The sequence below is a fragment of the Nyctereutes procyonoides genome, unplaced genomic scaffold (genome assembly GCF_905146905.1).
Source record: "Nyctereutes procyonoides isolate TBG_1078 unplaced genomic scaffold, NYPRO_anot_genome, whole genome shotgun sequence".
In the NCBI taxonomy this organism is placed as follows: domain Eukaryota; kingdom Metazoa; phylum Chordata; class Mammalia; order Carnivora; family Canidae; genus Nyctereutes; species Nyctereutes procyonoides.
The window spans coordinates 48320210-48463866 of record NW_026575052.1 but is presented as its reverse complement, the minus strand read 5'-3'; the positions used below and the strand labels follow the sequence as shown (position 1 = coordinate 48463866).

Here is a 143657-nt window from a genome sequence, read left to right as displayed (position 1 = left end):
TTCCTGTCTGAAGGGGCCTTATTCTACCCTTCCCTTTAAAAAGTGACAGTTTGGGTGAGGGATTTTAGGTTAGAGATCATGTCTTTTCAGAATTTTGAAGACATGGCTTTGTTTTTTTCTGACTTTGTAAGTTGCTGTTGAATGACATCATGTCATAATGATTCTTCATCTGAAATCTGTTTTTCCTTATTTTCTCTTTGTCTGCAGTTTTCTGACATTTCACAGCAATGTGCCTTGATGTGAGACTGTTTCATCCATTATTCAGGGCACTCTGCAGACGCTTTTCATTAAAAGCATCTTTCCATTATGGTAAATGTTACTGCTTTGTCCTATGTCATCTTAGCTAAGCTAGAACTATGTCTCCTAGAATTCCCTTCTTTACATGGTGTCAGGCTAGTATTGGCCACAAAGGACATTTTGTTCCAGATCTGGAAGGTAGAAATGAAGCAGGAACTGTACCTGCTTCATATCTACCTACCACTCAAGTTTGGTATTCAGTGCCAGGCACTGGGGCTTCTGCCAGCTCACGTGCTTGGTTTGGGACATCACCGGGACTCTTAACTCAATTAGCTCCCACCATGTCTGTTCCTTCAGCTATTTCAAGCTTCTTTAGCTCTTTGCTGGCAAAAAGGTACCAGATTCTGCTATCAGTCACCCATGACATTCAGGTTAGAAGTAGTGAGAGAAACACAGGGTTCCGGTTTGCTCTCTTGGGAACTCTAATCCACATCCAGCTTTCTTTCCCAACTACCTGAGTCTCTAGAGATAAAGATTGGAGGCTGGATTTTGGAGTCATTAAAAAGCTTTCTCAGACTCATTCAACATCTGTAGCAGAATTCACTTTCTCCTTCTATCACCATCTATAGGCATTGAAAGGAAAGATGGATCTTTCTAGATGCTAGAGGTTTTAAACAGGTCCTAGCATGCCTTTGTTGAGGCACCCTCCAGAATGTTAGGTACAACAGCTCCTGTTTCTATAATGATGACTTGAAAGTCAGATTTAACGGCCCTATTTCAAAGAAAATTGGTTTTGACTTTTTGTAAACTAGAAGCAGCACTTTGTGAGATGTTTATGCAGCTTTCAAGAGCCTGTCTTTCTACCAAACAATAAACTAGAAAGAACCATGAAAAGAAAAAAAAGAGAGACTTTATAGAAACTTTTGGCTCAACAGAGTTGCAAAGCCAATAGTCTGCATAGACAATACTACCAGCTCCACAACTGTGTAAGCTCTAAGCCCTGTAATACCCCTTATCCTGTGTCACTTGTAGTTGTTCTGCATCTCTGCAAACCGTGACTGATTAATTTCTTTAATGATTTGCTCTCCTCCATTCCCCTATTCTTTCTTTCTGGAACTCCTCCTAACAGAAGATTGCCCTTCTGGGGACCCCCTCTACTTTTCATACCGTTTCTCTCTTACTCTCCACCTTTGTCATTTTACTCTATGTCCTGGGGTGTTCCTTAGTTTTATCTTCCAGCAAGTGTACTGAGTTTTAAATTTGTGCTATTTGTAATTCCAGGAGTTCTCTTTTAGTCTCTGGATATTCCTTTTGTAGCATACTGTTCTCTTTTCAGAGATGTAAAAATATAGGGATCCCTGGGTGGCACAGCGGTTTAGCGCCTGCCTTTGGCCCAGGGCGCGATCCTGGAGACCCAGGATCGAATCCCACGTCGGGCTCCCGGTGCATGGGGCCTGCTTCTCCCTCTGCCTGTGTCTCTGCCTCTCTCTCTCTGTGTGTGTGACTATCATAAATAAATAAATAAAATAAAATAACAGAGATGTAAAAATATCTTCACTCTAAAAATATTAATGATAGTTTTTAAAAGAGATTGCTTCTTCATGCACTATTTCTGTTTCCTCCAGAATGCTTTTTAAAATGTTTGTTTGGGTCTCTACCTTCCATTTGCCTTTCCTCAAATGTCTAATGACCTTTTTCTGTTTATATTTAAGAATGAGGTGCTGTTGGAAGCTCTGAGCGTGTGGTACTTACTGACTGTGATCTTTGCTGTATGCTGATCTGGCTGGCTCCTTCACTGGGAAACTCCTGATTTTAGTATGTTGTATCTTTCCTCTTGGGCTAGTCAAATGCCCCAGAGAAGGAGTTTTCATCTCCTGCCAAGAAAGCCCTAGATTGGCTGCTAGCTCTCTGGGCACCAACATAGGAAGGAGAATGGGGGTGGGGGTGGGAATCTCAGCTTTCAGTATGTCAGTATCACTTGATCACTCTGTTTTTCATGGTATCCTTACCATCAGTTGTAGGGTTTTCTCTAATCCAGACTCCTCCTGTTCTGCCCTCTCCTGAGAACACAGCTCAGTCTTCTGTTCAGTTGGGGAAATAAGAGTCACAAGGCTTACAAATGTGGTAGGGATTTTGGAATCCATCGCCTTCTCTTTTTTTTTTTTTTTAAGATTTTATTTATTCATGAGAGACACAGAGATAGAGAGACACACACAGAGAAATAGGCAGAGAGATTGGCAGGTTCCATGCAGGGAGCCCGATGTGGGACTCAATCCTGGGACTCCAGGATCACACCCTGAACTGAAGGCAGACACTCAACCACTGAGCCACCCAGGAGTCCCTCCACCACCTTCTTAAATCAGTGAATCGCCTGTTTTTACCTCCATCCCACTCCCACTTTGGGGGATAGCTAGTGCTCCCTTTCCCAGCCACTTGTGCTGAAGTCTGAGTTAAAATCTGGCATTTGTTTCGGCTTTCTTCTCTGATTTAACATTCAACTTTCTCAAGTCTGTAAAGTCCATTACTATTTGTTCCATCTTTCAAAGTTTTGTTAGGGTGAGCTCAATGTCTATTTTATTTACCATATAGGTTTTTAGATTGTTTTCATTCATCTCTTTATTCATCTATTCCACAAATATTTATGAACCCATAGTATGTGCCAGACACTGGTTTGGCTTTTTAAAAAATCAATTTACTCTTTTAATGGAGTTTTGGATGGGAGCAAACACATTTATGTGTATTAAATCGCTCATCGTTACTTGTAAGTCGATTTTTTTCTTTAATAAGTTAAAAAGGAGTAACATTATTTACCCATGGGGTTGGTAAAGACTTGAAATAATGCATGTGAAGTACCTAGCATAGTGCCCAGCACATAGTAAGTACCCAATAAATTGTGATCATTATGGTTATTTTAGTCTTTACTGGTCTAAGGTAGACCCAGTCTAGATGATTAAGAATTATATAGACATTTTGTTTTGTCAAGGGCAGTTATGGTCAAGTAGATTATGTACATTATGGATTACCTTGCAAATTATTAATTTTGGGGGGACGCCTGGGTGGCTCAGTGGTTGAGCACATGCCTTCAGCCCAGGGTGTGATCCTGGAGTCCCGGAATTGAGTCCCATGTCAGGCTCCCTGCATAGAGCCTGCTTCTCCCTCTGCCTGTGTCTCTGCCTCTCTCTCTGTATGTTTCTCATGAATAAATAAATAAAATTATTAGTTTTTGGCTGATCTCTCCTTAGTCCACAAGTGTGCCTAGAGGACACAGTCTCAGTTTAAGGCACACAAGCCCCCCCAAGCAATCTTTTTTTTTTTTTTGCTCCCCACCGCCCGTTCCTGGCCGCCTCCAACCCCCAAGCAATCTTGATGGTGACTATGCAGTTTGGGTGGAAAGAAAATCCTATGTAATGGTCCAAAGTCAGGTAGACATGAGTTCAGAATTTTCACTACTGGTCCTCTCCATTAACATGACACTTGAAAATTGCTTCAGTAAGTGATAATCCATGAAACACTGCCACAACTATTCTCATGTTAACCCTGACAGGTAGGCAGAGCTTGTAGTGCTGTTCCATTTTACAATGTGGAAAACAGTCTCTCAAAAGTGATGGGCCTTGCCTACTGATGTATATCCAACAAGCAACTAAGCCAAGATTAGAACACAATTTTGTTCCCTTTTTTTTCTCTTCAAATCTAATAAATGAGAAAAATCTCTGAGTCCTGAATTTCCACAGCGTAGTCATGATGAGGTTTTTTTGTTTTTGTTTTTTTGTTTGTTTGTTTGTTGTTTTTCATGATGAGGGTTTTTTTTTTCCATGATGAGGTTTAAGAAATACATGGTTTCTATAAGTCAGGAATTTAGGAAAGGCTTGACACTTCTTGGGATCTCTTGTGCAGTTGCAGTCATGTGTCAGCTAGAGCCGCAGCCATGTGAAGGCCTGCTTGAGGCTGGAGGATCCAACATGACTGATTCACATGCCTGCCACCTGGTGCTCGCTACTAGCTTTGGGTCTACGTATGGCTCTTGTTTCAGCTATCTAATGCTGCATAACAAATGACCCTGAAATTTAGCCTCTTGCAACCAATTACCTCTTAAAAAAATAAATAAATAAAAATAGGTTGGAGGAATAGGGTGGTTTGTTTGCAGAATAAAACCTTTCTTGGAAATAGCCTGGATGTCTTGAGGTCACCGACAGCAACAAATGCTGACAAGGGTGTGGAACAACAGGTGCTGTTGTTCACTGCTGGTGAGAACAAAAAGGTACATCTGCTTTGGAATACAGTTTGCCAGTTTCTAACAAAGCTAATATACTTTTACCACCTGACCCAGCAGTTACACCCTTGGTATTGATCCAAATGAATTGAAAACCTGTTGCTATACAAAAACCTGCACATAAATGTTTATGGCAGCTTTATTCTTGATTGCCAAACCTTGGAAACCGCCAAGATGTCCTTCAGTGGGTGAAGAGATAAATAGACTGTGGTACCTCCAGACAATGGAGTAGTACTCATTGATAAAAAGAAATGAGCTATCAGTGGGATGCCTGGGTGGCTCAGTGGTTGAGCGCCTGCCTTTGGCCTAGGGCGTGATCCTGGGGTCCCAGGATGGAGTCCCACATTGGGATCCCTGCAGGGAGCCTGCTTTTCTCTCTGCCTATGTCTCTGCTGCTGTGTGTCTCTCGTTAATAAATAAATAAAACATATATTAAAAAAAAAAAAAAAGAGGGCAGCCCAGGTGGCTCAGCGGTTTAGTTCCGCCCTCAGCCCAGGGCCTGATCCTGGAGACCTGGGATTGAGTCCCACGTTGGGCTCCTGCTTCTCCCTCTGCCCGTGTCTCTGCCTCTCTCTCTCTCTCTCTCTCATTCTCTCTCTGTGTCACTCATGAATAAATAAGTGGAATCTTTAAAAAATAATAATAAAAAAATTTTAAAAAAGAGCTATCAAAAAAAGAGCTATCAAGAAAAAAAATAAATATAAATAAATTAAAAAAAAAAGAAATGAGCTATCAAGCCATGAAAAGACATGGAAGAAACTTAAATGCCTACTACTTAGTGAAAGAACTAATCTGAAAGACTGCATACAGTATGATTGCAACTGTGGTATATCACAGAAAAGGCAAAACTATAGAGACAGTACAAAATCAGTCAGTAGTTGCCAGAGTTTTAGGTAGAGAGAGGGAGGGATGAAGAGGTGGAATACTGGATTTTTGGGCAATGAAATTATTCTGTAAGGTATCGTAATGGTTGATGTCATTTGTTAAAACCCATAGAATATACAACACAGAGAATGAATCCTAATATAAACTATGGACTTTAATTAGTGATGATAATGTGTCAACATTGGTTCGTCATTTGTAACAAATGTACCTCACTGATGCAAGATGTTACTTATTGGGAGATAATGTGGGAGAGAGGAAGTAAGGCATATGGAAATTCTCTGTACTTTCTGCTCAGTTTTTCTGTAAACCTAAAATTGCTCTAAAAAACAGTATCTATTAAAAAAAAATGATGGGAATATGGGGTGGGTTGGTTACAAGATAAAACCTTTCTAGGAAACAGAGCCCAGATGTCCCTGAGGGCTTCATGCTGCATATTCTCTGAATACATCAGTCCTGAGCTAAAGATGCCTTAAGGATAATGATGTATTTAGGATAATATCTGCACCTTTCTGAGGTGCAAATGAGGGCCTGATTTATTTATTTTTTATTTTTTTATAAATTAATTTTTTATTGGTGTTCAATTTACCAACATACAGAACAACACCCAGTGCTCATCCCGTCAAGTGTCCCCCTCAGTGGAGGGCCTGATTTAGATGACTTTGAGACTAGATTGTTTGGAGATCTATATTTTTAATACATTTGAGCCAGAGGAAAGAAGAGAAGCTGTTCATGTTCCTAAATTTTCTCTCTCATTTCTCGTTCTCTTTTTAAATTCCCATTACAATGTTTTGTTTTGGAGCCTGTGCGGTGAAGTCCCAGAGACCCAAAGGAGACTGCAAGCCTGTTCTAAAATTGCTCAACGAATAGCAATTGTCACAAAAGGACATTATTCTGCAAAGCCAGTATTGATAGCCCCAGCCTCCACACCTCCTGTGATGACTCATGCCATCATGTGTAAGATTAGAAGTGCAGCTGAGGGAATGGATCCCATAGAGGTTCCTGGGAAGCATACTCCTCATATAATCCAACTGGCCATTGACAGTTGACACTGTCCCTTGTAAACCTTGGAGGAACTGTGCCTTGCAGTGGCAACAGGACCAGTCCTTGGCAGGGGCAAATCTAAACCCGCCTCCCTAGACATAGTGGTCAGTGGTAAATCTCATATAGAATCCTTTTAGTTAAAAGTCTGTTTCTCACTTGCTGAAAACTTTCTTGTCCTTTAGGCAGATGGATCATGTGCCTATATATCAAAAGTTGTGTTAGACATTAGGGTGCATAAATTGATAAGGAATGTTATTATCACTAAGGGTTCATACCTTTTTGATGTGCTTGCAGAGATAAATGGAGCCCCAGAGCTGGCTTGGGAATAGTATAAAACTCATTGCCAATAAGGTGGATATTTTCTACTTATGTCTATAGCATCTATTCCACTAACAGTCCCCTGATAGTCCTTTGGTCCAGTTATGTCTGCCCATGCTCAGATTTTGGTGGAATTGGCTTCTAAGCCTAGCTCCAAGGGTATATACTGACTGGCCCAATCAATCAATGTATCTCATCCCATGACCATGGTCATTGTGTGGAGAAAGGCATGTGTTGCTGGCTTAAACCAAAAGCAGAGAAGTAATCTCAACCTATGCATAAGCCCCTAGGAAAACCCACTTCCTTCTCCTCAAATGAGAGGTATAAAGGCATATAATTTGAAACTGTGGTGGTCATTTGGCTACTGTGAGAGGATAAAGATGACACTGTGAGAGGCAGAGCAGAGAGACAGAAAGAAATTAAGTTTTTCATGGTAGCCCTGGAAATGCTGGGTCAAATTTCACCTGAAGGCAAATTCTCTATGACTTTTTAGCTTCCTCAGCCCATAAATTGTCTTTATTGTTTCAGCTGGATTTTCCTAGCATTTGTAACAAATGTGTCCTAACTTATGGTGTTAAAAAAAAAAATAGGGGGATGCCTGGATGGCTTAATTGGTTAAGTATCAGACTCTTGGTTTTGGCTCAGGTCATGGTCTCAGGGTTGTGAGATGGAGCCCCACATGGAGCTCCATGCTCAGCGTGGAGTCTGCTTGAGATTCTTTCTTTCCCTCTTCTCCTCTCTCTGCTTGCATGCATGCATGTGTGCACACACTCTGTCTCTCAAATAAATGAAATCTTAAAAAAATAAATAGAGGGTACAGGATAAGAAAATTGGTAGGTGATATTCCATATGTCTCCAAGAAGCACAGAGAAGTCAACAATGTATAGGCAACCAAGGAGAGGGAAAACCAGTGTGTGAAAGTGATAGAGCTCCCTGAGGATACCCAGCATCTGGACTGCTTCCCATGCTTGGGGATCTCCCACTATCAGAAGAATCCTGGTGGAAGGATATACCTCCCACTCTAGAAGCTTCCTCCATCCAGATTAGGGTGGGGCCGAGTGATTGATGCTCAGCAAATCATATGCTCCCAATGGGCTCAGGGTGCAGGACAGGCAATGCAGACCAGCAGGCAAAGCTGCAGGAGCTACTTGGTGCATTCCAAAAGTAGTAGAGCTGGTGTCATTATTCAGTGATGTAATGATAGCGTTGGTGTCCTCACCTGGTAGGTGCCTGGTGTTCTTTGATTCCAGCTTGTTTTCCAAGCTTGATTTTTTGCCTTTATGGCAGTTTTCTGAGCTATGTAATAACTGCAGAATATATCTCTTTTCTGTCAGAACAATGTTTGCAGGTGAGGAACCCCACTCTCCTGACTAGCCAAAGTGAAGAGCAGTACTGCTAGGAAAGAAGAACTTATCAGGAGAGAAGGATATGAATGTCTCTTGGAGAGAAATAGCCTCCTTATCAAGTGCAAGAGATATGGGAACAGACATACCAGAATTGAATCCCAGCTCTGTCACTTACTGAATGAGTGGCTGTGGGCAAGTAGCCTAACCTCTCTGAGCTTCCATGTCTCATCTGTAAGAGGAATGTGGCAGTAGGACCGAATGTCCAGGACCTTTGGGCTGGCATTCTTAGTCCAGGTTCTGGCACAGACCTGGTCTCTAGGGAATAGTAACTATTATAAATACTGTATTTTATGAGGTGACCTTGCTCACAAAGAGCCCCATCACACCTTTTGTAGTATACTTGTCCTCACCCTTTACTCTTCATTCACAGCAGAAAATACTCCTGTTGGGCTCCCTGCATGGAGCCTGCTTCTGTCTCTGCCTGCCGCCCCCCCCCCCCCCCCCGCCCCTGCCCCCGTGTCTCTCATGAATAAATAAGGTCAAGAAAGAAAGAAAGAAAGAAAGAAAGAAAGAAAGAAAGAAAGAAAGGGACGCCTGGGTGGCTCAGCAGTTGGGTGACTGCCTTTGGCTCAGGGTGTGATCCTGGAGTCACGGATGAGCCCCCGATTGGGCTCCCTTCATGGAGCCTACTTCTTTCTCTGCCCCCCCCCAACCCCACTGTGTGTGTGTGTGTGTGTGTGTGTGTGTGTGTGTGTCATGAATAAATAAAGTCTTAAAAAAAAAAAAGAAAAAAAAAAAGAAAATACTCCTGATGTGCAGGAGGAGAAATTTAAGTTGGATCCAGGCAGATGTATGCTGGTAAATGTTTAACAACCAGCTCTCCAGGGAAATAAAAGCACTGATTTGTAGCATTTACTGATTTCCACGGTGTAAATACTCACCGTGACTGATTTCAAGCAGCCAACGTGATGTTGCTAAACAGGGAGGTAGGAAGAGATGTGCTCCATCAGCTTTGTGAGCTAGCGCTGGTATGCCCCGGACCCAGGGAAAGCTATCTGCAAATGTCGGGGAGTGGGGAAAAAGAGGTCCTTCCTGAGCCCTGGGCCAAACTGTCAAATAAAAGTCCTTAAAAACTGTCGACAAAATAGGGGTGGCCATACAACTTGAAAGTTCTCTTTAAATGATAACCTTTAACAACCCCATACTTCCAGCCAGTCAGCTTCCAGGACCTGGCTATTCCCTTTTTAAAATGTCTCCTGCATTTATCCCTCCCTCCTTCCCTCCCTCCCTTCCTCCCTCCTCCCTTCCTCCTTTCCTCCCTCCCTCCTTTTGTCTTCATGTCCACCATGGCCCCACCACCCATGGGCTCAAGATGTCCACTCTGAAGCTCGATTCCCTTCATTCTGTACTACAGTGGTCCAGGTGTGCCCGCCCCACTCAAGGTTTACTGTCCTATGGCTTCAGGTTTGCTGTCCTGTGCACTGTAAAGGCTGCTGTCCGGCAGGCTCCACTCAGTTTGGAAGCAGTCTAAGTTTCATATTTACTTCCTAACTATGAGTTCTTGGGCAAATTACACAACATTTTCTGAACTTTAACTTCTTTACCTCTGAGATGAAGAACTTGCTCAGGGCTGTTTTGAAGATCAGACAATTCTGTAAAAGGCTTAGGATAGCCCACGGTCCATTGTAGAAGTTGAATTGGATGCTGGCTCTGTGGTGATGATGATAATGATAATGATGATGATGATGATGATTTCTGCTACTCCTGATGGTAAATGCTAGCTAGTGGAAGGCTGATCTTTCCTCCACCTGGACCTCCACCCAATTCTCCTTTGCCATTCCTTCAGCTTTGTTTCTTTCTTTTATCGGACACACTTTTTCTCTGCACTTATTATTAGCTCCTTTTCCTCTGAGTTTCTGAGGCAATTACACCCCATCATGGAATATTTAACTCAGAAGTGTCCCTTACTGTTCTCTGTTGATGTGCAGCCTGTTTTCCTGGCTCTTCTCTAATGGGCTTGCAGGGAGTGGCCTGTCTCCTTCACTGTCTTCCCTGAAGGGTCTTGGATCAGCAACCACAGAGCAGCAGCCAAAGTGACGGATGCTGTTAACGACCTGGGACTGTGCCTGCTATTGTACCTGCATCATTCCATTTTAATCTTTCCACTCAGCCAGTATTAATTTGAGCTCCAGCTACATGGTAGGCCCTGGGGTTATATGGTGGATGAGACAAGAGCCTCTATCTTCCAAGAGCTTACCGTGTAGTGAGGGGAGCTGCCCTCAAACATGTGATCACCCAAATGAAGTTACATGGTGGATGGTGACAAGTGCTAGGGAGGGAAAGAGGAGGCTATGAGAGAAGAATAAAACGGGAGACTGATATGGATAGGCACAGAGGTCAAGGTGGGAGCAGCTAAGTTAAAAGTGGAAGGAGTTATTCAAGAGAGTTTCTAGGAAGAGAGTTTCTAGGAAGCTGGCTCACTAGGTGCTGAGTACAGTGGTTCAGAGTGCTGAGGACAATGGAACAGCTGGAGGTCCTATTAGGAGGGACAGAGCAACCCTCATTGAGGGATGTGCAGGTAGCCCAGGGCCTCCTAGGCTTCCAAGGCGGTTTGAATATTTTGGTCTCTATCCTAAGGGTGGGAAGCCTTTCATCTTCTCAGAAATCTTGTGAGGTAGCTGCTATTATCAACCCTATTTTACCACAGAAGAAACAGAGGTCCAGAGTGATTAAGTAACTTACCCAGGGTCACACAGTTAGTTGACAGCACAGCCAGAGTGCCAGCATTGCCCAACCTGGCCAGGATGCCTCTAGTGTTCAGCAGCCACCCACCAAGTAACTGCTAGTACCTACCGGCCCTATCCTTCTCACATGCTCTTTGGAAAGGGTTCCGTTAGTGAGACTTTTCTCTGGGGATGGCCAGCCTGGGGCCTCCAGGGAAGTGAAAAACCAGTTTGATGGGAGTGAGGATGTCAGCAATTCTGATATCATAGCTGGGTGTTTACACTGCGTTGTCTTCCAAACACTTGATCCCATGGTCACATCCATTCCCAGCCTCTGCAGAGCTCAAAACAAACTCTTTGTGTTTTGTTTGTCAGAAGTCTGAGGCTGCTGGACCAAGAAAAGGAGGCAAGAGTTTGGGATCCCTGGGTGGCGCAGCGGTTTGGCGCCTGCCTTTGGCCCAGGGCGCGATCCTGGAGACCCGGGATCGAATCCCACGTCGGGCTCCCGGTGCACGGAGCCTGCTTCTCCCTCTGCCTGTGTCTCTGCCTCTCTCTCTCTCTCTCTCTCTCTCTCTCTGTGTGTGTGTGTGTGTGTGTGACTATCATAAATAAATAAATAAAAAATTTAAGGAGGCAAGAGTTTATGATGAGCAGTACAGTCTTGAGGGGTTTAGCTGGGATGGTGTTGGCCAAGAAGCCTAGGCACAAAGGAGCCTGAGGAAGTCTGATGGAGACAGGATGTGCTCAGGAATCTGAAAAGGCAGCGTTTGTCTTCTCAACAACTCTAAGCCCCCTTCAGTCTAAGACCTCCTTCCTTTCTCAGTGACCCCTGGGGAGATTAGGTCTGGAGCCCCTTCCTTAGGCCCCCTCATGGTTCCCAGCCTGCCTCCAGTGCCCCTCCCAGAACATTAAAACTTACTTAAGATGTTAATAGGTGATAATGACACCTCCCAGGGCTTGGGACCCAGGTGGTAGTTAAGGGTGGCAATTTCAGGCACCAAATGGAGGTGGCCTTTTGGCCCCCCTCAACTCATCCTGTCACTCCACGGAGATAACTCCATTTATTTCCAGTCTTCTATAGCAGGGAGATTTCTTTTCATCTGTCATTAAACTCTGCTGCATGTTTTGTGGAGAGGAAGAAGCTTACAGCTCAGTGGGAAAGAGGGGCCATCGGACCTGTGAGAGGAGGGATGAAAATGAGGCAATGAAGCCTCTTGTTCCCTTCCTGCCAAGGAAGGTCCCTTTGTTCACCCAGAGCCTAGCCCTTCAGCCACAACAGAGGCCCTTGGGTCAGGAGGCTTGCCCTCTTTATGGTCTTCTAATGAACCTTTCTTCCGGCCACTTGAGCAAATGCCCCTGCCTGCGTGGGAGGGGCAGCCCCATAGCTCTCCTGTTGGTTTGCCTGAGGACCCCTGCCCCCAGCCTTACCAGTGAAGAAACTAGCACCTCAGAGCTGAAGAGGAGGATGTGCCCAAATTCCCACCCACTCCTTTGTGTGAAGCGACAGAAACATTTCCTTACTCCCCAGCGCTAAGGAGATACTCTCAGTGCCTTTCTCTTTGTTGTTTGGTTATCTGTAGGGTCACAGCTTTCCCAAGATGTGTGTTTTAAGCTCTACCATCATTTTGTGAAGGAAGTGGGCCTGAGGTTTCTATAATGCAGAAATGGTGTTAGCAGGTGCCAGGGGCCACTGGGTCTCCCTGCCCACATGAACACACAGGAGCCACTGGGCCCTACATACGCATAAACTCAGTCAGATGCTGGATGCAGAGCCTAAACTCCTAGCCATCACTAATGTGGAATTTAAAAATGTTTTTCCTGAGGTGCCTGAGTCGCTCAGTTGGTTAAGTGTCTACCTTTGGCTCAGGTCATGATCTCCGACTCCTAGGAGTGAGTCTTGCATCAGGCTCCCTGCTCCGTGGAGAGTCAACTTCTCTCTCTTTCTCTCCTTTGCCCCTCCCCCTCATGTGCTCACTCTCTCAAATAAAATTCAAAAATTTTTTTACCTAATTGTTTATTATGAAGAAAGCCCTGGGGTAGGCACTTAGGGCATTTAAACAGGAGTAAATGAAACCTGTTTCCTCCTCATTTCCTAACTCAGGGAGTTAATGATAGCAAGGGCTGCCTGGGAAGATGAGTAAGACAAGTCCAGACATGACCTAGTGCTGGAGAGGGCAGAGTACGTGCCATGGAGAAGATACGCAGAGGGCCTTCAGTACAGAGGACGGAGAAGCCACATCCGTTTGGGAGACTCAGGAAGTCAGGAAGCATTCTACGGAGTCTGTTGGGTGGGGGATGGTTTGCAAAGACAGATCTGTTTGTGGCAAGGTCCTAGGGGATAAGGAAAGACCCGACTGGAGCAAAAGGGTGCATCTGATGCCCGAAAACTGCAAAATAAAGACAGAATCAGAGCCAAGGTAAAAGCACCTGACCACAACACACAAACCCTTGAGAACTGAACCTTGTCGTTTAAGACAATGGGCTCTGGACTGCATGAATTCTAATTTCTTTTCTAGCATTTAACCAGTTCTGTAATCAAGACAAATGGCATAAACCCTCCACCATATATTTGTTTCCTTATCTGAAAAGTGGGTATAATTCAGGGCGAGGACAAGGTAAGGTGGACAAGGCATTTTCCTTGAGTATGACACAGGTAGGCCAGGTAGAGAGGTGCCCCCCCAAAAGCTTAGTGATCATGATAAATGGGAATTTAATGCAATATTTTCAGAGTCAAAATCAGTGCAAATAATCCATGATGAATAAAATACCAAAAAAAATTTTTTTTAAGATTTATTTAGGAGAGAGAGAGTGGGAGTGGGGGAAAAGGGGCATAGGAAGAGCAAGAATCCCAAGTAGACTTGCTGCTGAGCTCCAAGCCCAATTCGGGGCTCAGTCTCATGACCCCAATACCATGACTGTGGTGTCTGGCAAGGGAGTACTATTCCTATATGGCTCTATTTACTGATGAGGATCTTACTGAGGATCTTTATATATATATATATATATATATTTTTTTTTTTACTGAGGATCTTTATACTTAGTATAAATCAGTACAATTGACTTCCAATCAATTAGTTTCAGATTAATCCTGAAAAGAAGTAACAAACATAATAACAACCTTAATAATTAATGTATCTCTAGCATCCCTACTTGTAATAATCGCATTCTGACTTCCTCAACTAAATATCTATGCAGATAAAGCAAGCCCTTACGAGTGCGGTTTTGACCCTATGGGATCCGCACGCCTACCCTTTTCCATAAAATTTTTCCTGGAAAAATTAATTGTAATGAATAAGGCTTGGAGTATGTGTTTGTGGTTTCCTGGACCCAGTCCAGAATTAAGAGTTAGACAGCCAATTGATCCACCCAGGCACCCCCAAAATGTCAAAGATTTTAATATAACAGGGCCATACCGAGTCATATTGGAGCCTAAGGAAAAAGGGAAAATCTATAAAAATGATTCTATTTTTATTAAGGTAAAGGCTTATCCTGGTCCTGGCTCTGATAATAACACTAGGCATTGGGTATTGTGGGGATTAAATGAGATAAATGCATGTTGAGTGGTTGAGTGGTTAGCATGGTGTCTGGCAAGGGAGTACCTCAAAGAGTCTAGGGATCCAAGGCCTGTGGTTGGGGTAAGTTGTTGCTGCATGAACACCTGCTCTGTGACTTTGCAGCTGTGAGACCTGGGCAAGAGCCTGCGTCCCCATCTGTAAACAGTGGGTGCATCTTTCGGGTAGCCTGAGATAAAAGGTGCCTCATACAGTGCTGGCATATAAAGTCAAAGACTCATGCTTGCAGCCCCTACCTGTGTTAGCCAGCCAGTATACCTGTACACAATAGGTTTTCTGGTTATTTCTGGTGAAGTATTATGTTTGCTGGCTTTTTTTTTTTTTTTAATGTTTCATTTTATTCAACATTGAGGTAAGGGAGTTAGCTCTATTCTATGTTCTTAACTGCCAAGCCCTCACTTCTAGCTCTTCTTTCTCTGTGGCATTCAGTGCCACAACCCTCTGTGTTGCTGCTCCTGACCAGAATGTGAGAGATTTCATACCCTGCTGACTGTGGCCCTGTCTACCCCTACCCCTTTTCTGACCAGGCCAGTATGGGTTAATACCAGGATTATTTGGTGGCATTATCATTTGAATGACATGACAGGGGACCTTGGCCTGGCCATTGCTGGCTCTTACTCTCCCTTAGTCCCCATTTTCCCACCCTGCTATCCTACCTGCCCCTCCAGTAGAAATGCTGCCTCCCAGATGCTGGCAGCCCACCTTTGATTACTTGTGGTATGTATCCTTCCCTGTTGCTTAAATTGAACCATTGTCATTAAATGACTACTATCATAAAAGTGAGACCTTTGCAAATGTATCCTTGCCACTGCCTGCATTCAGCAGAAGGTCCCAGAATGTTGCCTGTGAGATCAGCAGAGCCATTTCCCATTGTGTGACCCTCAGTCTGTCTCAGAAATTTTGCCCGATACTTGAATGAGAAGGTAACATGGCTTCTCTCCTACGTTATACTAGTTCCCAATAGGCCAGTCTAGGTTAGAATACAGGCTCCACATTTTAGTGGTTGTGTAACTCTGAGGAAGTCACTGAATGCCTCCAGCCTCAGTTTTCTCATCTGCAAAGTGGTGCGGATCTCAACGGCTTGCTATGAGGATCAAATGGGAAATCAGTATTGGCTCCCATATTATTTTTAATAACTCATTTGGCTAAGAATTGAGTTAATGCATTCACTCATGCAACAAATACATATCGGAAGCATGCTATGTGCACGGTAACATTCTAGGTTGTACGAGGAGACACAAAGATAATATACAACTCTGCACCTAAGTAGTGATCAAACAGAAGGGAAGAGAAAAATGAGCAAAAGACTGTACTGCAAAATAGAATTGTGAGGTGTCTTTACACAGTAGGCACTCAGTAAACATTTTTGATTGAATCAAATAAAGAACATCAGGCAGACATTAAAATTTAGGAGATATTTCTATGGGGCAATCAGGCAAGTGTTCATGGAAGAGGGTGGATTTAAGCTATCAGTATATCAACATAGTTATTAAGACATCTTTTTTAGCAGGCACCAGAGAGAGAGTAATATGTATGACAGATCCTACTCTCACCTTCAAGGTATTTATACTTTAACCTGGAAGAAAAATAATAACAAATACTTGAGATTAATCGATCAGCATGAGTGTAATCAGTGCCAGATAGAGGTACTGAGGCAGTATCAGCTCCTGGAAGACAGGGACCGTGCACTGGATTTTTCTGTCTTTTCTGCTGTATTTGAATAAGCTAGACCTGAAGGATGGAAGTTTTTTTTTATTATTTTTTTATTTTTTTTTTAGGATGGAAGTTTTTAAATTTACAGATAAATTTTAAGCTTTATGTTATTTTGGGGTAAGTATTACTGATGTATAGTATAAAATCGAAAAAACACTAAAGAATATATCATGAAAAGTGTCTGTGCATCCCCTCCCAGAGATGAGTGATGCCATGCTGTCTTGGGTATCATCCCAGAGACAGTCTAGCTGTAGTCAAGCAAACTCATGAGTAATTACCTAAGTAAGGTCATGCCATCCACACTAGCTAGCACTTACTTTTTTCCTGATGGTTGTTCTATATTGGTATATATATTTATGGCTGCATAGTATTCCACTGTGGGGTTCTGTCAAAATGTATATAACCAATAATATCCTATTGGTGGACACATTGCTGGCATTTTTTTCCCAACTAATACACTTTATTTTTTTTAAGATTTTATTTATTTATTTACTCATGAGAGACACACACACACACACACACACACAGAGAGAGAGAGAGAGAGAGAGAGAGAGAGAGAGGCAGAGATACAGGCAGAGGGAGAAGCAGGCTCCATGCAGGGAGCCTGACATGGGACTCAATCCCAGATCTCCAGGATCAGGCCCTGGGCTGAAGGTGGCACTAAACCACTGAGCCACCGAGCTGCCCCACTTTATTTTTTTTAAAAATTTTATTTATTTATTCGTGAGAGACACAGGAGAGAGAGAGAGAGAGAGAGAGAGAGAGGCAGAGACACAGGCAGAAGGAGAAGCAGGCTCCATGCAGGGAGCCCCACATGGGACTCGATCCCGGATCTCCAGGATCATGCCCCGGGGCCAAAAGTGGTGCTAAACTGCTGAGCCACCCAGGCTGCCCAAGCCTATGGTTGTTAATGAAGGTTTAAGTCATTGCCTTCTTCACTGATAAGTATTTCTGGAGATTTGGTCATCTCCCTCTTCCTGGTACAACAAGGAAGACACAGCCTTATAAATGGAGGTTTCTTTTATCCATGTAAATGTCTCTTACAAAAGGGTAACTTCTGTTCAATTTTTATATCTTCTCCTCTATCCATAGTTTCTTAAAAATAACCAGTTTAGAATACTCCTTATGCCAAAGAAGCATATTTTGGGGTGACAAATTCTGCTCCCCCTCAGTCCTGCCTTTGAAACTTTGAACAAGAAGTTTCATGGTCCAGGGACACCTGGGTGGCCTAGCAGTTAAGCATCTGTCTTTGGCTCAGGGCATGATCCTGGAGTCCTAAGATTGAGTCCCACGTCAGGCTCCCTGCATGGAGCCTGCTTCTCCCTCTGCCTGTGTCCCTGCCTCTCTCTGTGTGTGTCTCTCATGAATAAATAAAATCTTAAAAAAAAAAAAAGTTTCATGGTCCAGAAGTAAATTGATAGATTGCTCCATATCTGACTAAACCAGTCACTTGTTCCTGAGATTAGGCCAGTAGAGTCAAACAGTTGTGTCTGATTTCAGGAGGTGATAATGCAGCGAGGCTCCCAAAGTTTGGCATGTATTATGTGAGAAATCAAGTATTTAACAAGACATTTCTGTGGACACAAAAGAAAAACAAATGTTAATGATTGGAGCAAATTAGACACCCAGCCTGAGTCCTAAGAGCAGCCAGTCAAAATTTCTAGATGTTAGGCTCAAAACATCTCTTGCAGTCTAAATGTCTGCAATGGTCAGTGGGCGTTCAGGCAAACTTTCTGAGTGACCAACACAGCAGGCATGAAAGTTGTCTAAACATGCTGTGGTATGGCCTTCTCTCTGAAGTGTACATCAGGTCATTCACATTCAGGTTGCAGGGCTTTGAGAAACAGGGAAATTTTTGTTCTTAGTGATTCTAAGTCAAAACAGTAAGAGAAGGTTCAAAATGTTAATTTGGAGGTTCGTAGCTAGATATTTGAAGAAACTAGAATTTGGGAGCTGGTCCAGTTTACAGGTAGAAAACAGAAACCTCAGACAATTATTTGAACTAGAATGTGATGACCACAAATATGTATTATAGTTTCTACTGAAACATAAATTTTTTTCTCTACAAATACCATCATTTCTACCAAAGATGATCAAATTAGGACTGATTTGTTTCCAAAATAAGTCTGGTCTCAGTCGACTTTGGCCTAATGATTTACATCGTGCAATAAGTGTAGTGATTGACCACATTGGCTTCCTTCAGTCTCTGCTTTGCTGGAACTTTTCACAAGGAATCTCAGATTGAACTTTTAAAAGCCTCTCCATGCTAAGAAACCAAATCAAGGACCCACCATCAGACTTTGCCTGTAGTATCTATAAATTTGGGTGAATTTTTGTCTTCTCAAAGTCCCCAAAATATCTCGAGGTTCCTGCATCTGCTCGCATGCGACCTTCCTTACATACTTAGGCTGCCAGGATCCCTATAAGCAGGGTTCCAGGCTGTTTTTCAATGGGCTTTATTGGCTCCATAAAGTCAACCTTAGTTCCTTAAAACTTCTGGCATATATGATTCTATGCACATTCCCAAATCTGACATTGCATTCAAAGTTTTGATAATATAACCAGTGTTTCTGATTGTGTCCTGTTATAAGGAGAGCAGATTCTTATTATATTGTTATGAAAATAAGAATTCTAAGAGTTTCCAAATTCTGGAGGGATCAGGTAGTGAGAAAAAGAAATTGTTTCATTCTTGTTTACAAAGGTATACTTTACCAAATTGCTATAAATCATAGTTAGCTTAAGAGAAAATAATGTCCTTAAATCTGGAAAAACAAAAGAGTAAAGAACCAGCAATATTTCCTACAAAAAGTTATAAAAATTATAATCACCCTCATTAGTTCATTCAGTCCCCTGTTACTAATTATTGTTCTGTTTGGATGCAGTTTTTCCATTAGTGCTAGAAATTTGTACCCAGTTTATTTATTTTTTCTTTTTTTAAAAAAGATTTTATTATTCATTCATGAGAATACACAGAGAGGAGACAAAGAGAGAGGCAGAAGTACATGCAGGGAGCCTGACGTGGGACTCGATCCAGGGTCTCCAGGGTCATGCCCTGGGATGAAGACAGGTGCTAAACCGCTGAGCCACCCGGGCTGCCCCCCAGTTTACTTTTGTGATCATAAAAGTTAGCTAAAGCTTATGCCTGCCAGAGCCCTTTCCATGAATCTCCTTGCAGATGAGGCACTTTTGCAGGAACACTTTTGTGAAAGTTCCAAAGTAAAACAATAATTGTAAATGACAAGACTTAAAAATTTCCATGCTTAAAGATCTGATGAAAACTCATTATAATGCAATTGATAGGGAAATGTGCTGATTATTTCAAGATAATAACTAGAATTATGACTGATAGCATTATACTAGGACAAATCAGAATTTTAGAAATTTCATACAGTTTCTGGAATTCTTATATATCTATGCAGAGACAACATAAAGAAACCTTAGTATTAATTTCTTAATTGTCAATGCTTTCTCTATAATTTAAGATATTAAATAAGAATAATTAGTTTTAACATCTCCTCTCCCTTTTTAAATAAAGAGACCACATCTTTAGAGATGGTCTAAGGACCTTGTGAAAAATCCCAAAATTGGGTCAGCAGTTAAGAAGACTTCATTTAGAATTTGATTTGGGGAAATTTATCAAAAATAACAAAAGGTTTGGACACTTGACTAAATAGAATTACAGATTGTTATGAAACAGTAATTATCTATTTATCCAAGTGACAAAAGATTTTAAAGGCAAATACAGAAGATTACATAGTTGTAAGTAAACCTTAAGCTCTTTTAATGTTGAGAAGACCCAGTTTTCCTAAATAATTAAGGACCTAATTTTTTTAAAGAGATTATTTATTTATTTATTTATTTATTCATGAGAGACACAGAGAGAGAGACAGAGACATAAGCAGAGGGAGAAGCAGGCTCCTGGTGGGGAGCCTGATATAGGACTCGATCCTAGGATCCTGGGACCACTACCCAAGCCAAAGGCAGACACTCAACCACTGAGCCACCCAGGTGCCCCTTAAGACCTAATTAAGAAAAATGAAGCACAGGAAATTGTTTTGGGGAGCAGCCCGGGTGGCTCATCAGTTTAGCGCCACCTTCAACCCAGGACGTGATCCTGGAGACCCAAGATCGAGTCCCACATCAGGCTCCCTGCATAGAGCCTGCTTCTCCCTCTGCCTGTGTCTCTGCCCTCTCTCTCTCTCTCTCTCTCTGTCTCTCATGAATGAATAAATAAAATCTTTTTTTTTTTTTTTAAGAAGTCTATCTAAAGCGTTTAACAGGGATTCCTGGGTGGCGCAATGGTTTGGCGCCTGCCTTTGGCCCAGGGTGCGATCCTGGAGACTGGGGGATCAAATCCCACATTGGGCTCCCTGCATGGAGCCTGCTTCTCCCTCTGCCTGTGTCTCTGCCTCTCTCTCTCTCTCTCTCTGTGTGTGTGTCTCTCATGAATGAATAAATAAAATCTTTTAAAAAATAAAGCACTTAACAAAGTCGTCCTTTCTGAGCACATAGTTCAACCTTGAACCAATTTACTAGAAGGGAAAAACCTCTGCTATTTCTTCTATCAGTCCCTCAGTATTGGTTCCCAGGTGACTGATTGCCTGAAAATTTATAGTAAGGCCTGAAAAAAATTCTGATCATCTGTATTCTTTGTAAGAGATGTGGTTCCCCAGAGAGCTGATTTCTCTGATAACTACAGTATAAATCATGAATGGCAAGAACACTCCTTTGTAGTTAGTTGAGGTTGCTATGAGTGGGATTGTTAATGTCTACTGCTCTAACTCTTCTCTAAATTTGGTAGAATTATCTCAAAGTGAAGGCAAACAGGCTTTCTAGTTTCATATGGCTAAATAATGCATTAAGGCTTGCCACTATACTTCTTTGTGTCCTTATTTGTGTACATGTGTATGTGTATGTATGTCTTTTTTTCAGTTTGATTTTCCCATAGGGTCCAATAATAACATTATTGAGAATGAGAGCTCTCCACATTTTTTAAAATATAGAAGTTTGTTTAATTCAGAGGATCCATCATCTGGCTGTTGATGTAGGATCTTATATTAATCTCAATAGCATTTCAAACCAGTAAACCTTTTTATGGCTTAACCATGGATGCAAGAGGCATCCCAAAAGGGAATGTAAAATATGCAGCCCTCACAAGATCCAGAAAGTTCACTCCTAGGGTCACCTCAGTCCGTTAAGTGTTTGACTTTTGATTTTGGCTCAGGACATGATCTCAGGCTCGTGAGACTGAGCCCCACATCAGGCTCCGAGGTTAGTGGGGCATCTGCTTGAGATTCTCTCTCCCCTCTCCCTATGCCCCTCCCCCACTTGCACGTGCACACTCTTTCTTTCTTAAATAAATCTTAAAAAAGAAAGAAATTAAGTTCACTCCGAGAGTTGGTCTGAGAAGCAAAAGATCTTTGTTGTCACAGGTGTTAAGAATGGTGTAGTTAAGAACTGCAGCCCTGGTGGCTCAGTGGTTTAGTGCCATCTTCAGTCCAGGGTGTGATCCTGGAGACCCGGATGGAGTCCCACGTTGGGCTCCCTGCATGGAGCCTGCTTCTCCTCCTGCCTGTGCCTCTGCCTCTCTCCGTGTGTCTCTCATGAATAAATAAATGAAATCTTAAAAAAAAAAAAAAAAAAAAAAGAATGGTGTAGTTGACACAGTGTCTCTGGTTTCCCATGAGAATATGAGATACTTTCAGTCACAGACCCACTAATCTGTGACACTGGACAGGCACTCCCGGAATGGGTCTTTTCCAGTAATTACGACACAATGAAGGTTGAATTGACAAAGGCTTCTTGTGGTTCAGCACCCCTTATGACAAACTCCTCTGAGAGCTGTCACAGTTGGACAAAGAGAAAGCGGCTGCTTGGACCCGCTGCCTGTTCGGCTGCCCGCCAGTTGCGTGTGGTACAAGTACCCTCCGGCTGATAGAGACCAAGGAGAATAGTCTTACTGGTCGCAAAGCCAAGATCTCAAGACATAGAACAAGACAAAAGGGGAAAACCTCATCGGACCTTTGGTTCTCCTCTTTATCGAAATAACACAGAAAACAGAGCAAAAGAAAACAATGACCATCCCTAGGAGGAGGAAGATCAATAGCAAACAAGAGGGCTCATCACAGATGTTTACCAGAGTAGCTATCCCCAACAAACTAGTTCACACAAATATTTGCTCTTTCTGATCTAAATTTAAAAAGGAAGAAGCAAAAATTCTCTATCTTTCCCTTGAACAGGTACTAAAGAGTGAGATCCAGGAGCGCTGGCTTTGGTAAGAATTCCTCCCCTTCATGGAATCTGCCGGTTTTCCAGGATTGCATCTGCAGGCTCCGAAATGAGTATGGTATCCCAGAAAGTCCCATGTGGGTCACCAAAACTGATGGGGGGCAAAGGGGTGGGAGGGTGAAAACTAGTTTTCCTTCTACCCTTCTAGTTTCTTGGCTGAGACATCTTTGCAATAAAAAGATAGATTAGCAGGAGAAAAACAAAAAGTTAAATAACATGTAGCCCTCCTGTCTATGTGGAGAGACCCAGGAAAATCAAGTAACTCTCCAGAGTGGCCCAAGCCATTACCTTAAATACCATCTTTAACTAAAGACAAAAGAAAGATGTTGTTGGGAGCTGGGGGGTAGGGGAGGCCACCAGGAAAACACAGTAAACAAGCCTATAGTTGTTAATGAAGATTTAAGTCATTGCCTTCTTCACTGATAAATATTTCTGGAGATTTGGTCATCTCCCTCTTCCTGGTACAGCGAGAAAGACACAGCCTTACAAATGGAGGTTCCTCTTATCCATGTAAATGTCTCTTACAAAAGGGTAACTTCTGTTCAGTTTTTACATCTTCTCCTCTATCTGTAGTTTCTTAAAAATAACCAGTTTAGAATAATCCTTATGCCAAAGAGGCATATTTTGGGCAACAAATTCTGTGCCCCTTCAGAGCCTTTATATGCACTCCTCCCTTATAGCCTTGTCTCCTGCCCCCTGTACTCTGTCTACACCACATTGTTCCTGCTCTCTGAAACCATAGCATGCAGTCCCCACCTGGCCTGCACTTCTGGGGCTGCTCCTCCTGCAGCATACACTTAGCTGTCACCTTCTCTCCAATCTCTCCCAACCCTTTTCCAGTCTAGTCTACACTCCTCCAACATTCAGGGTCCCCTCCTCTATGTGGTTCTTATGGTAATTTATTCATTCATGCACCAGATTTTTATGGAGCATCTTCCACATGCCATTGAGGGTGCTAAAGGTCTAGAGGTGACACACAGCTATGAAGCTCAGCTCCCAGATGGTTGAAAGTTCTTTGAAGGGATGCCTGGGTGGCTCAGATGGTTAAGCAACTGCCTTTGGCTCCAGTCATGATCCCAAGGTCCTGGGATCAAGCCCCGTGTTGGGCTCCCTGCTTGGGGGCGGGGAGGGAGTCTACTTCTTTGTCTCCCTCTACCTCTCCCCTGCTTGTGATCTCTCTGTTTCTCTCTCAGATGAATAAATAAAATCTTAAAAAAAAAGTTCTTTGAAGAAATAAAACCAACTAAGGTGCTGCAAGAAGCCACAGTAGTACCGTAGTCAGGGAATGGCTCTTAGAGGAGGTGACATTTAAGAAGGGACAAGAGGGGGAGTATTCAAGGTAGAAGAAACAGCAAGTGCTCAGTCACACAGCATTGTGTGCAAACCTGAGGGAACACTTAGGCTTTCAGCTGCTTCTCTTATAAGGAAGCAGCAGTCCTGCATTAGTTCATCTGTGCATGCTTGGTGATCAGCCCAGGTCAGGGATACAAGAGAGAATAGTGGCACCAGGCAGGCCCATCTCTGGCGTGTGTGGGGTTATGCTCCTGTGCTTCCCAGCAAACACGCTCTCGCTCTCCCTCTTCTTCTCCCAGCTGGGCACTGATGGCTTTGTTTGCTGAAACATCTGAGCCCTTGATACCAAACCCCAATTATCTGAGAGAAGGCTATTGCCTCTTTAAAGAGTTCAAAAGCCCAGACTTTTTATAAATAGCTCTGGCCTTTCACCAGCCCTTAAGACTGCGATTTATGGCCTACTTCCCCAGAGGCAGACAGACCAACAGACAGGTTACTTCCCTTGGAGCCAGGTTCCTACAATTGTGGGATGCTCCCACTTCCTCTTTGCATTTTATGACCTCCTGGCAGCTAATCCTGAAATGGGTTCCATGGGAAGGAGGTGAATTGTGCATAGCTGCAGCTGCCTCGGAAGCCAGAGGCCCAGCAGACTCAGGAAAGAACTGGCAGGCTCCTGGGGGGCCCAGGCAGCCTGGCCTCTTGGCCCTGGCTGGCTGCTCTGGTTCCCAGGGCCTTTCCCCAGCAAGATACCAAGAGTGAAGGCCTTAGCGTGACTGGTCAGCTGTGCAATCTGCCACAGTGGGACAGACAAAAACTTTGGTTCATAATCTCATAATCTAGTGGGGCAATGTGGCAAAAATTGGAAATTTTGTTTGTCACGTAAAGACATCATCACTCTTTGTTTTAGAGCACATGCATATCCTTATTGCCTTTAATTACCAAACTCCTGTAGGTCTTATGACCTCTTAATGACAGACAGTGAAACTGAGGCAGATTAGCCCACATCACACAGCTAAGAGGTGACAGGTCCAGATTCTGATCTGCTTCAAATGCTGGGTTGGGAGTCACAGGTGCCAAGAGCGGAAGGTCAGGAAAGAGTGGCCTTTGGGATAAGTGGGTCAGTTTTCAGGAAGGAGAAGGGAGTAAGAGGGGATGCGGTATAGAAAAGGCAGAGTCTGTCATGGGATGCTGACACGGGGCTGGACCAGAGACTGGGGAGGTACAGGCCTCCCTGCAGGTTTTTTCCATAGAAAACCAGCCTCACCTTTTCCACAGCCTTTTCTCAGGTTGGTATCTTCTCACTCTGATGGGTGAGAAAGTGGTCAGGATCATGGGCTGTGAGTTTAAACCCCTCCTCTTACCAGCCCTGGGACTTTACACAGATGTCTTAACCTCTCTTACCCTCCTTTTCCTCACCTTTAACGTGAGCTTGATAACAGCAGGACTGCAGTGGATAAAACAATGATAGCTGATGCTATATTCTTTCTGTGATTATTGTCCCCTGTCACTGCTTCTCCTTCCCAAGTACAGCTCCTAACTTGTCATTTGCCCTGCTCAAAAAAATCAAGACTGAACATGTTATTTTGGTAATTCAGGGGCCTCTAAGGTCCAATCCTAAAATCCCCCATAGCCAGACCATCTCCAGATGGTCTGAAAGCTTCAGCGGATGGGGACATACTGTTTTCATGGCCTGTGACCGTGGACAGAACACCAGGTTGGGAGCCAAGAAAAGCCAGTGTTCAAATCCCAGCTCTTCCAGTGATCCTGCACGCAGGAGAAAGTAACCTCCCAGAGTCTTGGCAGCCTTGCCTATAAGGGGGCAGGGTGGTCCTTCTCCTCTACCAGCTGCTCTGAGAGGCTGGCACCACATGCTTTGCCTTCTGGAACACCGTGGGTGCTCCTTCAGTGTGTTCTCTTGTCTTCATTTCAATAATATATTCATTTTACACCATATTTATGAAAGGGGCTCTGCTAAAAACTCATAATACAGGGGCTCACCAGCAGAACTTACACTGTGGCCTTGCATTCAGCTTTCCCATTATGCCTGTGTCTTGTATCTACACCCAGATGGCCAGGCTTACCTCGGATAGCCTCCATGTCTCTCTTCTTCGTCCCAGATCCTGGCCTGACAGGTAATCAGTGGTCAATAAATATTTATTGAATAAATTAATTATTAAAGAGAAGACTTGAGTACCATGTTCAGTGTCTAGGAGGCAGGTTTGAAACATGTGCTGTGAATCTCAAAGGCCTCAGAAAGTAAATTCATGCTCCTAAGAATATGATGATGAATTAGAATCAGCAGGTAAGTCACAGCCATGGGACCTGGATAGCAATGATGGAAGAGCCTGTCCGTAATAAAGAAGGGGATTCCTTGTGTTAGCAGCTCTCCTTAGTTCTGCTCTGGGCCTCCTGGCTCAGAGGTTCCTTTCCTCAACCTATTCCTGTGTTGTAGTGCACCTACTGTGCCCACTGTCCTTGGCATTTTATAGCCACTGTTCCCCTTAATCCCAACACCAACCATGTAAGTTTAGAATTAGGATCTCTATTTTACAGATAAGGAAATTAAAGCAAAGAAAGGAGAAGTAACCCATTTAGGTTACCCAGTGAGTGGCTGATAGAGCCATGATTTGAACCTGAGACCAGCTCTGAAACCATGGTCTTTGAACTACCCTACACTTCCTATTTTGGCCAGGTTAGCCCACTGTGGCTTTCAGATTGTACACCTATCGTTTTTTCTTGGCACCCATTTCCCACGCTAGCAGGACCACTTTTGAAAGACTAGGCCAACTCATCAGAGTGTGTTTCCAACCTTGGACAAGCCCAAACTGCTCTGTGTGTTGGGTGCTGGCAGCACTGGGCTGCATGCTTCTGAAAGTCCCTGAAGGGGGTTGAAACTCAGGGCAAGTGGAAACTTCCCCCTGCGTTGTGCTCAGAGATGGAATTTTTTTCTCTCCCAGTTTTGAAAGCAGAGGATTGGGGCTGCAGTCTGAGCTGGGCTTCTCCGTGGTTGGTGATTTATTCATCAGGTGGCTTTGGTACGTACACTCCTCTGTAGGAATTTGTTGTAAAGAGAATGTAGATAAGATACAAGGAGACGCAAGGGGCTCCAGTCCCCTTCAGGCTCTCAAGCCTCACCCAGAGGTGAACAATGACATTTCTGCAGCTCTGCACCCCCCACCCCAAGCTGGGGGCTTGATTGCTGAAGAGATAGGGTCTCGGCACCAGGAAACAATTAGCTGCTCTTGTGTTATTTAGGCTAGAGCCAGAGTGAGGTTAGGGACTTGGGTGGGAGATTTGCACATTTATTAGCTCTCTCCTTCCCCTTTTCACACAAATGTACATACACTAATCCCCTTGAGCTGTGAGTTGACTGAACCAATAGAAAGATCAAGTTGACTTCCTTCTTTGGTGGCCTCCCTTCTTCCAGCTTGAATCCTGGCTTCATCATTTACTGCTTGGGTGGCAATTTGCTTAAATTTTGAAAGCCTCAGTTTCCTTATCTGTAAAATGGCCAAAAATATAGCACCTCATAGTTTGTTGTGAGGCTTAGATGAGTGAATGCACTTTTAAATATCTGGCATGGGGGCAGCCTGGGTGGCTCAGCGGTTTAGCGCCACCTTCAGTCCAGGGCCTGATCCTCTGCCTGTGTCTTTGGCTCTCTCTCTGTCTCTCATGAATAAATAAATAAATAAGATCTTTTAAAAAAATAAAATAAAAGTCTGGCATGGGACCTGGCACCTGAAAAGGACATACTAAATGTAAGCTTTCACTGTTGCTGATGTTGACTTGGCAAATAGATTGTTAACATACCTTGTGCCATGTGTTGTGCTGGGTGTTGGATATAGTCCATGCTTTCCAGTAACTGGATAACTGGTAGGAAGAGATGGCCTGTGAAACACCCAGCTGCAACACAGTACAGTAAGTGAAATGACAAACTGAACATAATATTAGGACTTAGTATATGCCAGGCACTCTGTGAAGGTCCCTACTCCTCTTATTTCATTTAGTCTTCACATAGTCCACAAGGCAAGTACTAGTGTTTTCTCTGCTTTTCACATGTGGAAACCAAAGTACAAAGGAGTGAAGTAACCTGCCATGTCCACCCAGCTATTAGAAGCGGGATGGGGAGCCAAGGCGACCATACAGGATGCCAGAGGGGTGCCTGGCCAGCCTAGGGCTGGGTGGCTACATGGAAGAAAAAGATGTCTGAGTTGATCTTGAAAGTCTGGTAGGTTAATAATAATAAGGCCAAGCAGGAGGGAGCAGGGGAATAGCGCATGGAGTCCCTTCTACTTGGGGCTTATTCTTTCATAGCTGTGAAAGGTTCAGCACATGACTTGGTTTCCTTGGTGATCTTTTTTTTTTTTTTAAGATTTTACTTATTTATTCATGAGACACACACACACACACACACACACACACACACACACACACACACAGAGGTAGAAAGAAGCTCCTTGTGGGGGTAGCCCGGGTGGCTCAGCAGTTCAGCGCCACCTTTGGTCCAGGGTGTGATCCTGAAGACCTGGGATCGAGTCCCACGTTCGACTCCCAGCATGGAGCCTGCTTCTCCCTCTGCCTGTGTCTCTGCCTCTCTCTCTCTCTCTCTGTGTTCTCATGAATAAATAAATAAAATCTTTAAAAAAAGAAGAAGAAGAAGAAGAAGAAGAAGAAGAAGAAGAAGCAGCTCCATGCGGGGAGCCCAGTGTGGGACTTGATCCCAGGACCCCAGGATCATGACCTGAGCCAAAGGCAGACACTCAACCACCGAGCCACCTAGGTACCCCTCCTTTGTAATCTTTATTTTTTTATTTTTTATTTTTTTTAAATTATTTATTTATTTATTCATGAGAGACACAGAGAGAAAGAGAGAGGCAGAGACACAGGCAGAGGGAGAAGCAGGCTCCACACAGGGACCCCGATGTGGGACTCGATCCCAGGACTCCAGGACCACACCCCGGGCCAAAGGCAGAGGCTCAACCACTGAGCCACCCAGGGATCCCCCTGTAATCTTTAAAATACAAGTCCCAACTGAAACAAACAAACAAAAAAACCCTATCTTTTGTTTTTAACAAACCAAAAATTATTAAAACCTGATTGTGACTTCTAAGTGTGCATAATCCTTCCATCTTCATGGAATCTACTGATATTTTTCTAATCATTTCTTTCTCTATCAATCAAATCACTAATGAAAATATTAGAGGACAAAGGAAAGAACACAAGAAAGATGTATCTCCCTCTAGATTTTGGAAATCATCATTTATTAATGACCTTGTTGTATTTCACTCAACCTACATTTTTCAGTTGTATCCAAAAGAATTTATGAGGCTTTCACAAAGGCTTTGAACTAATTCACACTTTTGTGATAGTAATTCTATTAAAGAAGAAGTCCAGTGAACTTGCTCTTTGTGAATCTCTGCTGGATTCTGGACCACAGTTTTCTTTTCTAGATGCTTGTAAGTCACTAGTTTATTAATATAATAAAGAATTTTGCCCAGGGCGGGTGCCTGGGTATCTCAGTTGGTTAAGCATCTGTCTTTGGCTCAGGTCATGATCTCAGGGTTCTGGGATTGAGCTCCCTCTCTGTCAGGGAGCCTGCTTCTCCCCATCCTCTGCCCCTCCCCACTCCCTCACTCTCCATCCCCTGCTCATGCTCTCTTTCAAATAAGTTAAAAAAAATTTTTTTTTTGCCCAGGACCAACAATGTATTCATCGGCTTCAGTTTGATTAGTATAAATACTTAATAAATTCTTTTTTAATATTAAAAAAAGATATGTCTTAATATGATAATTGTGAGGACTGAACAAAAGAATGTGTAGTATGTAAAGTGCCTTCTAAGTGGCAGGGTGCATAAGTGTTCAGTAAATTCATTCTTTCATTCATTCATCCAACACACTTTTATTAAGCACCCACCATGAGCCAAGGATGTCCTTGACATTAGGAATATAGTGGTTAAAAAGACAACCTCCTTGCCTTCTCATAGAGTTTACATTCTAGTGGGCAAGACAGACAGTAAAAAAGTAACCAAAAACGTATATATGTAATATAAGAGCAGGTGGTGATGAAATGTAAAATAGGTTGAGGGGAGGTGGGAGGTTGAAGTAGGGACTGTTCTAGAGAGGGAGGTGAGGTAGGCCTTTCTGAAGAAGTGAACAAGCAAAATCCTGAATGAAGTAAGGGAATGTGGTATGCAGATATTTGGACAAAGAGCTTTACAGACCAAGGAATCAGCAAATGCAAAGACCCTGAGGCAGAACATGCTTGTTCTTATGCCATGTGGGAGGAAGAAGTGAGTATAGGAAGGAGAGTCAGAGGGGATCTAGTCAGGGACAGATCCTAGGGAACCCTATTGGCCTCAGATAGTGTTTTAAATTGGCCTTTAGATACTGTTTTAAATGAAATGATAAGGTAGTAGAGAGATTGTGAGCAGAGGGATGACTTCTGATTTTATGTTAGGAGTTAGTTAGTTGGTCCATGCCTTCTAGTAACAATCTAGTGGGAAGAAATGACCCTTAAAAAGCTAGTTATTACCCAGCATGACTAGTGAAATTACAGAAAAATCATTATACCAGAATTTACTATGTGCTGGGCACTCTTACCTAATTTAATCTTCACATGAGGCAGGTACTATTATTCTCCCTCTTGTTTAGATGCAGACACTTGAAGCACAAAGAAATGAAATAACCTGACTAAGGCCACCCAACTGCTCAGTGTTCTCAGTAAATTCCCTCTGGCCACTGTGTCAAGAATTCATCTAACTTGTAGGGGCTGCAAGAGACAGCAGGGATGCCGTGATGTAGCATGGCAGATAGAGACGTGGTAGGAACGGGTGCAATAATAAGATGAGAGAGAGGATGATGGGTAGCTTGGATGATGATGGCGGTGGTGACAAGAGATGAGATCCTGGATATATCTGAATGTAAACCAATACGATTTGCTGCTGGATCAGATGTGGGGTGGGAAGTAAAGAGAGAAGCCAAGAATGAGCCCAAGATTTTTGGGCTGAGCTATTGGGTAAATTAAATATTTACTGAGATAGAGGAAAGCTGCAAGGAAGGAGAGCAGGTTAGGAGAGAGTCATAACTTAGGCTTGTTTAAAACCTGTAAATTAGTTGGATGAAACTGGTCACCCTTTCCATGCTTTTATTGTAGTTGAGGGGCATCTTTAGTTAAAATAGTTAAAAATTGCTTTTCAGTCAGGTCCTTCCCCAACCCTTCCCTGCACCTCCCACCCCTAACTCCACCCTGAGGTTCCAGAGAGAGGCTACCCTTGTGTGACCTCACATTGTTTTTACACCTTTAACTTTGTTTTGGCAGCTTTGACCTGAAGAGAACAGTTTCACTTCAACTTGTACTGGGGCCAAGGGGAGGCATCCTGCCTTGAACTCTCTCCCTGGCTCCCTCCCCACATCACCCCCACCCCAGAAGCACTTTTTTGAATGTAGATTATCATCCCCCTGGTCCCAGGAAAGGTCCAGGTGGGTTGGGGGCCTGTGCTGGGAAGTGTGAAGTCTCTCTCCCCAGCCAGAGGAAGCCTTGGTGATTCAGTGAGCTGAGGTGCTATCCTTAGGAAGGAAAATAGCACACAGCAGGGAGATCTTTATCTGAACCATTTGTCTGCCTCCCCCCTGCCCCCTGTGAAGGGCCTCCCTGGGGGCTCACAGCCTCTTCCTGCTCTTGCCAAGTGAAGGGGGTGACTGAGTTGTAAAAACTGCCAACCCCCCTCATCTTAGCCATGCTTTATTTGGGCAGTTCTTACAGATTCCTCTTTGACTTTCTTTTGTGGGGTGTCTGTATGTGCATGTGTGTGTGCGTGTTGTAGGGACCTGGCTCAGGGAGAGCCTCCCACGGAAGACCTTTTCTTTATCCCATTGCTCAAACCTCAAATTTCTCACTGGGCTTTCAGCTCAAACATCACTTCCTCAGAGCAGCCTTCTCTGACCACTATGTGGGTCTTTCTCCACCAGGTCACCAGATTTCCCTGTAGCACTTTTCACTCACTAAAATAGTGGAGATTCACTGACCTTCCACCAGAAGAGGAATCTGCTCTGTCTGTCCCTCCTTTCCCCTCAGGACTTCCCAGGCACCTCAGACACCACACCTCCCGGTGTCTCTCTCTGGATCTGAATGAGCTCTCTTCATCTCTCCCCCTGCCCATGTCTCTGAGATCTCTCTCTTCCTGTCCGTCTCTCTGTTTCTCTATTTCTTTCTCCCCCTTTCTTTCTTCTTCCTTGTCTCCCACTCATCCTCTCTCTCCTTGTTCTGGACTTTATTGTGTTTTTACCTCATGGTAACTGTTGTATGTACGTACTCTTGCTGACCCCTCATAGGGGTCCATGTGAGATTGGTCATCCTTGTGCCCATTTTTCAGATGGGGAAATGGAGGCTCACGCTGACTTTGAGACTTGTCTGTTCTCACAACCGGTGTATGGTCCAGCCAGGATTTGAACCCAAGTCTTCTGATGCTTATGCCCTATGTTTGGCCATGGTTCTGACAGAAAACAAATGCTATCTTCTGAGGACATGCTAATCTGCATCCTGCTGCTCCAACAGATGAAGATAAGGCTGTGAAGACCAAGAGGGTGCCTGGATGGTTGGACTTTTGAGGTCAAACCTTGCAGTCGCCCCTTATGCACACTCTGCCCCTTGGAGAAATGGGGAGCATTAGAAAGACAATGGGTCAACCTCCACCGCAGTCTCCCAGGCAGTGTTCTCATTCATTCATTCATTCATGAAAGACACACAGAGAGAGGCAGAGGCAGGCAGAGGGGGAAGCAGGCTCTCTGTGGGGAGCCTGATACCTACGGGACCCAATTCCCCGACCTGGGATGACGCCCTGAGCCGAAGGCTAATGCCCAACCGCTGAGCCACCCAGGTGTCCCTACCAGGCAGTGTTCTCAAGACAAGTCTGGGGCAGCTTTGGAAGTAGTTCCTCCCCAGCTTGCCCGACCTGGCAGGGAGAAGTTAATGTTGGAGAGCAGGTGAGAAGCATTCACCTGACACTGCGCTGCTGGCCCCGAGTGGGCTGGTGATCATTCCATACAAGGCTGGCTCATTCACACCACTGAAGCCCAGAGAGGCAGGATGGAGACAGATTCTAGTTATTTATATCTACATCCCAGACCTCAGAAGGAAAATTCCCATACTTAGACATTCCTAGATGGCCCGCGACACAGGATATTTAAAGCAACAATGGGCCAAATTCTTGCTCACATTTTTGGCAGTGATCCAGACTGAAAGTCCACAAGAAAGACTTGGGCTGTGTAGCTTCAGCAGAGGGGGGGGGAAAGACTGTTTCTAATTCGGGATTTATTTAAGATCTGACTTCCCCCTTCCTTCCTGGAATTACAAGGAAAACATGATTTTGATTTCAGAGACAACATTCTGTGTAATCTACTTTGGAAGCTTTTAGGAGTTGTAACTCTGTGGGTACCCCACTTGAAAAGAGGGGATGTTAAATCAACTAATAGGATACACTTTGAAAAATAGTAGAACCCCTCCTACATTTATTTTTTTACTTGAGGGCGGAAATAGCTACTACCTACGGGCAGTCTAGTAGCCAAACTCTCTGAATGCTGATAACTGTATAGAACTGGACACAGGGACTCCTGGGTGGCTCAGCGTGTGATCCTAGTCCCACATTGGGCTCCTTGTGGGGAGCCTGCTTCTCCCTCTGCCTATGTCTCCACCTGTGTCTCTCATGAATAAATAAATAAAATGTATTTTTTTAAAAAAAGAACTGGACATAGCCCTCCACAGAAGTTATTGACCCATTTAAGACCTAACATGGTAGAGCTGCCTGGCCGACTCAGTTGGTGGGGTGTGTGACCCTTGATCTTGGTGTTGTGGGTTCAAGCCCTACCTTCACTTTAGAGATTATTTAAGATATATATACATATTTATTTATTTATTTATGATAGTCACAGAGAGAGAGAGAGAGAGAGGCAGAGACATAGGCAGAGGGAGAAGCAGGGTCCATGCACTGGGAGCCCGATGTGGGATTCAATCCCAGGCCTCCAGGATCGCGCCCTGGGCCAAAGGCAGGCGCCAAACCGCTGCGCCACCCAGGGATCCCTGTAGAAATTATTTAAAGATTAAAAAAACAATCTATGGGGATCTGGATGCCTCAGTCAGTTAAATATCCGACTCTTGATTTTGGCTTGGGTCATGGTCTCAGGGTTAGGAGATTGAGCCCCATGTCAGGCTGCTCTGTGCTCAGTGTACAATTGGCCTGAGAATCTCTCTCTCTCTGCACCTCCCCCTGTGCACATGTGCATGTGCTTTCTTTTTTTTTCTCTCTCTCTCTCAAATAAAATCTTTAAAAATACATATAAATAAATAAATGTTTAAAAAAAAGACAGGAAAATAAAAGACATGACATGGTAGCATTAGTTCCAAGGAACATCTCAGACTTGAAAATGATGACTTCTTGTACTTACCGTTGTTCAGAGGATTTATAGTTAAGATGACTTAAGGCCTCTCCCAAACTTCAGATCTTTCTAAATGCCAATCTTCTCAAGAAGTGTAGAATGTATGAACTCTGTCAGCTAGGATGCCTTCGACTACAAGTCATGAAAATTATCCAGCTCAAACTGGCTTTAATTATAAGAAAGATGTGTTCCGTTATGTAAAAGAAGTCTCCACGTATAGTGGCCTCAGGATTGGCTAATTAGGCAGCCCAGTGATGTCACAGTTTCCTGGGTCTCTCTCGGTCTTCTCTCTGCCATCCGGCTTTGGGCTCTTACCCTCAGATCGGCTGCCTTCATGGTACTAAGATTGCAGTTCAGTGTCCCAAAGACACTTCAGTGTGTTCCTTTCTTCTTTGTTTCTCATTTTATGGGTGAAGAAACTTCCTAGAAACTCCTAGACTATCATTAGTTGTCACTGTAATCTGTGTCCCTGCAGAATCAATCACTGGCAAGGGGACTAAGGCCAACATGATTTGATTATACTTCTTAGGGTTTATCTGTGACTAGAATTACTTTTCCCTTAGTCAAACAGTGAAGGGATGGACTCTGGAAGAAACCTGGGGCAGGTCAGGCAGGGTCTTATAGTCTTTGGTAAGGAGTTGGACTTGCATTGAGTACAATGGGAAGAAACTAAAGATTTAAGAAAATCATGTATTAAAAGACTTTTTATTTTGAAACAATTTTAGCTCTATGGAAGAGTTGCAAGAATAGTACAGAAAATTCCCTATATTCTTCACCTAGCATCCCCTAATGTTAACATCTTTCTCAACCATAGTAGACTGATCAAAACTGGGAAATTCACATTGGTACAATACTATATAAATTTTATTTAATTTTTCCTTTTTTCCACCATGTTGTATTTAGTGCTCATGTCTCTGCAATTTTTCAGTCTTGCTTTTCATTGCCTTGACACTTTAAAAAGAACATGAGTCAGGTATTTTGAAGCATGTCTCTCAATTTGGGTTTGTCTGCTGTTTTCTCATGATTCCACTAGGCTATGAATTTGGGGGAAGAATAGGAGAGGTGAGGTGCCCTTGTTGTCACATGATTACAGGGAGTATATGACATCAGTGTAACTTATTACTGGTGATGGTTAACTTTGATCACTCGGTCAAGGTGGTGTCTGCCAGATTTTTCTCCGCTGTGATGTTATTGTGTTCTCTTTCCATGCTCTGTTCTTGGGAGGCAAGTCATTAAGTCCAGCCCACATTCAAGAGTGGCGAGAAACTGGAGGGTTTTAAGAAGGGCAGTGACAGGGGCAACTGGATGGCTCGGTCAGTTAGATGTCTGCCTTTGGCTCAGGTCGTGATCCCAGAGTCCTGGGATCGAGTCCTGCATGGGCTCCCTGTTCAGTGGGGAACCTGCTTCTCCCTCTACCCTCCCCCACTGCTCGTGATCTCTCTTTCTTCTCTGTCTCTCTGAAATAAGAAGGGATTGGATAAATAAATGATGGTTACTGTGGAATACATTTCTCTAAATAGTACAGACCTGGAGCTGATGGCTCAGCGAAAGCTGTGTATGTTAAAGACAGCAGGCTTTCAGGTCCTCTCCTGTTTACTTTTGTGGTCATCTTTAAGGAGAATGTCATACCATCTAGGATTTTGTCCTTACTCAGAGATGTGCCACGTGGCAAGTCTTCTGGGAAAAGAGGAACTTCCTGTACCCGAGGAAAAGCACCAGCAGGCTGCCCTGTGTGCAGCCCCACTCCTTGGACCCACCGTACACGCACTCACAGGCCAGCAGGGCTCCTGTTCTTGACCACTGGCCTCCTTGGGCAGGGCCAGCAGAGGGTGTGTGTCCTGTGGTCCAGGTGAGGTTTGTGGCTGGATGTGGAAAGCAGAGCTATCACAAGGGGAGGTGGGAACAGGAACGGTAAGGCTGTAAAATGAAATGCCATGCAACACCACCTATTAAACACAAGAGTGTGGAGCTGTAGAAATGTGGAAGAAGTCCATCCATGTGTGCTGTGTGGAAGAGTTTTCTGCAGTGTGATCCCACATACGGCTTGAAAGTTGGAAGGATAGTCTCTGCACCCTCATTGTTGAACAAATGAATGGTATACTCCAAAATGTCAAACCGAAGCTGGGAATATGGTAGGGGATTTTTTTTTCTGTTGTTTTCCTTTTGGCAAATGTCATGTTATTTTTTAAAAATATATTCAACTCTTTAAAATATTTTTGAAAAATTAAGTGCCACCTTGATTCTTGTTCCTGAAGCTATTCAATAATTTTTCTTATGCTGGCCTGGTCTAAGTAGTGTATGTTCGCTATTGACTGTTAACAAACACTTCTGGTAACCATACCTGTTCTAGAAAGGCCAGAAGAACCAAGTGGCATAAGTTCCTAAACTGGCTTCTTCTTTTTCCCTTTGGGGATATTCCGTCTCAGGCAAATGGTGAAGGGAGCTCAGGGCTAGGCATTTACCAGATTCGTTTTTGCAAATTACAAGTCCCAGATACCTTCACAGTCCATGAGTGATTCTATAGCAGTATAGCCAGGCCATCTTAGTTCACAGCTAGGGCTCAGGCCTCCCCCATTCTCCTCTTCAACCACCCCCAGTTGGCTGCCTAGATACCATGTTGATGCCTCTTCCCAGTGTCCATGGGTGGGCACACAGGTAGGAAGGCAGGAGTTCAGGAGTCAGGCCTGTGTGACCTTGGGCACATGACTTTTAACTTCTTGAGCCTCAGTTTCTTCATCTGTAAAATGGGGGAAATAAGAGTACTAATTTGGAGTAAGGATTACAGGAAAAATGGGTAAAAAAAGCACTTGATTGGTATGGTGCTAGGCATGTGATAAATACTAGAATGTCAACTGTATTAAGATGGAAACTGGTCTTATTCATATCATTATGATTATGAGATGGTACATCCTCTCACATGGCTAGCTTTAGGACAGAAAGTCTGAGGCCACTGTTCATCCCCCCACCCCCTTTTTTTTAAGTAGGTTCCACTCTGGTGGAGCCCAGCCTGGGGCTAGAACTCACAACCCTGAGATCAAGACTGAGCTGAGATCAAGAGGGATGCTTAGCTGACTGAGCCATCTAGGCACCCCTTGTTCATTCCTTTTTAACCGTCCTCTCAGGGTATCATTAATTGATTACTACACTTGACAAATATTTATTGACTGCCCCTCGTGTGCCAGATGCTGTGCTGGAAGCTTCCCAGAGGATGTGGGATATATTGAAAAATTGATCCTCTGGATGCTCAGGGCAGTGGGTGCAGCTTGAGAGGAGAGGGCCCCTGGATGCCAGAGTGCTGCTGCCCATCACTGGCAAGATACCTTATTGGTTTACCTGAGTGGACCATTTCTGTGTGTGCTGTGACAAAGGCCAGGCAGCACGGAAGTCACGAAAACAAGAGGCCAAGTTTATCACCCTCCCAGAACATGTCCTCTAGTGGGGATGAGACATGCCATAAACAAATAGGTGGTCAGGTCGCTGCATACTGCAGAAGTGGCAGGAAGAACTAAGTAAGTAAAGATCAGAGAAAGAGAGTCAGGGTAGGACAAAGTGGGCTGCTTACTGAGGGTATCATTACAGTCAAGGCCACTTTTGGGGAATTTTTTGTGGGAGACACTATAGATTGGCTCATAAATACTTGAAAACAATAAACTGTTCCTCAGAGAGAAAACCCGGTTCCTATTCGTTTTATAGCTAACCTGTTGGGTGACCTTGGATAAGCCACTCAGGGTCTCCCTTTCCCATCTATTTATCAGAGATGGGTGGCTTGAACCAGGGATTCTTCACATTTTAGGAGGGGCACATGCCCCTCTGAGAGACTAAGTGTCTCTCAGACAAAAAAGCACAAACATAGAGAAATTTGTCTAACAAGGTCAACGGGCTCCCTTTAAACTCCCCAAATCCTATGCTCCATGAGCCTAGATGTCCTTTCTGGGATTGACTCTGGTACCTGTGTCTGAGTGACATGCCTGCAGGGTGGACAGCCTTAGGAAGCCCTCTAGATGTGGTTTGGGATATGATTTGGGTTAAAGTGCCAAGGAGGCCAATCAGACTTGACACCAGCCAGCATCAGGAGTGGACAGCCAGGCAAGTAGTATTTAAAAAAAAGAGAGAAAAGCAGGCTGGACTAAGGGACACCATGGTACAAACATGACCCATTCCAGCGGGCATTTAAACCAACGGGAAATGGGCAGTAGAATGGGAGGGGATGCTGTGGGTAAAGTAAGGGGACCCTGCCCAGTTTGGAAAGGGCAGTTGCCTTTCAGTTCCAGCCAGTTGTACCATGGGGAGGGGGACTCAGAGGCACCAATTATTTTTATTTTTCTAGAGAAGTCTTATATCTGAGTTTGGAGACCTCTTATTTTTCAAGTGATAGCCAACAGTTATTGAAAAGACTTGGACGAGCAGTTTGTGATTTCCTCCCTCCATGGTCCAGGCTGCTGGTAAGATGGAGAAACTGAGGCTTAAGAATAGATACCTAAATTCCTCTATTCCGTGTCCTCCCACATGAGGTCCATTTTCGTCTCCGATAGTAGTAACAGCATTTATCATTTATCGAGGTTGTGCACATCCACTATCTCATCCTCCAGCTGCTACTGGCAGGGCAGGCATTCTCTCAAGGTCACACTAGTAAAGATGACAGAACAGAGACCTGAGAACTAGGGACTCTATGGCTCAGTGTTCTTCTCACCACATCACAATAAGAGGAGTGGCTTGTGGAAGTGGTAATCCCTATCAGAGAACCCCAAGCCTCGTGCCCACTCTGGGGACTAGCCCTGCCTGAATAGATACCTGTTCTCTAATCAGATTAGACCTGGCATCTCCAAGAGCTTTAGTAATCTGGGGCTGGCTGGAGCACTGCCTGGAAACCAACCAAGCAATAGCGTGGGAGGGTTGGGAGGAACACTGCTTCTAACATGGGGGCCCTCTACCCTTGTCCACCCTGACTGCTTTGGCTCCCTGATCTGTGCCCCCTCTCTTTACTCCAGGACTGGCACAAAGCATGTGACTTTGCTGAGATGTGCAGAGAGGGCTGGCCTATGCCCTTACCTGTGTAGGCATCTCTCCCCATGCAGCTGCTGTGGCCACACCACCCACGAAGCCAGCAGAACACATTTGTGAATTATATGGGGCAACTTGTATCTTCCTTTCCCCTGTAAGAGTCTCATGCCTGGCCGCTACAGCCCAAATAATTCCATAGTCTGGGTAAGTATTTCTTCTTTTGATGGCAGAAGAAATCAGGAAGGCTAGCCAGGGGCCATGTTGGGAGGGTTCTTGTAAGGTCATGTGGGAAGGAGGATCCCTTCTGAGATCAGTCTGGAGAAGTGGCCTCAAAATTGAAGTATCATGCTATGGTGAGGTAGTTAGACCAGAATTCACATCTTTTAATTAGTCTATGTAATCTTGGTTAAAGATTACCTACTTTGCCACCTTGTACAGAAACACCAGTGGAAGAAACCTTTCTGGGGACATAGGGAAGCATCCCAGAGGAGAGGATACTTGGGTTGCATTTGGAAGTTAGAATAAGATGGGCCCACCACTTATCAGCTGTGTAGCCTTGGGCAAATGTCTTAACCTCTCTGAGCTTCAGTGTTCTCATCTACGAGACTGATTGTCACCTAACTGACTATTTTCAAGACTGTAGACGATAACGCAGCATCTTTGCTCCGATGCAGTATCTTTTGTAATGATTTCATAAGGTCACTTGACTCTTGTTACCCTGTTGAAAGCTTACCAGAGAAGACTGCAGGTATTCCAACTACTGATCTCAGAGTATTATCTTGCTTTCTGGATGGCAAATTTTTCTGACCACTCCTTCCCTCCCCATTCCCCAGGAAGGGGAGCCAGTCATAGGTTTACCTGAGTCTCTTCCCCTACAGAAAGGAAAAAGGCCAGACCCAAGGGAGAAGGTGGAGAGGAAGGGAACACTGGAGGGTTCCAAACCTTGCAACAGTTAAATGTTAACATAGGTGTCGGCATAGGAAGTGTCTTCTAATGACAGAAGGAAACGAGGGAGTTTGTCAATCATCTCCTGCTTAACAGATACAGATGTATTCATAATTATCCCTTGCCTCGGGCCTTGAGGCCCAGGTGGGCTCCAGAAGGCCTGTGTTCCTGCCAGACAAGAGTCCTTAAGGAACATCATGTAGACAATTGGAATGCCATTTATCGTGCAAAACACAATAAAACCCTGAGCTCTCTTCCTGTCTTAGAGACCCATAAATTATGAAAATTATACCTGCCCCAGGCCATGGACATATTGTTTTATTAAAGTTCCGATGAATAAACTTCAGGCTCTTAAAAATGTCCTCTCGGCTTTCATCTAGCACACACCTCCAGCATGGAGCTGTATGCCTGGGTTCGTTTGATTACCTCACAAACATACTTTGGAAAATGGGGCTTATTTCTATTCCAAGCTCTGGATTCAGCAGGCCGGAGGGGCCAGCTGGGGAGCTGCAGGTGTGGCTGGGGGTTTCCTGGCCATACAACAGAGTTGCCAAAGGGGTATCTTGAGGTATGCCCCCACGTCCCCCTGAGCAGGGATACCAACCCTCCGCCTTTCTTTGTGGCAGGAGCACCAGGCTGTTGGGGCCCTCTTAGGAGTGTGTGATTATCAGCGTGGAGGAGAAATTCTGCTTGTTCCTCATTTAAAAACTCAATCACTGGGGAGCCTTTTTACTCTATCTTCTGCTTCTAACCCAAAGTGAGCTAGAAGTCTTCAATTTGGTTTTCCCCACCCACTCCCAACCATGTACTGGGCATGCGGGCACATCTCTGAACCCGTGTCTGCCACATAGAGTTCAATTCAGCAAATGCTAACCCTTATTATTACCTAAAGCCACTTCATTACTGGGAGCCCAGGGGACAAAGGGCCAGTCAGGGAGGCTAGCGTGGAACCTTTTCTCTGGACATCGAATTTAAAAAAAAACAAGTGCATGTTCCTTCAAACAGCATTTGGATTAGTGAAATCCTAAGCACCCACCACCCTGCATAGGTTTTTGTTGTCTTTATTCTCCAAACCCAAGAGACAACGTAAAACCAAGGGCAGGTCCAACATCAGGAAAACCCAAGACTGAATCAAAACCTGATATACAGCAATCAGGACTGAGAGGATTAAAAAAGTACCTGCAGTGTGACACTTACCTTGTCAGCACAGGGAAACTTTGGAGCACACATTACTCTTCACCCATCATTTGGGAATGGGACAGGTTATGTGGTCTGGCCAAGGAGGCTGGAACCTATCTTTTAAGTTAGAGAGCAAACAGGACAACACTGAGGATGAACATCCTTTGTGCCTTCTCACGCATTGACTGGGGGGATCCTGGGAATGGGTCTGGCTCTCTCAAAGAGGAGCCTGAGGCTTTAACTAAGAATTGGAAGAGGCCAGAAATTGGACTCCAGAAAAAGCAAGAACTGGAGCCAGGGCTCTTCATTTTCCCCTCCAACTCCCTTTCTGCCATCACTGTTGCTTGTGTGCCCATGCTTAATGGCAGCAGACACACACACACACACAGGCACACACACACAAAATCAGTAATCACTCAATTCCTTTTCTTTCAGAAAACAAGAGGCATGTGTTCACATGTTCAAAATAAAGTTCCCCCAGGTACATAAACTGAAAAGTGGCCAGGTCTTTACCAGTTATTTTTGAGGGGTCAGGATAGGGGCAGAGGAAACTCATGGAAGGTCCATTAGAAGGGCAAAGGTAAGGCACTAAATGAATGGAAGACTTCACAAGTCAAAGGAACTGCTTTTGTACAATATCCACCAACCTGATAAAAATAAGGAACCCACCAAGGGCTTTCTGTTTGCCTTCTTAAAGCACTTGTGTGTCTGTGTGTGCTGAAATCTGCTTTGGGGGCACCAGGGCTTACCAAGAAGAGTTGCAGAATTTTTCTAACCTGAGCAGGCACCTTCTCTGCCTCCCACTTTCCCTGTTTGAGTTTTGTCATCTGTTACAAAGTCACTCCTGTGTAGGCGAGGAAGAGTTAGCAGCCTCTGGCAGAAGTCATCTATACAAGAAAGTGAGGCTTTCCTCTAGTGGGTAGGAGGGCGTCCCAGAGGCAGACCGAGGGACCACTGTGGCAGGAGGCCCCCTCTCTGCCCCTTTGTCCTGCCAGAGCCAGGGCTGCATTTCCCCTTGATGTGTGTTGACAAACTCATGCAGAGTCTTGCTGGGTGAGGATGTTGGGGATGTGAACACAAACACACAAGAAACGGCAGTCCTGTGTATATTTAACAATATATATTTATATATATTTTCTAGATCAGTACATTCAGTTTTTAACTTGTTTTTTTCTTCACAAACAGAAGAACTCTTACAATAGTAGACTTTCTAAAATAAATACTATTAAAATAGAGCTTCAAAATAAATATTCTATACAAAGGAAACCTTCTGTGGTAACTTTTGTTGTGGGATGAGAAGGGGCTACATGAAGAGGGACCAGAAGAAGTAGGAATGTGGTGAGGTGGGAACCTCGGAACAGCTTTTCTGTTTGTAACACGAAACCAGACTGTGGGGTGGTAAGAAGGAAAGCAAGAGAAGACACCACACAGCAAAAATGGCAGCGCAAGATTTGTCATCAACTGTCACAGTAAGCAGAGGGCATGGAAGTGCTTACCGAAGGCATGAACCAGAAGGCCGGTGAAGCTTGGGTGATGCCCTAGTGAACTGGTGCAGTGCAAAGTCGTGCTGCCCGGCCTCCATCAGCCATCTCCTGGGGCAGCGTGGGAGACTACGAAGCTTCGAGACGATGAAATCTGGATGCTTGGTTCTGACCAGTACCTTCTCTGTTGTGCAACCTTGGGCCAGTCTTTATCTAACTGGGCCCCACTTGGCGTACACTTGGGGACCCACACAGACTTCACAATGCTGAAAGATCTAGACATATCACGTGAAGGTCTTCCACTTCTGTTGGCTATCAAGGGGCCCATGCGAGCAGCGGGAATTGGTCTTCACCTCCTTCCAGCCAGGGACTATGAGAAGCCTTGGTTGCACTCCAACATCTATCTGGAAGGTCTTGGCTACCCTAGAGCCAGTTCTCAGGGTACTTCTTGGGAGTGTTGGGCCTTCACAGACCCACCCTCAGGGTGGGAGCAGCCACGGCCCACTAGGACAGGTGTCCTGGACCCAGGCTTATGGACCTTACCCTCTGTTCCAGGCAGAACCACCACCCATCCCAGGTTGAATGAAGTGGGAACCAGCTGGCTCTTTTCAAAAAAGGTTAAAACGAGACATAATCCAGCCAAGCAAGCCGCTGCTGACAAAAACACAATCAGCCAGAAGCACCCAGAGAAATGTGTCAGGTTTCTGAGCGTTCAGTCCCTCAGTGGCCCTTGCCTGGCCCCCAAGGCCCATGGGCAAGCCAGTCTTGTTTTTTTGCCAAGAAGCCAAGAAGAACATGCTGAGGGCTTGCCCTGCAACAGAGCTGGGAGAACCAAAGCTGCTTCACTGCTTCCCTTACCACTGAACACAGGGGGCACCAGGAGCTCGGCACACATCCATCTAGCAGGTTAAATGCAAACCAAAAAGAACAAGCCAGAACAGGGCAAAGAAAAAAAGAAAAAAGAAAACCCAAACCAGAAAAATCTGTGTTTACAACTATGTACACAAAAGTCAGGGTTCATCAGGGGTCGGGAGGCTGTTTGCCAGGAAACAGGGTCTGTGTAGATAGAGGGTCGGTGGGGTCGGTGTGTAGTTTGTGTGTGTGTGTATACACAGCTTATGTAAATCAATTCTCCACAGAATGGGTGTGTAGAACACCAAGATCACCAAAGTGCAACTTGCCACTGGGTCAAGTTTCCCATGGAGACATTTGAGAGGGGCCGTGGGAAAACTTCTGAGGCCTTGCCAAGAGTGGACGCGTGCCCTTCCGTTTTGGGGGTGACCTCTGCACACCTGTTCTGAGGAAAACGTCTCCAGTCCCTTCAGTACGCATCTGATACATTCAATTAGCAAAAGTGGTTAGCCAAATGTTTTCCCTACCATTCCCTCCTATTTGTGCAAGAACATCTATACATCCATCATGACTGTGGCAAGGGTAGCTACATGAATCAGCCTTAGGAAACGCAGATGCAATATTTCATACTTTTTACAAGCTAGCAAATGTTACATAAATAAAGCCTAAAATAATAAGACCCTCCCCTCCTTTCCTCCAATCAATAAATACCTACGGTTACGATTAACTTATTCTAAATCATAAGATGTTACTAAGAGTCTTCAAGAAGGAAAAAAAAAGTCCTTGAGAAGCATTGGGTGCATGCCAATCACAGCTACCTGCCTCCTTGCCTCCTTCCTGGAGGCGGTTCTGTTCCTACAGAACAAACTGGAAATGCTACACATGGTCTGCCTTCTGCAATTCCAGGTTCACCTGGGGTAGCTTTATAGACCCAGGCCACTTCCTCTCACAGGGGTGGGACGACACACAAAATATCACAGGAAGCAAAAACCCCTGCGCAATGGCTGGGGAGGAAGGACCAGACACAATACAGCTTTTGCATGCAACAAGTACCTACCCACTGGACGTGCTGCACTTTTGAGTCCTTTAGCACCTTGAGAGAGAGTTGCTACGTCTTTGGGGGCTGTTGGGAGGGGTGGTGTGGCCACGCACAGAAGCAGGGCTCAATCCCAAAAAGCCCCTGGAGAATCTCCCACCTCCCTTGCTCTTCTTCCTCCCCCGCCAGGGCTTCCTAACACTAAAATAGACTCTTTTTTCATCATCTGTCTATTTACATTAAAGATACAGACACATCACTGTACACAAAAGGCTATGACAGCAAGCAGCAGAATCAGAAGAGAAGAAACGCACACCCAGCTTGGCTCTACCGTCGCTCTGCCAGTGGGAGGTGTTGCCTCTCTTCTTTGCTGTTAAAATCCTCTTCTTGGTGGGAAGGGGGACTGTGTTCCTTGAGGTTGCTTGCCCCCCAGATTTTGAAATCAGCCCTTCCTGGGGGTGGCCCAAAAGGAAGCAAATGTTTCGTTATTGTTTCTTTTAAAACACCGTTATAGCATCTGGTTTAATTGTTCTATAAAAACATAATGACTGGATCCAGAGACCACAGCCTCAGACTCATTGGCAAAATGATATTTGGTCTCGCATGTGCCGTCCCAGTCTTCTCTACCCACAAAATTTCTGGAAAGGATCTGGGTAAAGAGAACTTGGGACACATAGTGGCAGGTGAGTCTGTGACTCGGTAAGAACCGAAGGACGGTGTTATGAGCTGAACACCCCCAAGAGTTAGTGATGAAGTTGTAAGGGAGAAATGCACTGTGTAGTGGCTCCTAAATCCATTTGCGGCTTCAGGGAGGTGGAGTGGGGAAGGAGGCCTGGACACACTGGCCGGCCTCTGCTCTTGGCAGGGGGGTGGGGGAGTGTCCCAAGTATATACAACAGGGATTGCCATGGTCTTCGCCTTCCCCAAGCTATTGGGGCAACCTGGGGGGCTGGGGGAGGAGGAAAAGTATACACGTCAGGGTTTCAAGGGTCTTCTTCAAAGGTCCCTTGGTCACTCAGTTAGTGATTCTTCCCAGCAGCCAAAGAGAATGGAAGATAGGGGGAGAGGGGGAAGGAGGGACTGGGAAGGCATTCAAGCAGCTGCAACTTCCGGATATGTGTCCACATCTGTGTTCCGTCTTCTGAAAAAGAAAAATCCCCTCCCTGCCCCCTGCTAACCACTCCACGCCCCTGCCACTGTCTGTCTGCCATAAAGTTCCAGGACCCTGAAAAAACAAAAAAACAAAACCCAAAGTGCTTCTTCATCCTCTTGGGGAAGAGTGGGTGGGCAGTGGTGGTCTCCGTATCTTCAGAAGCTGAGGGTGGGAGTGGGCAGACCAGCAAGCAGCCCCAGGACACTGAAACCTCTGGCCTCGCCTGGTCCTGGTCTTCTCAGGTGTCAGAGGGAACCAGGTTTTCACGGGGAGCGCGGGGGCTTCAGCCCACAGCGTCAGAAGGGCTTGTCGGGTCTGCCGGCCGTGGCATCCCCAGCAGCTGCCTTGCAGATGACGCTGTTCGTGTGCTTGCAGCGGCAGCCGGGGCGGCGCAGGCGGTCGTAGCCACGCTGGGCCAGCTTCACGCAGCCGGTGGCAGGCAGGTAACAGAGCAGGCACGGCAGCACCAGGGAGAGGGCGCCCATGAAGGACCAGCGGGCGCAGCAGTTTGAGCGGGAGCAGGAGCAGGGGTGGTCCGCGCAGGAACCCTCATCGTCCTCGTTGGTACAGTGGTAGAAGACGCCTTGCACCAGGCACATGCAGGTGCCGTAGTTGACCAGGGTCTGGGCTGAGCACAGGCATTCCTGGTTGCAGACCCAGCAGGAGGGCAGTGTCCGGGGGGATGCGCACTCCTTGCACTTACACTTCCCACAGGCCTCACACAGCAAGAAGTGCTTGTCCAGCTCAGGTGGCGCCGTCGGGCCCTTGAGGTCCAGTGGCTTGCAGTGGACCACCTTGGGCTGGATGCGCACAGCCCTTGGGGAGGCCTGATCGGCCACGGGTGGTGGTGCCATGTGGTCCAAGAGCCGCTGGTCGGAGGATGTGCTGCTGCTGCTGCTCACAGAGCTGGGGCGCCCGCTGAAGGAGATCCAGTGGTGGGTGATGTCCTGGTCGCAGCGGGCAGGCGTCGGGGCCAACTCTAGGGCTCCACCCCGGGTCCTCTTAGGGCCAATGGGGGGCACCAGGCCGGGGTTGTCTATGTAGTCATTCTCCACGTGGCTGGTCTTCATCTGGTCGATGGGGAGGATGGTGAGTGGGTGTTGGAGGCGGCCGTGGGGCATACGGCTGTCAAGTAGGGGCTGGACCATGACTGAGCTGGGAGTCAAGGGGACGCTCTGTGGGATCGGGGGCTCCATGGGGCTGGAGGTCCTGGACTGTGCAGAGGAACAGGCTTCTAGGGGCCCTGGGGGGGGGGGAGGAGGTGGGGAAAAGGAAGAAAGAGTGGATTCCAGGCATCAGTACTTGGCCTGTTAACACCCCCACCCCCCATCAGGTCCTGGGGGGTCCAAATGAAATGAGAACTGGATTCTCTCAGTCAACTCTCCAGCATCGAGGCTTAGATGATTAATAATAACAATTAATAGAGAGTGGTAGAAATAAGACTTATTTAGCACTTAATGAGCCACGCACTCTGCTAAGCACCATATATATTACGTCATTGACTCTTCCCTCTAAAATGTAACTACTATTATTATCCCTCCTCTAGTTACAGAAAAGGAATGTTCAAAGTAACTTGTACAAAGGCACACAAAAGTCAACCGAAATCAGCAGGAGTTCAAGCCTAGCCTGTTAAAACCCATTCTTGGGATCCCTGGGTGGCGCAGCGGTTTGGCGCCTGCCTTTGGCCCAGGGCGCGATCCTGGAGACCCGGGATCGAATCCCACGTCGGGCTCCTGGTGCATGGAGCCTGCTTCTCCCTCTGCCTGTGTCTCTGCCTCTCTCTCTCTCTGTGTGTGTGACTATCATAAATAAATAAAAATTAAAAAAAAAAAATAAAACCCATTCTTGTGAGGGCTGTGAAATATACTCTATTTTTAAGAAAGATAGCTCAGTGGTTATAAACACAGGCTCTGGAATCAGATCCAAGTTTGAATTCTCACTGCTGCCTGGCAGTGTGCCTTAGTTTTGTCATCCTTAAAATGGGTTCTTGTGAGGATTAAATGAGAAAATGCTACCCATTACCTAGCATCATGCCTGCCAGTAATCTGTCATTGTTCTAGAGTGCATCAGCTTTTTTTTTCCTGAACACCGAAAGGACTGTGCCAGGCATTGTGCTGAGGATGAGGTGACCGTAACAGATCGCCCCTATAAGCTCCCACAGAGTATTTCAGCTTGATAAACAAAAGCCTTTATTTCAGATAGTCACAAGAGAAGGAAGGGATGTATGTGATGCCTGCACATCCAGGATATTAACTTATTACTACCACTTCTAAGGGCAGCAACCTCCAGTGGCTAATAACCCCCGGCTAGGTGCACTTCTGACAACTTGGATGGGAAATCCTCTTGAGGGGCACTCACATCACCCATTTCCAAGTGCTGAGCTGAATCTTCAGCCTAAATGCTATTTACTAGAATAGCTAAGCCAACTCTGGATCAGTTTCTAATTTCACCGAGAGAGTGCAATTTTAAGTTGGAATCCCGCCAGAGATTCAACTGCAATGCCTGACACGGAACCCCAGGAAGTCACTTAAATCAAAGAGCGGAAACGACTTGGTTCAAATTTAGAAAGTGCACATTGTTTTCTATTAGAAGTGCCATTTCCTCGCCTGCTGACCTTTACATTCGGAATTCGGCTGGAGATCAATTTAAAGAAATAGCAGCAGAAGGCCAAGACCTCTGCCCAAGGGGACGCAATTTGGAACCCAAGAGAAAAATTAGACTCTGGGAAGAGTCCACTAGGGGGTGGGGTGTGAGACAGAACAAGGTGTAAACAGAAGGGAAAGATAATGGTCTTAAAATAGGGGAAGGACACCTTGTCCCAGGTGAGTCATCCATACTTATCAACGTCTACACTGAGGAATGAAGAGGCAGGTGGAAAAAGGCATTTAGGGCAACTCAATTTTATACTCCCTTACTTGGAAACAGTATTTGATCAGAAATGGTAAAATTGTTGGGGAAGGGCTTCTAATGCAAGAAAGCATCAAGTCTTTTCCATAAGGCTCATTGCTCGGTCAACTGTTATTTCCCATATGCATAGGGCAAGTGCTATTGGCTTTGCTCCCATGGCTCTACCTACTTAAAAGATGCTGGGACTTCTGTGCAGTTTTTTCCATGTTGGAGAAAGTCTGTTTAATGGCAACACCTGTCTCCTGTCTCCACATTCCCTCCAGGTGAAAGGAGAGCATCTTTTTCAAATGGGAGGCTTCCCTGTGCAGGGTTAGCTTTAAGTGTCTGGCATTTCTACCACCAAGAATGGTCATTTTCCAAGGCATTCTCCTGTGGAGACCTTGTGGTCAGGGTCCAGGGCTGGATGGGGGGATATGAAATATTCATCTATGGAGAGGAGTTGTTTCAAGAATCCAGGCAACCATGCACTGGGCATAACTTCAAGGAATGCTACCTTAGCCCATTTATTCTTTGCAGGGACTCCAAAGCTTTGCTTCTAGAAATAGGTTTAGGGTCAACAGACAAGGGTTGGGGGCCCCAGTTCCCTGCCATGGGGACTTTGCCTGGAGGAAAAGGTGTGACTGGGCTTCAGAATGGAAAATGCTGATGGAAGCATAGAAGACTCTCTGGCACCTCAGCCAGAATCCCCACCCTGGACAAAGACAACATGATTCCCTTTTCCAGAAGCTTGGGTCATGAATGCTCAGGGTCCTGTCAACAGAACTGTCAGTGGCAGTATTGCCCCATGTAGTTGGGTTTTTTGTCTCTTCAGACTAGGATTGGGACCTACCACGCTTGGAAAGAGTAAGGGAAAAGAAGAGAATTATTTGCTCCTCTTTCCCCAGTTGTATTCCTGGAATTCTTAAAAAACAGTCACATATTTTTTGTAGATAAAACAAAAGGATGGGCAGCCCGGTGACTCAGCGGTTTAGTGCCACCTCCAGCCCAGGGCGTGATCCTGGAGTCCCGGGATTGAGTTCCACGTCAGGTGCCCTGCATGGAGCTTGCTTCTCCCTTTGCCTTTGTCTCTGCCATTCTCGCTCTCTGTGTCTCTCATGAATAAATAAATAAAATCTTAAAAAAAAAGGGGGGGGGCATGGGCAATGCTCAAGGATTTTAATATGCCCTAGAATCAGAAGGCACATTAATGGAAAAGTCCCACCAGGATGCCAGGGTGGGTGCAGCAGCTGCAGGCAATGGGATGTTGGCCTTAGCAGGTTCCCATCACCCTCCAGAAGTAGCTGTCAACATCTGGGCTTGCAGTTGGGGCCAGACATGGAGATGGGAACTTGGTCCAGGATGACTTAGCTCTCTTGGGACATGCACCCAAGATGGCTCTAGCAGGCATATTCCAAAATGCATCTTCCCTATCATAACCCTGATGCCTGATTCCTTCTGGCCACCAGCTCAGCAAAAACCCATGGCTGCCTCAGAGCTGCAGTGCTCAAAACCCTCCTCAAGCCTCATTGCCTTACTTCCCCATTAGCAGGGATTTCTAGAGGAGGGTTGAATTCATTTGGCTGACAAAGAAAAACTACTTCCCGAGCAGCCTATTTGATGACCCCTCACATAGCTAAATGAAGTCTCAAAACAACAACAACAACAACAACAAAACCCCAACCCCCAGTTGGTTTTAGAAGATCAATCTCTACTCACTGGGACACACCCAGCTTCCAGTCTTAAGCAGTGCTGATGAACTTAAGTGCAGTTTAATATGTACTCTCTGCTTCCCCTGCAAGGAAGGAAGAGATTTATAATATAAATAGGAGAGAGGAGGCTTTGCCTCATTTAGGCTTTCTGGAAGACTGATAGCCAATTTGGAAGACTGTGGCCAGAGAAACAAAGCCAGCACTCCACTTAGAGAAGCACCTCTATCAAGTTTTAGGTGGCATTATTATGGATTAGCATGAGGAAAGGAAACTTTTACCTCCACTCCCAACTTCTCATAATAAATAGTAATAGTTGTGGAAGCAGCGAATATTTATGAAACATATCTTCGAATCAGGCGGCCTGTGTTAAGCCCTCAGTGATTTTCTCATTTAATCCTCACCCCATCTCACCTTGGAGAATAACACATTATGCAAGGAAGAAAAGAAGAACAAAGGGTCATCCCTGCACGTTAAGTGATCAGGACAAGATTCTAACCCAGGCAGCAAAGGCTGCAGAGCCTGCAGCCTCAACCCCCCAGCCCTTACAGTACCCCCTGGGTATTCATGTGAAAGCAGGAAAAGCACCAATCACATTCACAGCCATGAAGTCTACTAGTCTCCCCAGTCTGCCACCAGCCCTCAGGGAGCCTCTTCAGGCTCTTAACCAAACCAGCAGGGGTTACAGCAGACTGGCTTGGAGGCTGGGGGTTTGAAATCGGTCATCACAGATCGGCCCAGAGCTCAAGTTACCTTTGCTTCCATTTCAGTTTTCTTTGCCATCCCTTCTGTCACCTCATACACTGCTATGTTACTACGTGTGTTCATTTTCAGTTTTTTTTTTTTAAAGTCTCACTTGTAGGATCTCACCACAAAGCAGTCTCTGAAAGGAAGCGCTGGAACGGGAGGGAGTTCCCTCCCTCTCCTACAAAGCTGAACGTAAGGGTCCCCAGGGCACATTCTCAGATGGGGCTTTCTGTCCGAGGTCTGTGGGGAAGGGAGGGAGGGGCCTGAGTACGAGGAAGCCAGAGGACAGCCCCGGAATACTGAATCAGCAGGATAGTAAAAAGCCCAGAGCATAGTCCTGTCTTGGCCGCTCGGCGGGTCTGTGGTGTTCGTACCTGTGGGAGGGGCTAAGCATCTGGATGCAGACCTCACAAGACAGGCGGGCTGAAAGGAATAAAGGGACGTGTGAAAGGCTCATGCCACCCACCCACCACTTCCCCTTAACTTACCCTGGGAAGAGGAGTTAGGAAATACGTGGAAAACCTGACAATTGTGCTTTCAAAACTATAGGACAGCACATGACAGACCGGCAAAAGGCTCTGAATGAATGGGTCATTTCTGCACTGCTCCATTCAGGGTAGGCAGGCAGGCAGGTCCTTCCAGGGAAGGTTGCTTAACCCTTTATCAGTTCAGAAGAAAAGGCCTCTAGGCTGTCAGGGACTCCACCCACCACTACCACTTGATTCTTTGGGACACCATCCCGGGTTAGTTAATTAAACTCCAACCAAATCATGACGTATTGCTTCAAAAAGACCTTAAAAGGTGTGTGTGGGGAGGTAGGGTGGTGGTGAGGAAAACCAGGGACCTGCCTTCCTTACACCCCACTGAGGAAGACCAACTCTGCATCTCTTCAGAGAACAGCCCCTGTGGAAAACAAAGCACTGACGCAGCTGGATTTGTCTGAGAATCCTTGTGGCTCCCCCAGCCCTAAGGAGCTCACCTCTGGCCATAATCCGTTAGAGATCACCAAAGAAAACAGCTGCTTTTCGTCCCTTTGTCCCGTCACAATCTAGCAGTTCCCAACTCACTCCTATTCTCATCCACAACCAGTCAGCTGAGCAGCAAAGCCCCAGCACTAGCAGGGAGGAGTCTGAGAGGTCTTGCTGCACTTGGCTCTGGGCTGTTCTAACTGGCTTTAAAAGTTGGTTTCAAGATCCCCTTAAAGAGATACTAGAGGTCAAGAGTGAGGAAAGAACAGGGCTAGATGAAGCCTGTTAGTCACAAGCACGGTTTGTCCACAGTAAAGTTTGGAGGGGACCAGAAACCTAGACCCCCCAGGGGAGGGCCCCCTCTCACACCAAGATCATTTATCTCACCACCCTTCACCATAGATTCCTAATAATAGATTTTAGCTTACTTCTGGGATGGGGCAGATGACCACTCCCTCCTCCTTCTCCTAACCAGAAAAAGAAAGACTACTGGACAAGGGACAGCAGCACTCTTTTGCAAATGGCCACCTGCCCCAGAACGGCCTCTTCCCTTCTCCACTAGATCCAGGACATCTGTGCTCCCTCCCCAGTGCCCTTGCTTCCTCCACGGTCTGTCCTTGGAAAAAACAATCATGATCACAGCTGAATGGTGGAGCCTCTTAAACCCAGCCACATATCCGGGATATATCCCCAGCCTTGTCAGCTGTGCGGATCTGCAGGGTAGCCCCAGACCCCTGAGAGCCAAGAATACCCCGCCTCTTACATCATGTAACACCCCACACCTCCTGTGTAGGAAGTGGCTCCCTTACTACTAGGTCCTTGGATGAGGTGCCCAGCACAGCACAGCCCTCTTGGGAAGCCTCTACCCACCCCACCCCTCCCCAACTCTGCAGTGGAAGAGACTAAGGTCCAAGCTTAGCAGGTTTCCTAGCTCCTCATCTGCTCTGACCTGGCCTCTAGTATGGTCTGAAAGGAGTAATAGTTTTCTGTATGTTGCTATTCTCATCACTGCCTCCTTTCTCCAGCTCTTTTTAAAGACTGAAAATATATCCCAGTGGGTCACTGCTTTCCCTTCTATCAGGGGGAATCAAGGTTTGCCATGAGATGGAACCTTTCCACTCTTGCTCTTCCCCCCTTCCTTAAGAAGGCTTTCATGGTTACAATCCCAAATCCAATTTTTTCAACTGTATCCCTATGTCCAGGTTTGTGCAAGACTCCTCTTCTAAGTTCTCCTCACAAAGGAACTTCCAACGCTGTAGGATCAACATGACAGGCACTCTGGATTCAGAACCAGATTAAATGCCTTGGCTCTCTAAGAACAGTTAACTTTTTTGACTAAAGAAAGTGGGCTCCTTTCCAAACCTCCTTGGTACACGCATCTGGGTCCTACCCAAGAGGATGGCCTAAGGAAAGAAAAATGCTCTGGGGGCCCCAAGCTTGGGGTTAGATGTCACACCAAGGGGTTTAGCATCAGGAACTGGATGAGAAGTCCCCATGTGTTATCCCAAACTATTAAACTGTAGGGTGCAGTATGCCTCAAGGGCCACTTCTGAAGGTGTTAATAGGTGCTTTTTCTCCCCTTTCTTTTTAAATCACTTACTTTCAAATTTTGTTTTGGAAAGCTGCCTTCATTGGTTATTCAAGTCAGCCAAACCTCTAGGCAGAGGCTACTGTCAGGCTTACCAGAGTGGGAATGGGACATGGGGATGGAGATGGAGAAGTGGGTCCCAAAATATGCCGCAGAGTGTGGAATTCCAAAGAGCCTCACCTCTCCACCTATTCTGGAAGAATTAAAACAAAAATGGCACCTGTAAGCTCCCAATGATCACCAGTTCCTAGTTTCTGTCCTGCTTTAGCCAGGAATCATTCTAGTCTCTGTGTTCGGTCCCCTCCCACCAAGCCTAACCAAAGCTTTAAGGAAATGCTGTCATTTCAAAATGATGGTAATCTGGAAAAGGTCGTGGGAATGAGGAGGATTATCATTCCACAAAAAGAGGAATGACTTCTGAGTTCAGAATCTAAAAAAGGAATAAGAGAGGTCTTAGGAGTCTTCCTCACCCTAACTGGGCAACATTTGTCCATCAAGATTTCAGAAATATGCCATCAAAATGCCTCCTACCAGGTACTGGCCAAATGCAGCATCTTGGTTGATCACTGTGTGCATGGCTCACATTAATGGATTTGTCTGAAGCCTGCTGGCAAATGAGGTTGCTCCCAAGGGCTGGCAAAGAGGACTACAGATTTCACTGTAGACAAGTCTACATCTTTTCCAACCCTTCTGCTGAAACAGAGCTGAAGGGGTCAACTGCAGCATTCCCTTTCCTAGTCTACCCTACACTCAAAGACTAAAGGAAAAAAACTGAAGATTTCAGATGTTTACGCTCCATTCGTGAGATCCAGAAAAATCTAAACATTGTGAAATCAGCAGTGCAATATTGGGTAGGGCCTCAGGCCAGAGTGAGCTTTACTAAGATTGATAAGGCCATATTTCTTTCAAATGCTCTAGGCCTTCACCTTCCAGCTTTTGTAGCCCCAAGAGGCTCCTCAGAAAGATTGGAGAGCCTTGGTCAGCTAACCAGACAGGCATGCACTTGCTCCCGCCCCTCCCCACAAACTGGAGAATCACGCCACTAATTTGGAGGCAGGAAAGTGGGGGTTCCCACTGACCTGGGCACCCCACTGAACCCACACCTTTCCTCTCAACACTAACCATGCCTGGGGGTTCCTGGAGCCTCAATGGGGCAGAACGCAGCCTCCTGCCCTCACCGAGCCTTGGCAATATGGATGCCCATCCAGCAGCTGGTGAATGAGGCAGCCAGCAGCTCTCCCCTCTAATCACCACCATCCAGCCCCTGCAGCCCAGTTTGCTTCTCCGTCCATCACTCAGCCGTCAAGCCGAGCAACCATTTTCGCCTCCCTTGCCTTCTCTGCCCACAACCCCCAGCCCCAATCAAAGAGAATTGAGAAATTGTCTTATTGCACAAGAGCTGCTACTGTCTAAATGCTTTTTGATCGTCTTCATGGAGGGGGAACTGGGCGCAGCCCTGGCCCCAGTGATGAAGCCAAGCTCCAGCTGCCCTGGCTGCCCAAACCCGCCTTTGCCCCCCTTCTTTACCCCTGTGGCCTTGGAGATTCAGAATTTTCAGAACGTACCGTCTCTATCCTCTCTCTGCTCGGTGATGTCAAGCCTGGTACCACCAAGAAGGAGGGAAAGCGGGAACCTTATCTCTCCTACGCATGTAACCTCTTTCTCCAGCTCCCACAGGCCCGGCGTTATGTAAACGCACCTTCAGCCCCCACCACAGCCCCAGCGCGGCCAGGCCCCGGGGCCTGGCACAGCTCGGTGCCCGGAGAAGGGAGGCACGAGGAGGCCGAGGAGCGTCTGGCCCTGCAGAGGCCGGGGAAGGGGAAGGCAACTGCAAGGTAGTTGCACAGCATAAAATGCAGCAGCAGAGCAAAGGTCAGACGGCGAGGAACCGCCTCGCCAGAGAGGGAGCAGAAATGCCCAGTCCCGGGCCATCCCCGTGTGACCATCGAGGGGGAGGCAGAAGGGTAGAAAACCCAGTCCCTCACGACTCCGAAGGGAAAAGAAAAACCTACGTCGAGCATAGGCCGCTGCAGTGGGCTGGGGGAGATCTGGGCAGAGCTGGCACCGTGGGCACGGAGCCCGGGGTGGGCAAGCCGCCCAAGGCAAGAGCGCCCGCCGGACCCAAGAGGTGGCTCCTGACCGAGCCCAGAGCCTCCCATTCCAGCGCTCGAGGCAGGAGGGAAGAAACCAGGCCAGAGGCAAACTCCCGGGACACGCACGGGGCTTTCGGAGTCTCGGAGTGGGGAAGCCGGGCTTGGCAATGCCCCGGGGTCGGAAAGTCCGATGCCAGGCTGTGAACACCCCCGGCGCCGAGCCGGCCCAGCCGAGGGCGTTGGGGAGCTGCGGCGCACCGCAGCGGCTCGAGGAGGCGCAGGGAGAGGGAAGGAACACTGAGGCGCGCCTAGAAATAGCGCACCATTTGCCCCAGCCGGCGGGGGAGTCGTGTCGCGACTCAGAGGGGGTACTTTCGGATCCCGAAACCGGCCAGGGACTTACTTTGAGGAGCCGCAGAACCACAAGCATTGCTCCACGCCTGTGTAAATCCCCGAAGCCGGGAGGGTCAGACGCCGCTGTTCACGCAGACGTCGGCGGGAGGAACCGAGAGGACTCCTTGCGCCCCGCGCGCCAGCTCCGCGCTGTCAGCTCCTCTCGCTGCCTCCGCGGCGGTGTTGCAACCACTGCCTGGGAAAATGGCTTTTTTATGAATGGGAGGGAAGGGAGCTCCAGTGCGCACGCGCTGCATTCGCGATTCTATGAATGGGTGGGCACAAGAGACCCCGCGCGCGCATGCGCCGCGCTCCTTTTTTTATGAATGGGGGGCCGGAAAAGAACTTAACCCCTGATTGCTGGGGCTGAGTCTAGCTCCGCCAGAGGCCGTCGTTCTTTTACAAAAAGGGGTGGAGGTTGTTGTTGCCTTTTTTTCTTTTTAATGAATGGAGGGCGGTGGCGACTGCTGCAGCTGGCTCAGCTGCGCGGGCTGTGCCCCCTCCCAGCCTGCGAGAGGAGGTAAAGGCCACCTTCACGCCACTGCGGGCCTCGGCAGGAACCGTCAGTGTCGTTGGGGGGCGGGGGGGGGGGCACTGCGGCCTCTGAATCCCGGGCCGAGTCCTGGGTGGGGAGAACTCCTCAAGATCTAGGGATCTCCTCCCGCCGCAGGGGGGGAGGCGGGGCGGGAGACGGGAAGACTCCTGCTGGGGGGCCTTATCTTTCTCTAGCCTAGGGGCCTCGGGGGGAGGGGTCTTGAAGCTGCGCTTACGAAAAATTCAGGAAATGTCAAATATCCATAGCAAGGAGGGGCATTGTGGGGGTTGCTTGAGTGAATCTGGTTCCATTCCTAAGACTGAGTCTTCCTTGAATGAGTACAGGCCACCCCACCCCCACTCCACCATTTATTGGGTGTGGACAGCGACAGGGCCGAGGCCTCTTCATCTCCAGTAGCCCCCCACCCTGCCCCCCGGCGGACGCTGGCTATTAAGCTTGAGGCCCGGCTCTAGCCTTGCAGCGCCAGCCCCCCACCCAGCCCCGCCGCCTGCCATACCCCGGTGTAATGTCCTCAGTGCCCTGGCGCCTACCCGCCCTAGACTGCCCTGACAAGCTGCTCCCCTCTCCACCCCTTTGGGTTTCCCAACTCTCAAGGGACGTGGGCCTGAGGAGCCTCTGTACACCAAAGGCTACGGCCCTTTGCTGCAGTGGGAGCCTTTCCTCATTCACCCCCATCACCTCCCCTCCGAGAAAGCGGGAACAGCCCAGAATTGGCCAGGTGGATGGGTGGAGCCGGCCGAGCAGAGGATGCTGCCGGAGTGGCCATAGGATTAAAGAAAGAACAACAGGGTTCTTGAGCCGCGAAAGAAATGGAAGTAGCCAGGGATCCTTTCTTTGCAGTTAATGATGCTCTGTCAGGTGGGGGGTATCGCATCAGCCCAGGCCCTTGAAAAGAAAAGCCCCCGCCATTAGGCCTGACTCTGGGAAGGCGGGGAGCCCTCATAACAGCAGCAGGCCCAGCTCCGCCCAGGAACCGAGGAGACTGTAGCCTGGGGCAGGGGTGGGGGGTGGAGGGATGGGAAGTGGAGGGGGGTGGAGGGTGGCTTTGATGCTGGGATGAGAGCTAGGCCAGGGCCTGAATCGCCCGTTAAGTTTGTCTTGCTGGTGTTCTGGCTCGACTGCGAGGTTGTGAGCTGTCTTTTTCTTTCTACGCCACCAAAGGACTGCGCTTGGCTGTTGTCAGAGGAGCCAATGAAAGGCTTCCAGTCCAGGTCAGAGGTCTGGCCTTGGGCTGGAGCTGGGACTGGGGCTCTGGAGATGGGCAGTGAAGGGACATTTTGCAAACCCAGACCAGAACCCAAAGTCACAGAGTCTCGGTCTAAAATGTCTTCGTGCTACTCAGAGGTAACTTTGCAGTGTGATTTACTTACTTAGCTCGGGAGGCAGAGCCCCCCTCTTCTAGAGGACCACAGTCTTTCCGGACCTAAGACCTTACTTAAGCCAAAAGAAAAACTCTTTGTATAGATAAGTTGATAAGGATAGTAGTTGTTCAGGTCTCACCTTTGCTGGTACTGAAGTTCAGTATCATTATTCCCATTTGTCAGATGTAGAAAGAAATTGAGGGCAAGGGTCCTATACCTTGCTCAGTGGAAGATCTAGTAAATGTAGAGCTGATTTTCCAGATCTTTGCAGCCAAGCTTTCTCTACTTTGCTACCACCCTTTCTCGGCATCACAGACTTAAAAACCTGTTTTTTTGTTAAGTCATTTAAGCACATTAAACAAGGGAAGTTGGAGTAGTGATTTTGCAGCCAGCACTCACTCTGGGACTTGCTCGAACAATTAAAAGGATGGCAGTAAATACATCCTTTCTAAACTATCAAAGGAAAGCAAGATGGTGGTGGTAGTGTGTTGTTTGCTGTCCTGTTTCCTTGATTTAGAGGAATTAGCCAAGAGACAGATGGGGTTCCATTCCGGGTCTTTTCTGAGCTTTACTGAAGGATGAGGTGAAGAAACCACAGCCCCTGATTTGTAAGCAGAATGAGATTCAGAGTGTCTGGGAGGTGAGGATTATATTATGTTTCTACTTGGAACCTAAAGAGAAGTTTGGGCAAGTGCTATGAGAAATGTGTGCACGTAGTCACATACTGTTCTGTGTGGAAGCCTGCCCTGATTCTGGAGACTGGATGGTGAGAGGCAGACAGCCTTCTTGTTCCCTGCCCTTGTGAAGCTCACGATCTTTTGAGGAGACAGACAGACCATGCAATTTGAGGCTGTGATAAGTGCTAGGAGGGGTCTGAGTTGAGACCTGAAATCTGAGAAGCGGTAAGGCTGAGGGAGGTTGAGACAGATGGGACAGAGGGATCCTGGGTGGAAGCCCTGTGTGGGAAAGGCCTGACGTGGAAGTACTGATGGTAGGCCTCTGCAGCCACAGCTTTGCAAACAAGGTAGAAGTTGGCCTGGTGAGGTCAGATATTATCCTCTTAAGGATTTTTTTTTTAAGATTTTATTTATTCATTCATGAGACACACACACACACACACACACACACAGAGAGAGAGGAGAGGGGCAGAAACACAGGCAGAGGGAGAACAGGCTCCTCAAGGGGAGCCCCATGTAGGACTCGATCCCCGGACTCTGGGACCACGCCCTGAGCTGAAGGCAGATGCTCAACCGCTGAGCCACCCAGGCGTCCCTCTCTTAAGGGTTTTAAGCAGCTTGTGACACATTCTGGTTTGTGTTCTAAACCTCTGTAGCAGCCTAGAGGCTGGTGGCTGGGGGTGAGGGGACAGAGTGAAAGGTGACAGGGAATGCAGAATGTTTGCTCCCTGACAGGCTGAAGGTGCCATATTTGTTCTTTTGGATTGGGTGAGCAGTAGGCCTGTGCTTTTTTTTCTTTATACTTCATCTGACTTTGTTTACTCCTAAGGGGTTATCCCCTGCCCGGGTATAACTTTTCTCCTAGAGTCAGATCCTTACAGCCCTGCGTTTCTGCTTGTGCTAATTACAGTCCCATCACTCCAACGTCAGTGTAAACACCTTCACCCTTACCAGATCATGGCCAGGGGAGGAGAGTGGGTTCACTTCTTCTGGGCTTGGCCCTGTTAGTAAAGCTCCTGGCCTTCCCAAGACCTGGAAGCTGAGTTAGTGTGAATTGGGAGAGGCAGGAATTCCAATTCACTGACAGACATTCATGGAACGCTTACTGTGTGCCATGCCTGTGCTCAGTATGTTTTCATATGCACTGTTGCTTTAAAAAGCTGTGTTCTGAGTCTTACTCTCCCTTTCCGTCAGATAAAAAGTCAGAAGCCATGTTTTTAATTATTTATTAATTCCACCAAAAATTATTATGCACTTCCTGTGAGTCAGGCACAGTGCCAGGTGTCAGGGTTATAGTGATAAAAGAGAGAGACACGATTTTTGCCTTTTTAGAGCTCTCAGTCAGTGGTACAGGGGCTGAGGCAGGGTTGGGGGGGGGGGATGTGCTTTCCCCTGTAATCTTCATCAGGGGAAAGATCAGCGCCTTCATTTATTTCTATATTCACTTGACATTTCTCAACCTTATTGCACATACTAAATACTGGAAGCCAGCCCCCTCAATTCAAACAGATTACCTGCCTCCCCCTGTAGCCAAGTAAGGGACATAAGACATTAAACAAACAATTGATCGAAGACTGATTTAATTACAGTTAATATCAGTGATGCAATAGAAACTGCAGAGAGCAAAGTAGAGGGACACTGCCTACAGGCCCTGGAGAAGCTTCCCTGCAGCTCAGATCTGCAGAATGCAGTCTCTGCCAAGCTGGGCTCAGCGGCAGAAGGCTCAGAAGCAGAAGGGAGTCTCAAGGAGTGTTAGAGCAACTGACGATAGCCAGGGGTACCCTAATCCTTTGAGGAAAGGAGGGTATGTCATACCTGAGTTAGAACTGTGTTCTGGCCCTTGCTCCTAGGCTTTGTGACTCAGTGTGTTCATTTGTTTCAGCTTTGAGGGCTGGGGACCTCGAAAGACAGATGTGCAGACATTGACCAAAGACTGCTGAGGTTCAATCCTACCCTTACAAATTCCATAGCCTTGGACAAGTTATCCAAACTTCATGTACCTCAGTTTCCTCCTCTGTAATATGAAAACTAATAGTAGTCCTTACCACAGAGGGTTCAGTGGAACTTGAATGGAAAAATGCACACAAAACACTTAGAACAGCATTTGGCAAATTGTAAGTGCCAAATATACATTTAGGTGATTATTCAACATATGGCCATTTGATGTAGGGAATGAGTTAGAATTTTAAGAGGAGTCCATTTCTTGGGTGTATCAAAACCTCAGAAAGAGACAGGTAATCTAAATGTAAATAGCGTTTTCATTGTCAATGAATAGTTAAAGCAATAATACTGTGGCTGTCATCACTGCTTTAACTGGTACAATTCTTGCAGGATGAAAGTTATGGTGTTTTCAGTTGTGTGGCTCAGTATCTTAAATAGTCCACCAAAGAGTTGATTTTAACCATGACCAGTATAGATGCTTGAATTTCAGTGGTAGCACATGTGTGATATAATGCTGAATGTGTGCTGAGTGATGATTCTGTTGTATTAAGCACTTGATGACTTTGCATAATTCTTTAATTCTTTCTTTTTTTTTTTACTTCCCATAGTTCTTAATCTCTCAAACCTCTTGTGAAAAAGGGGTGATAGTCATGGTATCTGCTTCAGAGAGTTGTGAGCGCTGAAGGACATGATGTTTTTCAAATAACTTAGCTCAAAACCAAATGCACAGATATTTTTGTGGTACTTGAATTAATCTGTGTAACAGGAATATTTCAAAGATTTTAACTTGGTTGTGATGATATAGGTCGCTAGCTTCCTTTGCCCCATTTTTCTGTCAAGACCCTTGGTTTTCACTGTTTGCTGAGCAGGGCAGTAGAATGGTATGAAAAAGATACATTCCAGAAGACCTCACATAATTCAAGAATAATTTCTTCATTGCCTTCTGTGAAGTCAGATTTGCATGCTATCAGTTTTGGCTACTGAGTCAAGATTTCTGTGAATATATTTCTGTGGCACACTTCAGATTTGCTTTAGTTCAAATTCACATAAAATGCAAGCACACCATTCATTTCAGGTGTGGGAGCTAAATCTAAAGCAATCACTGAGAGCAGTGAATAGAAAGAGAAGGAAAAAAAATAGCCAAGGGTAGCTCCCTTAATTTTTGCTTACAAATCACAGAAATTCCCTAGTAACATTGAAAAATCAAGTAATAGGTGGTTGGCAAATTCTGGAATAAACAGACTTAGACTTTGTCCAAAGTATGCCACCTAATTGTTGATGGATCTCAGGTGAGTTACTAATACTTTAGACCCTCAGTCTTATCTGTATAATGGGCACAATAATTCATTCCTACTCTGTAGAGTGGTTCAGTAAATACCTCATAAATGCTTATGTCCTTCATACAACAGAACGGGGACCCTGGGAAAACGTGAGGATAAGGAATAACTGTCTAGACTTGGGGGGTCAGCAACTTTTTTGGAGACCCAATATTGTGTCATGAGGGTGATGGGGGGGCTGTGTCCTTTTTTCTAACTTGGCAGTTGTGCTTTGGGCCACCTTTTCTCCCCTGCCCCCTACTGATGCCACTTCTTTTGATCATTTATTTGTTCACTAATTCACTCATTCAACCAATATTGAAACACTTTCTAGGTACCAGGTGCCATGCCAGGCCCTGAGGATACAACAGTAAGTAAGTTCTAGGAATCCCCTGTTCTAATGCAGCTTAGTCTAATGGTGGGAACAGATAATCAAAAGTCAACACCCAAATGATAACAATTTATTTATTTATTTTTAAAAGATTTTATTTATTCATGAGAGACACACAGAGAGAGGCAAAGACACAGAGAAGCAGGCTCCCTGTGAGAAGCCCGATGCCAGATCCCGGGACCCCAGGATCACGACCTGAACCAAAGGCAGATGCTCAACTACTGAGCTACTAAAGTGCCCCCAAGTAATAACAATTTTAGATGTTGGTAATATCTATAAAGGGAATTATAAAGGGATGTGACAGCAATTGGGGACGGAGCTGGCCCCTTCAGGGAAGTTGGGGAAAGCCTCTCTGGGAAGGCTGAAGGCTAAGGAGCAGGAGCCATGGAAATGCCCAGGAAGGAGGAGGGCACCTTGAGTGCAGAGACTAGGGCAGTCAAGAACTGATGTGTTCTAGGAATCCTAACACCTTGGGCCCGAGGCTGGGGTTGTTCATCTCTGCTGGAGGACATTTCTGGCCTCCTCCAGCTGACCTGCATCACACTGGGGCTGGCCCAGGCTCTGGACTCTGGAGTACACAGCCAAGTGCACCAGCCTCAGGCCCTGGGAAAGAATTTACAACCATCCTGAGCCTGTTTACCACCTGCCAAGGAGCCCTTGGAAGGCACAGGCTCTTTCTCAAAACCAGTTTTTACAGAGCTGTGTACAAACCAATTCAACCAGATAGGATTTTTTTTTTCCTTAGGTAATCTCTTTTTAAAGTATAACATATTAGTTGAACCACATGAAATTGCCGACATTCAACCACTTCTCATGTATAAAGATGGCAATTTCATGCAATTCAACATAGATTTCATGTGATTCAACATTCATAGAACTGCATAAATCAAGTGTACAACTCAGTGAATTTTCCCAAAGTGAACACAACTATGGAACTAGTGGACAGGTCAAAAAAAGAAAACACTACCAGCATTCTGGAAGCCACGTTCATGCCCTTCCCATCTCTAACCACCACCATAACCCACAACAATATTCACGATCTTGACTTTTAGCACCATAGATTAAGGTCTATTTTTTTTATCTTTCTATAAATGGAAATACATAGTAGATACTTTTTTTGTATGAGATTCATCCATGTGGTTGCCTGTAGTTGTAGTTTCTGTTTTGTTGCTATATACTATTCTGTTGTATAATTGTACTGTAGTATATTTGTTCATACTATTTTTGATGAATATATAGTTTCCAGTGTTTATTTTTTTTAAAAGATTTTATTTATTTGAGACAGAGACAGAGTACAAGCTGGGGGTAGGGGTAGAGAGAGAGGGACAAGCAGACTCCCTCCTGAGTGCGGAGCCTGATGTGGGGCTTGATCCTGGGGCTCAATCCCAGGACCCTGAGATAATGACCTGAGCTGAAGTCAGATACTTAACCAACTAAGCCACCCGACACCCCTCCATTGTTTACTTTTAAGAATATTGCTTCTAGAGGGCCCCTGCTGGCTCAGTGGGTAGAGCATGTGACTCTTGATCTCAGAGTCCTGAATTCAAAACCTGCATTGGGAAAAAAAAAAAAACAAACCTGCATTGGGCATGGACTCTACTTAAAAAGAATAAATAAATAAAAATTAAAAAATAATAATACTGCTTTTAGGGCTGCCTGGCTAGCTCAGTAGGTGGAGCATGTGACTCATGATCTTGGGGTTGTGAGTTCAAGCACCATGTTGGGTGTAGAGATTACTTAAAAATAAAATCTTTTTTTTTTTTTAAAGATTTTATTAATTTATTCATGAGAGACAGAGAGGCAGAGACACAGGCAGAGGGAGAAGCAGGCTTCCTTCGGGGAACAAGGGACCTGATCCCAGGACCCAGGATCATGCCCTGAGGTGAAGGATAGATGCTCAACCATTGAGCCACCCACCTGTCCCCAAAATAAAATCTTTAAAACAAAACAAAAAAAGAGTATTGCTTCTGTTAATAGTCCTACATGACTTATGTTGAAGACATGTTTGTGTATCTATGGATGTACAATAAAGTAAACCAGAGGACTGGTTTAGCTTTAGTGAGTACTTCAGTTATCACAAGTGGTTGTAGTAATTCACACTATCTGTACTTCTTTATTATGTTTCTGTGCTGCCTAGGTCTTGGCCAGGTTCTATGTAAAGAATGAATAGAGGGGGTTGCCTGGGTGGCTCAGAGGTTGAGCATCTGCCTTTGTGATCCCGCAGCTCCAGGATGGAGTCCCACATCGGGCTCCCTGCAGGGAGCCTGCTTCTCCCTCTGCCTGTGTGTCTGCCTCTCTCTCTGTGTCTCTCATGAATAAATAAATAAAATCTTAAAAAAAAAATGAATAGAGGGGAGAGGTGTCTGGGTGGCGCAGTTAAGAGTCTGACTCTTGGTTTCAGTTCACATTATGATCTCAGGGCTGTGAGATCAAGCCCCACACTGGGCTTTGTGCTCAGGGCAAAGTCTGCTTGAGATTCTCTCTCCTGCCCCTCCCAATCCCTTTTTTAAAAAAAAAAAAAAAGATTTTATTTATTTATTCATGAGAGACACAGAGAGAAAGAGAGAGAGAGGCAGAGAGACAGGCAGAGGGAGAAGCAGGCTCCACACAGAGAGCCTGGCGCGGGACTGGATACCGGGTCCCCAGGATCATGCCCTGGGCTGAAGGCGGTGCCAAACCACAGAGCCACCCAGGCTGCCCTGCCCCTCCCACTCCTGTTCTCGCTCACTCTCCCTAAAATAAATAAATCTTAAAAAAAAAATGAATGAATAGAGAGGAGATAATCATGACATGATTCATGAAATGAGTCTCTATTTGTGTAGTGATTAAGAGCACAAGTGGATTGAATTGTTACTCAGTGCTTCTATTTACCTACCATCTCTGTGATCTTGGGCAAGTCACCCAACATCACTAGGCCATAAGTTCTTTACCTGTAAAATTGGTTAAGCATAGTAGTTCTTATCTCAGAGTCTTTTACTCATTCCTTTACTTGAAAAACGTTTGTGGAATGCCTACTGTGTGCTGCTCTGTTTTGGACACTGAGAATTCAGGGGCGAAAAGATAGATGAGGCTTTGCTCTCATGGAATGCATGTTTGTTCTAGTTAGAAGATGCAGATAATGGAACAAACAAATAATTAAGGTAATTTCAGATAGTGATACAGTCAATGGAGGCAATAAAACAGGGTGCTATGACCAAGCAATGGGGGAAGCATAGTAGCGGAGTCAGGATGGCAGTGATTGAGCTGAGATCGATGATCAGAAGGCAGCTGTAGGTGGATCCGAGGGAAGAACACTCTGCGCAGAATGGCCAGCTGGTGCAAAGGACATGAAGTAGGGACAGGTTTGGTGTATGTGAGTTGCAGAATGAAGGTTGATCTTGCAGGAACTAACTGACTAATGGGTGGGCTCTTTGGGATACAACAGCAGAAATAGGCAGGGGCCAGGTCATGCAGGGCCTTGAAGGCTGTGGTAAGGAGTTTGCATTTTATTTATTTAAATTTTTAAATTATTTTTAAAAGGATTTATTTATTTACTTATTTATTTGAGAGAGAGAGAGGTAATGGGGAGGGAGAGAGGAGATCCCAAGCACACTCCCTGCTGAACATAGAGCCCCTTGCAATGCAGGGCTTGATCTTATAATTCTGACATCTTAACCTGAGCCAAAATCGAGTCAGATACTTAATTGACTGAGCTACCCAGTTGCCTCTTACTTTTTAAAATGTATCTTAAGGTTTTATTTTTAAATAATCTCTATACCCAACATGGGGCTCAAACTCACAACTCCAAGAACAAGAGTTGCACACTTTACTGAGCCAGCCAGGCACTCCGCATTTTATTTTAGTATCAGTGGAAGTCATTGAAGAGTATTAAATGGGACCACCATGAGCTACTTTATGTGAAGATTAAAAGAGATTTTATATATATAAAAGTAAAACTTAACACAGTATCTGGCATGGAGTGATGTTTGGTAAATGTCAGTAGCTGCTACTGCTGTTATTATTATTTTTTTATTTTAATTTTTTTAATTTTTATTCACCCATGATAGTAACACAGAGAGAGAGAGAGAGGCAAAGACATAGGCAGAGGGAGAAGCAGGCTCCATGCACTGAGAGCCCGACATGGGATTCGATCCCGGGTCTCCAGGATCGCACCATGGGCCAAAGGCAGGCGCCAAACCGCTGCACCACCCAGGGATCCCCTGCTGTTATTATTATTGATGCTCTTAAAGAATCTAAAAATTTTCATCCTCATTGAGGATCAGGAAGCCAAGGCATAGAGCCATTGCCATCCATGTGTAAATTCAATCCAATCGGAGAAGAGGATATAAATTTCATTAATCAAAGGAACTGCTTTTCATCGTCTCTTTTCCAAATGGGAATTTTAAGGCAGAGGATTTTCTTTGTGGTCAGCAATTGTTTGAAGTCAACCAAACTCAACTCTTTCAGTCCCATTCTGCCAAAATGCCCAGTGTTCAGTCACTTGGGTGCCATTGGCTGTGGCCCCATCCACCATTTAGGGCTTGGAAAGGCTCGTGATTGATCATTAATCCATCTGCCTCTGCCCTGGGTCTGATGGATCAAGAATGGGGAGGGTACTCCCTGCCCTCCACCTTGGGTGGAGGTTTGCTGAGATGCTGTCCAATTGCTGGCCTTTGAAGGTAGCTGTGTTTAATTTTCTCTGAATGAACGCAAATTGTGTGATGAAGCCAGGGAAAGTTTCTTAGGGTGTGGAACACTTGTTTCTGGGCAAAGTGCCCTTCTCTTAGTAAGGATGTTTTCAACCCTTTACTCATCAGTATTATTTGAGCTTGTGCTGGATGCCAGGTGCCAGGCACTGTGTAGATGTGAATATAAAGAGTGCCATTCCTACCCTTACAGAGTTTCCAGTTTAGTGAGACATACATTCACCAAACAACTGCACCAATATAAACATGAAATGACAGCAGTGATCGGTGCTCTGCAGGAATATAATGAAGGCTGGGGCTTTGGGAAAGTTCCTCTAGTATGTAATGATACCTGAGCTGAGCCCAAAAGGATCACTGATAAGTGGGTTTAGAGGGTGGAGTGAGAAGTATTCCAGGCCAAGAACAGCACACACAAAGGTCCTGAGGTGGGAGGGAGCAGGCATGGTGAACCTGAGGATGAAAGAGAAAGCCACTGTGACTAAAGGATTGAAAATCCAGTAGACTCTAGGCCCAGAAATAGCTAGAGATAGGGGCGAGGGGACAGATCATAGAAGGCTTTGGAGGCTATGGAAAGATGTGCAGTTTTATCCTTCTCAAGGACCACAGGATACTATTAAAAGTCTTGAAGCTATGGGTGTAGGAGTGTGAGTGTGAGTGTTAGAGAATATGTCATTCCATCCTAGAGGTGATAACAGAGTAGTTTTTCCCAGTTCCAGGGTGTCGGACTATCCTTGTGGCTTCCTTGAAGTCTGGCCACATGTTTGCAAATAGTTCCTTTATCAAACTCTGCTCAGATGACTGAATTTCTTCTGTTTGACTTTACAGAGAAATCGCATTGGCTGGATGAAGCAGGAGGAAACTTCACCAGTTACTTAAACTCACTCCTTTGTTTTACTTGTAACAAGCACGCATTACTGGATTTTGGTTTCTAGCCAGTCTGACAAGCTCTGTCTTTTCAATGCAGAGCGGTACATTTCAGTTTTTCATGTATTTATATGAGAACTGAAAATTACTGAATTAGTTAGAGTTCTTTCTGTCTTATTTTTAGGGCTTTTTGTATTGGATATGTATATGTTGAGATTACCTTTTAGAGCAGTTTTTAGATTTTTTAAAAAGATTTTTATTTATTCGTGAGAGAGTGAGAGTGAGTGAGAGAGAAAGAGCACCAGCAGGGAGAGGGGCCAAGGGAGAGGGAGAAGCAAATACCCCACTGAGGAGGGAGCCTGATGCAGGGGCTCCATGTGGGCCTCCATCCCAGGACCCTAGGACCATGACCTGACTAGAAGGCAGGTGTTTAACCCACAGAGCCACATGCACAGCCTCCTTGTGTGCTGGTTTTTATTTTTGTTTTTCCTTCTACTTTCTCATCCTGTGGACTGAAGTGTTTTGTTTTTTTTAAACATCCCATTCTTTCCCACTGGTTGCTGTGAAGGTTATAATGTCCGAGATACTTAAATATCAATCACAATTTTTGACCTCTTAAGCAACACAATCCAAGGACCTTAAATTAACTTAAATCCTTAACTTTCCACCTCCCTTCCTCCCCCCCTTTATATTCTGCTATTTCAATGTGTTCATTCTGTATTTATTTAATTAGTTAATTATTTATTTATTTTTCAGAAGAGATGAGACATTGTTGTTTCTTTATGTGGTCAAATACTTTTTATTGGTGGCTTACAGAACCACTCATCTCTTTGTTCACTGTTCCTTTTTATAAGTGTCTGAGATTGCTTTCCTTCTGCCTGAACTTCATCCCTCAGAGTTTCCTTCAGTGCCTGTTGGTAGTAAATTCTGTTTTCATTGGTTTGAAATTTACTTTCTTTCCTCTCATATTTGAATTCTTGGATAAATTCTTGAACAACTGTTATTTTGTCTCAGCACATTGAAGATAACCTTCTGGTTTCCATTGTGGCTACTGAGAAGCCTGTGGCCCGTCTAACTTCAATTTCTTTGTCATCGATCTATATTAGTCCCAGGTCTTCTGCAGTTTCACTATGATGTAAGTAGTTGTGAATATATTTTTCTTTACCCTTCTTGGGATTTCTGGGTCCGGAATTTGCTGTCTTACAACAATTTGGAAAAATTCTCAGCATGGCCGGCACTATTGTGAAGCCAGTGAAGTGCCTAGGGCACCAAATTTAAGGAGGCCCTTAGTTTTTATTTAATTATTTTTTATTTTTTTTAAATTAATTTTATTGGTGTTCAATTTACCAACATACAGAATAACACCCAGTGCTCATCCCGTCAAGTGTACCCCTCAGTGCCCGTCACCCATTCACCCCCACCCCCCGCCCTCCTCCCCCTCCACCACCCCTAGTTCATTTCCCAGAGTTAGAAGTCTTTATGTTCTGACTCCCTTTCTGATATTTCTCACAAATTTCTTCTCCCTTCCCTTATATTCCCTTTCACTATTATTCACATTCCCCAAATGAATGAGAACATACACTGTTTGTCCTTCTCCGGTTACTGTGGCCAAGTTCAAAAAGGGTGTTGCCTGAGTTCTCCTCTGGGATTTTGATGGAATCTTGTCTCACATTTAGATCTTTCATCTATTTTGAGTTTATCTTTGTGTATGGTGCAAGAGAGTGGTCCAGTTTCATTCTTCTGCATGTGGATGTCCAATTTTCCCAGCACCATTTATTGAAGAGACTGTCTTTCTTCCAGTGGATCGTCTTTCCTCCTTTATCGTATATTAGTTGACCATAAAGTTCAGGGTCCACTTCTGGTTTCTCTGTTCTGTTCCATTGATCTATATGTCTGTTTTTGTGCCAGTACCACACTGTCTTGATGAACACAGCTTTGTAGTACAACCTGAAATCTGGCATTGTGATGCCCCCAGATATGGTTTTCTTTTTTAAAATTCCCCTGGCTGTTTGGGGTCTATTCTGATTCCACACAAATCTTGAAATAATTTGTTCTAAGTCTCTGAAGAAAGTCCATGGTATTTTGATAGGGATTGCATTATACGTGTAAATTGCCCTGGGTAACATTGACATTTTCACAATATTAATTCTGCCAATCCATGAGCATGGAATATTTTTCCATCTCTTTGTGTCTTCCTCAATTTCTTTCAGAAGTGTTCTATAGTTTTTAGGGTATATTTTGAGACCCATTTGAATGGCAAATGGTTCTCCAACCTTTTATTTTCAGGTTGTAGGTGTCCTTCTGTCTAAAATGAGTCTCTTGTAGACAGCAAATAGATGGGTCCTGCTTTTTTATCCAGTCTGAAACCCTGCGCCTTTTGATGGGGTCATTAAGCCCATTCACGTTCAGAGTTACTATTGACAGATATGAGTTTAGTGTCATCATGATATCTATTTAGTCCTTGTTTTTGTGGATTGTTCCACTGAACTTCTTCTTAAAGGGGAGTTTTAAGAGTCCCCCTTAAAATTTCCTGCAGAGCTGGTTTGGAGGTCACATATTCTTTCAGTTCCTGCCTGTCTTGGAAGCTCTTTATCTCTCCTTCCATTTTGAATGAGAGCCTTGCTGGATAAAGTATTCTTGGTTGCATGTTCTTCTCATTTAGGACCCTGAATATATCCTGCCAGCCCTTTCTGGCCTGCCAGGTCTCTGTGGAGAGGTCTGCTGTTACCCTAATATTCCTCCCCATGAAAGTCAGGGACTTCTTGTCTCTTGCTGCTTTAAGGATCTTCTCTTTATCTTTGGAATTTGCAAGCTTCACTATTAAATGTCGAGGTGTTGAACGGTTTTTATTGATTTTAGGGGGGGATCTCTCTATTTCCTGGATCTGAATGCCTGTTTCCCTTCCCAGATTGGGAAAGTTTTCAGCTAGGATTTGTTCAAATACATATTCTGGCCCTCTGGCCCTTTCGGCGCCCTCGGGAACCCCAATTAAGCGTAGGTTTTTCTTCCTTAGGTTGTCATTAATTTCCCTTAATCTGTCTTCATGGTCCCTTAATTGATTGTCTCTTTTTTCCTCAGTTTCCCTCTTTGCCATTAACTTGTCTTCTATGTCACTCACTCGTTCTTCCACCTCGTTAACCCTCGTCGTTAGGACTTCTAGTTTGGATTGCATCTCATTCAATTGATTTTTAATTTCTGCCTGATTGGATCTAAATTCTGCAGTCATGAAGTCTCATGAGTCCTTAATGCTTTTTTCTAGAGCCACCAGTAGCTGTAGAATAGTGCTTCTGAATTGGCTTTCTGACATTGAATTGTAATCCAGATTTTGTAACTCTGTGGGAGAGAGGGCTGTTTCTGATTCTTTCTTTTGAGGTGAGGTTTTCCTTCTAGTCATTTTGCTCAGTGCAGAGTGGCCAAAAACAAGTTGTATTGGAACACGGGGGAGTATCACTGGTCCGTCCAGCTGGTCTTCTGGGGGAGGGGCCTGCTGTGCTGATTTTCAGGTGTTAGCACTTGGGGGAGCTGCTCTGCCCCTGCCTGCTGCCGGGCTCAGCGGGGGTTGTTTACCCCGTGGGGCCCCAGGAGGAACAGCCGCAGTTGCTATGGCAGCTCTGGAAGCCTGGATTCAGCCTCCGCAGGAACTACGGGGCTCGGGGCTCTCGGCTCTCCCCGTCCGCAGGGCCTGGAGGCTCCGGGGCGGAGCCGCTGATGTGCTCAGCTCGGGGCAGGAGCGTCCTCGCTGTCCTGGGCCCTCCCGGCCTCTGCCTGTCCCGGGGGAGGCCGGATCCTGGGCCGTGTCCCGGCGCCCTGTGCTCCGGGGCCTGCGCTGTGGGATTCGCGCTCCCGCCCCGCAGCCCCCTCCGCGGAGCCGCCACCCGAGCCCCTCTATTTAATTATTTTTTAAATTTATATTTGTGTAAATGGAGAATTGGCCCTGAGACTGAGTGTCTAAAATAAATTTTATCCCGTAGGTACCTCACTCACTTCACTCCAATTCTGGTCCTGACTCTACAAACACTCCTATTCCTTATTCTTTCCTTTATTTTCTTTGGTAAATACAATTAAATATATATTAGACCATCTTATTCTAACCTCCAGTGTCACATACATAGTTTTTGTATTCTTCATCTCTTTATATCTTTGGGTTTTTAGATTTCTTCAGATCCATTTTCTAGTAAATGAATTCTGCCTTTAACAATATCTTATCTATTTAATTTATCTTAGTTTTAATTTTTTGTTGTTGTTGTTCAAAATTGGCTTGGTTACTTTTTATAGTCTTTTATCCTAGTCCATCTATTTAAGGCTCACATTTATTTATTGAAATAAGGCCACCTGGGTGACTCATTCAGTTAAGCGTCCAACTCTTGACTTCAGCTCAGGTCATGATCTCAGGGTTGTGAGATTGAGCCCCAAGTTAGGCTTTGCACTGAGCATGGAACCTGCTTAAGATTTGCTCTCTCTGGGGATCCCTGGGTGGTGCAGCGGTTTAGCGCCTGCCTTTGGCCCAGGGCGCGATCCTGGAGACCCGGGATTGAATCCCACGTCCGGCTCCCGGTGCATGGAGCCTGCTTCTCCCTCTGCCTGTGTCTCTGCCTCTCTCTCTCTGTGTCTATCATATATAAATAAATATTTTTAAAAATTTTATTTATTTATTTATTTATTTATTTATTTATTTATTTATTTATTTATTAGAGATGAGAGAGAGAGAGAGAGACAGGAGGAGGGAGAAGCAGGCTCCACGCCGGGAGCCCGACGTGGGATTCGATCCCGGGACTCCAGGATCGCGCCCTGAGCCAAAGGCAGGCGCTAAACCGCTGAGCCACCCAGGGATCCCCAATAAATAAATCTTTTTTTTATATTCTTTTTTTTAATATTTTTTAATTTTTATGTATTTATGATAGCCACAGAGAGAGAGAGAGAGGCAGAGACACAGGCAGAGGGAGAAGCAGGCTCCATGCACCGGGATCCCGACGTGGGATTCGATCCCGGGTCTCCAGGATCGCGCCCTGGGCCAAAGGCAGGCGCCAAACCGCTGCGCCACCCAGGGATCCCCCCCAATAAATAAATCTTTAAAAAAAAAAAAAAGATTTGCGCTCTCTCTCTCTCTCTCTCTCTCTCTCTCTACCCCTCCCCTGTCCTGCTCTTTGTCTCTGAAAGAAAGAAAGAAAGAAAGAAAGAAAGAAAGAAAGAAAGAAAGAAATTACTTAATCGCTTTTTGTACTTGATAACTTCTGTGTCATACTTTTGTGGATTATGCAGGTCTGTTGTTCAAGCAGATTCTCACTTATGGTGCCTTATGTCCTTGTGTGATTTGTGATTTTTAGCCTTAGGCCCAGGTTCTTGGAACTTTATGGGCATTCCAGAATACATTGGATGAAATTGTAGTGTAGTCCTTTAGAGAGAATTTATATTTGTTTTTAACCATTCCTGAAGTTTATTTCTACCTGGAGCTACTTAAATTTTCTGCTTGAGGTTTTCAAATACAGAGCATATAGGTAGCATGAATTCAGTGTATAAACTCATGTGAAGGCTGGTTTGTAGGTATGAATTTTCATGGGAGATTTTATTTTTCTTTGCTCATCCAATATTAGTGTTTGCCAAACAGATTTCCTTGAGGCCCCTTCTGTGCTTTAGATATATTTCTCATTCATGCTTACCCTGAGGTTATGACTCTTTACGGACCCCCCCCCTTTTTTAAAGATTTTATTTACTTATTCATGAGAGACACACAAACAGAGGCAGAGACATAGGCAGAGGGAGAAGCAGGCACCCTGAGCCGGACGTGGGACTCCATCCTGGGATTCCAAGGATCATGCCCTAGGCCGAAGGCAGATGTTCAACCGCTGAGCCACCCAGGCGTCCCTTTTTTGAGGAGCTTCTATTACACTTCTTACCTTGTGAGGTATTACCTTCTACTTACCTTTGTTTCCTTCTTACCTTGTATCTTCTATCTTCCTCATTCCTTGTATTAATCAGGATGGGAGCTTCACGTCACCAGGATTTTGCCAATAGAGTTAGTGTAAAGCTATCTTGTGCACTTACTTGTGTTCCAGAGTTCCTCTCTTCTTTTCTTTTCCTTACTTTTCTTTTTGGCCTCTGCATATTTTACCCTTTTTTTTTTATTCCAATTCAACAATGTATTTTTGAAAAAATTACATATTTTATTCACTATTTGGAATTGTTTTCATTGGGAAAGCCATCCAGGGTATTTTGACTATCATACTATAAGAAAGTGAAGCAATTCTTTTACGTTCCCAGAGAAAGAGGTAGAGTGGTATAATATGACCAGTTTGAAGGCCAGATCGTACTGAGTTCAAATCCACATTTAATTCTTACGAGATCAAGGTGCCTGCTGGCTCAGTTAGTAGAGCAAGCAACTCTTGATCTCAGGGTCATGAGTTCAAGCCCCCTGTGTGTTGTAGAGTTTACTTAAAAAAAAAAAAAATTCTTACAAGAACCCTGTGAGGTAGTTATCATTGTTGTCTTCATTTTATAGTCAAAAAGACATATCGAAAACAAAAACAAAAACAAAAACAAACAAACAAAAAAACCCAAAAAGACATATCGAAAGCCATAGGATAGAACCAGGAACCAAACCCATGTAAGAGACTGGAGCTTATGCTTTTACCCTCAATGATATTCTGTCTTTCTAACACAACAGGCCACTGAGTCCTAAAAATTCAATACTTATCTAAATATAAATGCACTGAAATAGTTTATCTGTTGGGGGGACAGAGATAACAAAGATAAACAAGATAGAGCTGGGGTGCTGGCTGCTTTAGTTGGTAGAGCGTGTGATTCTGGATCTTGGGATTGTAAGATTAAGCCCTATATTGAACATAGAGCTTAATTAAAAAAAAAAAAGGAGCTAAAACACTAGATAACAGACATCATGATTTTGGGATCAATTAGAAGTTCCTTGATTGACTATGAGGGAGGAAAAGGGGCAGAGTAAAAGATGATTCCACATTTTTGAGTGATCTGATGGATGGTACCTTTAGGAATAGGGAAGTCGGAAAGAGCCAAGTTTGTTTTTGTTTTGTGCCTTAGTTTCTTCATGTGTAAAGATATGTGGTTGGACTGACCTAAAAGGATTTTGTGGTTTTAGACTACCCTTGAGGCTTCAGGATTGGCAAAACAATTCAGGAATAATTGTCTGGTAGGCAGCTGGAATTTGGGGCTGGGATCTGGATGGAAGTTCAAGTTTCAGTGTATGGATATGTTGACCTGAGTGAGACATTGGGAAAGGGAGGGATGATAGTTGAGGCCATAGAGGTAGGTTAATAGAGGAGGATGGGATCTTTGGGGGTGATGATTGTGACATACACTACAGGGGGTGTATTAGTTTGCTAGGGCTGCTGTATACAAGTACCACAGATGAGGTAGCTTAAGTGATATAAAATTATTAGCTCACAATTCTGGAGTTCATAGTTCTGGAGGCTAGAAGTTGGAGATCAAAATGGCAATAGGATTGTTTTCTTCTTAGGCCTCTTTCCTTTGCTTGTAGATGGCCATCTTCTCCCTATCTTCACATGATATTCCCTCTTCCTATGTCCTGATAAATCCACCAGTCATAGTAGATTAAGACCATCTAATGACCTTTAATTACTTTTTTTTTAGATTTATTTATTTATTCATGACAGACAAACAGAGAGAGAGAGAGGCAGAGACATAGGCAGAGGGAGAAGCAGGCTCCTTGCAGAGAGCCCAATGCGGGACTCGATCCCAGATCCCAAGAACACGACCTCAGCTGAAGGCAGGCACCCAACTGCTGAGCCACCCAGGTGTTCCTCATTAATTACTTTTTAAAGACTGTCTCTAGAGACACCTGAATGGCTCAGTTACTTGAGCATCTGACTCTTGATTTCAGCTCAGGTCATGATCTCAGGGTCATGAGATTGAGCCCTGCATCAGGCTCTGTGCTCAGCCCAGAGTCTCCTCAAGATTCTTTCCCTCCCCTTCTGGCTCTTCCCTTACTCGTACTCATTCACTTTCTCACTCTCTTTCTCAAGTAGAAAATAAAATGTTTATAAGACCCTATCTCCAGGGACGTCTGGGTGGCTCAGAGGTTGAGTGCCCGCCTTGGGCCCAGGGTGTGACCCCGGGGTCCCAAGATGGAGTCCCGCATCGGGCTCCCTGCATAGAGCCTGCTTCTCCCTCCGCCTGTGTCTCTCATAAATAAATAAATAAAATCTTAAAAAGAAAAAATTCTTAAAAAAAAAAAAAAAGACCCTGTCTCCAGATACAGTCATATTCTGAGGTTCAGGGTGTTGGGACTATAACATAATGGATTTTGGAGAGATGCAGTTAACACTCACAACACAAGGCAAGAATCAGGGGCAGAGGAGGGAGAAGGGAGGACAATGGAAGAATATGGTCACCCAGAGAAACCAAAGGAGGAGAAAGGTGCTGGGAAAGAGGTAGGTACTACCCTGGGAGTAGTCCAGAAGGGCACCTGGATTAACAGTGGGAGTACCTGAGGACTACCTACAGGAAAGGGAGGTGGGAGATCAGGCTTTGAGGGTTTGAGGCAGATGCCAGCATGGCAAGAGAGTAGAGGCAAGGCCAAGCAGCAAGCTTTTGGTTTCACTTCTAGACACAATAGATATTCCACATATATAATTATTGAATGAATAAAATGGACTTTCCTTCCTCCCTCCTCTGATACTCCGTGATCCTAGGACTTAGTTTCTCTTTAGAAATCCTGAGGTTGGGGATCCCTGGGTGGCCCAGCGGTTTAGCGCCTGCCTTGGGCCTAGGGTGTGATCCTGGAGTCCCGGGATTGAGTCCCACATCAGGCTCCCTGCCTGGAGCTTGCTTCTCCCTCTGCCTGTGTCTCTGCCTCTCTCTCTCTCTGTGTGTCTCTCATGAATAAATAAATAAAATCTTAAAAATAAATACATGAAAGGTAAATTTAAAAAAGAAAAAAAAGAAATCCTGAGGTAATACTGCATTCCAAGACCTTGGCCCTGAGCTTATTCTTTGATGTGGCTGGATCTTGGGGACAGGCCAAGGAGAATAGAACATCTTTTCTCTGAGGGAGGGAAGGAGGAAGGGAGAAAGAGAGAGAGAGAGAGAGAGAAAAAATGAATTGAGTGAACCAAACCAAACTGCATTATCAGTAAACTTCCACATCGTGAAGAAGAGAATAGGGTGACATGAGGTTGGAGAGGTCTTCAGGGTTATTTTGCAATTTTCCTGTCTGCCCTTCAGAAATGAAGAGGTTGTTCATTCATTCATTGAAAAAAAATTTTAATTAAGCACCTACTCTGAATTGGGCACTGAGCTAGGCAAGAGGGAGATATCAGTGAAGCAAGTATCAAAGATTTATTGACTGCTTATGTAATGCCATGTTCTTGTTAAGCACTTGGTATACCTCCTGCCTTCAAGGACAATGTAACCCAGGGACTATTGGTGTTTCATTTACTTTTTTTTACAGATGGAGGATGGGCTAACTGAAGCTTAAGATGGTTTGATGGCTCACTGTGGGTCATAGAGTTATAAGTAAGCAACTTGGATACATCCCAGGGGCAACTTTTTCCAGCCCTAGTTTCACCTAGGCTCCTGGAGCTTCCCCCAGGGTACAGTAAGGGGCTGGCTTGGGGTCCTGCATGAGTCAGGCTGAACTGGGGATAAGCAAAGTTCCTGCTGTTCCATCCTGTTCTTGGCCTGAGCAAGGACACTATGTAAAGGGACGGATGTGGGCTAGGATAATAATGCCAAGTCACTGCTGATGAAAGCCTTGTGTGTTCACCTCCCCCCAGCCACCACCTGAAGCCTGTCTCAGCTACTATCCTTGTTGTTACACTCACAACCATCCCTCTCAGCTCCACTGACAACAGCTGGAATTGTGGCTCATGAACCAAAGACGTGTTTCCTTCCTTCTTTGGGGCTACCTCAGGGCTACCTGAGAACACAGCTGGATTCTGAAATCTTATTCTCCAATGCCTGGGATGCCCCTCTGGTTCCAGATAAAGGGAGAAGCATGGGTTCTGTGAACTCTTTTTGAGTGGGATCATGACGAAACAGTCCAGTGATCTCTTTCTTCTATTTTGAAGTGAAGAGGAACATGGCCACACTACTTACTGACCAGTGAGTCAGTGGGTATAGGGACTGAATACCATATTTGGGTTGAGAGTCAGGAGATAGAATGAAATTTGATGAATCACCCCCCTGTCCAATCTAATCTGGAAATCAGAGAAGCCTGAAGACTTAAGGAGTACACAGAGATGTTTATACAAGGATGTTCATCACGTTGTTTTAGTAGTAGCAACCTACATGCCCATGTGTAGAGGATTAATAAAATCAACTTTAGTTGTTGTTCACAAAAGAAATCTAAGGGGTGGCTGGGTGGTGCAGTTGGTTGGGCATGGTTTTGGCTCAGGTTGTGATCTTCTATTTGTGGGACTGAGCTCCATGTAAGGCTCTGCGCTCAATGCAGAGTCTGCTTCAGATTCTTTCTGCCTCCCCCTTCGTCTTTCCAGCTCACTCTCTCTCTCTCTCAAATAAAGAAAAATTTTTTAAAAAGAAGTCTAAGTTGCCATTGAACAGTGTGTGGTGAAGCTATCAGGTATAGGTAAAGAAAGGTGTTCAAGACTGATAATTAAGTGAATAAAGCAAGCCACAGAAAAGTGTATGTGTGTATGTTTCTATAGCCATGGATGTTTTCTGGAAATACACATGAAAAACTCCTAACTGGTTACTTCTGAAGAGTATGAATGGAGGTTTGAGTGAGGAGTGAGACTTTAGCTCTTTATATTCTTGTGTGCTTTTTTTTTTCAGATAATGAGCATGTATTGTTTTTGTAATACGACAATAGTGATAAAGAAAAAGTGGAAAAAAGAAAGGCTTAAGGTTGACAATCCAGGGCAGCCTGGGTGGCTCAGCGGTTTAGTGCCACCTTCAGCCCTGGGCCTGATCCTGGAGTCCTGGGATTGAGTCCCACATCAGGCTCCCTGCATGGAGCCTGCTTCTCCCTCTGCCTGTGTCTCTGCCTCTCTCTCTCTCTCTCTCTGTGTCTCTCATGAATAAATAAATAAAATCTTAAAAAAAAACCCACAAAGAAATATATATGTATTTTTTAAAAAGGTTGAAAACCCAAAGGTATTGAACAATTCAGCACTGAATTCAGTGGTGCTGAGGGCAGGAGGAACCACCATGTGGGGCCTGAGATGACTTTGCACAATGGAACTTTCTCTTAGCCACTGCTTGCAGAAAATGCTTTGACCAGCCAAGGCTGGACACAGAGGCAGGAACTGGCAGGAAATCACTATTTGCAAGGCTGGCTCAGTGACAGAAAGTCTACAGCAAAATCAAGGCCAAAGTTCAACTCCAAGAACAGGGATTGGAGTCTCTAATAACAATAGCTGACACATACTGAGTACTTATCCTGTATCAAAACAATGTGCAAATTGCTTTACTTAGCATTATCTCATTTAAATTTTCACAACAAACCTATGAGATAGCACTATTATCCCAATTTTGTAGATGAGAATATTGAGGCTCAGAGGGTCCAAAAACACACAATTAGAATTGGTAGGATTGGGATAACCCTGGTTTGTCTGTTTCTGAAGGCAGCTCTCTTACTACCTCCTGAATATTACTCTGTGTTGAAATCTAAGGCCCTGAGATCCAAGAACAGGACATCCTTACCATCAAGGAGCAGCCAGGCTAGCTGGGGAAGATGACATTTATGCATGTGGACTATAAAGATTTTATTTATTTATTCATGAGACACACACACACACACAGAGGCAGAGACAGGCAGAGGGAGAAGCAGGCTCCATGCAGGGAGCCTGACATGGGACTTGATCCCAGGTCTCCAGATCATGCCCTGGGCTGAAGGCAGCACTAAACTACTGAGCCACCTGGGCTGCCCTGGACTATATATTTTATATAAGGCATACATCCGGATATACCTGGGCTGCAAAGATGATAAATGCTATTTTGATCTTAAATTTAGGGAGATCTGCAAGGCCTGAAGTTGTACATAAAGGCATCTTGGAGGAGGAAAGATGTAAATCAGGTCTGGGAAGGATGGATTGAATTAAGAGAGGGGTGAGGAGAACATTCCAGAGAAGAGAATGCATAAGTCGTGCAGAAGTCTGTTCTGTTGTTTCTGAGACAGTGAAGCATCTTGCCTAATCAGTGAGAGTTGTGTATGGGTGATAAGTGGGCAGTGTGTGTGAGGAGGGAAAACAGAGCATCAGAAGTCATTCTGAAGGGTGAAAACTTGCAGAAGAGTTGTGACTTAACACAGGAGGAAGTCAAGAGCCTCTGAAGGTATTTTTGGGCAGTGAGGAGACACTGAAAAGTGATGCTTCAGAGAGATTAATCCGACAGAGGTGTCAAAATGACTTGGAATGAAGGACAGAGCCATGGGAAAACATAGGTGTGGGGTGATGGAGGTGTCAGTGGATACTATAGGAATGAAGCAAGAGGTTCAGGGTGAGAGCTCCTGTAAAGGGAGAGAGGTAGAGGAGGCAATAGAACTTGCTGATTGAAAATAAACAGACTGTAAAATCAGGGGTCCAAACCAGTTAATTGTGGGACTTCAAATCCATGTGTCCAAAGAAGGGAAAGCCTATATCTGGAACAGGGAATTGGAAGAGGGTTTGCTGTTGGAGGCAGGGTGGAGACAGATGGTGAATTGTGTCTTCATTAGAGACCTCTGTTTTCCCTATGACTGTAAGACAGTGTAGGGACTTTTTCTGTTTTCTTGATCGTGTGATGCATAGGAGTTCCTTTGTTTGGACCAGTTCATTCATTCAGCAGTTCTTTATTAAGCTGTCATTATGGTATGATTGTTGGGAACACAGCATTGAGAGGTCAGATCTGGTCCCTGTCCTCATGAAATGCAGATACTGAACAAGAAATTATAAGTGTTCTTACTACGCCCTTAGTATCAAGGTGGCGTTTCTTCTCCTAGACCAGTCCTCCTCCCTACTCCCCCAGCATACACCAGCTGGTAAGGGCATTTGTGAAACATTTTACTGTACATCGTGTCTTGTAATTAAAAAATATCATCTGGGGCGCCTGGATGGTGCAGTTGGTTGAGTGTCTGACTCTTGGTTTTGGCTCAGTTTGTGATTTCAGGTCCTGGGATTGAATCCCATGCTGGGCTGTGTGCTCAGCATAGAGTCTGCTTGAGATTCCCCTTCTCCTTCTGCCCCTCCCGTGTGTGCTTGCATCTCCCTCCATCAAATCAATCAATCACTCAATCAATCAATCTTAAAAAAAAATATCACAACCATTCATTTTTTTCTTTTCAACAAATATTTATTGAGTGGCACTGTGGCTTTGTGTTTTTAGCCCTCATGCTCACAAACTAGTGGAGGACACAGATAAGTAAGCAGGTAGTGATAATATGTTGTAAGAATTGTACCAAGGAGTAAGTACCAGGTTGTGGGAACAACTAGGAGGGATATGTGTCTGGGCAGATAAGTTTCCCTGACAAGAATAATGAGATGTGAGGCACCCATCTGGCTCAGTTGGTGGAGCATGTGACTCTTGATCTCAGGATTATAGGCTCCGTGCCCTATTTTGGGTGTAGACATTACTTAAAAAAATAATAATAATAAATTCTTAAAAAAAAAAAGAACAATCAAGTATTAGTCATACAAGGGCATGGGGTGTATGTTTTATGCAAGAGGATCTTCTAGTTCAAACACCTGGATGCTGCAGAGGCCTAGGCTTGTTGGGGAATGATTTACAACCTAGATTTTTATACCTAGCAAAACTACCGGTAAAAATGTGAAGAGGGAACGAAAGGCAAGATAGATGCTGAAATGCAAGGTTTCAAAAAATTTACCTGTCGTGCGTCTCTTCCCAGGAAGCTAGTTGAGGACCTGCATCACCAAAATCAAGGAGTAAATCGAGAGCAAACAACATGGGAATAACTGCATGAAGCTCAGGTAGGTAGGGGCTACATCAGAAAAGGGTTCTAAAGGCATAATGAGGACTCTGGATATGATTGTAATGACGAAATTACCTAATAGTAGAGTGATATTAAAAAATTGTTTGTTTGTTTTTTTAATCCCAAGGACCCATTTGAGCAACCTTGTGATTGGCTCCTACCACATTAAAGCGATAGTTTTGTTTTTTTTTAAGATTTTTATTTATTTATTCATCACACACACACACACAGAGGGAGAGGCAGAGACACAGGCAAAGGGAGAAGCAGGCCCCATGCAGGAAGCCTGATGTGAGACTTGATGCTGGGACTCCAGGATCACACCCTGGGCCCAAGGCAGGCAAAAAACTGCTGAGCCACCCAGGGATTCCCTAAAGCTATAGTTTTCATCTATTTTACCTTTGTGTCCTTTTGGAAAGGATTCTGCTGAGTTATAAAGAGTTTGGAAACTATTGTACTAGTAAAACCTAAAACTGTGTATAGCTACTACTTAAGCTGCCTTGTGCAATTTGGCAGGGCTTCCAGAAGCTCCCAGGGCTGTGCAGGTTTCTAGAGCAGTGCAGTGTGGGAAAGGAGAGAGTGGTACAGGGAGGTGATAAGGCACAGCTACCAAATTTCAGGAGGACTCTTTGCTGGTCATTCTTCCTTCAGCAGCAAAGGTGATCCCTAGAATACTTTTGTTTACCATTTAAGTGCTGAAGCTGCCTTCCCCAATGACTTCCAGACTGCGAACAAATAAATTTTAAAATATAAACTTGGGGTGGGGGAAACACAGCGTGACCATGACTCTTCTCCTACTGAACTTTATCACAGCTGGAATAAGGCAGGGTATGTATGAGAGGGAGTGGTGTGTGTGTGTGTGTGTGTGTGTGTGTGTGTATCTTTAGTGGCCTCGAAGAAATTTGTGGATATGTTGTATTGTAACAGGGATCCAGGTGTTCCCTAAATCTGAAGCCAAGGAGAACCTTTTCTTTCTGGATTTTCTTCGATATCTGCTTCTTAAGTACTATGATAAAAGATCAGCCCACAAACCAAGCCGCTTGTAATGGTGTTTATTGGTTTTGCTATCCATAAAAAGGGTATTCCTGAGTTCCCCATCAGCTAGGAGAAATCCTTATCCACCCTCTCATGACCAACCTCTTTCCCTACCCCTAAGCAAGTGAATTTTAAATACCACTCTAAAGTTGTTGGCTGGTGACCTGGAAAATTTCTTTTGCTTTTTTATCGTGTTAATGGCCCATCAGTTTAAACATCCTACCCCCAGAAACTTTCTTTCTCCTAACTAGACTGAAGAGGGAACAGAGATTTAAAAAAAAAAAAAAAAAATGAAAGAAAGAAAGGATTCCTATTTCTAAGGGCCTTGGGAAGATTCCAAGATGGCCAGGTCTGATTGAATGGAATGAAGGAATTTCATTTGTCTTGATCAGTCTGTACAGCACCTAGCCAATGTAAAGGCAAATGTAAATTAGGATCTTATTGAATGACTTTAAAGGAAAGTGATAATTTTTTTTAAAGATTTTATTTATTCATGAGAGAGAGAGAGAGAGAGAGAGGCAGAGACACAGGCAGAGGGAGAAGCAGGCTCCACGCAGGGAGCCCGATGTGGGACTTGATCCCAGGACTCTAGGATCACACCGTGGGCCGAAGGCAGGTGCTAAACCGCTGAGCAACACAGGGATCCCCTTAGCTCATGCTCTTAACCACAACGTTATGCTGTTTATAAACTACAAAGATCTAAGGAAACCTAACGTTGAAGCGGAAAGTGGCTAAACTATTCCCCTCTGGTACATGACAGTTCACCTTGTGCCATTCATGTAGGCCAGGAAGTTGCCAAGTTATCAGGTCCTAGTTGGAGGGGTCAAGCCTGCATATAATATTATAAGCAGACACTTGCCCCTAGCCTTTTGGATTTCTGGAATAAGGTTCTGACCACAGAACACTATTCTCTTCAGGTCTTGGTCTGTCAGATTCCATTTCTCAGTTTCCAGAACAACACACAGATGCACAGGGCAATCAGAGCCTTTATTTATTTATTTGTTTGTTTGTTTGTTTATTATTTATTTATTCATGAGAGACACAGAGAGAGAGGCAGAGACACAGGCAGAGAGAGAAGCAGGCTCCCTGCAGGGAGCCCGATGTGGTACTTGATCCAGGACTTGAGCCAAAGGCAGATGCTCAGCCACTGAGCCAGGTGCCCCCAGTCAGAGCCTTTAACATCATGCTACTTCCTTCACCTATGTTTAGGGGCAATTAGCACTTTCGGCAATTTTTCTCTCCCAAATAAGCTTTGTCATCTTTTATATCAACTCGGGCTGCTAGCTTTCAAATCCATCTTCTGTAACCCCCAAATCCCATGGGGCATTCCCTAACTGGGCAGGAAGCAGCTGACCAGGTCAGAGACTGCCATTGGAATAGCATGCTGAGGAGAGAGCAACCGTGGGAGAGCAATGAGAGTGCTACCACCAGCTGGAAAATTACCAAAGGTGACTTTGCTGGGGGACAATCCTGGATGGAATTCCCAGGGCCTAGGGTAGGCTTTTATGCTTCCTTTTAAAAATATTTATATTTATAAACAGAAGTCCCTTTATCAAAAAAAAAAGAATAATCCCAGTTGTTGTGAACAATTTAAATAATATGGTGATTAACAGAGAAAGTACAAGGATGCCATTAATAATACAACGCACTTCCCTGCCCCACACCTCCAACCCTATGCATCTGCCTAATCACCACTAGTAACAGTTTGGAATCTGCCCTTCCAGATGGTTCTGTTAGTTTCCTGTGTGTGTGTGCGTGAGAGAGAGAGAGAGAGAGAGAGAGAGAGAGAGAGAGAGACAGATTCACATAAGCATCAGTGAGAAGATCCTATTCTGTACCTCATGTACCATGAGCATCTTCTGAGTCCATCGTACAGCTCTCCCTGTTTTAACAGCAGTGCAGTAGTCCATTGTAAGAATAGACAATCTTGGGACACCTGGGTGGCTCAGGAGGTTGAGCGTCTGCCTTTGGCTCAGGGCGTGATCCCAGGGTCTCGGAATCGAGTCCCTCATTGGGCTCCCTGCAAGGAGCCTGCTTCTCTGCCTGAGTCTCTGCCTCTCTCTCTCTCTGTCTCTAATGAATAAATAAAATCTTAAAAAAAAAAAAAGAATAGACAGTCTTCCCTTTTTCCTAATTTCTCTGCTTTAACAGATCTTTCATTTCCTTGGGAACCTCAGCTCCCTGTTAACAAGCCCAACTCTGGGTCCTGCCTCAGGTTGCTGCACAAATGGGAAGGCAGTCAAAAGGTGGGAAGGGCAGTGGCGGGGGGAATGGGGCCGGGCAAGTGTATTCCAGCCAGCCATACTGGGATACATAGGAAGTTCTTTCTCCCCACCCTGCCAAATGGTTCCCTGCTCTGCCTAAGGTCAAACTGCACATTTTATAAAACCGATGATTTTATGGGAATCATCTTTGAAAATGACCAAGAAGATCAATGGGGAGAATCAAAAGGGTGTTTTCTTAGAGTTACACTGTATCATTTGGGACCTGCACTCTGGGCATGCACACAGGGGTCTACCAGAATGACCAGAGGCCTTCCAGGCCAATCCCCTGCCTCCATCCAAGATATGTTTGCTTGAAGCCCCCCATGTTCTCTCTTGGTGGCTCTCCTGTGTGAGCAACAACTCCATTAGGTAGAAATTTGCTTCTTGTCACCGGAAGGGTGCTCCAGCTTAGAGGATCCAAGCTCTTGACCAGATTTGCTCTCTGTACCTCAGTGTCCTTGTTTGTAAAATGGGTATAAGAATAGTATCTATCTAATTGGTAGAGTTTTTCATCTGTAACTTAAATAAAATATACACATGGCATATTTATCATATTATATGGTATATGGCAAGCACTCAACGCTGTGAGTGATTATACCCTAAATCCAGATATCCCTCACTGCACGTTTTTTTTTTTTTTTTTCCTCACTGCCCTTTAAACCTAGACTTTCGAGATCATCTAGGTCACTGGCTCTTGACCCTGGCTGCGCAGTGAAGTTAGCCAAGTCAGCCGTGGAACCTTAAAAAAATGCCAGTGCTCAGGCTTCATTGGCAGAGATTCTGATTCTCTCTCATGTAGATCAGGGGGATCACTGCTTTTGAAAATCACCCTGGAGAATTCTTGTTTGCAGCTAGGGTTAGAGTACTGAATTTAGTTCAGTATTCTGTTTCTAGGTGAAGCAACTGTGAGGCCTGGATCCGGGAAGGGACTTGTCTTTCTCCGTCTGGACACCAACCTCCACAGGCTTTCCTTCCCAGGGAGGGAGATCTGTCCCTGGGATGCCCTTCGGGCAGTCTTGGGTATGATCCGGGGTGCTGCCCCTGCTTCTGGTCTCTTTCCGGGTAATATTGCTGGACCCCTCAACCCATTATTTGGTCACAAACTCGAGGAGGTCTCCCTATAGGAAGCCACAGTTCTAGAATACAACCCTCTTTTATTAAAGCATTTACAGCGTTTGAAATAATCCCATGCATCCATCCATCCATTCCTTTTAAGAATCTAAGCCCCCTGGGGGCAGGGGCGATGTGTGTCCTGTTCCCGGGGTGCCAGGCCTAGGATGGTGACCAGCACTTGGCTTAAAAATAATAGTAATAATAATAATACCCATTAGATGACTGGATGAGGGAAATCCCGGGAGGGTAGTTGAGGTTTTTTTTATTTTTCTGGTACTAGCCATCTGATTCTCATTACTCCTACAGCTCGAGAAGCCGCTCTGCGCTTTGGCGTTTTATAAACCTCGTGTGCGTACGTCGACATTTTAACCATAAATCCAGAGTTTGGGGGCTGGAAAATTCGAGGCGAAGGGTTTGGGGGAGGGGGTAAGGACGACGCGGAGGTCCGAGCCTGGCCCGGGGTGGGCGGGGGCCGCCGGGCGGCCGAGCCTCCGCCCCTGCCTGCGCCCTCCGCGGGAGGTGGCCCCGGGCCGCAGCCTCCAGCGCGGGGCGCGCCGCCGCCGTCTCGGGGCCGCGGGGAGGGCCGCCGCGGGGAGGGCCGGCGGGCGGGTCGCGGCCGGGGGCGGCTCGGCCAGCGGCCCCGCATTGCGGCCGCGCGCCCCCGGAGGTGGCGCCTTGGGGAGGCTGTGGCGGGAGCCGAGGGGGCGGGGGAGGGGCCCTGTGTGTGTCCCTTTAAGAGCCGGAGCGCTGCCCCCGCCTCGCAGGCGCCCGGAGCCTCACAAAAGAACAGGATGTTGTTGATTTGTCACCAAACCACAGAGAGGAAATGATTGTAAATTTCCTTTAAACATCCCCACCGCGCTCCGGCCGCCCCCGCTTCCTCCTCCGCCGCCCCCGCCCGGCCCGGCGCAGCGGGGCCTCGGCGCTCCCGCGGGGCGCCCGCGCCCGGCCTCCCGGAGGCCCCAGGCTGCGGCCGGCTCCGGGCGCCCGCGGGAGGAGCCCCCCGCCCCGCCCCCCGCGCGCTCCCGGTTGCTTTCCTCGCATTTTTTTTTTTTTTTCAACAGCTGCGGCAGAGAAAGGGCCGTGGCCTGGAAGCACCTTAGCGTGTGCGCCCATCCTGTTTAGCCTTACGACCGCCCTGCAGACGCAGTAACCATTAGTTACGGTGCCCCTGGGGGAAACTGAGGCCCAGGGGGCTTCCCTGAGTAGCCGAGAGGCACCAGCTCCTGAAACCTCTTGAGGGCTCTTGGAACACCCAATCTCGGTTTGGTTCTCCCCAGACCTGGAGTTTGTGACCAATCTGCCATACAAATTCCCGTTCATCAAGTGTGGCAGCTTCTCCGGGCAAGTTCAAAAGCAACCAAGACTTCAGACCACGTTATTTCATTTTTTTTTTTAAAGATTTTATTTATTTATTCATGATAGTCACAGAGAGAGAGAGAGAGAGAGAGAGAGAGGCAGAGGGAGAAACAGGCTCCACGCAGGGAGCCCGAAGTGGGATTCGATCCTGGATCTCCAGGATCGTGCCCCGGGCCAAAGGCAGGCACTAAACCGCTGCGCCACCCAGGGATCCCGACCACGTTATTTCATGAGGAGCATCCCCACCATGTCCAGCTGGGCACCCGTCTTTAAGGAGCTGTTTGGGTCTGGGTTCCACCTGTGCCTTTATGTGCTTTGATGCACCTTTACCTCCCCTGGCCTGCTTCTCGTTGTTTTCAATGATTTTTGAAAGCCTCTGGTGCAGTTAACGTTTGCTTCCAAACTGCAGTCCATGGCGGAGTGGTCAAATCTGGTCTGTGGTGCTTTGGGAGGCTTCTTTTGCTGTACAGAATGTTCTTTTGGAGCAATTAATGTTTCCGATTCAGCATTGGCTGCACTGGGGTTCTTGGCTTGAATATTCAAAGCAGCAGTTAATACCCCAGGCCTGTGCATTCTCTCCTTTCATCCTTACAGTAGCCCCATAGACCTTGCTGCTCCCTTAGTCCCTTAGTACAGATGAGGATGCTGAGGTTCAGAGAGGTTGAGGAGTTGGACCAGCAGTGACAGGACTTATTTAGTGACCACTATCTGATTACTGGTGGTGTCTTTCCTTAGTACTTGAAAATTGATTATTTGGTTAGGAGAACGGGTAGGGACGGGAGCACAGGATGCTCTTGTTGGATCCTTTGTCGCCTCAACTTCCCCTGGGAACTCTAGGCCAAATCTCACCCTCTGCTGAAGGAGCACCTGAGTGACTCACACTCTCGGGCTGGAATCTTCCCTTTTGGGGCCTGATGAAATCCTGAGTGCTTAGATGAAGAGGGGGACTTATGGAGTCTGAGTTTTTTCCGTTCTACCTGACCAGGAACACGGAAACTTAAAAAAAAAAAGAAAAAATCTAGTACTGGATTCCTAAGGCTGAATAGCCGCCTTCATGTGCAAGACCCTTAATTCTAAGTGGATGGGGATGGGGTGATAGAAAGTTGAGTTTGACTCCAGGTATCATCAATGTCACGTAACTATAATGTTGTCATGGGCCTGCTGTGTGCCCACGGACTGTTCCAGGGGCTATCTATGTGCTTTCTCATTTGATCCTAAAAAGGTCCTAGTGGATGGAAAGTCAGGACCAGAGAGGCCGTACACCTAGGAATGGTAGGTAGCTGGGTTTCGCATCCCTCTGCACAGGGTCTCTTGTGTCTGTGCCAGAGGAAGCACCAGTTATCTGGCGCCCCAGAAATGGGACTACAGTGCTTTCCTTCAGTCAGTGCAGAAAGCCAAGGTGATTTTGAGAGGGAAATGCAGTGGCCTTTGGCTCCTCTGTGCTGCAGCTGTCTTGCAGTTATTCAACTCTGAGCACATTTGTTGATGGATTTCCAGTGTCGCTGCAGTATCTCCACCTGTCTTTTTTGCTTTTATAGATTGCCAGTCACAGGGGCATCCGGGTCCTGAGCACTTGGGAGGGAGAGCCATCTGCTTAATTATTTCCATTCCCTAGATGAGAAACGCAGGGCACCAACATGCCGAGTTGTTCTGGGCAGGCTGGCTTAAAGCAGAGCAGGGCAACAGTAGTCCTTCAGCCTCTACCCATCACTCAATTCTGGAGAAGAAGGAGCCAGAGGGTAGGTCACCTGATGCCTCTTGGTCTCTGTTTCCTAGGCTGTGCAAAACTTTGGCCTACTTGTCTCTGAGGCTCTTCCAGTCGTCCTCATCCAAAGAATAGTTTCTGTTTACTCATTCAGTTAATATTTATTAAACGTCTACTATATGCCAAGCACCTCTGCTATATGACTGGAGATACTGCAAAGAACGAAACAAAAGCTCTGTCTTCTTGGGATTTACCTTTTAGGTGGAGAACAAAAAATATTAAACACATGGATATGTAAAATGTCAGCTAGTGTCATACCACTTTGTGGTAAATAAAATAAAGAACATTAGGGGAGAATGCCGTGAGTATATGAGGGGTAGTGTTTTATTTAGGGTCGTAAGGGAAGGCCCACTGATAAAGTGGCACTTGAGAAGGAAGGGGGAGAGTGAGCCACACTGCCTTGTGAAGTTTGCTATAGGTGGTTGGACTGGCAAAGATAAGGACCAGGAGATGGGCGTGTGTTGCATAGCACTTACCATGTGTCAGGCCCTGTGGTAAATGCATTGTGTTATTTTATCCTTGTGTTCTTGCTGTATCTTATTTGAAGAAGCTGAGACTCAGAGAGGTTTGGTGACTTGCCCACGGCCACACAGCTAGTAGGTAGTGAAGGTGAAATTCAAATGCTGGTCTTTTTTTTTTTTTTTTAAATTTATTTATTTATGATAGTCACACACAGAGAAAGAGAGAGAGGCAGAGACACAGGCAGAGGGAGAAGCAGGCTCCATGCACCGGGAGCCCGATATGGGATTCGATCCCGGGTCTCCAGGATCGCGCCCTGAGCCAAAGGCAGGCGCCAAACCGCTGCGCCACCCAGGGATCCCTCAAATGCTGGTCTTAACCTTCATGCTGCTTCCCACTCAGGGACTCTTCTTTTGGAGCTCACGTTTAATTGATGACCTAGTTGTTGTGATTTCTTGGGGATTAAGTGTCAACGGTGGCCATGACCCCTGGCCCCTAGGTTGCCTGGTGTTGGGGAAAGAGCTGAGGGCCTGAAGTTCCTTTTTTGTGAGGGGAAGGCAATATGTTTGATGCTGGAAAACCCCATGTAGTGTTTATGGCAGAAGGGGGAAAAACACCTCCAGATTAGCGTAAACAAGAGAAATGGGAGAATGGGGTAGCCTGGATCCCTCCACCCCCCACCTTCGTTTTAATTTCCCCATGATGGGCTCAACGCAGCATGTTGTATTATACAGCGATAATTAAAACACTTGGATTAGTGAGTTGAGATTTATAGGGCAAACAGGAGCCAGAGGAGAAACGACAGTCTTGTCTTTTATTTGCAGGCAGATATCCAAATTGCCACTTGCTTGCTTTTTCTTCCTGACACTATCACCTACTCTGCTTAATTAGATTCTTTTTTTTTTTTTTTGTCTTTTTTTTTCTGTATCATTTCCAACACCCGCTTAGCCTGCTGCTCAGCAGAGTTTAGGAAGCCATATACTGAACCCTTTTCCACAGCCTGGGGAAGTTGAGTCTGGAATGAGGCAAAGAAGAACCAAGGAGGGTATCTTGCCATCCGGGTGTGGAACCCACCTGTCCATCAGCATCCTGGCGCAGGGGCCACCAAGTGGAAGTACCACGCTTCTTACAGTCCTGCTCAGCTTTCCATGAAGCATCCTTTTTCTTGTGAGGAACAGAACAAATTCCCCAAATAGCAGACCACCCCCAACACATTCCATTTCAAAACCAATAGGGTTAAATCGTGTTCCCAAATTGTTATTGAATATTTTACTCCCTTTAAAGTGTCATCATAGACTGATAGGGGTGAGGGGTAGGCAGGACTACGATGGACAAAATGCTGTCTGAGTTTACAATCTAGTAGAAAGAAGAGTTGAAAATCACTGATGAGAATTTTTGGCCAAGTTCATATGTTTGATTAGTATTTATTGACTATCTAGTGTGTGTCAGGCCTTGTTGTAGGCGGTTACGGGACACAATAGTGGCACAGGATCCTGAAAAAAATCTCCATCCATGTGAATTTAGCAGCACTGGGGGAGGAGGACTGGCAGGGTGGTGAATTTGTCACTGAAGAGCGTAAGAATGGAAGAAAAATTAAGTGGGGAAGGTGGCTAGGAGAGTGCTGGGGCTGGTCATTTTTAAAACCTGAAGAGGTGGGACGCCTGGTGGCTCAGCAGTTGAGTGCTACTTCCGCTCAGGGTGTGATCCTGGAGTCCCAGGTTGGAGTCCCACATCGGGCTCCCTGCATGGAGCCTGCTTCTCCCTCTGCCTTGTCTCTGCCTCTCTCTGTGTGTCTCTCATGAATAAATAAATAAAATCTTAAAAAAAATTAAAACCTGAAGAAGAAGGCGGCCCTTTATGTTTCTGTAATCAGCTGGTCTGAAACTTATTTTTCTCATCTGCACAGTAGGGCTAGTCGTAGATACTTTTAAAGGGATTAAATGAGGCAAAAACCATACGCATGTAAATAATAAATACATAATAAATAAATAACATAATAAGTTATAAAAAATATATAAAACACATACCTAATTAGGGCTCTGTGAGTGCTTGCTCTTTTCAGCACTACTTGCTTATGATAAGGTGACGGGGAGCTGAAGGGACAGTGAAAGGGAAGAGTTATTATCTGTGTCCCGCTCCCCTCTTCCAGTAATCACGATTTGCCCATCCACCAGGAATGCAAAAGTGCAGGTGAGCCCTTGTGGCAGAATTAGGACCACAGAGGGTTTAGGTCGGGGTTTGGTATGTGGAGTGTAGATGGGAGTTTGAGGCTGGTCGATTTTTGCCTTCTGTCTTAAAAATTATTTTCCACATGCTTGGTGTTAACCCCGATTCTCCACAATAAGTTGGGCAGGGGGGCAGGGGCTGCCCGCTTGACAAACGGGAAAACAGGCACAGGATGTGAGTGCCTGGCCAAGGTCACCTCCAGTCTCCAGAGGAGATCTCCTGCCGCCTGGAGATGAGTCATCCTGGAGTGTTGTTCCCGGGGTGAAATCACAAAGGAAGGAAGGCTTGGATTTATTGCAGGCAGCCCGGGAAGTTTCCTGTTCTTGAGAAATCTCAGAAACAGTAACTCCTCCATCTGAGGGGCTTTATTCTTCTGACGTTAGCCTACTGAGGAGCCCCCAAACCTCCAGAAGATACAGTGTCTGATATGGGGTGAAGGAGAGGGTAGAAGGCCTTTGACATAAAGAGGAGAAAAAAGGAGAAGAAAGTGTGTGGGGGTTGAGAGCTTGGGTCCTGGGGTCAGACAGGTCTGGGTTTGGTGGTTCTGCCACTTAACCAGCTTGGGCAAGGCACATGACCTGCCGTAACCCTTAGTTTCCTCATATGTATCAGTCCATAACTCATGGGTTGTTGGAAAGTGAAATTAGATGGTGTGTGCCAAGCATTTAGGCCAGTGCCTGGCGGCTGGAGGCTCTCGGAAAAGTGAGTTGTCATCACTGCAGCGGAAAAGGGAACAGCTGGGTAAGGGTGAGGGGGTGAGAGGGTGCCCAGGTTGTGCATCTGTCAATGCTGGACCACTTCCATGAGGTCTTGCTGAAGTTCCTTCCACCCAAGGTTTCTGGAGTCAGTCACCCAGTAGGTGCCATCTTGGCCTTCTAGGAGTTTGTGCTGGGACCAGCAGAGCAGGGCCAGCCAAGTATCTGATGTCTTCCTGCCGCCGTTGCTCACCCCTCCCCGCGTCATGGTTCACTGGGCATGGCGGGCCTCACAGGGGCCCCCCTTGGTTCACTCTCTTCCCCTCCCTTTAACCTTTGCTTCTCTGGCTCAGACCCATTATTTGTCCTGTTGCTGTTGACTCCATATAATGAAAATAATTGAGCCTGTCTCCACCGATGACTGTCTAGGAACAAATCAAGCTGGCCCCAGTCATCCGCCTCTGATTGAACACACCCCGCCTGCTGCAAACGGTCCTGCTTGGGCTTGGGTCTTAAACCCAGGCTGCAGTGCTAGATGCAGTGCTAGATGTACCCTACTGGACAGCTTCATAGTTTGCTGAAGGGTGTCTGGGGGTTCTGGGACGAAGGTGCAAAAGTTCTGAGAATACCTCTAAGCATTTATCCAAAGCCCTAATTACTGTGTTCTCCAATTATGCATCTGCCCTTCAGCCTCCAGCCTAGCTTCCTTATCACTCCCTGTCCCACTGGATGTAGAATATTTCTAGAAAACAGATAACAGAGGGGACTGAAGAGTTGCCTGAGCTTGGGGTGGGGAAGCTACTAAAGCTTTGGATTTTTCTGATTTTTATGTAAATAGTTCCAAAAGCAGACCTCAGAGGAGCTGTACTACCCAGCAAGAGTGAGAAGGGCAGGGTTGATGTATTATTCTAGTCCAAAGCCCCATTTATGTTTGTATATTTTAAGATACTATCACTGTCTTAAGTGAAAACACCCGCCACCACCACCACCCTGTCTTATCTCTAGAAGGACCCTGCCCTTTTTGCCTGCTATGCATTCTCCTCTTTATCGTTGCACATATGCACATATGCACATACTGTGAATTGGCTCTCCCGGACCAGGATTGTGCTAAATGCTTACATATTTTCCACCAAATTAATTGTGTTTTACATTCCGCATTATAGACATTTCCCCAAGTTCCTTTTTTTAAAAAATATTTTATATTTATTTGAGAGAGCATAAACAGGGGGAGTGGCAGGGAGAGGGAGAAGCAGACTCCCTAGTGAGCAGGGAGCCTGATGGGGGGGCTCCATGCCAGGACCCCTAGACTAGGACCTGAGCCGAAGGCAGACACTCAACTGACTGAGCCACCCGGGTGCCCCTCCCAAAGTTCCTTTATAGTCTTCCTAATTGCTGATTAAAATAGGAACCTAAGATTTCCTGCTGTAGCACGGTGGGACCATTTTCTCCTTTTGGGCATTTGTGGGCAAGAGCATCAGCTAAGGGCTGCTGCACAGCTGTAGTAGTAAAGGGCACAGTGTGGAGGGCGGAGGACTGGGCTGTGGGAAGCAGGAACAGACTGCAGCAGGGGGCAGGTGGGAGGAGCGCATGGAACTCCACTCGCTCTCATGCTGGACACTTGGGTCAGCAGTCCCTGCATTACTCGCTCTCCATTTTAGCCACATGAATTGGTGTGGGGACTGAGTCAGGGTGGCGGCAGCTGTCTGCTCAGGTGAGGGTGGTGGGGAAGAAGCCATCCTCTTGAGGTAGGTGGAAGAGGAGTTTCTATCCGCATTTTACAGAAAAGGAATCTGCGTCTCACAGACGTCAAAGGACTTGCCAAAGCATAGCTCTGAAGTAGCAAGATGCAGAACAGGGTGTTGGCATTCTGACTCCTGTGCCTTTCCCCTCCATCAGCCTGATGTTGGTTTTTCCTCCTCTGGCTGTCTCCTCCAGACTACCTTTCTTCCTGATACAGGGGTTCCTCCCCGAGAAAACCCACATATGCACATCCAGGGTAGCCACAGTTGGTACTACAAGGCTAGCCCCACGGAGGAAATGATTTCTTTCTTTCTTTCTTTTTTTTTAAGATTTTATTTATTGGGCAGCCCGGGTGGCTCAGCGGTTTTGCACCGCCTTCAGCCTGATCCTGTAGACCCGGGATCGAGTCCCATGTTGGGCTCCCTGCATGGAGCCTGCTTCTCCCTCTGCCTGTGTCTCTGCCTCTCTCTCTCTCTCTCTCTCTCTCTGTGTGTGTGTGTGTGTGTGTGTCTCATGAATAAATGGGTAGAATTTTTTTAAAAAAGAAAAGGATTTTATTTATTTATTCATGAGAGACACACAGGGAGGGGCAGAGACCTAGGCAGAAGGAGAAATAGACTCCTTGCGCAAGGAGCCTGATGCTGAACTCAAACCCAAGACTCTGGGATCACGACTTGAGCCTAAGGCAGACACTCAACCATTGAGCCATCGAGGTGCCCGTGGAGAAAATGATTTCTAAAGAAGGACAGAGTTGCTGGCAGGGAAAACCAGAAAATTGTTCCTTAAAAACTACCCAGGTATGGGGTCTCTTAGGGTAGTGCAGTTGGTTGGGCATCTGAGTCTTGGTTTCCACTCAGGTCGTGATCTCAGGGTCTTGAGATTGAGCCCCCTTTTGGACTCTGTGCTCAGCAGGAACTCTGCTTGAGATTTTCTCTCCCTCTCTCTCTGCCCCTCCCACTCATGCTCTGTCTCTTTCTAAAATAAATAAATAAATCTTAAAAAAAAAAACTTTCCCAGGTACAAGGTGTGGGTTTTTTTTTTTGTTTTTTTTTGGTTTTTGTTTTTGTTTGTTTGTTTTGTTTTTGTTTTGTCTTGTTGGCCCAGGATGGAGATGTTGGCTCAAGTTCCTCCTGTAAATCTTTGGGATTTAATGCAGCCATTCAGCCTCTGTTCAGAGAAGTGTTGTGCTGCCAGAAACACCTTTTTTAAATCCAAGCAATGATCACTGCACATTTTTCTTTCACAGTAGAAAGCCCTGAGTCTCTTTTTTTTTTTTTTTTTTAATTTATTTATGATAGTCACACAGAGAGAGAGAGAGGCAGAGACACAGGCAGAGGGAGAAGCAGGCTCCATGCACCAGGAGCCCGATATGGGATTCGATCCCGGGTCTCCAGGATCGCGCCCTGGGCCAAAGGCAGTCGCCAAACCGCTGCGCCACTCAGGGATCCCAGCCCTGAGTCTCTTAAAAGTGTTTGCAGACAGCATTGAGTCCTTAGAATAATAAGACAGTTTTAAGGGAAAAACAAAACCCATTGTTTATGTCAACTCTGCAGCTTATCAATATGAAATGAAGATGAAGATTCATTTATGTGAAGAGACCATATTTTTGGTGGGGGGATTGTTAAAAATTCATATATCTTTGCTAATGGAATCATTTCCACACTTATCATGGAGGGGAAAAAAAAAAACAAGGCTCATAAAATCTTTCCTGTAACAATCAGAGAAGGAGTGAGTCTCTGAAAATACAAATTTGTGGTATTATCTTTGCCTTTAGCAAAATTCTTTGAGCTTTCAAATAGCATGTTGTGGACCTAGTCTGGCTGTTACATTAGTTTAGCATCTTCATTTGTGTGGGTGAGTTTTTTTTTTTTTTTTTTTTTGTGGGTGAGTTTTTAAATATTTTATTTATTTGAGAGAGAGAGAGCAGAGCTAGAGAGAGGGCATGAGTGTGAGGAGGAAGGGCAGAGGGAGAAGCAGACTTCCTGCTGAGCTAGCAGATCCATGGGGGGCTCAGTCCCAGGGTCCTCCGGTCAGGACATGAGCTGAAGGAAGACACTGAACCTACTGAGCCACCCAAGTGCCCAAGCATCCTCTTTTGATTTATCCTTTTCCTAAACCATGTTGATCTGCCCTCACTCAGAGCCAAGCCTATGCTAGCCCTCTTTCCATTCACTATGGCCTTGAATCCCAATCCCCCACCCGTCTTTGAAGTAGCCAGGGTTCCTGTGTGCCTCGCTCAGTGAAAACACTATGAGAAACTAGAGTTTTGCAACATACGGGCCCCAGAGCTGCAGTTATGAGTGATGACCAAGCTCTGAAAGCCTCCTAATAGGAAGTTAGTGGCAGAGGTAGGATTTGAATCCAGCTCTGAATGGCTCCTAACACATACTGTTTTGCACTACCCAGTTCTGCCTTAAATTAGCAAACTGTGCTGAGCCCCTTCTGTGGAGTAAGGTGCCTTGTTAGGAAGGCACCTGGAAGGAAATGCCAAGGTGAATCAGAATCTCTTCAAGGCACTTGCAGTCTTGGCTGGGCTAAGGGTCAGCCTTCATTGTATGGAAACATTTGTTTATTTGTAATCTTCATTATACAGATAAGGAAACTGAATCCAAGAGGTCAAATGACTTGCTCAAGGTCACACGGCTATGATGTGACAAGACTTTTATTAGGTGGTTGTAGCTAGAAGTCCACAGTCATCCAGACTTATGACTTGTGTAGCCAGAGGTCATAAGTCATCCCTTATGTAGACCATTACATTCCTACGTGCAAGGCAGGCGAAGCTCAGAGCTGCACTTAAAGATCAGACAAAGGCCAAGGTGGCAAGTGTTTGGACGGTATGTGCCCAGTGCTCCTGAATGGTGTAGAGATTCCAAAAGAGCTTTATCCCTCAAGGTGCCTGGAGGCTCCTGGGTCCATTGCCTTATATGCAGCAGAACTCATGGGCTCACCCACCTCTCTCCTTATGGCAGAGTCCCTGCTTTGGCAAACCGACTCATAGGATCTCCTATCCCCAGAGGTTTTTCCAACAGGATAGAAACCACTGAGCCCTGCTGAGGTCATCTGTGCTGTATAGAATATTTGCTTTAGGCTGTGCAAGCTGAGGAAAGCCTGGAGGAGCAGAGGAAGGAAGGCAAGCTGGGAGATGCCCTTCGCTATCAGAGAGCAATGAGGCCCCGGGCCTGGGTTTTCCAAGGCCCCACCACCAAGGGACTTCTTGAACTCTCAGCTTGTCTGCTCAGCTTAGAAATGGGCATGAAGATGATATGGACTCCCTTTCATAGTGTTGGGATGGTGGCTGGAGAACCGTCAAGTCCATTGTCAGACTCAGTGTAGACGCTTCCTACATTTCCTTCCTTCCTTATCCTTCTCTGACTGCCTTCCTTCTGAATTTCTAGCCGTTAATAAGCCCTGTAGGGCTTTTCTGCCTCCTTCACATCTGCAGTGACAGCAGATGCCCCACACTAGGCTCCTTGATGATTGTCCTACTATACATGAATTTCACTGGAGATGTGCTTATTAAGAGTGAAAGATGCTGGGGCACCCACATGTTATACCAGGTGTGGAACCAATGAAAACATTCTCTTGTTTGGCCTTTAGAATCACCACTCTATCCTGTGCTTCATGGGCTATATGACCTAGGTTATATTGTTTAACGCCTCTGTGCCTCTGTTTCCATATTTGCAGAATGGAATGAGAATAGTACTTACCTCACAGAGAGGCAGGGGATATGAAACACAATAATGCATTAGAGCCACTGGCACTGGGCATCCCCAGTGCCGCCTGTGGTCAGGGGTGTGATCCTGGAGACCTGGGATTGAGTCCCACGTCAGGCTTCCTGTATGGAGCCTGCTTCTCACTCTGCCTGTGTCTCTGCCTCTCCTCTCTCTCTCTCTGAATAAATAAATAAACCTTTAAAAAAAAATGAAAAGGAGGTCCTTTAAAAAAAAAAAAAAAAGAGCCACTGGCACTGGAATGTGCTAGGAACTATTACCTAAAACAAACACCAAATCCGGCTGGAAGGGACTTTAGGCATCAGGGCCTACCTTTTAATTTTTTAGAATTGATTTATTTAAGTAATTGACACTAACAATAGCTAATGGCAATAGCTAATATTTTTGGGCGCTTACCACATACCGGGCACTGTGATAAGTGCTGTCATGTGTTAAGTTGCTTACAATGTGAAGCTGCACCCAGTTCTTTTCCAGAGAGGCAGCCACCATCACCAGTGGTCTGGGTATCTTTACCTGTGTCCTCTGTGCACATACAGATATTTAAATCTCTTTTTACCCCTTCATTTTTAAATATGAGAAATCTTGAGCTCATGGTGAAAAGCACAGATGGTCATAAAAGTTCTTATTCTGTGTGGGGGGCACTGCTCCAGACGCTATGTGGTTTTGAATCCTCACTATAACTCTGTAGAATGAGCTCTGTTATTTGGAATAAATGCTCTAAGCCTTAGTTTACCTCTGTGGGTTGATTGAAGATTAAGTTAAATAATCCACAGAGAAGGATTTATCAGAGTTCCTGACACATCCTAACTGCTCAGGAGATGGGGAGGGCCAAGGTTTTATAGGGGTCCAAAGCTTGTATGATTTGAAATTTGTCTTTAAGAGAAAGAATAGAGGATCCCTGGGTGGCTCAGCGGTTTAGCACCTGCCTTTGGCCCAGGGCGTGATCCTGGAGTCCCGGGATCGAGTCCCACGTCGGGCTCCCTGCATGGAGCCTGCTTCTCCCTCTGCCTGTGTCTCTGCCTCTCTCTCTCTCTCTCTCTGTTTATCATGAATAAATAAAATGTTTTTTAAAAAAATAAGAGAAAGAATGGAGGCGGCTGGGTGGCTCAGTCGATTAAGTATCTGCCTTTGGCCCAGGTCATGATTTCGGGGTCCTAGGATGGAGCCCCATGTCAGTCTCCCTGCTCAGTTGAGAGCCTGCTTCTCCCTCTGTCTGCCCCTCCCCTTGCTTATTCTCTTTCTCAAATAAACACATAAAAAATATTTTAAAAAAATTTGGGATTCCTGGATGGCTCAGTTGGTTAAGCCTCTGCCTTTGGCTCAGGTCATGATCCTGGGGTCCTGGGATCAAGCTCCACCCATATCAGGCTCCCTGCTTCGCAGAGTCTGCTTCTCCCTCTGCCCCTCCTCCTGCTCATTCTCTCTCTCTCTCTTTCTCAAATAAACAAAATCTTTTAAAAATTAGAAAATTTAGGAGAAAAATAAAAATTAGTAATCCGATATTAAGAATGCAAGTGACTGGGATCCCTGGGTGGCGCAGCGGTTTGGCGCCTGCCTTTGGCCCAGGGCGCGATTCTGGAGACCCCGGATCGAATCCCACGTCGGGCTCCCGGTGCATGGAGCCTGCTTCTCCCTCTGCCTATGTCTCTGCCTCTTTCTCTCTCTCTCTGTGACTATCATAAAAAATAAATAAAAATTTAAAAAAAAAAAAAAGAATGCAAGTGACTGGAGCCCCTGGGTGTCTCAGTGGTTGAGCCTCTGCCTTCTGCTCAGGGTGTGATCCCAGTCTGGGGATCAAGTCCTGCATTGGTCTCCCTGTGAGGAACCTGCTTATCCCTCTGCCTATATCTCTGCCTCGCTCTCTGTGTCTCTCATGAATAAATAAAATCTTTAAAAAAAAAAAAAAAGAATGTAAATAATTAATTTAGAGGGAAAAAATATAGTATTGTATGTCAGCTATGCTTACAATTTTTAAAAGTAGAAAAAAAATAAAGAGCTCTAATAATTTATATATTTTAAAAACTAACAAATACCTCAAACACTATAAAATCCCAAAGAATAACATTTTTCTTAATCAACCGCCTGACACACCTCTATTATCCTTTTTACCCTACATTTTCTAGCTTCATATTCTTTGATCATTTCTTCATATGACAATAATTTTCTTTCTTTTTTTTTTAAGATTTTATTTATTTATTCATAGAGAGAGAGAGAGAGAGGCAGAGACACAGGCAGAGGGAGAAGCAGGCATCATACAGAGAGCCTGATGTGGGACTCAATCCAGGGTCTCCAGGATCACGCCCTGGGCTGCAGGCGGCGCTAAACCGCAGCACCACCAGGGCTGCCCGACAATAATTTTCTAAAATAGTTTTCTGTAGAGAGAATAAAAGAAAATTCATCCTTTTTTCTAGCATGGTTGATCAAAATTTGTCTTTTTTTTTTATAATCTTCTGGTTTTATTAACACACATATGACACGCATATCAGCTGTCTATTCATTTTTTTCACTGTGCAGCCTGGCATTAGGATTGGCGATTCTGATGGCCACCTAGGCAGTTCCTCCCACAATGGCTTTGCAGCTCTTGGAGGAGAGAGACATTGTGAGCAACACTATAGGCTCCTTGACCTCATGGACTAGGAACTTCTGGAAGCCACTGGACAGCATGCACTTTGCTTTCTTGTTGCTCACGTAACCACTGTTGGGCATCAAGATCTGGCCCTTGAATCTTCTGTGCACCCTACAGCTAGTACCTCTGGGTTTCCACCACTTGTGCTTCATTTTGACATCTGACTGGTGCTGGATGAACTTCTTGGTCCTCTTTTTAACAATCGTGGGCTTCACCAGAGGTCTGAGGATAGCCATGATGCCAAGTAAGAGATGGCTGCCAAAATTTGTCTTTTATTATTAATGGTTCAGATGCAAAAATAGGTGAATTCACATAGACCCACACACTGTTTGTAGCATTACTACATGCTCGTGTCTCATAAACAGGAATTTTGGTAAATTCTAAATTGTGTGATTCCATCAAAAATGAAAAAAGTGGGGCACCTGGGTAGTGCAGTTGGTTGAGCGTCTGATGCTTGGTTTTAGCTTGGGTTGTGGTCTTGGGGTTGTGAGATGGAGCCCTATGTCAGGCTCCATGCTCAGCGAGGAGTCTCCTTAGATTCTCTCTTCTCCCTCTACAACCTCCCACTCATACTCTCTTTCTCTCTCAAAAATAAATGAATTAATCTTAAAAAAATAAGAAAAGAAAAGAAAAAAGAAACTAGGGGGCATTATAACTGTATGATCAAGTATATTTCTGACAAGAGAATTTCCCTTTTGACCATGGGAGCTGAATTCTCCACTTACAAAAACACAGGTCTCCTAATTGGAAGCATTTCTCCTAGGTTGGTGTCTAACTCTGTACATTTTAAACCTTTCTCTTTCCTCCCTACTACATACTTCAATGTTGGGCAATGTAGGACATGTTCATGTGGTCTCACCTGCTGAGGTGGTGTAGGGAACTGGTAGGTGGGTATAGGAGTATTCTTGGGAGTTCTGGAGGGTTTGCAGTAATTCATCATATGCGGGGATGACTGTGAACCACATAAATATATCCTGCTAGAAACTCAGTGTCCTGGGACACCTGAGTGGTTCAGTCAGTTGGGTGTCTGCCTTTGGCTCCGGTCATGATCTCAGGGTCCTGGAATGGAGCCCTGCATCAGGCTCCGTGCTCAACTGGGAGCCTGCTTCTCCCTCTCCTATCTGCTCATGCTCTCTTGCGTGCTCTTGCTCTCTCTCAAATAAATAAATAAATAAATAAATACGTAAATAAATACAAAATAAATACATAAAATCTTTTTTTTAATTTTTATTTATTTATGATAATCACAGAGAGAGAGAGAGAGAGAGAGAGGCAGAGACACAGGCAGAGGGAGAAGCAGGCTCCATGCACCGGGAGCCCGATGTGGGATTCGATCCCGGGTCTCCAGGATCGCGCCCTGGGCCAAAGGCAGGCGCCAAACCCACTGCGCCACCCAGGGATCCCTAAATACATAAAATCTTAAAAAAAAAAAAAAAGAAAGAAAGAAAGAAAGAAAGAAAGAAAGAAAGAAAGAAAGAAAGAAAGAAAGAAAGAAACTCAGCATCTCATCAGTTTGACTCCTGCTCAGGTGTTCCCTGAATGCCAGGCCACTATAACATCACACAGCAGGAGGGCAGGCATAACAGAAGGGAAACTGGAATGGGGAGAATCAGTGCTCTTTCCACTTGTGGTGGAAACTTGACTTTGGCAGAGCTTAGAGAAACCCAAGACCATGTGCACATGTTTCTTTCCGGGGCCTTGGAAGGGGCTGCTGTGAGCAAGGACTCTGAAGCTTGAGCTCTGTGAGCTTCACAGTGACCTGGTTAAGCTGTTGTTTGTATTTGTGGTTAGAGAGGGCCATGCAGCCATTTAGGAGTGGTGTGACCTTGTCTCTTCATAAACCTGGGTTCCTCAGTAGTAAGCATGATACTGTTACTAGTATTTACTTCTTGGGAACATAAACATGAGGGCAGGCATGGGTCTGATTGTTTATTGCTGTCTCCATGGTGTCTAGAACACATAGCCCACACTCAACAAATACCTATTTTGTGGATGTCATGTGAAAAGCAGGATGTTGGGTGTTTAGGTCCAGGCTCTCAGAGAAAAAGAAACTGAGGCACAGTGAGCTTTCCTGTGCTGTGCACTGCCGCTGGTTAGACCCAAGGGAGACCCTGGGTCTGTGGGCCTCCTTTCTTCCCCCTGACCCTCCCACATGTGCTGTATAGGAAAGGGAAGCTTAACTCACTTCCGAGTGCCTGAGATAGTCATCTGAGTTGTTCCCTCTGTTATGGACATGAGCCAGGGTATCTGGGTCTCATCCCTGGAATTTGCTCTGATCCACAGAATCCACTGTTGTAGAGGCTCCCCTGCCTTCTCCTCCTCCCTGACCTGACCTGGGTCTCTGGAAATGGTGGGAGGCAAGCAGACAGTTGAAAGAACAAAGGTGAATGGTTTTGAGCCATAAAATAGTGAGCCTGAAAAACAAGTTTAGAAGATGAATGGCTTTGGGCTTGCAGAGCTTAGCAGGGGCAACCCTTAGAATTGTTGACATTCCCGCCTAAGAACTCCAGGAGGCCCTGCGTGGGCCAGAGCCCATCTATGCACAGCTCCCCTATGTTTGGATAGGTCGAGCAAAACTAGAAGTCGCTCTGTGACGTAAAATATTGGAGATGTGGCCAGAGGGGGGCCTCATCAGTCAGTGGTCATCTTGTCAGTACGTGACTGGAGCTGTGGTCTAAGGAGCCAGGTGGCTGCAGGTGGTCACTCTGCCAGACATGCAGAGCCGGTGACAGAACTGCAGTCTGGGCCCTATAGATGGATTGCACCTCTTTGCCCTACTTATCTGCCTGCTATGGATTTCCAGCCAAGCTCTGCACCAGTTCCCACCTCTGTTTTATTTTAATTTAATTTTATTTTATTTTATTTTATTTTTAAAAGATTTTATTTATTTATTCATGAGAAACACAGAGAGGCAGAGACACAGGCAGAGGGAGAAGCAGGCTCCTCACAGGGAGCCTGATACAGGGACTTGATCCCAGGACCCCAGGATCACAACCAGAGCCAAAGACAGATGCTCAACCACTGAGCCACCCAGGTCTTGCCCACCCGCCCCCCTTTTGTAGTACAAGCTGCCCTGATGGTGTGGGCCCAGCCTGGGATGCTTCCCCTTTCTATAGGGAGCTCAGACAAAGGATGAGGGTGCTCACTGCTCTTGTATACACCCCTCCCCCCATTAACAAGACAACTGGGATGTTGCAGCCTCTGCTTCCAGCCTGATTCTCCCTCCAGCCCTTGGATAATATTTATATACAAAAGCTGGTTCTCATCTCTACCCAGGAAAACACCAGCTGCTATTGAAAATCTTTTTTTGTATGTGATAGAGAGCAGAGCACTGGGCCTCACGTGGGCCCCTTTGAGCTTCTCTGAGGGTGTTAGGGAACAGCAAGTGCGTTTTATTTATGTTTTTCAAAGTCATCCCAGGGCTGTGTCCAGGCAACTGAAGGCCTGTCAGAGCCAAAAACGCTTCATTTCTTTTTAGAAAAGACAAAGGGATTAGGTGTCCTGGGGACTTTAACAAATGCATTGTTTGTGGATTTGATTGAGGTTTCATTGAGGAAAGGCAAATGCAGAAATGAGGATGCCAAAGATCCAGGCTGCCACTGTTGTGAAGATGCCTAGAGACAGGCATATATAAACTATTGGCCATGATGTCAATTAGTGCAGCCTCTTGGAGAGAAATTTGGCAACATCTTTCATAAAAGATGAGTATGACCTTTGATGCAGCAATTCCATTCCTTGGAAACTATCCTAGAGTGGTGTTTACCCATGTATACAAAGATCTATGTTCAGAAATGCAAAAAATAGGAAATCACCAATGTGTCTCTCACCAGGGGACAGGCTTAATAAATTATAGTTCATCCAAATGATGGAACACTGAGCATTAAGGAAGAGAACAAAGCAAATATAGTAGATCCCCCCCACCCCTACCATTCAAAGTTTTCCTTTTCAGAGTTCTAGATACAGCAGATGACCCTCTTGAAGAATCTGCAGAAGGTCCAAAGTAGCCTAACGCTATGCCATGGTGCCTGTATTGTTCACCTCACCTCATCTCATCATGGAGGCATTTTATCATCTCACTTCATCACAGAAAGGAAGATGAGTACAGTACATAAAATATTTTGACAGAAAGGAAGAGAACACATTCACCTAAATTTTATTACAGTATATTGTTATAATTGTTCTATTTTATTATTGGTTACTATTGTTAATCTGTTACTGTTCCAGATTCTCTTTTTTTTTTTTTTTTTTAAGATTTTATTTATTGGGGATCCCTGGGTGGCGCAGCGGTTTAGCGCCTGCCTTTGGCCCAGGGCGTGATCCTGGAGACCCGGGATCGAATCCCACGTCGGGCTCCTGGTTCATGGAGCCTGCTTCTCCCTCTGCCTGTGTCTCTGCCTCTCTCTCTCTCTCTGTGTGTGTGTGTGTGTGACTATCATAAATAAATAAAAATTTTAAAAAAATTTTAACAAAAGATTTTATTTATTTATTCATGAGAAAGGGAGAGAGAGAGGCGGAGACACAGGCAGAGGGAGAAGCAGGCTTCTGCAGGGAGGCCAACACGGGACTTGATCCTGGGACTCCAGGATCACGCCCTGGGCCAAAGGCAGGCACTAAACTGCTGAGCCACCCAGGGATTCCTACTGTGCCAGATTCTTAAGTTAAAATTTATCATAGGTATGTATGTAGGAAAAAACATGGTATATATAGGACTTGGAATGATCCATGGTTTCTAGCATCCATGGGGTGTCGTGGAATGTACTGCCTGTGGATAAACAGCTCTACTACAATGAGACAGCCCACATATAGTACTTACTCTACAAACTATACTAAGTGCTTTATGTATTTTATATCTACATATTTACAATACAACTCATTCATTCTTCACAGTAGTCCTTTGGTTACTATTAGAATATTTTTTTGAATGGGGAAAAAGATATTAAATAATTTGCCTAAGATCAATAACTAGTAAGTGAGGGAGCTGGATGGCCCCAAGGTCTAGAACCACCACACAAATGCCTGTAAGTCCAGATAAAGAAAGATGCCATTGAGTTATTCTCAAGTGAAAAATTCAAGTAGTAGAGAGTGTGATCTTATTTGTATGAAAATAATTTGTGTGCACACACATGCGTGCATATGTGAATCTGTCACATGTATATGTAAAATTTCGGTGTGGAAGGATGCATACCCAGGAGCAGTTCCCTGCAAGGACAGATAGGAGATGGCATGTGGAAAGAGGATTTTTTGGAAGATTTAAAAATTAGGGGATCCCTGGGTGGCTCAGCGGTTTAGCTCCTGCCTTGGGCCCAGGGCGTGATCCTGGAGACCCAGGATCAAGTCCCGTGTCAGGCTCCCTGCATGGAGATTTAAAGATTTAAAATCTTAAAAAAAAAAAAAAAACATTTAAAAGTTTTTTTTTATTATTAATTTTTTTTTTTTTTTTTTTTTTACTTTATTTATGACAGGCACACAGTGAGAGAGAGAGAGGCAGAGACACAGGCAGAGGGAGAAGCAGGCTCCATGCACCGGGAGCCCGATGTGGGATTCGATCCTGGGTCTCCAGGATCGTGCCCCGGGCCAAAGGCAAGCGCCAAACCGCTGTGCCACCCAGGGATCCCGTTTTTTTTTTTTATTATTAACTAGATATGGTTTTGTATTTTATGGAATAAATGCTTTAGGAACTGTAATCTTGACCACGCTATCAAGGTAATAATAATAAAATAATCAAAAAAAAAATAAAATAATCATACTTTATGTTTTTCTATTTTTAAAAAATTTTTATTTATTTATTCATGAGAGACACAGAGGGAGAGAGAGGCAGAGACACAGGCAGAGGGAGACATGGGACTCGATCCCGGGTCTCCAGGATCACACCCTGGGCTGAAGGTGGCACTAAACTGCTGAGCTACCTGGGCTGCCCAGTTTTTCTATTTCTAAATAGTCCTTAGAAAAAAGAGACTTTCCATAATGGTGGGCTCAGAGTAACCCTTGTGATTAACTCCAAAATAAAAAAATGCAGAGCCAAGCCTAATAGGACTAGTGATAAATTAGGTGAAGGTAGTCTAAGGAATTGTTCTTCTGATTGGCTGAAAGGCATCCTGAGATAATTATCCTTATTCTCATTACCTTTCAAAGTTTTGCCTCCTCCTGGAAACCTTTGCCCAGACAGTGGAAGACTCTGGTGATTGTTTTTGACATATAGCCCCTCTGCATTCCATCTTTGCTTTCCTGCCCCCTGGATTTAATGTGTTCATGTAATGCATTATTATACCTCATATAAATACTCTAGGTATTTGGGCCTTTGTTCCATCATTGTCCCTTTGGGGTCATCCCATCCAAATGCACTCATGATGTATTACACTTTTCTATACTTTGCAATTTGCAAATCTTATTCCCATTTCATTCTTTCAATTAACTGGGCATAGTGCCATGTCACTGTAATGCACTTCATACAATGTCTTTTATAGAGGTAAAGCAGGGACTTAGGAGAGGGTCCGATGAGAAACATGAGAGCTCTCAAAATTTTGACCCCATTTTAAAGTCTCATTGTTTAACTATATTGATTTGTGAAATGTGACCCATCACAGAGAATAGAGAAAAATAACCAAAACAGCTCTACTTATCGTGTCAGGTTGGAATGTACCCAGTGTTGATGCGTTTTAATTAATTAATTAATTAATTAAATTTATTTATTCATGAGCGACAGAGAGAAAGGCAGAGACACAGGCAGAGGGAGAAGCAGGCTCCATGCAGGGAGCCCGACATGGAACTCGATCCCGGGTCTTCAGGATCACACCCCAGGCTGCAGGCGGCGCTATACCGCTGCGCCACCAGGACCGCCCCGCGTTTTATTTTAATTGTTGAATTAAGTTTAGGTGATAATTTTTATCTCCTATTATCCCCATAAGGAACTGAGGCTCAGGGAGGTTACATGAAGTCCTCAAATTTGTACATGTGGAGGGGCACTTGGGTGGCTCAATTGGTTAAACGTCTGACTTCATCTCAGCTCAGGTCTTGATCTCAGTGTTGTGAGCTCAAACCCTGGATTGGGCTCCACACGGAGCATGGAGCCTACTTTAAAAAAAAAAATTGTATGTGTGGGAAGTGGGAGATTGATTTCTCACCCAGGTCTGTCCGTTCTTCCCCAAAATCCAAGTGCTGAGCACTCAACAGAGAAATAATAGAAAAGTTTCACTGAAGGGGTGCCTGGGTGGCTCAGTTGGTTAAGCTTCCAACATTTGATTTTGGCTCAGGTTGAGATCTCGGGTCCTGGGATCATGCCCCACTTAGAGCTCCACTCTCAGCAGGGAGTCTGCTAATCTTCATTGCCCTCTGGCCACCCCCCCCCCCTTTCTGGTGCACATCCACTTTCTCTTTTAAATAAATATTTTTAAAAACCTGCAAGGTCAAAAAAGAGAGAGAGATGTTTCACTTAAATAACATCTCCGTAACATACTGTTAATAATTTAGTTTTATTTCCTTAGTTTTATCTATTTAAAAAAAACTAAACTAGAAAAATACAAACTTGGTAATTTGAGGAGATGTAAAATGTTTATACCGTTTTCCTTTTTCACTAACATCATCAGAACTATCTTCCTTGTTGCTTCATAGTGTCATTTTAAATAATTGCATACTTCTTAAAACTCAGTAGTAAAAATCCTAATTTAACCGATTAAAGTGGGCTAGGGCTTAAGAGGACATTTCTCTAAAGAGGACAAAGAGGCTGACAGGTATATGAAAAAATGATCTATGTCACTAATTATCAGGGAAATGCAAATCAAACTGCAATGAGATATCACCTCACACCTGTCAAGATGGCTATTATAAAAGAAAAAAGTGTTGGCAAAGATACGGAGAAATTCGAACCCTTGCACACTGTTGGTAGGAATGCAAAATGGTGCAGCTGCTTTGGAAAACAGTGTTTTCTTAAAAAAAAAATAGAAATACCCTATGATCTAGTAATCCCACTTCTGGGTATTTACACAAAAATATTAAAATCAGGATATCAAAGAGAACACTCCTGTGTTCATTGTAGCACTATTCACAACAGCCAAGATGTGAAAACAACTTAAGTGTCCATCAGCAGATGAATGGATAAAGAAACTGGAATATACATATAATGGAATACTATTGAGCCTTAAAAATGAAGGACATTCTTCAATATGTGACAACATGGATGAACCTTAAGGACATCATGCTAAGTGAAATAAGCTGATCACAGAAGGACAAATAGTGCATGTTTCCACTTATGAGGTATGTAGAGTAGTCTTCATAGAATCAGAGTGGAGTGGTGATATTAGGGGTGGAGGGAAGGAGAAATGGGAATTACTAGTCAGTGGGCATAAAGTCTTAAACAAGATGAGTAAGTTCTAGAGATCTGCTATACAACAGTGTACCTATAAGTCATCAGTAATGTATTATACACTTAAAAAATTGTTAAGAGGATAGATCTGATGTTAAATATTCTTACCACAGTTGAAAAAGAAAGGGGAATACCTGGGTGGTTCAGTTGGTTAAGTGTGGTGAAATCCAGCCCTACTTTGGACTCCACGCTCATCCAGGAGTCTACTTGGGATTCTCTCTCCCTGTCTTCCACCTCTGCCCTTCCCCTCATTCATGCTTGTGCTCTCTTTCTCTCTCTCAAATCAATAAATAAAATCTTAAAAAGAAAAAAAAAAGATGCATAGATACTATTCCACAAGAGGGCTATTCTTGGGAGGAGTTCCTATACATGGAATTGGTAGGTCTTAGAATACAGATGTTTTTATGATTTTTGATAATCACTGCTAAATTGTTTTTCAAAAAGGCTATATTGGGATCCCTGGGTAGCTTAGCAGTTGAGCACCTGCCTTTGGCTCAGGGTGTGATCCTGGAGTCCTGGAATTGAGTCCCACATTGGGCTCCCTGCATGGAGCCTGCTTCTCCCTCTGCCTGTGTCTCTGCCCCTCTCTCTCTCTCTCTTTCTCTTATGAATTAAAAAAAAAAGGCTGTATTAATTTGCAGTTTGATCAATAATTTTGAGGGTCATTTTCTTCACATTCTTGTTAGGCATAAATTATTGTTAAAAAACGAAAACACACAGACAAAAAGTCAGACTTGTTTGCTAATATGTACCAGGCCCTTCACACTGGTTAGTCTGGAGAAGTAGCATGAGGCCAGTGGTGGAGCTGGAGGGACAGTGAAGGGGGATGTCTGTTCTCTTTTCTTTCTTTAGTTTTTTTAAGATTTATTTATTTATTTTAGAAAGAGGAAGAGTATGGACGTGAGTAAGGGAGAGGGATAGATGGAGAGGGAGAGAAGGAATCCAAGCAGACTCCATTCAGCACAGAGCCTGACACAGGTTCGATCTCACAACCCTGAGATCATGACATGGGCAGAAACCAAGAGTCAGATGGTGCCCCAGATGTCTGTTTTCTACTTTACCTAATGTGGGATTATTAAGAATATTTCTTTTTTTAAAAAAAAGATTTTATTTATTTATTCTTGAGAGACAGAGAGAGAGAGAAGCAGAGACATAGGCAGAGGGAGCAGGCTCCCTGTGGGGAGCTGGATGTGGGACTCAATCCAGGGTCTTTGGGATCACGCCCTGGGCCGAAGGCAGGCGCTCAACCGCTGAGCCACCCAGGCGTCCCTAAAAATATTTCATTATAAGCACAGACTCCTTTTGTAATACATATATTTAAAATTTTTTATTCTGAAGATAATTTATGTTATAAAAAAGTTGCAAAAATAATACAAAAAATTCCCTGTATAGTCTTTGCCATATATATATATATATATATTATATATATATATATATATATATTTTTTTTTTTAAGCTGAAGTAATTAGAAATGTTCCCCAAATGTTAGTCCTTACATCTGCATGATGCTGTATGTCAGGGTTTCTTAGCAGGTAGGATCCCATAGCAACTTGGAGAAAATGCTCAATAAAAGACAGACTCTTGGGCTTGAGCAGGATCTATGAAATCAGAATGTTTGTGGGTGAGCCTGAAAAATCAGTATTTAAACAGCCTCTCCCCCAGGCGGTTCTCATACCCCCCAAGGGCTGAGAAACACTGTTGAAAGTTTCTTCCTTTTCATTTTATTTTCTCCAGCAATATTATGGCTTCCTTACTTGGAAAGCTCTCCAATGTGCTAAAGATTGGGAAAAGTGAGTGAAATATGAGCATCTTTGTTGCAACTTTTCACACTTTGTGTTGCTACTGCTCTGCTGTAGCCAAGCTGTCTTGTAATTTGTTTTCTCAAAAGCCTTCTTTCTCCCTCCAACTAGAAAAAAAGCATCCCAAGGGAGGCCAGGTCCAGAATGGCCATCTGGATGGTGGTGGTCCTATTAGTTCTTGCCACTTATATCCTGGATGTCCCAGGGAGTGGTGGTTCAAGGCCTTCCTGTCTCCTGGCTTTGTTGGAGCAGCAGCCGGGAGGTCCTAAAACAGTGAGAGTGGCAAGCAGGCCAGAGGTGGATGGGGTAGGGAGGTGGGATACCATCAGATCCTGGCTCCTGGACTTTCTGCTATTTCTTTTGTTTATCGCTGAAGCTTTTCCATGCACACTTTGTCTCTCTTGGACATTGTGGGCATGTCCTTTCCACATGTGTGTTATGCACTGGCCATGTCCCAGGTCATCTCCATAGAGATGCCCCTACCACTTCCACCTGCCTCTCTACCTTTTTCCACCTCAGAGTTGTTCTTTCCAAACTGTAGATCTGACCAGGTCCCCTAATAGCTTAGTGACTTAACGACTATGAAAAAGGTGTGTGGGAAATGTGGCCAGAAGGACAGCCGAGAGCCAAACTGTGGAGAATTTAAGATGAAGCAAGTCTTGTTGTTAAATGTTGTTTGATTCTAAGTTTATCGTTTCCTATGTTAAAAAAGTAATACAACATACCAAGTGTTATAAGCCTGGATTACCTTTGAAATGGAAAAAAAAAATGTTTAAACAGTGTCATCATGGTTAAGATAGACAATTTGGAAAATAATATGGAAAATCAAGGGAAACAGTTGCCAGCAGCTTACCAGCTGGCAAATCAAGCTTACTGTGTGCCCCTGGGTATGAAATAGTGTGGAGAATGAGGGCTCAGGCCCCAAATCAGGCAGATCTGAGCTCAGATCCTTTTTTCCTCCCTGTTAGGTGTGGGCAACTCTTGGGCAGCTTAATTATTTTCTTGGAGCTTGGAGTTTCTCATTGTTAAAGGGAGGATCAAAATAGTGCCTCACTTGTCATGATGGTTAGGTGAGATAGGAATGTAAAGCCCTTTGTTAGCAGGATGCTTACTTAGTAAGTGCGAGTTCTCCTTCATGGCATTCATTTCCTTTTGGTCCTTTCCCTGCAAGTAGTATTTTGTTTTCACATAGTTGTGATCACACTGTCTTTATAATTTTATTTCCTGCTTGTTATGCTTAACATGGTAGCCCAAGCATTTTCCATGCTGTTTTCAACTCATTAACATACATTTTAGTGGCTCCATAATATCCAATTGAGTGGATATATCAGATACACCATAGTTTAGTCAACCATTTCTTTATTGTTAGTCATAGGAATTATTCCAGATTCCTTGTTCTATATAACCCTATGTATGAACACTTTTGATGTAAAACGTTATCCTCCTTCTACCAGTTAAAAACCATTTCCTTGGGGAAAAGTCTTAGAAGGGAGACTGTAAAGTCAAAGGGCCTGTACTTGTATCAAGGTTTATGACCTGTGCTGCCAAATTGGTTCCTGTAGAGTCAGCCTTCACTTCTATTTTCAGGGCAACAGAAGAGATTCGGGCTAAAGGACCCAGATTTATTTATTTATTTATTTATTTATTTATTTATTTATTTATTTATTTATTTGAGAGTGAGAGAGAGAGTGTGCATGAGCATGGGGAAGGGTAGAGGGAAAAACAGACTCCTCACTGACCAAGGAGCCCAATGAGGGGCTTGATTCCTGGATCCTGAGATCATGACCTGAGCTGAAGGCAGACACTTACACGAGTAAGCCACCCAGGCACCTGGACCTGGCTTTTATTATGCAGTGTAGTTGTTGACATGCCAGATAGGGTTGGAGGTTGGGGAAGCTGTAGTGATGAACTGCCCATCCTGGGATGCTCGGTCATCCTAGCATGATGGTAAAGTTGTCCAACAGAAAGAGAACCAAAATCTGGAGTATTTGAGAAGTACTGTCTTTTCCTTTAGTTACTGTTTGACAAACCCACTTAGACACTCACTTCACTTGGAACTTCTTGGGATGAATTGGCTGTGAGAAAGGAGACACACCTACCTGGGGTAGGGTGGCTGATAATTAAGTGCCTCCCAGGAAGCAGGGGCCCAGAAGCTTTAGTATCTTCCCAGACTCCGGTAAGTGAAGTGAAGGTTGTATATAGTGCTCACCCTTTTTCCAATCCTGGCTGGTTGATCTGCTCTCCAGAAGCTCTCTTTCTTGGCAGGAAGGAGTTGGTAGCCCTCAGAGGACAGCTGTTGGTTCCCCCTTCTGCCCCCAGCGGCTTCCTAGGCCTGGGTCTTTCTCTGCACTGTACCCCTGACACACAGGCCTTGGGAAGGGAAAGTGACAGTGCTTAGGCTGCAGGCTAGTGGAGCGGGTCAGAGACTGTACTTCCTCTTCCAGCCCTTTCAAAGCATTTTTAATCCGATTAGGTTTTCAACAAATACTTGAAGATTTGCCCTCCTCCGAGAAGCTCACAGGGCCGAGGAAGAGCTTTGCTCTGTTTGCTTTTCCTTTATGTGGAAACCTACTTGGGCGGTTTCTACAATCAGCTCCCCGCCCCGTTCCACCCCCCATGCTACCACCGCCCCCTCCTCATCCCTCTCTCACCTCGGAGATTCCAAGCAGGCTGGAATTTACCAACCTCAGGGCTCTGGCCGCCCGTGGCTTTCTGGGCCTAATGAACTCTCATGCCCTTCAGGAGCACCACTTTGAGCTGTGGGCTTAAGGCCACTGTTCTGACCTCTCCTGGCCTTGTAAGTGTGGTAGACTAACCTCCCTCTTGCAGGGCAGCCAGCAGTATTGCATCTTGCCTTCTGTGGATGGAGAAAGCCAGGAAGATGGGGGCCAAGCTGGGCTTCGTTTTGGAGAGCAGAGACCTGGCTCTCAGCTCCTTACTACTATTCTTCATCCCCTTTTAATTATTTAGTAAACTCTATGCCCAACCTGGGGCTTGAACTTACTAGGGGTTAGGCAGTGTAAATGTGCTGGGAGGAGGGGACACACACACACACACACACACACACACACACAGAGCTATGTGTCTGGCTGTATATATGGAGCAAACACTGGAAGTGGGGTGATGTGGAAGGGAAGGAGGGCAGATGGTCAAGCAAATTAAATATACATATTAATGTATATGTTAATATACATATTAAACCAGAGAATAAATCCTTGGTGAATTCATTACAGGATCAAGCCTTGGAAGATTCCAGAATGACTTCCCAGAGGACGTGGCAGATAAATGGACAAGTGTCTCTTGCAAAAGACAAGTGCAAGGAACTAGATTTGTTCACCCAACAAATATTTGCTGAGCATCTGCTGGATGTCAGATACTGCTCTAGAGGCTAGGAGGCTAGTGGAGAGCAGAACACATACAGGCCCTGCCAGTCCAATGGGGAGAGACAGATGAATGAAAAGATAATGTGTTAGGTGGCATTGAAGAAAAATTACTGTGACACAGGTTAAAATGCTTAGGAAGATTTGATTCAGGACTTTTTTAGTGGGAAAAAGAGAGTGAGTTCAACTCAATATAGCAGACAGCTGGACATCTGTAACAAAGTAAAGGGGGTCTGGGGATGGAAGAGACATCAAGGGTGTGGGAATTCTTGTTAAATCATCAGGATTCTTTTTTTTTTTAGTGATTTTATTTATTTATGAGAGACAGAGGGAAGCAGAGACAAGGGCAGAGGGAGAAGCAGGCTCCCTGCAAAGAGCCTGATGCAGGACTCAATCCCAGGACCCCAGGATCACAACCTGAGCTCAACCACTGAGCCACCCAGCTTCCCCAATCATCAGGATTCTTGCAGAAGGCAGGCCAAGCAGTTAAACATCACAGGTGGGGTAGAGGAGTTTGATCAGATAACACAAGAGTAGGGGCTGACTTAGGACTCTTTGTTAAGGACAGGCCAAGTGGAGGCCTGGTTGAGAAGGGCTCAGAGGCGTCTCACACAGGTTTGGTCAAAGAGAGTATTCGGTGGTGTCGAAAGGTGCTGTAAATTAAAATAAACGTGTGGGAGAGAGCAGCTAGAATGAGATGGGGGCTGCTTTTTATTAGAGGCTGTTAGCAAGGCCTCTTGAGGAAGGTAATTTCCCAGCAGAAATCTAGATGGTGTCAGGGAGCCAGACCTTCAGACAACTCTAGGAGGTGTCCCAGGTTGAGGAAACAGCAAGTGGGAAGGCCCTGACAGGTGGTTTGGTGTGTTTGAGCAACCATGAGGAAGAAGAAGTCTATAGGGGAAAAGTGGTAGGAAAGAAGATCAGAAGGGGTGTGTGTGTAGTGAGGGTGTGGGAGGAGGGGTGTGTGTATAGACCCTGCAAGGTTCTTGTAGGATGTGGTAAGAAGGGGTGAGGGAATGGAGAGAGGGATAGTCTGCACCCGAGGTAAGAGGGAGTTTTGCCCACCTAGAAGGCTGCAAGGGGTCGTGTGTTGCCCGGGCATAAAAAGGATCATGTGCCAAGGAGAGTGCCTGGGGAGGCCAAGAAGGTGGAGGTGGAGATGGTTGGGGGGCAGAGAGGAGGAAGACTGAGAGCTGAAGGAAAGGGGCAGACCATGCCTGTCTTTCACATCTTTTCAATCAGGGCTTCTCAGTCATTTTAATGAGAGACTCCTTCCCTGAGTAAAAATCAGGCAATAAAGGGAGGAATGCCTCCCCATTTAACTTGACCGAGAACTGCAGAAGACGAAAGGAGGGTTGGTTGAAACAAAGTTAGAGCTGGCCTAGTTTGGCTGGCTGCCGTTCCTATAAATATCACCCTCCTGGTCCTGGAAAGGCATCAGTGACGGCTGTTGGAGCTACTGGGGAACATCCTTCCTGTTCAGATGTCCAGGAGTTGGCTGTGTGTGGACATCCACGTGCAAAGTGCCTGGAAGCAGGGGGTGAGCCCGCAGAACAAGAAGTTCAGGATTCTGAGCCCACCTCTCTTACCCTTGGGGCTGGCCCCACTTCCTCTGGGGGCCCAGGCATCCCTCTGGCAAGTCTTCAGCTAAGAAATATGCAGAAGTCATTGGCCAGACTTAGAACTAATCCTTTGTGCCAAAGGGGTTGGTGGAGGGGAGGGCGCTTTGCCAGAACCAGGATGTTCCTTGCTAGTGGTGAACCCTACCGCTTCCCATCATCCCGCTGATTTTCTTTTTAGAAGTGGGGGAAATGGGATTGAGGGCCCAGTGTAATTCGGCAACATGTGAGTTAAAAAGCAGATGAAAACCCACAGAGTAACCAGACATTCTTCTCTTTGCATGCAAGATCCTGCTGAATGTTGGAAGAGGAAGGAATATTTTTCTTCCTTTTCAGACATTACATCCTGTAAGGAGAAGATTTGGAACAGATGGGGGCCACGGGGACCTCACTGTATTTGCTTATATCCCCCTACCCCCTCCCACAACCAGAAATGGTTCATTTATTTTTTTCCTAGTGAAGTTAATTTTTTTTTCCTTTTTCTTTTCTTTCTGTCTTTTTTTTTTTTTTTTTTTTTTTTTTAAAGAGAGAGTAGGAAAGTAAGATGTCAGGGGTCAGGGAGAAAAATCCACAAGGTTCCAGAAAAAAAAATCTGCTTTTTATCACAGAGGCTTCTTCAAAGTCTAAATATAGATAATGAACTCAAAATTTCATTTTAGGTTTAATCGCTGTCCCAGTGACTTCTGCATTAAGGAGAAGGCAAGATAAAGGATCCCTTACCAGGTGGAGAAAGAGGCTTTCTGAGTAGTGAAAGGCAAGGCATGTTTCTGAAATTGTGGGTACACGATGTGGGACAAACAAAATTGGTAGTGCTTTATGGGGGCAGCTCAGGTGTTTGAACGATTTGTAGCCCCCCTTCTGTTGGAGTGATTGCATTAGAGAAGACAGTGGGAGTGGTGGTATCATGGGCCTTGGTGCACGTGACTGGCTGCAGCAGGGTCTCTGATGGGGTGGGGTCCTTGGCATTGTTGCGGGCAGCTGGATGCGTGGTGTGTGTTAGTCTCCAAACCACAGCCGGTCCTTTTTGCTAAGAGTGTCCAAGGCACAGTTCTCCTTCCCCTGAACCCTGAAGGGGGCTCTGCCAGTGGAGTCTGATGGCAGGAATTAGCCAGGGTGGGCCAGCCAAACTGCCTGCTGCTGTTTTATCGGTTCCCGGAAGGGTGGTTGCATGTGAAAAGGGAAGGGCAGGAGGAAGAGCACACGGCCTCTGTGTTTTCCTTTATTGTCCTTCCTTTCTGATTCCCTGGAGCCTATGTCGGGGCTGTCTCTTACTTTGGGTGGGATTGTGAGTGCCCAGGTCTAGTCCACCGCCTGCCTCTGGCATGCCGTTTCTGAAGGATGTTCTGGAGATTCGGTTTACTGAGTCAACAGCCACAGCAAGCTGATTCGGGAAGGGGAAGGGGGAGGTGCTAATGGCTATAAGCTCAGGTTCTTACGGAGAACTACTGCTTTGGACTCTCTTCCCGGCCTCTAAGATACATCTTGCTAAGGTCAAGAAAGACGTAATTTAAAAATCAGTTGACAGGAGAGCAATATGGCCCACATGCCTAGAATAGGATCTCCCATCTTGATTCTTCATTCTTAACTTCTACAACTAGATAATGTGGTAGATGATGTGCAATGGGAGCAATCGATTCTGCCTCCCTGTCTGTTAGTCTGGCTATTGGAGAGGATGCTGGAAGAGCAGCACTTGGCGCTGGAGCACCATGCATTGCCTACGGGGCACCGCAGTTAGGACTTCAGGGGGCACACCAGTGCATAAAATACAGGTCTTGCTTTCCCAGAACCCAAATGCAAATTTAAGAGTATTTAATTCACGGTGGAGGGAGGGGGGTGGGGGGTGGGGGTGACTGGGTGACAGGCACTAAGGGGGGCACTTGATGGGATGCGCACCCAGTGTTATTCTATATGTTGGCAAATTGAACTCCATAAATAAAAAAATAAAATAAAATAAAATAAATAAATAAAATAATTCATGGTGGAGTCACCAGGGTTAGGTAAGCATATACACAGGAGACTGAATAATTTCAGTTAGCAAGTACTAATCAAGCACCTGCCATTTGTGAGACCCTGTGGATACAGCAGAGGATGGGACAGAGTCCCCACCTTGTTGGAACTACAGTCCCATGTGATGGATGGCCTAGTCAAAGGCTCTGGAGCTACACGCTGGGAATTGTTGTGTTAGAGGACACAAGGGGGGCTGGAGGTCCATCAGGCCGACTTGGGGAACTGAGAATGCCCTCCTGGAGAAGTGACGTTTAAGTTAATCCATGAATAAGAAGACCTAACATTTGTTGAGTGTTTACTCTTATTAGTTGACGTGGTACAGTCCTTTAGTCCTGGCATCATTTTTATTTGTTCCCTCTTTTATTCTGAGAAGTGTTGTGTTGGGATGGTGAATCGTATGGAAATCTGCTATATGCCCAACACAGCTGTCAGAGCTCCACTACTAGAGTAGTGCCGGCTCATACTAAGTGCTCAAAAATGGGGATCCCTGGGTGGATCAGTGGTTTAGCGCCTGCCTTCGGTCCAGGGCGTGATCCTGGAGTCCCGGGATTGAGTCCCACGTTGGGCTCCCTGCATGGATCCTGCTTCTCCCTCTGCCTATGTCTCCCCTGCCCCCCTCTCTGTGTCTCATGAATAAATAAATAAAATCTTAAAAAAAATAGTAAGTGCTCAAAAATGACCTATTTCCTGGTCACTTGACTTAGCTCATTTAACCCTCATAACAACTCTGGACTGGGTAGTAGTTTACTGGTTAGGGGTTGCTTTTGGTTGCAATAAGAGAAACCTTTTGTAACAGTGGTTGTAGTCACAACGGCATTTATTGTGGATGAAACAAAGAATATAGGCTTTGGTGGTCTGCAGGTTGGCAGTGGTTCACCATTGACATTAAGAGTCAGATTCTTTTTTTTTTTTTAAGATTTTATTTATTTATTCACGAGAGAGGCAGAGACACAGGCAGAGACACAGGCAGAGGGAGAAGGAGGCTCCATGCAGGGAACCTGATACGGAACTTGATTCTGGGACCCTGGGATCACCCCCTGAGTCCAAGGCAGACGCTCAACCACTGAGCCACCCAGGCGTCCCAAGGACTCAGATTCTTGTTCTCTTTCTACTCTACCATCAGGGTTGGCTATATAATTTATGGGGCCCAGTGCAAATGAAAATGTGGGATTCCTTGTTTAAAAAGCAGGAAAAATTGGCAGGCCAGGTGGCTCAGCGGTTTAGTGCCTGCCTTCAGCCCAGGGTGTGATCCTGGAGTCCCGGGATTGAGTCCCGCATCGGGCTCCCTGCATGGAGCCTGCTTCTCCCTCTGCCTGTGTCTCTTGCCCCACTGCCCCCTCTCTGTGTGTTGCTCATGAATGAATAAATAAAATCTTAAAAAAAAAAAAGCTGGAAAAAAGTGCCATTTAAGGTACTAAAATGTAAAGCTTTTTACTTTCTTTGTAATCTTTGAGTATGGCAGTTTATTTGCTACTTAACATTCTAAAAAAAGAAATTACAATATTAAATTATTACCTAGAATTTTACTGTTTATCTTTATATTGTACAGTGCTGGTTTTAAATGCAAGCATAAGAGCATTTAACTGGTATGCAAAATTATGCAATTATATTCAAATGAGATAATGTTCAAATTGTCTTTTTTTACCAAGCCATTTTTCTTCTAAAATGCTCACATTTATCGATGAAAAGTAAAAAGCAAAATACAATTTATAATTAGTGTTAAATGAGATACCAACTCACACCAGTGAGAATGGTAAAAATTAACAAGACAGGAAACACAAATGTTGGAGAGGATGTGGAGAAAAGGGAACCCTCTTGCACTGTTGGTGGGAATGTGAACTGGTACAGCCATTCTGGAAAACTGCGTGGAGGTTCCTCAAAGAGTTAAAAATAGAGCTACACTGCTGGGTATTTACCCCAAAGATACAGATGCAGTGAAAAGCCAAGACACCTGCACCCCGATGTTTATAGCAGCAATGTCCACAATAGCCAAACTGTGGAAGGAGCCTTGGTGTCCATCAAAAGATGAATGGATGTTTGAAAGTTAAATATTAGGTTTTTTTAAGAATTTAATATCTGTGATTAGCGCTCAGTTTCCATTTCATTTGCAAAATAAAGAATTAGTATTAGGCTTCGTGCATGCTCTGTTCATAGGTATGTGGGAAGAGTATTTGTATGTATGATATACATATATGCAATAGGATGTAATTTTGCTAAGTGTTTTTCAACCACTATGTGCAAATGGTGTTAATATAGCTCTGATTTGTGAGTACCTCTGGAACCATGAATAGGAACAGAAGCAAGAAAATGGGTATTCAGGACTCTTGAGTTCCTATCCTTCCTTTGGCAAGAAGTACTGCCTTTGTGCTGAGAGGCAGGACCCAACAAGCTCATTTGTCCTCTCTCTTCCATGAGGGCTCCTGCCACCCAGGTCCTCCTCACTTTCAGAGCTGTGTTGGTCTCTCATGGTAGCCAAAGCACAATACACAACTCTCTCATTTGGGATGTAGCTCTCTCTCTCTCTCTTTTTTCTTTTTGAGGACGTAGGGCAAGAGGGGGGAAGTGTTGCTGTGGCATCTGAATGGTGCTAGTCATCCCAGCAGATGTTGAAGGTTATAAGTCATTCTGTATGACCCTCAGGGACAGAGATGCCCATGTGTTCTTTAACTTGTAAATGTGATTTTATGATAGATGAGACCCTCTAAAGCACAGGGCGCAGGGCTCTCTTGCCTGGTACTAAGAGTAGTGCTGTGTTTCCAGAAGTCCTCAGCTGACTTCTTTTTAAGTTGTATTGACCTGGATTAATCACTGGCAAAAGGAAGGTGGGTTTCTATAACTTACTTAAACCAATCATGGTAAGTTCCCTGGAATGAGCATGTGGCCTCTGGACAAAACTGGGGTTCTGTTAGTAAGGCAGAAGAGAGAGAGCTGGGTACTCAGCCAATGATGTGTCCTCAATTATTCTCATTTTTCTGAAAGGGAATTCAAAGTTTGGAAAGGTTAAAGTCACACCTGGAAAGAGGTGGATCTCTGGTTGGAACTCAAGAAGACTAACTTGGAATATGTCTTGACCATCGTCCTTACTGCTTCCTGTGACTTTTGAGCAGGAGGTAGTCTTGTTGGCGAGTGAGGCAGGAAAGAGGGCTGGAAGGAGCCTTCCAGGCAGAGGAAATAGCAGGTGTAGGAAGCCCAGAGGGAGAAAGAGATGGCATGGTCTAGCTGAGAATTAAAAGATATCATGAGAACCTTGAGCATATTGTGTGAAGGGGAGCCCTGGGGGATTAGGCAGGAGAATAGACAAAGCTAAGGCTGCTGGGTGGAGGCAGGAGGTGGCAAGATTAGGATCAGACATGGGCCAGGAGGTTGTTGAAAGATTCTAGTAGGGCAGACCTAGTAGTGACTGAAACAGGGGAGGGAGGAGGTAATGTGTGCGATCAAAAGATACTTAGAAAGTAGAATTGATAAGGTCTGGTGATATAAAGGTGAAAAAGAAGGAAGAATCAAGGATGACACCTGAATTTATGGCTTGGAACTGGGTTGGTGGACCTGCCATTCAGATACAGAAAACAGAAGGTGGTGCTGGGGGAGAGTGTGGAGGAGAATGAGTACCCCCACCTTTTTTAAAGTCTGATGTTGGACATGTTAAATTCAGGGACATACAGTAGAGCTGTCCTGTAGACCTTAGAGTCTGCAACTCAGGATAGAAGGCTATACTAGAGAGATGTGGGCTTCTTCATATATAACCTTTGGATTCCACTGTGGGTGAATGTATAACATGTGCAAAGGGGGTCTAGGACAAGCCTCAGAATCCCAGGATATAAGGAAAGCAGGTCTACAGGGGAAACTGAGTAGTTGTTGCCTCTAATAGAAGAGTTCAGGAGAACTTGGTATTATTAAAACCAAGGAAAGAAGCTTTAAGGAGGATAAGGTAAGGCCTGAGTACTGAGGAAATTGACAACTGTGGTGAGGGGTGTGTCAGGCCACAGCCTGATAAGCAGGAAGTTGACAGGACACTGGGATGTGGGAGAGTAGAGGGGATGTGGATGGAAGGATAGTGGTACCCTTCCATCCACATCCATAGAGTGATGGGAGGATCCAAGGAAGGTTAAAAAAAAAAAAAAAAAAACCCACAACAGGGAAGACTTGGGCATCTTGACTGCTGGTGAGAAGTAGCCTTCTGGTAGACCAGAAGCTGCAGAGACAGAGAGGAGGTGGGTAATGAATAGTGCAAGCACCTGCGGGGGCAGGAGGGGTTGGAATTCAGGGCTCAGATGGGATAGGTACTCTGCCCATTGGAACAAGTGGGGAAGAGGCAAGGAGGATGCCCATGTGGGAGAGTGTGTGGGACCAAGGATTTGAATTTCCATTTGGATGGTTTGCTCTGTAAGGCAGCGGAGGCGGTAGGTCAGATGTTTAGGAAGGCTGAGCTCTGAATTGTCTCCCATAAAGACAAGAGAACTGACCAGCGAGAAGGGGAGCCCCTCTATTGTGTGCAACCAGCATAGCCACACATGTCCTTGTACTTGGAAGGATTTCATGCTTTAATGCTCTGCTGCCACTATCTTGAAGTTCTTAATTATTGAATAAAGAGCCCCTCATTTTCATTTTTTTGTATAAATATATCCCATGTAATAATATTTGGGTCATGCTTACATTAAAAATTATTCATTGTGGCTGCACCAGTTCACTCTGAAAAACTGTGTGGAGGTTCCTCAAAAGAGTTAAAAATAGATCTGCCCTACGACCCAGCAATTGTACTGCTGGGGATTTACCCCAAAGATACAGATGCAATGAAACGCCAGGACATCTGCACCCTGATGTTTATAGCAGCAACGTCCACAATAGCCAAACTGTGGAAGGAGCCTCGGTGTCCATCGAAAGATGAATGGATAAAGAAGATGTGGTCTATGTATACAATGGAATATTACTCAGTCATTAGAAATGACAAATACCCACCATTTGCTTCGACATGGATTGAACTGGAGAGTATTATGCTCAGTGAAATAAGTCAGTCGGAGGACAAACATTATATGGTCTCATTCATTTGGGGAATATAAAAAATAGTGAAAGGGAATAAAAGGGAAAGGAGAAAAAATGAGTGGGAAATATCAGAAAGGGAGACAGAACATGAGAAACTCCTAACTCTGGGAAACGAACTGGGAGGGGTGGAAGGGGAGGTGGGCGGGGGGTGGGGTGACTGGGTGACGGGCACTGAGGGGGGCACTTGATGGGATGAGCACTGGGTGTTTTTCTATATGTTGGCAAATTGAACACCAATAAAAAATAAATTTATAAAAAAATTATTCATTGTGCATCTGACATTCAGATTCCACTATATTTTATCGGGTGACCTTACGTGAAACTGGAAAACTATGTGGCTGGTCCTGCTGGGAGGCTGAGGATAATAGTGGTGGTGTCGCAGGTCCCAGGAGGTCTCCTCTGTGAAGCGCCAAGTGGTGGTGGGGTGGGGTGGAGACTGGATGTGTTGTCGATGTTACTTAGAGGCTGTGTAACCATTTCCTGAGATTCTAACCACCTGAAAGTCTGTGTGGAGGAGGCAAATAGTGCAAGGCATCTAGACTCCGTAATTTCCCATCTCATTTGGGTGAAACCCAAAGGCCTTATCTTGGTTGTGAGGTTCTACCTCCCCTTCCATTTCATTTCCCACCCTTGCTGTGCTCACTGTAGCCTCTGGTCAGCTTGCTGCTCCTCAACACTCCAAGCTGGGTTAGTTAGCCTCAGGCCTCTGCTGTGATGGTTCCTTCTGCCTGGAAGGTTCTTTGTGTAAGTAACTTCAAGGCTTATGGTCCTTGTTCTCTCTGGATCCCTCAGAGGCTTTCCCTGACCACTTCTTTACAACAGTACCACCCCCTCCATCTTTTGTGTTGTTCTGTTTTGCCTCATCTCATTTCTCACCTCCTGATATACATTTATTTTGTCTCTTTTCTTTAAAATGAAAGCACCATGGGAGTAAAGACTTTATCTCGCTTACTGATGTAACCCATGTTCCTAGGCACACAGAAGAAACTTAAACTTTTGTTGAGGGGCACCTGGGTGGCTCAGTTAAGTATCTGCCTTTGACTTGGGTCATGATCCCAGAGTCCTGGGATCGAGCCCTGAGTCAGGCTCCCTGTTCAGTGGGGAGTCTGCTTCTCCTTCTTCCTCTGCCTGCCAATCCTCCTGCTTGTGCTCTCTTTGTCAAATAAATAAATAAAATTGTAAAAAAAAAAAAAAAATCAAACATTTGTTGAAGTAATATATAAAATGCTACATCTTATCAGTATTTTAGATCAAGTGTTTTTATTTTTTATTATTTATTTATTTTTAAAAGATTTTATTTATTTATTCATGAGAGACCCACAGAGAGAGAGGTAGAGACACAGGCAGAGGGAGAAGCAGGCTCCATGCAGGGAGCCTGACGTGGGACATGGGACTCGATCCCGAGAATCTAGGATCATGCCCTGAGCCGAAGGCAGACGCTCAATAGCTGAGCCACCCAGGCGTCCCAAATAAAGTATTTTTAAAGGAGAATTTTTAAAAATCTTGGGATATCTAGCTAGCTAGCTAGCTATCTTAATGGTGCTCAACAATAAAAGGAATGAACTAATGCTATATACACCAACATTAATAAATCTGAAATGCGTTATAAGTGGAAAAAGCCAGAGTCAAAAGGCTACACACTGAATAACTTTATGATATTCTAGAAAAAGCACAGTTATAAGGGCATATATCAGAGGTTGCCAGCGGCTGAGAATGGGGGGAGGGGTTGGCACAAAGTACCTGTTTGGGGTGATAGAAATGTTCTCTATCTTGACTGTGGTGGAGGTTCCATAACTCTGTGACTTTATGAAAATTGTTAGCTCTTTACTACAAGGATGAATTCTACTGTATGTAAATCATACCTTAGTATTAACTAAAAGATACCCTGTTCTCATCTGGGTTTATGTTATAGTATTTGAGCATTTCTTGTGAGAGTTAGCTAATAATTGACTTTGCCTGGTGGCAAAGTGATCCCAGCCGTATCGCGTCACTCCTGCTTACTGCTCCTGGTAAATGCCTGTGCCAAGAAATTGACTTGTTCTTAAAGTGGGAGAGATTTGTTTAGGTGGAAGTCAGTTGTGGATTTCATTCCCAGGATCTCCCACTCCCTTCTAGGAAGAGAACACCTTTTCCTGTGTAGTTGGGTGGTGCTGACCTTTGCCCTGTGTCCCTAGGAGTGTTTATATGATCTGAGCCACTTGAGTCCTCTCTGGCACTTTGCCGCCAGAGCTCTTGAGTGAGATGGTGGTCTATTTTTGCTGAAATTGGTAGGACATGATTGTGAGGCTTTAAGTGGATATCTTGTTCACCAAATGGAGAAAGCAGGACAGATAGAACACTGATTATTTGAGCTTCTGGATCTAGCCATGCCTGAAGCTAGATATGCACCCTGGACTCTCCAATGACATGAGCTAATAAATTTCACTTTCCCCCCACTTAAGCCATGCTGACTTTGGTGACTTCTAGCAATCACAGCTGAGCAAGTTCAGACTCACAGTATTCTGGTTGAAAATGAGAAATAGGCGGGATCCCTGGGCGGCACAGCGGTTTGGCGCCTGCCTTTGGCCCAGGGCGCGATCTGGGAGACTCCGGATCGAATCCCATATCGGGCTCCCGGTGCATGGAGCCTGCTTCTCCCTCTGCCTCTCTCTCTCCCTCTGACTATCATAAATAAATAAAAATTAAAAAAAAAAAAAGAAAATGAGAAATAGGAGAGTGGAAGATTAGCCCATTTTAACTAAATTAATGAGTTGTGAGAGGAAGTTCTAATTTCCCTGAACCTTTTTATTATGGAAGCAGGAGAGGGGACAGAAGGTTGAGATGTTGATGAATGAGGGAGACTGAACAATGAGCAGACAGAGCATGCCTCTGGCCAAATGGGGCTGGGGACACTAGGGTGGCATCCCTTCCTAGCAGGGGTTCCCTGGTTGGTTGAGGAGGGCCTAGAATCAGCAGGCAGAGGGATTGGGGTAGCCCTGGGCTATAAGCCAGCTCCAGGCTCTTGCCTTCAACTTGGTAAATCTCAGTGCTGATGACCTGCTCACTTCAAGGGTTATGAAAGACTCAAGGAGGTAACAGCCTCCTTTTGGTGACACGGTTATGAAAACCATCAGCACTCTGTAGCTTCATTTGCTTGAAGGTAGAAGGCAAAGACTGAAGAATCACTCAGTGTCTCTTGTGGACTTTGGGCTTTGATCTGACTTGCATGAATGGCAGATGACGGATCATCTTGGGTAAAAGAGGGTGAGGGGAAGGAAACATAAAAGTAGGGCCTGGGGACTGAGAGTTCCTTAGGGGTCAGAGATAGGGTTGTAGAAGAAGATTTCTGAATGCTAACCTGAGCAAGGGGCCTGGGGCAGGCTTCTAGCTGGAGTTGTTCAGTGCCTTTACATGTTTTGGAAAGAATGAAAGACTCCCCTTTTCAAAAATCTGTTTCTTTTTCAAAATAATGTAGACTTTTTCTGAATACAAAGTAATCACTTATCTGTTTAAGAATTTTTTAAAAATAGCATAGTATGCAAAAGGAAACACAGTCACCTATGATCATGATACTTCCAGAGAGAATACAGGTTGCATTTTTGTGTATTTCTTTCCAATATTGATTTAAGTGTGGCTGTGTGTATTTTTAAATATATGAGAGAGAGAGAGAGAGAGAGAGACTATAAATAAAATTTGACTCTACTGTATATATAGGTTTAGATTCTGTGTTTTTTCACTTAATGTATGATAGAAACATTTTCCTATATATTTTTACATCTTTTTTATAGCCTGATTTTTTTTAGGTGTTACAGTGCACCATTTAAATGTATTCCTTTTATGAGGTAGAAGACCGTTTCTAATTTTTTAATATTATAAAACAATATTGTGGTTAGATCTGTACAGATATCTTTGTGTTCATCCTTAAATAATTTTGTAGGACAGAGCTTTAAAAGTGGCGGGGAAGGTCAAATGGGTTATCTACTTAAGAATTTATGTCTTTATCTGGCCAGCTTACCCCTGATAAGTTAGGTGGTGCTTAGGGCTTTAGAATTCTCAGAATCTGGCCCTTGCTGATTATTACTGGATTTTGAGGAACTTGCCAATTGATTGGTGGGAAAAGCTCTTTCAATTTTATTTTAATGTGCCCTTTTTTCTGGTTACAGTAAGGCTGAACTTTTTTTTTCCCCATAGAATTGATAGCTATTTATGTGTTTGGTTTAGCATGTGTGTGTATGTGTGTGCGTGAATTGCTCCTTACAGCCCTTTATTCGTTTTCCTGTTGGAGTGCTCATATTTTTCTTACTGATTTATAAGAACTATGTTTATAGTAAAAATATTAGCCATTTGTGGTTACCGATAGATTTTTAAGAGTGTGGTGAAATGTTTTAATAATAGATCTTTTATTGAGGTCAAGGTAGAATGCTTGATCGGGGCGGGAGAGGGAAATCTGATGCTGCCCACCTCCTTTTCTATGTGGTATAAATCCAGAAATATATGGTACCTTAGGATGTTAAAATGTCCTAGAGCACAGCCTCGTTTTGCCTGGAGGGCTAACTGACTCAAGCCCAGGAGGCTCTGGCCACATGCAGAGCTGAGGCCTGAGCTCCAGCACCACTTTGCATTGCCTGGGCTTCCGGATCTTTTCTGCCAGGCTTCCAAACCCTCCCTGTAGGCATTTGGTGCCCAGATGATGAGTGTCTCTATACAAGCCACTCTATTCGAAAGCAAAATCTTTTTGAAAGCTGTACAGGTTTTTCCAGAAGTTCCAGTTTTTCAGAATTCACCTGCTCCCTTTGCCCCCAGCAATTAACATTTGAATTTCCCAATCTGCAGCTTCCTTTGTACTTACTGGGCAGTGACTGAGTCCAAAGGGACCTTCTGCCAGGAGATTTAGCTCCGTGGGCTGGGTGGTGGAGCCCTTCCCCTGACCTGGGGCCGGGCTGCTCAGGAGAGCTCCTTCTCCACCCTCATTCTGTGAGGTAGCAGCTGGTCACTTAGGATGTGGATTCTCTCTGCCTCTCAAAGGTTCTTTCATATAAATATGTTCATACATTCTCCTACTGCTCTTTTTCCTGAAAGAGTGAAGTTCGAGGCTTCAGTTGCTAAATTTAGCTCTTGCTGACGCACTGGCTCTCTCCTAGCAGTCTCCTCGTGTCTCAGTGTTGCTGTTAGCCTCACTCTTTTGAGGGGAGACGAACACCATCACATCCTACATAATACTTAGCTCTGAGGCATTTCCAGCTGGGAAATGCATTTCTGTATTTTCATAGCTGTGTTCTCTGCATGAATGGACTGTCGTGAAGCCAGGCTGACAGCCAGGGGGGCAGGTCGCGGGCTGGCAGCCAGCCTATGGGAGACAAAGATCCCTTGGGTGGTGGCAAGGAAACCAATGCAGTCCTGGCCACAGGTCTGCTTGCGGTCAGGTAGAGAGAGCGATGGCTCTTGGAGGAGATCTGAGGGTGGTATTTGACTGGGATGGGAACGGAGAATTTTCACAAAGGTAAAGCCTTACTCCTTGAAGCAAATTGTTAAAATAATTCTGACACTTGTTAAAATAAGGCAGATTTTTTTCAGGGCTCTCACAAAAAGGGTATTGCATTAGGGGAGAGAGATGGGGCTCAGCTCTGAATACAAGGACCTGTGGGGATTGATGGCCAAGCAGCAGAATGAGAGGCTTAGTGGATATAAAATGGCTAAAAGGAGATCTCAAGGACCGGGGAGACTGACACATCGAAGGCAGGGGATTCTCTCTAAACCAGGGGAGCAGATTCTGGCCAACTGGGTGGTGCAGGCCCAGAGGAATGAGGGCAACACCGAGGTCCGGTAGAGAAGAGGACTCAGAGAAGCCTAATTCAAGTTTGGCAGGGAAAGAGTCTTGGTCAGTCCCTCCTGTGTTTAAGGACAAAAGAGACCCTGTTCAGTTTTCCTCAAAATGGTCTAAGTTCATTTCTCGTTCTGTTGCCTTTTGTTCATTGAGTACCAGCAGAGCCATCTGTTGGGCCTTGTGGTAGAAGGCATTTGCTGGACGGTGCAAACTGTTTAAACGAAGAGGGAAGAGGACTCGGAATCTGCAATGGTGAGGAGTCCTTTGAAGTTTTTATCAGGTCATCCAGCTTCAGCCTGCCAGGCTTCTTTAGATCTTGGCAGAGAAGGCCTGCTACGACCCTCCCTAGAGTTCTCATGAGCAACTGAGCAGTCAGGTGGTAGTTCTCTCTCAGTGAAGCTAGGTCAGAAGAGTGGGAGAAAAATGGGAAACAACAAGAATTGAGAACTTGGTAAGGAGTGAGAAAATGTGCAAGATGGCAGGATGTAGTTCAGTTGACAGGTAGGTAACAAAGTAAAAAGTAATTTTTAAAAAAGATTTTCTGGGATCCCTAGGTGGCGCAGCGGTTTAGCGCCTGCCTTTGGCCCAGGGCGCGATCCTGGAGACCCGGGATCAAATCCCACGTCGGGCTCCCGGTGCATGGAGCCTGCTTCTCCCTCTGCCTATGTCTCTGCCTCTCTCTCTCTCTCTGTGACTATCATAAATAAAATAAGATAAAAAAAAAAATTAAAAAAAAATAAAAATAAAAAAAATTTTCTTTATTCATGAAAGACACAGAGGAAGACAGGAAGAAGGAGGCTCCCTGTGGAGGGCCTGATGTGGGACTTGATCCTGGGACCCCGGGATCACGCCCTTAGCCAAGGGCTAACGCTCAACCACTGAGCCACCCAGGCGCCCCATAAAAAGTAATTTTACCAAGAGATGATAAATAGCTCCAGGACAGCGAACCAGACCAGAATTTGATACCTACAGAGCTGTGCCATAGTTTCCTATTTTTTTAAAAAAGATTTTATTTATTTATTCATAAACACAGAGAGGGGCAGAGACACAGACAGAGGGAGAAGCAGGCTCCATGCAGGGAGCCCGATGCGGTACTCGATCCCAGGTCCCCAGGATCACACCCCAGGCTGCAGGCGGCTCCAAACCGCTGCGCCACCGGGGCTGCCCTATAGTTTCCTATTGAGAGGTAAAATTTCTCCAGGGTCTAACAATGGTCATTGGGTGAAACATAAGCATGGAAGGTGGCCTGGTGTCAGGCAGGCCTGGGTTCAAATCCCTGCACCAGTTGTGAGACGTTGGACACACTGGTTTAATAAATCATGTAGTTTGTCCACAGGTGATACTGACATGCAAGTAGAGATCAGAACTCATGTACTTAAATGGGTTTGGTGCTTGGTAGGTGCTGGTGGAGTGCGTGCACTGTGTCCTTTTTGGTGGAGGAGGGCCCTCCTGTGCGGCAGAAAGGGAGCCTCTGTTCTAGGCCTCAGTGGCCACTAGGCAGGACCCAGCTGGAAGAAGTGCAAGGCTAGCTGTGGCCAATCGAGGCTTGGTCCTCAGATGCTATGGACCTCAAATCACAGCTTGTGAACGTGTGCACTCACTTGCTATGTGTTTTGGTCACTTTTCCCATCTCACCATCTCAGTTAGGTATCCTTCATCCTACTATGCAAATGAAACTGAAGCTTCAAGAAGGTAACCACCTGCTCAGCCACACAGGAAGTGGCAAGGTGGGGATTTGAGCCTAGGTCCAGAGCCCAGGTTCTCTGTCCTCTTGGGCACCAATGATGACCAGGGAGGCAGACCCACGCTAGGGAGAATATTGTGGGCAATGGTGTGGCCTTTGAAATCAGACAGACTGGGGTTCAAATCCTGACAATGATTGTACTTTTAGCTGTGCGAGCGTGGGAAATGACTTAACCTCTGTGATCTTTGGTTCTTCCTCTGTAAAATGAGGGAGCTGTGAGGATGTCATGAGAGAAGGTCTGCCAACCTTGGCACAGGCCCTGGGGTGTGATGAGCATTCAGTCAACAATGGCTGGCTGCTGGCTGCTGTGGTTTATGTGGGGGGTGTTGAGCCCTTTCTCATTCCATTGATCTTTTTTTTTTTTTTTTTAAGATTTTTAAAAATTTATTTATTTATAGAGACACACAGAGAGAGAGGCAGAGACATGGGCAGAGGGAAAAGCAGGCTCCATGCAGGGAGCCCAATGTGGGACTCGATCCCAGTTCTCGAGGATCACATCCCAGGCTGCAAGCAGCACTAAACCGCTGCACCACCAGGGCTGCCCTTCCATTGATCTTCTTGTTTGGTCCTTGGGAAGGGTAGACTCTAGAGAGCAAGTCTGTCAGGCATAGGAGTGACCTTTGGCATTCTTGTCAGTCTTGGCATGTGTTGCTGGGAGCTGTTTACCAGAAACATAACCTGATGGACAGGTTGGAAGGACAAGGAGGTTGGAAGGACAAGAAGAGTGGCTGGGTAAGGTGTGCCCAGAGTGGTCCAGTTCTGCTTTTCCTAGTGATGGTCCAAAAGGAGAGACAGGAATAGGGGCTCATTTGGACCTAGTGGGCCCTCCTGAGGGAACCCAGCCTGGCAGATGTTTGCAGGATCTGGAGCTCCTGGGGCAAGAGGGACTGTCGGTGTCCCTGTCAATCTCTACTTGAACCTTTCATATCAGCTTGACCTACAGTAGGGCCTATTTTCTTAGACCCTGCCCTCCAGAGATGTTTGCGTGCTACCAGTAAACCACTGGCTGACATCATCTCAGCACCTGCCTCATAAGGATGTGCCAAGAATCAAGTGTGGATGGACATAATGCTCAATTCCTCACGCTTTGCATGTGAGGAATGGCTACCCTCTATCTGTAGCTCATTCATAGTTGGTTGATGCTGGCACTGTTTTGGGTTCAAAGGTCACAATGATAAAAAAATCCACACACTCACAAGGGGTCATATTCTAGTAGGGAGGACAGACAGGAAACATGTAAGCACAGAGACTTGAATGCGGTGTCGGGGGATGAAGAACAAAAAAGCAGTGGAAGGAGACAGAGGAGTGTTTCAGGGTGACCAGGAAGGGGACCTGGGTAAGCAGAGACCCTAGTGAAGTAAGGGTGCCAGTCATGTTGTGGGGGGCACTCAAGGTGGAGGCCCGGTGGTGGAACGAACCCTGGGACAGCAAGTAGGCTGTAGGAGAGGGAGCGAGGGAGGTGGGAAATGAGCTACTAGATGACGCTGGCCTTCTCACCATTTGCAACATCCATTATTTCCAGGTCTTGGGGAGGATTTAGCCGCTCCTTTGCTCTCTGCATCATATGTGCACGTGGCTGTTGTGGCAGTTGTCACACAGGGTAAGAGTGTCGGTCTGTTTTATCCCCTGCCATGAGCTCTTCAGGCCGAGAACCAAGGCTCTCTTGCTGATGCCTAACACCTAGGGTAGAACGTGCACTTCACATAGTGAAAAATGAATTTGAGTAACTGGAGTGCTATCTGACAGGGTTTTCTCCGTGCCAGTCACTGCGGGAAGAGCTTTATAATATTCGTCATCCCATTTAATCAGTAGCCTCTCCCCCAGGCATTGCCCCAGCTTTACCCCCAGAGGATACACCCCAAGGACCTCCTGAGCTGGGATTTGCAGTCAGGAGTGGAAGGGCCACGCTTTCAACTATGATAAGGCCTGAGGGTTGGCTGCATGCAGCGGCTTCCTAAGGGGTGCGGCTGTGACGGCCCTGCACGGGGATTGGTGTGTGCTGCTCAGGGGCCTTCTTGGACCCGGAGGAGAGGGCTGACCCTGCGTTCTTGGAGCATCCCATGGGGCCTGCACGGTAGCCCTTAGACCCCCTCTCGGCTTTGTAATCCACGACTGGAGAAGTGGCACTTAAAACGAATTTATTCAGGTGGGACCAGTGTAAGACATGGAAATAAGGCCTTTGAGCTGCTGCACATAAACTGGAGTGTAAATGAAAAGCTTTTTATTTGGTTTCCGAGCCAGGCTCTGAGAAGCCAGTGCGCCGCGGGCCGTGGTCGGAGCAGGGGCCTCCTTGACGGACGAGGGGACGATCGCGGTCGCGCAGCTGGAAGGGCCCGGAAACGCAGTGGGGACCAGAAAGCCGTTTCCGAAGACATGGAAGGCAGGGAGGAGAGGAAAGGCAGCGCCCCCGTCCCGGCGCATTTGAGAAGGAAAATGCTTGAGGTAACCCGTGTTGGCAGCTTTTATAGCTTCCTCCCAGTGACGTGCCGGCCGCCCCTGAACAGCCTGCTGTTGTCTCTCCGCGTGAGGCGGCGCTCTCCAGCCGGGGCGGCCTGCGCCGCCGCCCTCACGCCGGCGGCGGGGAGCCCCAGGGCAGGCGGCGGCCCCGGGGCTGCATTCCCCGCCTCCCGAGGACGCCCACGTTTGGCCGGTGGTCCGGGCCTCCAACCCGAGGCCGGCTGTGGTGGGTGCCAAGGAGGGAGGCGGCCACCGCGAGGGCAGGCCCGCCGCTACCCCCAGGCCTTGGCGCGGGCGAGCGGGCGCAGGGGACGCGCGCAGCCCACGCCCACGCCACGCCCACGCCGCGGCCCCTGCGCCTTTGGTTGCCGCTTGCCGGGCCCTTCCGTGACCGGCTTTAACCTGCATTTATAATCTCTTCTCTTTGGTAATAGGTGCACGTGTGTGAGGTATATTTGGACACTGGATGACGTGTGTGGTGAAAAAGACGTCTCTATCACACCGGTGACCCACGTGCGCGTGCTTTGGGGAGGGGACCCCCAGCTCGCTGCCCTGGGGTCCTAGGAAACCCAGACACGTCCCTGAGGTGAGGTACGACCTGCTGCTTGACGTTCTCGCTAGACTCCTTCTCCCTGTTTTCTTTCAGGTGATTATACAGAAACCAAATGCATATCTTAAAAGTTTTTTAAAGATTGTTTTTTATCCTAAGAATTTCAGGTTTTATTTTATTTTGTTTTATTTTATTTTATTTATGATAGTCACACAGAGAGAGAGAGAGAGAGGCAGAGACACAGGCAGAGGGAGAAGCAGGCTCCATGCAGGAGCCCGACGTGGGATTCGATCCCGGGTCTCCAGGATCGCGCCCTGGGCCAAAGGCAGGCGCCAAACCGCTGCGCCACCCAGGGATCCCTCAGGTTTGTTTTTTAACTTGTATTAATTAAGAAAAAATAGAACATTAGCAAAAATAAGGAGATAAAAGTCCTTTGCATTCCTGTCATTCAGGATAATTGCTGCTGCTATATTGGTGTTTATGTTATTCTAGACTTTTTCCTGATGAGTATATATCAATGTAAAGTAAAATCTAGGGGTACCTGGATGGCTCACTGGTTGAACGTCTGCCTTTGGCACAGGGCCTGATCCTGTGGTCCTGGGATCGAGTCCCACATTGGGCTCCCCACGTGGAGCCTGCTTCTCTCCCTTTGCCTAAATCTCTGTCTCTGTCTCTGTGTGTGTGTGTGTCTCATGAATAAGTAGATAGAATCTTTAAAAATAATAATAATAAAAATAAAATCTAGTAAGTGATGATGGCTTACATTTGAAAGTTACTATTTGCTAGCACTTTATATGCACAGGCTAATTTAATCCTCAAGAATCCATTTGGTTTCAGGGATCCCTGGGTGGCTGAGCGGTTTAGCCACTGCCTTCCGCCCAGGGTGTGATCCTGGAGTCCCAGGATCAAGTCCCACCTCGGGCTCCCTGCAAGGAGCCTGCTTCTCCCTCTGCCTGTGTCTCTGCCTCTCTCTCAGTCTGTCTCTCATGAATAAAAATCTTAAAAAAAAAAAAAAAAAGAATCCATTTGGTTTTTATTATTAAACCCATTGTATGGGTGAGAAAGCTGAGACCTAGAATGATTAGGTACCTTAAGATCACAAAGGTAAATAGCCAACCTGGGATCTGAACTCTGGCAATCTGGTTCCATAGCCAGTGCTCTTAGGTACACACTATGATAATTTGCAAAAGAAAAGATAGGGGTGGGGGATCCCTGGGTGGTTCAGCTGTTTAGCTGCCTGCCTTTGGCCCAGGGCACGATCCTGGAGTCCTGGGATCCTGGAGTCCTGGGATCCTGGAGTCCCGGGATCGAGTCCCACATCAGGCTCCCGGCATGGAGCCTGCTTCTCCCTCCTCCTGTGTCTCTGCCTCTCTCTCTCTCTCTCTCTCTCTCTCTCTCTCTCTCTCTCATGAATAAATAAATCTTTAAAAAAAAAAAAAGAAAGAAAAGAAAAGATAGGGGTGGTTGGCTGGCTCTGTTGATAAAGCATGTGACTCTTGATCTTGGAGTTGTAAACTCAGGCCCCACACTGGGTATAGAGATTACCTAAAAATAAAATCTAAAAAAAAAAAAAAAGTATAGGATAAAACTATTCATAACAATTTGTAACTTGCTTTTTTTCATTTAATGTGTCATGAACCCTTTTTGATGTCAATAACTTTTTTTTTTTAATTTTTATTTATTTATGATAGTCACACACACACACAGAGAGAGGCAGAGACACAGGCAGAGGGCGAAGCAGGCTCCATGCACCGGGAGCCCAACGTGGGATTCGATCCCGGGTCTCCAGGATCGCGCCCTGGGCCAAAGGCAGGCGCCAAACCACTGCGCCACCCAGGGATCCCTTGATGTCAATAACTTTACATTCACAGCATCATTCAAAATGAGCAGACTGGGACCCCTAGGTGGCTCAGTGGTTGAGCATCTGCCTTTCACTCAGGGCACGATCCCAGTTTGGAGATCAGGTCCCACATTGGGTTCCCTGTGAGGAACCTGCTTCTCCCTCTGCCTATGTCTCTGCCTCTCTCTCTCTGTGTCTCTCATGAATAAATAAATAAATAAAAATTTAAAAACAAAATAAAATGAGCAAGCTGTGAAGCATGCATTGCAAAAACGGAATGCTATTTTCTTATGTGGCCATTTTAGGTAATAGTAATTATCATATTTAAACATTGATATCAGGGGATCCCTGGGTGGCTCAGCGGTTTAACGCCTGCCTGCCTTTGGCCCAGGGCACGATCCTGGAGTCCCAGGATCGAGTCCCACATTGGGCTCCCAGCATGGAGCCTGCTTCTCCCTCCTCCTGTGTCTCTGCCTCACTCTTTCTCTCTATGTCTATCATAAATAAGTAAATAAATAAATCTTTTAAAAAAAATAACCATTGACATCAGGGCCCCTGGGTGGCTCAGTGCATTGACCGTGCAGCTCTTGACTTTGGCTCAGGTCCTGATCTCAGAGTTGTGGGATCAAGCCCTGGCTCAGTGCTGGGGGTGGGGGGGAGCCTGCTTAGATGCTGTATCTCTCTCTCTCTCTCCCTCTCTCTCTCTCTGCCCCTCCGCCCTGCTGGAGCATGTGCTCTGTATCTCCCTCTCTAAAATAATAAAAATAGCAGGCATCAAGGCTCTGCCTCATGCTGTACTAAGAGCTGTGTGTATATTATCTAATTTAAGCCTCATGCAACTAGGGCTTCTTGCAGGAGAACAAGAAGGGTCAGGGGTAGATTTTGCAGGGTATATCTCATTTCCATGAAGCCTCAAATTTAGACTTTTTTTTAAAGGTAGCCTCCATGCCCAAACTGGGGCTCGAACTCAAGACCCCAAGATTATGAGTCACATACACTGACTGAGTCAGCTAGGCGTCCCTCAAATTTAGAGTTTTGGCTTTATTTTCAAATACATTTATACATACAGTAATAATATTTTTGAGTTTTGATTTTAAAAACAACTTATTTCGAAATAGTTTGACTCAAAGGAAGTTGCAAAAATAGTACAGAGAATTTCTGTATATCCTTCACCCTGCTTCCCCCAATGATAATATCTTCCATAACTGTAATATGCTGTCAGAACCAGGAAGTTGATGTTAGCATCTTCTATTAGCTCAGGGTCTCTGTTTGTTATTAAAGTTAATTTTAAAAAAAATAAGTACAAAATACATCACACTTGATAATCTAGTTTGGTAGTTCTTTGTTGTTAAATATATAGGAGTCTTTAAGTGGTGAAGGCTGGGGCCTCTCTCCTGGCTCACAGAGGTGAACCGTGGTAATTAGCTCAACAGGTAAGGGATGGGGATCAAATTTTTTTTTTAGATTTATTTATTTATGATAGTCACACACACAGAGAGAGAGAGAGGCAGAGACACAGGCAGAGGGAGAAGCAGGCTCCATGCACCTGGACGTGGGATTCGATCCCGAGTCTCCAGGATCGTGCCCTAGGCCAAAGGCAGGCGCTAAACCGCTGCGCCACCCAGGGATCCCGGGGATGGGGATCAGAGAGGGCAAGTCACTGGTATGAAGTCACACAGCTGTAATAAGCTTCATAGTTGAGGCTTAACCCCTCTGATTTTAAGATCCACTCTTGAGCCCCCATACTTCCCAGCATCTCTTCTGATTTGCTGCTGTTCAGGGCAAGTCCATGAGTGTAAGTATGTATATTTACCTGCATCCATGCATGTGTATGCACATGCACAGATTTTTTTTTTTCTCCCATTCTCCAGAGTTCCTTCTTTGAGACTAGAGAATGCCAGAGCTAAAGAGGACCTTGAGTTGGGCATGTAGCACAATGCCTCATTTAATAGAGAACAGTCATGCTAGCATGGGGGCCCATGTGCTGTGTCTCAGGTTGACCCAGATCCCAGGGCTACAGGCCACATTCTTCTATAAACCCAGTCATTTTGTTGGTTATCTTTGCAACTCTAACCCAGTTGCTCATTTCCACATTTGCTGACTTCCAACTTTTTTGGATTTTATGGGTAGAGCCATGGGAGTGCAGAAAGGATTGTTCCAGACCTTCCACCTGCCCCACTTCAGAAATCTCAGGTGCACCTTGCGCATTTAGTTGACCTGATGTGTGTGTGTGTGCGCGCGTGTGTGTGCGCGCATATGCACATGAACCTGTGTAGGTATGAGAGAGCATCTGGTGGTCTGTATGAATCTTCTGAGCAGTTGGGACCAAGCTCTCGCTGGCTGAAGCTTTAGGCCACATCTGGTGGAGAAGTGATCCTGGGATCAGGGCTGCACCTACTCGGGGCCGGGATGGGAGGGGATGCATTCACAGGAGTGCTGTCTGAAAATGCCACAAAAGCTAGTCTTTAAGTTACACAAGGCTTTCTGAGTGGCATCACTACCCTAACTTCATTAGTTTTGGGGCCTGTCCCTGCCATCTTCACAGCCATACCAAGAGACTGTGTTTCCTCACCTAAAGCCTCTACCGCCTGAGAGGAGGGAGGGAAGAGGGGATTAACTTGCCTCACCTTCGGACCTGCCCAAAGCTTAGTCTGCAGTTGAGACTTCTGGTATTTAGGAGTGAACAGCTATCCTCCCTAAACATAGGTGTGGTCTACTGAGAGAACAATCTTGGCCAACAGGTGCCTGCCAGAGAAGGTCTTTGTGAAGGGTAACTAAATGATAGAAACAACGGTATTGGGCAGCCCAGGTGCCTCAGCGGCTTAGCGCCGCCTTCAGCCCAGGACATGATCCTGGAGTCCTGGGATTGAGTCCCATGTCGGGCTCCCTGCATGTAGCCTGCTTCTCCCTCTGCCTGTGTCTCTGCCTCTCTCTCTCTCTCTCCTCTCTCCTCTCTCTGTGTTTCTCATTAATAAATAAATAAAATCTTAAAAAAAAAAAAGAAACAACTGTATTTCACTTGCCCTAGTTTTAAAAGTAGATTCCAACATTTTAATATTGATTCATTCTTCCAACTTTGTACCATGCAAAGTATAATACAAATGTGAATAAGATAATCTCTATCTTAAGGGATGAGCTAGCAGCATCAACAGCCCCTAAGAACCTGTTAGAAATGCAGAAAAAAAAAAAAAAGAAAAAAGAAATGCAGAGTCCCAGGGCTCATCCCAGCTTACTGAAGCACAACTGGCATTGATTGTCACAGGCATAGATTGTCTCCAGGTCTCCTGGTACTGCACATGCCTGTTAGAGTCCACATGCTCTGCCCCTCCTGATTCCTCCACCTGTAACACATCACTCATTGATCAAATAATTTTTCACTAACTGTATATTGGAGTTGGCACGTGTGATGAAATCTCTTTGTCATCTCTGTTGGAGTAGGAGAGAATTCAATAAAAAATAATTTCAGTACAGTGTGATCAGTTTACTAAGTGAGGTATATAGGCTATGGGCTACAAAACTTTTTCATTCTCTTGGTAAAGTTTTGCTACATACAGTGTGCCTGGAGCTCTGCTAACAGAAGGGTGTAGTGTAAGGTCAGACAAGCTAACTGCCCTGAGGAGCTTAAATTCCGTGGGAAGAGTGAATGATAAACAGTAAAGAAACATACAAATAAGGTAACTACCATGGTGATAAAATGCTTTGCAGGGAATAAATGGGGTGATAGGAGAGAGCGATGGTACATAGGGCAGTCGGGGATTTGAGGATCACAGGAGATAACTCCTGGACAGCATATGAGAGGTACTTGATAAGGTTATTATTCTTCCTACAATGGTGAACATTTGATCTACTAACCCTCCTGGTTCTTAATTTGCAGCGGTACACACGATGCTTTTCTGTCCCCAGACAAAACCTGTCTTTCCTCTTTATGTGTGCAGCAGCCTAACATTTGTCTTACCGCAGTGACGGTCAGTGGACTTCCCAGCCTCTCATCACAGAGTCCACCTATGCTGTCTTCTCTGCCTAAGACAAGATTCTAAACTAAGCAGACAGGATTTCAAAGCGCTCCAGTGCTCCTCCAGGTTCTGTAATCAGCTCTCTCCTAGAGTGGTCTCTGGTGCCTGAGTTAGCCTAGCTCTTTGCTTTGGAGGAATGACATCTTTTCCTTTTATTACATGCCCTTCCTATCTTCCTTTGGAATCCAGATCTCCTTCTCCCTTTCGAATTGGACACATATCTCATTTGACCATCTTTATTGCCATACCTGATCACACTAGTGCCTGGGAGTCTTTCTCGTCCCTGATCTCCTACTTATCTGTTGAGTGCTTGCTCTTTGCCAGGTCTGGCCCTTGGTGCATGGAGGAAGGCCATGGGTGAAGGGTCGTGATCCCCACCCCTGGAGTGCAGGCGAGTAGACTAATAAGACTCTGGTCACTGCCTCAAACACAACAAAGGAAAATGGTCTTGGGACCTATGCTGGGAAGGAGACAGGTTACTTGAGAGTCTATGGTGAGGGGATCTGGCCTTGTTGGGGAGGGGTTCCTAGGAGAAAGAACCAAGGTCAAGATGCTAAGTAGACTTCAACTCAAAAAGGGGCAAAGCAGCAGCATATGCAAAGGTGCGGTGTTGAGAGAACTTGTGGAAAAGAGAGGGATGAAAGCTTTCTGGGCTCATGAGAGATCCCTGTCTCCATGCCTTACAGCTCCCACATAGCCTGGCTGCTTTCCCCACTTCTAGCCTCTGTGGTCAGATTCAATGGTCATTCTCAAACCTTGTCTTACTTGACTCATCAGCAGCATTTGGCACAACGGATTATATCCTTCTCCTTGAAATGGTTTTTTCACTTAACTCCCTGGAAACCGCTTTCCTGGTGGTCTTCCTGCCTGCCTCATGATTCCTTCTCAGACCCCTTGCTTGTCCCTCTTCGTTCTGAGCTTCCCTGTTAAGGCATCCCAGGCTTTTGTCTTTGGATCTTTTATCTCTTTCCTCACGCTAGCTGTAAATACCATCTCTGAGTTCATTGTCTGCAGCTCTGACCTTTCTCCTATCAGACTTGTGTATCTATCTACCTGCTTAGCACCCTCCCTCAATATCCATTAGACATCGTAAAATTAATAAGGCCCAATCAAATTTGCCTGCTTCTTCCCCACCCCCTCTCCCCCCAAATTTGTTTTTCTCAGTCCTCCCTCACTCTACTAAATAGTTATTCTTTTTTTTTTTTTTTTTTTTTTACTAAATAGTTATTCAAGCCAAGGTGCATTCAAGCTGTAAACCTTGGAATCATCCTTGACCTCTGTCCTCTGATCACTCCCATTCAATGCTTCAGCAAATCCTGTCTTCTCAGCCTTCAGCATATATCTGCATTCTTTGCACTTCTCATGACCTCCATTGCTACCTGTGGTCTGAACCGCCACTGTTTCTTGCCCAGACCATTGTGGCCAACTCCTCACTGCGCTTCTGTTACCGACCCTGCCATTCTCAACATGGCACCCAGAATGGTCCTTCCCTAGTAGAGTCAGGTCATGCCACTCTCTGCTCAAAATCCTTCAAAAGCTGTACCATGTCACTAGGGTAAAAGCCAAAGTCTTTACAATGACCCATTTCCTTCTTCCCTTAGACAGTGTTCCACTGTGTATAATGCATATTCTCTTTTATGCGTTCTTAGAAAATGTGTATAGTTAATTTGTATGCAAGTTTCTCAAAATTTTAATTCTATAATTATAATATTTTAATATATAAATGGTATGGTTATAGATGTCATTCTGATTATTTTTTTTCACTCAGCTCAATGTTTTTAATCTCCTCTTGTTGCTAATGTATGACAATAGAACAAGCTACACACATGAGATAAAACATTAATGCCATAATTGAATTAAAAAGGAGAAATGAAAGGAAATTAGCGTATAATAAAAGATGTAATTTGATATGTAAATGCACAGGCACAGATATGCTAGAAGACAGAATGAAATATGCACTTTTAAGGAAAAACTCTAGATTTAAGAGAAGGAAAGATTTAAGTACTGTTGTGGAAACTTTCTGTAAAGCTTTTGGCATTTTCAAGTAAGAGGTAAATAGATACCCATGTGACAAACAGTTTTCCCGTGTGAATGTTTAGCAAGACATTTGACAGTTCTACGGGGCATGTGTGTGTTTCCAGAGCATTGTGGGACCTCTACTATTACTGTCCCATTCTCAACTGCGACACACAAAAGTGCCCCCACCGGTGTACAGAATACCTCCTGGAAGTGGATCACAGTCCTAAATCTAAAGCCTGAAACCATAACATTTCTCAAAATACAGGAGAAAAATATTTGTGACCTTTGTTTAGGAAAAAAAAAAAAGCTGCAACACTAGAAGATGAGTCATAAAACCAGAAATGGATAAATTGGACTTCACCAAAACTAAAACCTTTTGCTTTTCGAAAGGCAGTTTTGTTTTTGTTTTAAAGATTTCATTTATTTATGAGAGACACAGAGAGAGAGGCAGAGACATGGGCAGAGGGAGAAGCAGGCTCTCTATGGGGAGCCCGATGCAGGACTTGATCCAAGGACCCTGGATCCATGACCTAAGCCAAAAGCAGACACTCAACCACTGCGCCACCCAGGTGCCCCTCAAAAGGCAGTGTCAAGAGAAGGAAAGGATAAGCCACAGAGTAGTAAAAAATATTTGCAAAGTATATTTCTGGTAAAGGACTTACATCTAGAATATATAAAGAACTCTTAAAACCAAGTAATAAGAAAACTACCCAATTTTTAAAAATGATGAAATGAAAAAAAAATGATGAAATGACATGAAAAGATATTTCATCAAAGATGTATGGGAAGCAAATAAGCACATGAGAAGATGTTAAACAGCATTAGTCACTAAGGAAATGCAAAATAAAACTACAGTGAGATACCAGCAGCACCTGTTGTAATTTCTATAGTTTGGAAGACTTACCACATACCAAGTGTTGGCAAAGGTGTGGGTTCCAGAACTCTGACACACTGTTATTGAGATGGTAAACGGGCACAGCCACTTTGGAATACAGTTTGGTAGTTTTTTAAAAAGCTAGGCATATATCTCCTATGTGATCTATCCATTGTTCTCCTAGGTATTCACCCAAGAGAAAAGAAAAGTAAGCTGACTTGTATACCAATATTCATAGCATGATTATTTGTAATATAGTTGACCCTTGAACTGCACAGGTCCAACTAGACAAGGATTTTTTAAAAGATTTTTAAAAATTTATTCATGAGAGACACAGAGAGGCAGAGCCCAATGCGGGACTTGATCCCAGGATCACAACCTGAACCAAAGGCAGACACTCAACCACTGGGCCACCTGGGTGTCCCTAGACATGGATTTTTTAAGATATTGTATTAAATATGAATTTTTATATTAAATTAACATGGGTTAATTAAACATGAACTTTTAAAGATACTGTATTGCAATAAAATACAGTCTAGTGAGGTAAATTTGTTTCCCCTTATGGTCTTCTTAACTTTTACAGTTGGTGGGATAAACACATTGTAATATATCCAGACCCCTGGTAGGGGTGTTTCCCCTCTGACAACCTAAAGTCCAAATTTCTGACCTTCATGATCGAGGCCCTTCAACATCAATTTCCTTTCCACCTTTTCTCCTGATGTTCCCCTCCTCTATACCCTGTACATTGAGCCCTCTAAGTGCTCTACATACTCTGTATGCCGTTAAAGGTGAAGCTTTGCAACTGCAGCTGTTATGTCTTGGCTGTACTGTCCTTTATTTTGGGGTTCTTCATTTCTTTCTTTCAGTTTATGTATGTATGTATGTAATGTCTACGTGCCATATAGGGCTTCATCTCACGACCCCAAAATCAAGAGTCGCATGTTCCACTGAGTGAGCTAGGCAGGTGCCCCTATTTTGGCTTTCTTATCCTGTCAGACCCCTCCTGAAGGCACGTTTATATCCTCCAGAGTTAGATGCTCCTTGTAAACCTAGCAGGACTCCTAAAGAAGTTATAGAATTCATTTATGAGTACGTCTGCCCCCTGAATTGTCATTTCCTCAAGGCCAGGAAATGAGACTTAGTCGTTTGGTTTTTTTCATCCTTGGCACTTAGTACAGAGCTTGGTAGACCACAAATGCTTGAATGAATGAGTGAGTGAGTAAAAGAATGAATTGGTGTTCAGTTCTGCTTTTACTATTGAAAATAGTAATCTCGGGCAGCCCGGGTGGCTCA

General features: G+C 45.3%; 2 protein-coding genes and 1 long non-coding RNA gene across 5 annotated transcripts; 1 reads left to right on the top strand and 2 right to left on the bottom strand.

Moving 5' to 3' along the window:
* Window positions 1-42346: 42346 nt before the first annotated feature.
* SPRY4 (sprouty RTK signaling antagonist 4) lies at window positions 42347-56317 on the bottom strand. 3 transcript variants are annotated; one of them, XM_055332453.1, is made up of 2 exons: window positions 56155-56317; window positions 42347-47006 (listed from the first exon to the last, which is right to left on the bottom strand). In XM_055332453.1, the coding sequence occupies exon 2, from the start codon at window positions 46957-46959 to the stop codon at window positions 46060-46062; it is 900 nt and encodes a 299-aa protein (XP_055188428.1). In that variant the 5' UTR covers window positions 46960-47006; window positions 56155-56317; the 3' UTR covers window positions 42347-46059. The 3 variants fall into 3 exon arrangements, with proteins under 3 accessions (XP_055188428.1, XP_055188427.1, XP_055188429.1); XM_055332452.1 differs by lacking the exon at window positions 56155-56317 and adding an exon at window positions 53754-53937; XM_055332454.1 differs by lacking the exon at window positions 56155-56317 and adding an exon at window positions 53671-53717.
* A 237-nt stretch (window positions 56318-56554) lies between these two features.
* LOC129513323 (uncharacterized) lies at window positions 56555-90861 on the top strand. The gene is made up of 3 exons (XR_008665227.1): window positions 56555-56664; window positions 81767-81848; window positions 90791-90861. It is a non-coding gene; the product is annotated as an uncharacterized LOC129513323 (long non-coding RNA).
* A 9920-nt stretch (window positions 90862-100781) lies between these two features.
* On the bottom strand, window positions 100782-101096 carry LOC129514273 (putative 60S ribosomal protein L32'). The gene has a single exon (XM_055332917.1). It carries the CDS (start codon window positions 101094-101096, stop codon window positions 100782-100784), a length of 315 nt encoding a protein of 104 aa, XP_055188892.1.
* Between the last annotated feature and the right edge of the window lie 42561 nt (window positions 101097-143657).

Bases quoted from the DNA above. Each gene is read 5' to 3' on its own strand.
- LOC129514273 (XM_055332917.1), bottom strand. From the start codon at position 101,096: ATGGCTATCCTCAGACCTCTGGTGAAGCCCACGATTGTTAAAAAGAGG.